At 46.4% G+C, this 129,013-nt stretch overlaps 5 protein-coding genes and 3 pseudogenes across 14 annotated transcripts in view; 2 read left to right on the top strand and 6 right to left on the bottom strand.

The window, feature by feature from the left end:
- Positions 1 to 50,006: 50,006 nt before the first annotated feature.
- Positions 50,007 to 52,637, bottom strand: Cbr1l2 (carbonyl reductase 1 like 2). The gene is made up of 3 exons (XM_006248109.5): positions 52,057 to 52,637; positions 51,465 to 51,572; positions 50,007 to 50,559 (listed from the first exon to the last, which is right to left on the bottom strand). The coding sequence occupies exons 1-3, from the start codon at positions 52,499 to 52,501 to the stop codon at positions 50,123 to 50,125; spliced, it is 990 nt and encodes a 329-aa protein (XP_006248171.2). The 5' UTR covers positions 52,502 to 52,637; the 3' UTR covers positions 50,007 to 50,122.
- Positions 56,055 to 57,309, bottom strand: Trub2-ps3 (TruB pseudouridine synthase family member 2, pseudogene 3; annotated as a pseudogene).
- On the bottom strand, positions 66,093 to 68,516 carry Cbr1l1 (carbonyl reductase 1 like 1). The gene is made up of 3 exons (NM_001409216.2): positions 68,135 to 68,516; positions 67,543 to 67,650; positions 66,093 to 66,638 (listed from the first exon to the last, which is right to left on the bottom strand). The coding sequence occupies exons 1-3, from the start codon at positions 68,421 to 68,423 to the stop codon at positions 66,202 to 66,204; spliced, it is 834 nt and encodes a 277-aa protein (NP_001396145.1). The 5' UTR covers positions 68,424 to 68,516; the 3' UTR covers positions 66,093 to 66,201.
- On the bottom strand, positions 72,133 to 73,387 carry Trub2-ps1 (TruB pseudouridine synthase family member 2, pseudogene 1; annotated as a pseudogene).
- Positions 82,296 to 84,706, bottom strand: Cbr1 (carbonyl reductase 1). The gene is made up of 3 exons (NM_019170.3): positions 84,325 to 84,706; positions 83,747 to 83,854; positions 82,296 to 82,841 (listed from the first exon to the last, which is right to left on the bottom strand). Exons 1-3 carry the CDS (start codon positions 84,611 to 84,613, stop codon positions 82,405 to 82,407), a joined length of 834 nt encoding a protein of 277 aa, NP_062043.2. The 5' UTR covers positions 84,614 to 84,706; the 3' UTR covers positions 82,296 to 82,404.
- Positions 84,707 to 87,086: 2,380 nt separating this feature from the next.
- Positions 87,087 to 115,771, top strand: Setd4 (SET domain containing 4). Of its 9 annotated transcripts, none has more exons than NM_001113747.1 (11): positions 87,087 to 87,284; positions 89,227 to 89,389; positions 91,743 to 91,841; positions 94,530 to 94,567; positions 97,789 to 97,877; positions 99,405 to 99,834; positions 100,593 to 100,767; positions 102,128 to 102,209; positions 103,555 to 103,635; positions 105,331 to 105,454; positions 106,997 to 107,217. In NM_001113747.1, the coding sequence occupies exons 2-11, from the start codon at positions 89,323 to 89,325 to the stop codon at positions 107,129 to 107,131; spliced, it is 1,320 nt and encodes a 439-aa protein (NP_001107219.1). In that variant the 5' UTR covers positions 87,087 to 87,284; positions 89,227 to 89,322; the 3' UTR covers positions 107,132 to 107,217. The 9 variants fall into 9 exon arrangements, 7 of the variants coding, with proteins under 7 accessions (NP_001107219.1, XP_038943907.1, XP_038943899.1 ...); XR_005490970.2 differs by lacking the exon at positions 87,087 to 87,284 and adding an exon at positions 107,974 to 115,771 and having other exon boundaries at positions 89,256 to 89,389; positions 106,997 to 107,189; XM_039087979.1 differs by lacking the exon at positions 87,087 to 87,284 and having other exon boundaries at positions 89,227 to 89,352.
- On the bottom strand, positions 99,062 to 99,214 carry LOC120095803 (U4 spliceosomal RNA; annotated as a pseudogene).
- Positions 115,772 to 127,758: 11,987 nt separating the features above from the next.
- Positions 127,759 to 129,013, top strand: part of RGD1562683 — a 14,632-nt gene continuing 13,377 nt past the window's right edge. The window contains exon 1 of one of the 2 annotated variants that reach the window (XM_063270614.1): positions 127,759 to 129,013. This exon is cut by the window's right edge and continues 2,128 nt beyond it. The gene's annotated coding sequence lies outside the window, so the exon portion shown is untranslated. The other variant, NM_001108314.1, reaches the window with a different exon arrangement.

Here is a 129,013-nt window from a genome sequence, read left to right as displayed (position 1 = left end):
GGATCCTTATCAGGCTCATTCAAGGGTGGTGACTGTTTCCCAGGAAGATCATAGCACTGCACCTTGACCCTATTCATTCTGTTTGCAACTGCTTTTGGGTTGTAGGGCCTGACAGACATGTAAATGCTGTCCTATTTATGAGGGATTTAAGCTACATTCTCTACACCGTGGACACACTGGTTTTTGTCCCTGTTTATTCTTTAATAGTGCTTTTATTCCACATCTGTCTGGAACCCCTTATCATACAAATAATCGTACATGTGTTTAATAGAAGCTCAATCCTCTATGCATGAGTCATAATTTTACGCTTTTCCAAAACTCTTATTTTAGCATTATGTACCTTACCCTCCGGCCTAAGAAACAGACCTTTAGGAATATTGAATAATTAAACTCCAAGATGAGATGGTTAGTCAAGGATATCCACTTGGAATCCATTCTTTAAAACCTTTGCAATGCTAGCTGTTATTAAGGTGTGAAGGAAAAATATCTCTGGATCGGAGTATACATTTTCAGACTATCACTTGGAACTCTATGGCCATGAGTTTGATCTTGATGTTCTGGTGTCTGTTTACAAAAACCAAAATAACTAAGAGGAAATGAACATCCCTGTTGGGAGAGAAGCCTTGTGCAATGAACTATGAAAGGCCTGGCTTTCTGTTCAGGGGTGATCATCCCTCCTCCAGCCCAGAAATCACTGGTCCACAGGGAGATCATATCAGAGGCCTTGAGTAATATTCAGGGTTCCTGAGAGAGGAAGGGTCATGGATGGTTCCAGATATTGCAAGCTCCCTTGAGATAGAAAGTGAGCTTGCACTTTTCTTCATTGTGTGGGATGACAGCATAGACTATGCATGTCCACACAGCCGGTGAGGTTTGCACACCCACATATCGACGTGTATCTTACCACGCTGACTTGATAGTCAGTGTGAAAGACACACAGTGAGGCTTACTCATTCAGTTTCAGCTCATGTATTACGTTGGTAAAGCTGAGAATTTCTTCCTGCCCCTCTTTGTTCTAGAAACCCAAGCCCGGGGCCTCCGGCATGCTGGCAGACACGTCAGAGCTGAGCAGGATCCAAGCCTTTCGCCCTGGTTGGAAAGCTTTCAACAGATAAAAGGTAAATATAAAATTAGTAGCTGCCTCCTAGCCTCTCCCATGGTTGCAAAGATTTCAATAGGTTTAAAAGTGAAAGAATAAAAGTAATCTAGAAGGCGTCCTGCAGGCTGAGGAGTGGGTTAGGTCAGCCAGCGAACTGCTTGCCTTAGGAGCGTGAGTCAGAGCCCAGGACCCATGGCATAGGCTTTAACCCCCACACTAAGGAGGCAGAGACCGCAGATCCCTGGATCTGGTTGGCCAGCTAGTCCAGCAACTAACCTATCTTTGAAACAGAATGAGAAGCCGAAATGGATCAGAGCAGGGTCCAGCACCGGAGGGGTGACCCCTGAGGCTGTCATGCATATGAGCATCAAAACACATATACACTGTACATGCACATGACAGCACATACACATTACACAAAAGAAAAACCGTCACACACACACACACTGTGTGTTTGCTTCCTGTGTGAGCTCACTCACTTTTCAATCCTTGTGTGGCTTTTCATTGTGAACAAAAATTCGTGACAAGCAGCTGTGTCTGGCTGTGAAGCAGACTCCTGTAGGAGGTCTGTGCCTGAAGGGACTGAAGGACAGGCTGCTATGGACAGACTGGAATTCTCTAAGGTCAGAGGTTAAGGACTTTATGTTGAACTTGGTTTAACTTCTGGAACAGCTCCCCCTTGCCAAACTCTGAAGTAATGAATAAAAACTTTTCAGAAGCATCTAACTCAGCGGACGACTAGCTTCCATCAACCCTTGATCTGAGATTATCATGAGGCAGCATCTTGGGCCTACAGAACAGCTCCATCTTGTACCTGCCTCTGCCGTGCCCATCAGTGGATGTAAAGTTGCCTTCCTTTACGGTGTTCTTAGATCTGGAAGACTAGAACACTTTCCTGGAAGTGCTTCTGAGTTGGAACACAGGATCGAGGTAACCTGATTCTGTATTCTTGCACCACAGCCACTCAGAATGGCTTCAGAATAAATTATCTTATTCTCTTGAAGATGAGAGCTGCGTCTTTTACGTAGACCATCATGGCACCACAACCTGGGGCTCCAAGAAAGATCCGTTTTGAATGGAGGAATCAAGTCTGGCTGCCAGATGCCTGCTTGGAGGCACTGAGTCCGGGCCATTGGGTGTTGTTTCTTCTGTCTGGGGCTCCCCATCGTCTTTGGTTCCGATATAGCACATTGGGTTTATTATGAGCTTGCTAAGAAGGATCCTACTTCAGTAGACACCATTTCTGTCTGTTTTTGAAGCATTTGGATTTAGTATCTGGTTTGAATGTTGGCTTTGAAAGAGCTTTGGTCTAGGCGTTTGTTTTGTTTGCTGGCTTGCTTTTGGATCTCTAAAGGCATTGAGGAGGAATCTGGCTGGTAGCTGTTTTCAGTGCATTGTGCTTTGAAACTTTGAAGACATTTGGGTTTGGTTTTGTTCGTTTTGGTTTTCCTCGTCTTTATAATGTTTTAATCTACTCTCATTTGGTTTTGTCTCCTGACTTCCCTCCTCAAATGCTTGATTCTACGTTTTTATGTTGCTTGTCTTATGACCCTGCCAAGTCTCTAGCCAAGGAGTTTTAGGAACACCGGATGATAACTGAAAACTCCTTTAAGCCCAGCACTCATGAGGCAGAGGCAGGAGGACACCTAGAATTCACAGCCAGCCTGTTTTTAAAGTGCATGAAGGTAGTTAGTGCAGTTAGTACAACAGAAGTTACATTTTTGCTATGCTGAGGGTCATCACGGGCTGTTCAGACTCTAAGCTCCTAACTACAGTCCTAAGCCTATCTCCCCAGGCCGCTCCTCAGTGTGATGTGTCTTAGCTGAGGGTTGGGTCTCATCCCTGATAGAAGTCTCTGCTTCCAGGGCAGAGATCCTGGGGGAGACTCTGCAGTCTAAATGATTAAAAAAATACTCTGTTGGTTTTAATGAAGGGACAAATGAGTACAGAATGCACTTTCGCAGCCCATGCCCTTTTCTTTTGACTATTTGCTTCAAACAGATGTTGGAAAGATTCAAGTGTTTTACATTGTCTTTACAGACATGTTCGTATATCTCACTATCCAGTATAATTTGGGTAAAACAAAGTTTTTATATTCAACTTTAACTCTATGGGACAGCTACTGTTGGTGGTCAACTTGACTACATCTGGAATCGACCAAACCCCCAATGGCTAGGCACACCCGTGAGAGTTTTACTTGAACTCTCTGACGTGGGAAGATCCACTTCTAGTCCAGGTCCTTGTGATGGGAAGACACACCTCCAACCTGAGCCAAGCCTTCTGCTGCTGGAGGCTTCCAGAGAGACATGGAAGAGGGAGGCTTCCTCTGTTGCTGGCTTCCTCCAGGTTCACTAGGAAGTGCACTAACTTACCGGTATGTTTAGCCTCCTTCCTTGGGATTCCGGCATTTACTCAAGATCAGCTTCTGGATTCTTGGAATTTTCATACGTAGATAGCCATGGGAACACACACACACACACACACACACACACACACACACACACACACACACACACACACCAGACACAAGTAACATACATGCACAGACTACTGACCTCTCACTGGTGTTGTGCACGTGCACATATGTTTAGGGCCGATGACTTTGGGTTGGGTATCCCATCATGGCCTTGTCCCTGAGGCAGACAAGCCTGTTTCTGTCCACTGAACGCCTGTAGCTCTTTATCCAGATGTTGGACCTTGTGAAATTTCCACATCTGTGTTGACATGTCAACTGATGCTTACCTCAGGCAGGGGTCATTTAGACAATCATTTGTTGAAATTTTGCATGTTCAGTACCCATGTCCTGGTCTACATGTTACATCTGTGTGCAGGCATCTGGGCCTCCGGCTGGAACAGTCTGCCTCCTAGGAGTACAGATGGTGCTGTACATTTATGGCTTGGGGCTGGTACCACACGCCCACTTATTCTTTAAATAGCTGTGACACTCTGCTCACCTTGGTTCAGTGCAAGAAGCAGTTCATTTTAGAGGAGAGTCCTTATGCTTCTAGTTTTCTTGAGTGTTGTTCAAAGTTTTGGGTTTCTCCCTTAATTGCTTGTCCTGTGAGGTGAAGTTGCTCACACAATGCCTTCCTCGTTCCTCCATGACTTGTAGAGTTTCGGTCTCTATAGTGTTGGTATTGAGAATGTCTGCCTTTGCTGTATTTCCCTGACAAACTGGCTGCAGGTCACCTATGTTTTCTGAAGGAATAGGCTCTTGGTTTCATAGGTGTTCTCTCTGTGTTCTTCTGTAGTTGTGTTGGGTTCTTTTCCAAACATGGCAATGTCCTTTCTCTTCCCTTCTCCTCTGTTGTTACTATTGCTGGGAGATCACTGGTGCTTGATTTGAGATGGTTCTCTCTTCCTCCTAAGAGGTATCAGTTTGTGTAAGTTTGTAATTACTTCTCCAGTGCCATCCCTGGATTTACTGTGAAATGATGTAGTTAAAAAAATACTTCATTTTCCCTGCTTATTAAGGATTTATTTCAAGAGGTGTGTGTGTGTGTGTGTGTGTGTGTGTGTGTGTGTGTGTGTGTGTGTGTGTGTGCAGTGTGGTGTGTGTGGTGTGTGTGTTTGTGTACATGCACACATTTGGTCATATATGTGTCCCCTGCATGCCCACATGTATATGTGTGTGTCCGCATGTGTGTGGGTGTGCTGTGTGCATGCCTGCTTGTATTCCGTTGTAGCATGCATAGGCCTACGAAGTTCAGAAGGAAGTTGAAGTCCTCAGTTAGAGGAATTACTTTAGGGAATCTGAGGAAGTGACTTTGTGAAGTAGTTAGCAATGGCGAGCAGGCCAACTGGGACTGTAATTCTCCACACACCCATCCCCGTCCACCTTTCCCCAACCCCGTGTGAGTTTCCTTCCTCCTGGTCTGTATTGGGCATGGTGGATCCTTATCAGGCTCATTCAAGGGTGGTGACTGTTTCCCAGGAAGATCATAGCACTGCACCTTGACCCTATTCATTCTGTTTGCAACTGCTTTTGGGTTGTAGGGCCTGACAGACATGTAAATGCTGTCCTATTTATGAGGGATTTAAGCTACATTCTCTACACCGTGGACACACTGGTTTTTGTCCCTGTTTATTCTTTAATAGTGCTTTTATTCCACATCTGTCTGGAACCCCTTATCATACAAATAATCGTACATGTGTTTAATAGAAGCTCAATCCTCTATGCATGAGTCATAATTTTACGCTTTTCCAAAACTCTTATTTTAGCATTATGTACCTTACCCTCCGGCCTAAGAAACAGACCTTTAGGAATATTGAATAATTAAACTCCAAGATGAGATGGTTAGTCAAGGATATCCACTTGGAATCCATTCTTTAAAACCTTTGCAATGCTAGCTGTTATTAAGGTGTGAAGGAAAAATATCTCTGGATCGGAGTATACATTTTCAGACTATCACTTGGAACTCTATGGCCATGAGTTTGATCTTGATGTTCTGGTGTCTGTTTACAAAAACCAAAATAACTAAGAGGAAATGAACATCCCTGTTGGGAGAGAAGCCTTGTGCAATGAACTATGAAAGGCCTGGCTTTCTGTTCAGGGGTGATCATCCCTCCTCCAGCCCAGAAATCACTGGTCCACAGGGAGATCATATCAGAGGCCTTGAGTAATATTCAGGGTTCCTGAGAGAGGAAGGGTCATGGATGGTTCCAGATATTGCAAGCTCCCTTGAGATAGAAAGTGAGCTTGCACTTTTCTTCATTGTGTGGGATGACAGCATAGACTATGCATGTCCACACAGCCGGTGAGGTTTGCACACCCACATATCGACGTGTATCTTACCACGCTGACTTGATAGTCAGTGTGAAAGACACACAGTGAGGCTTACTCATTCAGTTTCAGCTCATGTATTACGTTGGTAAAGCTGAGAATTTCTTCCTGCCCCTCTTTGTTCTAGAAACCCAAGCCCGGGGCCTCCGGCATGCTGGCAGACACGTCAGAGCTGAGCAGGATCCAAGCCTTTCGCCCTGGTTGGAAAGCTTTCAACAGATAAAAGGTAAATATAAAATTAGTAGCTGCCTCCTAGCCTCTCCCATGGTTGCAAAGATTTCAATAGGTTTAAAAGTGAAAGAATAAAAGTAATCTAGAAGGCGTCCTGCAGGCTGAGGAGTGGGTTAGGTCAGCCAGCGAACTGCTTGCCTTAGGAGCGTGAGTCAGAGCCCAGGACCCATGGCATAGGCTTTAACCCCCACACTAAGGAGGCAGAGACCGCAGATCCCTGGATCTGGTTGGCCAGCTAGTCCAGCAACTAACCTATCTTTGAAACAGAATGAGAAGCCGAAATGGATCAGAGCAGGGTCCAGCACCGGAGGGGTGACCCCTGAGGCTGTCATGCATATGAGCATCAAAACACATATACACTGTACATGCACATGACAGCACATACACATTACACAAAAGAAAAACCGTCACACACACACACACACTGTGTGTTTGCTTCCTGTGTGAGCTCACTCACTTTTCAATCCTTGTGTGGCTTTTCATTGTGAACAAAAATTCGTGACAAGCAGCTGTGTCTGGCTGTGAAGCAGACTCCTGTAGGAGGTCTGTGCCTGAAGGGACTGAAGGACAGGCTGCTATGGACAGACTGGAATTCTCTAAGGTCAGAGGTTAAGGACTTTATGTTGAACTTGGTTTAACTTCTGGAACAGCTCCCCCTTGCCAAACTCTGAAGTAATGAATAAAAACTTTTCAGAAGCATCTAACTCAGCGGACGACTAGCTTCCATCAACCCTTGATCTGAGATTATCATGAGGCAGCATCTTGGGCCTACAGAACAGCTCCATCTTGTACCTGCCTCTGCCGTGCCCATCAGTGGATGTAAAGTTGCCTTCCTTTACGGTGTTCTTAGATCTGGAAGACTAGAACACTTTCCTGGAAGTGCTTCTGAGTTGGAACACAGGATCGAGGTAACCTGATTCTGTATTCTTGCACCACAGCCACTCAGAATGGCTTCAGAATAAATTATCTTATTCTCTTGAAGATGAGAGCTGCGTCTTTTACGTAGACCATCATGGCACCACAACCTGGGGCTCCAAGAAAGATCCGTTTTGAATGGAGGAATCAAGTCTGGCTGCCAGATGCCTGCTTGGAGGCACTGAGTCCGGGCCATTGGGTGTTGTTTCTTCTGTCTGGGGCTCCCCATCGTCTTTGGTTCCGATATAGCACATTGGGTTTATTATGAGCTTGCTAAGAAGGATCCTACTTCAGTAGACACCATTTCTGTCTGTTTTTGAAGCATTTGGATTTAGTATCTGGTTTGAATGTTGGCTTTGAAAGAGCTTTGGTCTAGGCGTTTGTTTTGTTTGCTGGCTTGCTTTTGGATCTCTAAAGGCATTGAGGAGGAATCTGGCTGGTAGCTGTTTTCAGTGCATTGTGCTTTGAAACTTTGAAGACATTTGGGTTTGGTTTTGTTCGTTTTGGTTTTCCTCGTCTTTATAATGTTTTAATCTACTCTCATTTGGTTTTGTCTCCTGACTTCCCTCCTCAAATGCTTGATTCTACGTTTTTATGTTGCTTGTCTTATGACCCTGCCAAGTCTCTAGCCAAGGAGTTTTAGGAACACCGGATGATAACTGAAAACTCCTTTAAGCCCAGCACTCATGAGGCAGAGGCAGGAGGACACCTAGAATTCACAGCCAGCCTGTTTTTAAAGTGCATGAAGGTAGTTAGTGCAGTTAGTACAACAGAAGTTACATTTTTGCTATGCTGAGGGTCATCACGGGCTGTTCAGACTCTAAGCTCCTAACTACAGTCCTAAGCCTATCTCCCCAGGCCGCTCCTCAGTGTGATGTGTCTTAGCTGAGGGTTGGGTCTCATCCCTGATAGAAGTCTCTGCTTCCAGGGCAGAGATCCTGGGGGAGACTCTGCAGTCTAAATGATTAAAAAAATACTCTGTTGGTTTTAATGAAGGGACAAATGAGTACAGAATGCACTTTCGCAGCCCATGCCCTTTTCTTTTGACTATTTGCTTCAAACAGATGTTGGAAAGATTCAAGTGTTTTACATTGTCTTTACAGACATGTTCGTATATCTCACTATCCAGTATAATTTGGGTAAAACAAAGTTTTTATATTCAACTTTAACTCTATGGGACAGCTACTGTTGGTGGTCAACTTGACTACATCTGGAATCGACCAAACCCCCAATGGCTAGGCACACCCGTGAGAGTTTTACTTGAACTCTCTGACGTGGGAAGATCCACTTCTAGTCCAGGTCCTTGTGATGGGAAGACACACCTCCAACCTGAGCCAAGCCTTCTGCTGCTGGAGGCTTCCAGAGAGACATGGAAGAGGGAGGCTTCCTCTGTTGCTGGCTTCCTCCAGGTTCACTAGGAAGTGCACTAACTTACCGGTATGTTTAGCCTCCTTCCTTGGGATTCCGGCATTTACTCAAGATCAGCTTCTGGATTCTTGGAATTTTCATACGTAGATAGCCATGGGAACACACACACACACACACACACACACACACACACACACACACACACACACCAGACACAAGTAACATACATGCACAGACTACTGACCTCTCACTGGTGTTGTGCACGTGCACATATGTTTAGGGCCGATGACTTTGGGTTGGGTATCCCATCATGGCCTTGTCCCTGAGGCAGACAAGCCTGTTTCTGTCCACTGAACGCCTGTAGCTCTTTATCCAGATGTTGGACCTTGTGAAATTTCCACATCTGTGTTGACATGTCAACTGATGCTTACCTCAGGCAGGGGTCATTTAGACAATCATTTGTTGAAATTTTGCATGTTCAGTACCCATGTCCTGGTCTACATGTTACATCTGTGTGCAGGCATCTGGGCCTCCGGCTGGAACAGTCTGCCTCCTAGGAGTACAGATGGTGCTGTACATTTATGGCTTGGGGCTGGTACCACACGCCCACTTATTCTTTAAATAGCTGTGACACTCTGCTCACCTTGGTTCAGTGCAAGAAGCAGTTCATTTTAGAGGAGAGTCCTTATGCTTCTAGTTTTCTTGAGTGTTGTTCAAAGTTTTGGGTTTCTCCCTTAATTGCTTGTCCTGTGAGGTGAAGTTGCTCACACAATGCCTTCCTCGTTCCTCCATGACTTGTAGAGTTTCGGTCTCTATAGTGTTGGTATTGAGAATGTCTGCCTTTGCTGTATTTCCCTGACAAACTGGCTGCAGGTCACCTATGTTTTCTGAAGGAATAGGCTCTTGGTTTCATAGGTGTTCTCTCTGTGTTCTTCTGTAGTTGTGTTGGGTTCTTTTCCAAACATGGCAATGTCCTTTCTCTTCCCTTCTCCTCTGTTGTTACTATTGCTGGGAGATCACTGGTGCTTGATTTGAGATGGTTCTCTCTTCCTCCTAAGAGGTATCAGTTTGTGTAAGTTTGTAATTACTTCTCCAGTGCCATCCCTGGATTTACTGTGAAATGATGTAGTTAAAAAAATACTTCATTTTCCCTGCTTATTAAGGATTTATTTCAAGAGGTGTGTGTGTGTGTGTGTGTGTGTGTGTGTGTGTGTGTGTGTGTGTGTGTGCAGTGTGGTGTGTGTGGTGTGTGTGTTTGTGTACATGCACACATTTGGTCATATATGTGTCCCCTGCATGCCCACATGTATATGTGTGTGTCCGCATGTGTGTGGGTGTGCTGTGTGCATGCCTGCTTGTATTCCGTTGTAGCATGCATAGGCCTACGAAGTTCAGAAGGAAGTTGAAGTCCTCAGTTAGAGGAATTACTTTAGGGAATCTGAGGAAGTGACTTTGTGAAGTAGTTAGCAATGGCGAGCAGGCCAACTGGGACTGTAATTCTCCACACACCCATCCCCGTCCACCTTTCCCCAACCCCGTGTGAGTTTCCTTCCTCCTGGTCTGTATTGGGCATGGTGGATCCTTATCAGGCTCATTCAAGGGTGGTGACTGTTTCCCAGGAAGATCATAGCACTGCACCTTGACCCTATTCATTCTGTTTGCAACTGCTTTTGGGTTGTAGGGCCTGACAGACATGTAAATGCTGTCCTATTTATGAGGGATTTAAGCTACATTCTCTACACCGTGGACACACTGGTTTTTGTCCCTGTTTATTCTTTAATAGTGCTTTTATTCCACATCTGTCTGGAACCCCTTATCATACAAATAATCGTACATGTGTTTAATAGAAGCTCAATCCTCTATGCATGAGTCATAATTTTACGCTTTTCCAAAACTCTTATTTTAGCATTATGTACCTTACCCTCCGGCCTAAGAAACAGACCTTTAGGAATATTGAATAATTAAACTCCAAGATGAGATGGTTAGTCAAGGATATCCACTTGGAATCCATTCTTTAAAACCTTTGCAATGCTAGCTGTTATTAAGGTGTGAAGGAAAAATATCTCTGGATCGGAGTATACATTTTCAGACTATCACTTGGAACTCTATGGCCATGAGTTTGATCTTGATGTTCTGGTGTCTGTTTACAAAAACCAAAATAACTAAGAGGAAATGAACATCCCTGTTGGGAGAGAAGCCTTGTGCAATGAACTATGAAAGGCCTGGCTTTCTGTTCAGGGGTGATCATCCCTCCTCCAGCCCAGAAATCACTGGTCCACAGGGAGATCATATCAGAGGCCTTGAGTAATATTCAGGGTTCCTGAGAGAGGAAGGGTCATGGATGGTTCCAGATATTGCAAGCTCCCTTGAGATAGAAAGTGAGCTTGCACTTTTCTTCATTGTGTGGGATGACAGCATAGACTATGCATGTCCACACAGCCGGTGAGGTTTGCACACCCACATATCGACGTGTATCTTACCACGCTGACTTGATAGTCAGTGTGAAAGACACACAGTGAGGCTTACTCATTCAGTTTCAGCTCATGTATTACGTTGGTAAAGCTGAGAATTTCTTCCTGCCCCTCTTTGTTCTAGAAACCCAAGCCCGGGGCCTCCGGCATGCTGGCAGACACGTCAGAGCTGAGCAGGATCCAAGCCTTTCGCCCTGGTTGGAAAGCTTTCAACAGATAAAAGGTAAATATAAAATTAGTAGCTGCCTCCTAGCCTCTCCCATGGTTGCAAAGATTTCAATAGGTTTAAAAGTGAAAGAATAAAAGTAATCTAGAAGGCGTCCTGCAGGCTGAGGAGTGGGTTAGGTCAGCCAGCGAACTGCTTGCCTTAGGAGCGTGAGTCAGAGCCCAGGACCCATGGCATAGGCTTTAACCCCCACACTAAGGAGGCAGAGACCGCAGATCCCTGGATCTGGTTGGCCAGCTAGTCCAGCAACTAACCTATCTTTGAAACAGAATGAGAAGCCGAAATGGATCAGAGCAGGGTCCAGCACCGGAGGGGTGACCCCTGAGGCTGTCATGCATATGAGCATCAAAACACATATACACTGTACATGCACATGACAGCACATACACATTACACAAAAGAAAAACCGTCACACACACACACACACTGTGTGTTTGCTTCCTGTGTGAGCTCACTCACTTTTCAATCCTTGTGTGGCTTTTCATTGTGAACAAAAATTCGTGACAAGCAGCTGTGTCTGGCTGTGAAGCAGACTCCTGTAGGAGGTCTGTGCCTGAAGGGACTGAAGGACAGGCTGCTATGGACAGACTGGAATTCTCTAAGGTCAGAGGTTAAGGACTTTATGTTGAACTTGGTTTAACTTCTGGAACAGCTCCCCCTTGCCAAACTCTGAAGTAATGAATAAAAACTTTTCAGAAGCATCTAACTCAGCGGACGACTAGCTTCCATCAACCCTTGATCTGAGATTATCATGAGGCAGCATCTTGGGCCTACAGAACAGCTCCATCTTGTACCTGCCTCTGCCGTGCCCATCAGTGGATGTAAAGTTGCCTTCCTTTACGGTGTTCTTAGATCTGGAAGACTAGAACACTTTCCTGGAAGTGCTTCTGAGTTGGAACACAGGATCGAGGTAACCTGATTCTGTATTCTTGCACCACAGCCACTCAGAATGGCTTCAGAATAAATTATCTTATTCTCTTGAAGATGAGAGCTGCGTCTTTTACGTAGACCATCATGGCACCACAACCTGGGGCTCCAAGAAAGATCCGTTTTGAATGGAGGAATCAAGTCTGGCTGCCAGATGCCTGCTTGGAGGCACTGAGTCCGGGCCATTGGGTGTTGTTTCTTCTGTCTGGGGCTCCCCATCGTCTTTGGTTCCGATATAGCACATTGGGTTTATTATGAGCTTGCTAAGAAGGATCCTACTTCAGTAGACACCATTTCTGTCTGTTTTTGAAGCATTTGGATTTAGTATCTGGTTTGAATGTTGGCTTTGAAAGAGCTTTGGTCTAGGCGTTTGTTTTGTTTGCTGGCTTGCTTTTGGATCTCTAAAGGCATTGAGGAGGAATCTGGCTGGTAGCTGTTTTCAGTGCATTGTGCTTTGAAACTTTGAAGACATTTGGGTTTGGTTTTGTTCGTTTTGGTTTTCCTCGTCTTTATAATGTTTTAATCTACTCTCATTTGGTTTTGTCTCCTGACTTCCCTCCTCAAATGCTTGATTCTACGTTTTTATGTTGCTTGTCTTATGACCCTGCCAAGTCTCTAGCCAAGGAGTTTTAGGAACACCGGATGATAACTGAAAACTCCTTTAAGCCCAGCACTCATGAGGCAGAGGCAGGAGGACACCTAGAATTCACAGCCAGCCTGTTTTTAAAGTGCATGAAGGTAGTTAGTGCAGTTAGTACAACAGAAGTTACATTTTTGCTATGCTGAGGGTCATCACGGGCTGTTCAGACTCTAAGCTCCTAACTACAGTCCTAAGCCTATCTCCCCAGGCCGCTCCTCAGTGTGATGTGTCTTAGCTGAGGGTTGGGTCTCATCCCTGATAGAAGTCTCTGCTTCCAGGGCAGAGATCCTGGGGGAGACTCTGCAGTCTAAATGATTAAAAAAATACTCTGTTGGTTTTAATGAAGGGACAAATGAGTACAGAATGCACTTTCGCAGCCCATGCCCTTTTCTTTTGACTATTTGCTTCAAACAGATGTTGGAAAGATTCAAGTGTTTTACATTGTCTTTACAGACATGTTCGTATATCTCACTATCCAGTATAATTTGGGTAAAACAAAGTTTTTATATTCAACTTTAACTCTATGGGACAGCTACTGTTGGTGGTCAACTTGACTACATCTGGAATCGACCAAACCCCCAATGGCTAGGCACACCCGTGAGAGTTTTACTTGAACTCTCTGACGTGGGAAGATCCACTTCTAGTCCAGGTCCTTGTGATGGGAAGACACACCTCCAACCTGAGCCAAGCCTTCTGCTGCTGGAGGCTTCCAGAGAGACATGGAAGAGGGAGGCTTCCTCTGTTGCTGGCTTCCTCCAGGTTCACTAGGAAGTGCACTAACTTACCGGTATGTTTAGCCTCCTTCCTTGGGATTCCGGCATTTACTCAAGATCAGCTTCTGGATTCTTGGAATTTTCATACGTAGATAGCCATGGGAACACACACACACACACACACACACACACACACACACACACACACACACACCAGACACAAGTAACATACATGCACAGACTACTGACCTCTCACTGGTGTTGTGCACGTGCACATATGTTTAGGGCCGATGACTTTGGGTTGGGTATCCCATCATGGCCTTGTCCCTGAGGCAGACAAGCCTGTTTCTGTCCACTGAACGCCTGTAGCTCTTTATCCAGATGTTGGACCTTGTGAAATTTCCACATCTGTGTTGACATGTCAACTGATGCTTACCTCAGGCAGGGGTCATTTAGACAATCATTTGTTGAAATTTTGCATGTTCAGTACCCATGTCCTGGTCTACATGTTACATCTGTGTGCAGGCATCTGGGCCTCCGGCTGGAACAGTCTGCCTCCTAGGAGTACAGATGGTGCTGTACATTTATGGCTTGGGGCTGGTACCACACGCCCACTTATTCTTTAAATAGCTGTGACACTCTGCTCACCTTGGTTCAGTGCAAGAAGCAGTTCATTTTAGAGGAGAGTCCTTATGCTTCTAGTTTTCTTGAGTGTTGTTCAAAGTTTTGGGTTTCTCCCTTAATTGCTTGTCCTGTGAGGTGAAGTTGCTCACACAATGCCTTCCTCGTTCCTCCATGACTTGTAGAGTTTCGGTCTCTATAGTGTTGGTATTGAGAATGTCTGCCTTTGCTGTATTTCCCTGACAAACTGGCTGCAGGTCACCTATGTTTTCTGAAGGAATAGGCTCTTGGTTTCATAGGTGTTCTCTCTGTGTTCTTCTGTAGTTGTGTTGGGTTCTTTTCCAAACATGGCAATGTCCTTTCTCTTCCCTTCTCCTCTGTTGTTACTATTGCTGGGAGATCACTGGTGCTTGATTTGAGATGGTTCTCTCTTCCTCCTAAGAGGTATCAGTTTGTGTAAGTTTGTAATTACTTCTCCAGTGCCATCCCTGGATTTACTGTGAAATGATGTAGTTAAAAAAATACTTCATTTTCCCTGCTTATTAAGGATTTATTTCAAGAGGTGTGTGTGTGTGTGTGTGTGTGTGTGTGTGTGTGTGTGTGTGCAGTGTGGTGTGTGTGGTGTGTGTGTTTGTGTACATGCACACATTTGGTCATATATGTGTCCCCTGCATGCCCACATGTATATGTGTGTGTCCGCATGTGTGTGGGTGTGCTGTGTGCATGCCTGCTTGTATTCCGTTGTAGCATGCATAGGCCTACGAAGTTCAGAAGGAAGTTGAAGTCCTCAGTTAGAGGAATTACTTTAGGGAATCTGAGGAAGTGACTTTGTGAAGTAGTTAGCAATGGCGAGCAGGCCAACTGGGACTGTAATTCTCCACACACCCATCCCCGTCCACCTTTCCCCAACCCTGTGTGAGTTTCCTTCCTCCTGGTCTGTATTGGGCATGGTGGATCCTTATCAGGCTCATTCAAGGGTGGTGACTGTTTCCCAGGAAGATCATAGCACTGCACCTTGACCCTATTCATTCTGTTTGCAACTGCTTTTGGGTTGTAGGGCCTGACAGACATGTAAATGCTGTCCTATTTATGAGGGATTTAAGCTACATTCTCTACACCGTGGACACACTGGTTTTTGTCCCTGTTTATTCTTTAATAGTGCTTTTATTCCACATCTGTCTGGAACCCCTTATCATACAAATAATCGTACATGTGTTTAATAGAAGCTCAATCCTCTATGCATGAGTCATAATTTTACGCTTTTCCAAAACTCTTATTTTAGCATTATGTACCTTACCCTCCGGCCTAAGAAACAGACCTTTAGGAATATTGAATAATTAAACTCCAAGATGAGATGGTTAGTCAAGGATATCCACTTGGAATCCATTCTTTAAAACCTTTGCAATGCTAGCTGTTATTAAGGTGTGAAGGAAAAATATCTCTGGATCGGAGTATACATTTTCAGACTATCACTTGGAACTCTATGGCCATGAGTTTGATCTTGATGTTCTGGTGTCTGTTTACAAAAACCAAAATAACTAAGAGGAAATGAACATCCCTGTTGGGAGAGAAGCCTTGTGCAATGAACTATGAAAGGCCTGGCTTTCTGTTCAGGGGTGATCATCCCTCCTCCAGCCCAGAAATCACTGGTCCACAGGGAGATCATATCAGAGGCCTTGAGTAATATTCAGGGTTCCTGAGAGAGGAAGGGTCATGGATGGTTCCAGATATTGCAAGCTCCCTTGAGATAGAAAGTGAGCTTGCACTTTTCTTCATTGTGTGGGATGACAGCATAGACTATGCATGTCCACACAGCCGGTGAGGTTTGCACACCCACATATCGACGTGTATCTTACCACGCTGACTTGATAGTCAGTGTGAAAGACACACAGTGAGGCTTACTCATTCAGTTTCAGCTCATGTATTACGTTGGTAAAGCTGAGAATTTCTTCCTGCCCCTCTTTGTTCTAGAAACCCAAGCCCGGGGCCTCCGGCATGCTGGCAGACACGTCAGAGCTGAGCAGGATCCAAGCCTTTCGCCCTGGTTGGAAAGCTTTCAACAGATAAAAGGTAAATATAAAATTAGTAGCTGCCTCCTAGCCTCTCCCATGGTTGCAAAGATTTCAATAGGTTTAAAAGTGAAAGAATAAAAGTAATCTAGAAGGCGTCCTGCAGGCTGAGGAGTGGGTTAGGTCAGCCAGCGAACTGCTTGCCTTAGGAGCGTGAGTCAGAGCCCAGGACCCATGGCATAGGCTTTAACCCCCACACTAAGGAGGCAGAGACCGCAGATCCCTGGATCTGGTTGGCCAGCTAGTCCAGCAACTAACCTATCTTTGAAACAGAATGAGAAGCCGAAATGGATCAGAGCAGGGTCCAGCACCGGAGGGGTGACCCCTGAGGCTGTCATGCATATGAGCATCAAAACACATATACACTGTACATGCACATGACAGCACATACACATTACACAAAAGAAAAACCGTCACACACACACACACACACTGTGTGTTTGCTTCCTGTGTGAGCTCACTCACTTTTCAATCCTTGTGTGGCTTTTCATTGTGAACAAAAATTCGTGACAAGCAGCTGTGTCTGGCTGTGAAGCAGACTCCTGTAGGAGGTCTGTGCCTGAAGGGACTGAAGGACAGGCTGCTATGGACAGACTGGAATTCTCTAAGGTCAGAGGTTAAGGACTTTATGTTGAACTTGGTTTAACTTCTGGAACAGCTCCCCCTTGCCAAACTCTGAAGTAATGAATAAAAACTTTTCAGAAGCATCTAACTCAGCGGACGACTAGCTTCCATCAACCCTTGATCTGAGATTATCATGAGGCAGCATCTTGGGCCTACAGAACAGCTCCATCTTGTACCTGCCTCTGCCGTGCCCATCAGTGGATGTAAAGTTGCCTTCCTTTACGGTGTTCTTAGATCTGGAAGACTAGAACACTTTCCTGGAAGTGCTTCTGAGTTGGAACACAGGATCGAGGTAACCTGATTCTGTATTCTTGCACCACAGCCACTCAGAATGGCTTCAGAATAAATTATCTTATTCTCTTGAAGATGAGAGCTGCGTCTTTTACGTAGACCATCATGGCACCACAACCTGGGGCTCCAAGAAAGATCCGTTTTGAATGGAGGAATCAAGTCTGGCTGCCAGATGCCTGCTTGGAGGCACTGAGTCCGGGCCATTGGGTGTTGTTTCTTCTGTCTGGGGCTCCCCATCGTCTTTGGTTCCGATATAGCACATTGGGTTTATTATGAGCTTGCTAAGAAGGATCCTACTTCAGTAGACACCATTTCTGTCTGTTTTTGAAGCATTTGGATTTAGTATCTGGTTTGAATGTTGGCTTTGAAAGAGCTTTGGTCTAGGCGTTTGTTTTGTTTGCTGGCTTGCTTTTGGATCTCTAAAGGCATTGAGGAGGAATCTGGCTGGTAGCTGTTTTCAGTGCATTGTGCTTTGAAACTTTGAAGACATTTGGGTTTGGTTTTGTTCGTTTTGGTTTTCCTCGTCTTTATAATGTTTTAATCTACTCTCATTTGGTTTTGTCTCCTGACTTCCCTCCTCAAATGCTTGATTCTACGTTTTTATGTTGCTTGTCTTATGACCCTGCCAAGTCTCTAGCCAAGGAGTTTTAGGAACACCGGATGATAACTGAAAACTCCTTTAAGCCCAGCACTCATGAGGCAGAGGCAGGAGGACACCTAGAATTCACAGCCAGCCTGTTTTTAAAGTGCATGAAGGTAGTTAGTGCAGTTAGTACAACAGAAGTTACATTTTTGCTATGCTGAGGGTCATCACGGGCTGTTCAGACTCTAAGCTCCTAACTACAGTCCTAAGCCTATCTCCCCAGGCCGCTCCTCAGTGTGATGTGTCTTAGCTGAGGGTTGGGTCTCATCCCTGATAGAAGTCTCTGCTTCCAGGGCAGAGATCCTGGGGGAGACTCTGCAGTCTAAATGATTAAAAAAATACTCTGTTGGTTTTAATGAAGGGACAAATGAGTACAGAATGCACTTTCGCAGCCCATGCCCTTTTCTTTTGACTATTTGCTTCAAACAGATGTTGGAAAGATTCAAGTGTTTTACATTGTCTTTACAGACATGTTCGTATATCTCACTATCCAGTATAATTTGGGTAAAACAAAGTTTTTATATTCAACTTTAACTCTATGGGACAGCTACTGTTGGTGGTCAACTTGACTACATCTGGAATCGACCAAACCCCCAATGGCTAGGCACACCCGTGAGAGTTTTACTTGAACTCTCTGACGTGGGAAGATCCACTTCTAGTCCAGGTCCTTGTGATGGGAAGACACACCTCCAACCTGAGCCAAGCCTTCTGCTGCTGGAGGCTTCCAGAGAGACATGGAAGAGGGAGGCTTCCTCTGTTGCTGGCTTCCTCCAGGTTCACTAGGAAGTGCACTAACTTACCGGTATGTTTAGCCTCCTTCCTTGGGATTCCGGCATTTACTCAAGATCAGCTTCTGGATTCTTGGAATTTTCATACGTAGATAGCCATGGGAACACACACACACACACACACACACACACACACACACACACCAGACACAAGTAACATACATGCACAGACTACTGACCTCTCACTGGTGTTGTGCACGTGCACATATGTTTAGGGCCGATGACTTTGGGTTGGGTATCCCATCATGGCCTTGTCCCTGAGGCAGACAAGCCTGTTTCTGTCCACTGAACGCCTGTAGCTCTTTATCCAGATGTTGGACCTTGTGAAATTTCCACATCTGTGTTGACATGTCAACTGATGCTTACCTCAGGCAGGGGTCATTTAGACAATCATTTGTTGAAATTTTGCATGTTCAGTACCCATGTCCTGGTCTACATGTTACATCTGTGTGCAGGCATCTGGGCCTCCGGCTGGAACAGTCTGCCTCCTAGGAGTACAGATGGTGCTGTACATTTATGGCTTGGGGCTGGTACCACACGCCCACTTATTCTTTAAATAGCTGTGACACTCTGCTCACCTTGGTTCAGTGCAAGAAGCAGTTCATTTTAGAGGAGAGTCCTTATGCTTCTAGTTTTCTTGAGTGTTGTTCAAAGTTTTGGGTTTCTCCCTTAATTGCTTGTCCTGTGAGGTGAAGTTGCTCACACAATGCCTTCCTCGTTCCTCCATGACTTGTAGAGTTTCGGTCTCTATAGTGTTGGTATTGAGAATGTCTGCCTTTGCTGTATTTCCCTGACAAACTGGCTGCAGGTCACCTATGTTTTCTGAAGGAATAGGCTCTTGGTTTCATAGGTGTTCTCTCTGTGTTCTTCTGTAGTTGTGTTGGGTTCTTTTCCAAACATGGCAATGTCCTTTCTCTTCCCTTCTCCTCTGTTGTTACTATTGCTGGGAGATCACTGGTGCTTGATTTGAGATGGTTCTCTCTTCCTCCTAAGAGGTATCAGTTTGTGTAAGTTTGTAATTACTTCTCCAGTGCCATCCCTGGATTTACTGTGAAATGATGTAGTTAAAAAAATACTTCATTTTCCCTGCTTATTAAGGATTTATTTCAAGAGGTGTGTGTGTGTGTGTGTGTGTGTGTGTGTGTGTGTGTGTGTGTGTGTGTGTGTGTGCAGTGTGGTGTGTGTGGTGTGTGTGTTTGTGTACATGCACACATTTGGTCATATATGTGTCCCCTGCATGCCCACATGTATATGTGTGTGTCCGCATGTGTGTGGGTGTGCTGTGTGCATGCCTGCTTGTATTCCGTTGTAGCATGCATAGGCCTACGAAGTTCAGAAGGAAGTTGAAGTCCTCAGTTAGAGGAATTACTTTAGGGAATCTGAGGAAGTGACTTTGTGAAGTAGTTAGCAATGGCGAGCAGGCCAACTGGGACTGTAATTCTCCACACACCCATCCCCGTCCACCTTTCCCCAACCCTGTGTGAGTTTCCTTCCTCCTGGTCTGTATTGGGCATGGTGGATCCTTATCAGGCTCATTCAAGGGTGGTGACTGTTTCCCAGGAAGATCATAGCACTGCACCTTGACCCTATTCATTCTGTTTGCAACTGCTTTTGGGTTGTAGGGCCTGACAGACATGTAAATGCTGTCCTATTTATGAGGGATTTAAGCTACATTCTCTACACCGTGGACACACTGGTTTTTGTCCCTGTTTATTCTTTAATAGTGCTTTTATTCCACATCTGTCTGGAACCCCTTATCATACAAATAATCGTACATGTGTTTAATAGAAGCTCAATCCTCTATGCATGAGTCATAATTTTACGCTTTTCCAAAACTCTTATTTTAGCATTATGTACCTTACCCTCCGGCCTAAGAAACAGACCTTTAGGAATATTGAATAATTAAACTCCAAGATGAGATGGTTAGTCAAGGATATCCACTTGGAATCCATTCTTTAAAACCTTTGCAATGCTAGCTGTTATTAAGGTGTGAAGGAAAAATATCTCTGGATCGGAGTATACATTTTCAGACTATCACTTGGAACTCTATGGCCATGAGTTTGATCTTGATGTTCTGGTGTCTGTTTACAAAAACCAAAATAACTAAGAGGAAATGAACATCCCTGTTGGGAGAGAAGCCTTGTGCAATGAACTATGAAAGGCCTGGCTTTCTGTTCAGGGGTGATCATCCCTCCTCCAGCCCAGAAATCACTGGTCCACAGGGAGATCATATCAGAGGCCTTGAGTAATATTCAGGGTTCCTGAGAGAGGAAGGGTCATGGATGGTTCCAGATATTGCAAGCTCCCTTGAGATAGAAAGTGAGCTTGCACTTTTCTTCATTGTGTGGGATGACAGCATAGACTATGCATGTCCACACAGCCGGTGAGGTTTGCACACCCACATATCGACGTGTATCTTACCACGCTGACTTGATAGTCAGTGTGAAAGACACACAGTGAGGCTTACTCATTCAGTTTCAGCTCATGTATTACGTTGGTAAAGCTGAGAATTTCTTCCTGCCCCTCTTTGTTCTAGAAACCCAAGCCCGGGGCCTCCGGCATGCTGGCAGACACGTCAGAGCTGAGCAGGATCCAAGCCTTTCGCCCTGGTTGGAAAGCTTTCAACAGATAAAAGGTAAATATAAAATTAGTAGCTGCCTCCTAGCCTCTCCCATGGTTGCAAAGATTTCAATAGGTTTAAAAGTGAAAGAATAAAAGTAATCTAGAAGGCGTCCTGCAGGCTGAGGAGTGGGTTAGGTCAGCCAGCGAACTGCTTGCCTTAGGAGCGTGAGTCAGAGCCCAGGACCCATGGCATAGGCTTTAACCCCCACACTAAGGAGGCAGAGACCGCAGATCCCTGGATCTGGTTGGCCAGCTAGTCCAGCAACTAACCTATCTTTGAAACAGAATGAGAAGCCGAAATGGATCAGAGCAGGGTCCAGCACCGGAGGGGTGACCCCTGAGGCTGTCATGCATATGAGCATCAAAACACATATACACTGTACATGCACATGACAGCACATACACATTACACAAAAGAAAAACCGTCACACACACACACACACTGTGTGTTTGCTTCCTGTGTGAGCTCACTCACTTTTCAATCCTTGTGTGGCTTTTCATTGTGAACAAAAATTCGTGACAAGCAGCTGTGTCTGGCTGTGAAGCAGACTCCTGTAGGAGGTCTGTGCCTGAAGGGACTGAAGGACAGGCTGCTATGGACAGACTGGAATTCTCTAAGGTCAGAGGTTAAGGACTTTATGTTGAACTTGGTTTAACTTCTGGAACAGCTCCCCCTTGCCAAACTCTGAAGTAATGAATAAAAACTTTTCAGAAGCATCTAACTCAGCGGACGACTAGCTTCCATCAACCCTTGATCTGAGATTATCATGAGGCAGCATCTTGGGCCTACAGAACAGCTCCATCTTGTACCTGCCTCTGCCGTGCCCATCAGTGGATGTAAAGTTGCCTTCCTTTACGGTGTTCTTAGATCTGGAAGACTAGAACACTTTCCTGGAAGTGCTTCTGAGTTGGAACACAGGATCGAGGTAACCTGATTCTGTATTCTTGCACCACAGCCACTCAGAATGGCTTCAGAATAAATTATCTTATTCTCTTGAAGATGAGAGCTGCGTCTTTTACGTAGACCATCATGGCACCACAACCTGGGGCTCCAAGAAAGATCCGTTTTGAATGGAGGAATCAAGTCTGGCTGCCAGATGCCTGCTTGGAGGCACTGAGTCCGGGCCATTGGGTGTTGTTTCTTCTGTCTGGGGCTCCCCATCGTCTTTGGTTCCGATATAGCACATTGGGTTTATTATGAGCTTGCTAAGAAGGATCCTACTTCAGTAGACACCATTTCTGTCTGTTTTTGAAGCATTTGGATTTAGTATCTGGTTTGAATGTTGGCTTTGAAAGAGCTTTGGTCTAGGCGTTTGTTTTGTTTGCTGGCTTGCTTTTGGATCTCTAAAGGCATTGAGGAGGAATCTGGCTGGTAGCTGTTTTCAGTGCATTGTGCTTTGAAACTTTGAAGACATTTGGGTTTGGTTTTGTTCGTTTTGGTTTTCCTCGTCTTTATAATGTTTTAATCTACTCTCATTTGGTTTTGTCTCCTGACTTCCCTCCTCAAATGCTTGATTCTACGTTTTTATGTTGCTTGTCTTATGACCCTGCCAAGTCTCTAGCCAAGGAGTTTTAGGAACACCGGATGATAACTGAAAACTCCTTTAAGCCCAGCACTCATGAGGCAGAGGCAGGAGGACACCTAGAATTCACAGCCAGCCTGTTTTTAAAGTGCATGAAGGTAGTTAGTGCAGTTAGTACAACAGAAGTTACATTTTTGCTATGCTGAGGGTCATCACGGGCTGTTCAGACTCTAAGCTCCTAACTACAGTCCTAAGCCTATCTCCCCAGGCCGCTCCTCAGTGTGATGTGTCTTAGCTGAGGGTTGGGTCTCATCCCTGATAGAAGTCTCTGCTTCCAGGGCAGAGATCCTGGGGGAGACTCTGCAGTCTAAATGATTAAAAAAATACTCTGTTGGTTTTAATGAAGGGACAAATGAGTACAGAATGCACTTTCGCAGCCCATGCCCTTTTCTTTTGACTATTTGCTTCAAACAGATGTTGGAAAGATTCAAGTGTTTTACATTGTCTTTACAGACATGTTCGTATATCTCACTATCCAGTATAATTTGGGTAAAACAAAGTTTTTATATTCAACTTTAACTCTATGGGACAGCTACTGTTGGTGGTCAACTTGACTACATCTGGAATCGACCAAACCCCCAATGGCTAGGCACACCCGTGAGAGTTTTACTTGAACTCTCTGACGTGGGAAGATCCACTTCTAGTCCAGGTCCTTGTGATGGGAAGACACACCTCCAACCTGAGCCAAGCCTTCTGCTGCTGGAGGCTTCCAGAGAGACATGGAAGAGGGAGGCTTCCTCTGTTGCTGGCTTCCTCCAGGTTCACTAGGAAGTGCACTAACTTACCGGTATGTTTAGCCTCCTTCCTTGGGATTCCGGCATTTACTCAAGATCAGCTTCTGGATTCTTGGAATTTTCATACGTAGATAGCCATGGGAACACACACACACACACACACACACACACACACACACACACACACACACACCAGACACAAGTAACATACATGCACAGACTACTGACCTCTCACTGGTGTTGTGCACGTGCACATATGTTTAGGGCCGATGACTTTGGGTTGGGTATCCCATCATGGCCTTGTCCCTGAGGCAGACAAGCCTGTTTCTGTCCACTGAACGCCTGTAGCTCTTTATCCAGATGTTGGACCTTGTGAAATTTCCACATCTGTGTTGACATGTCAACTGATGCTTACCTCAGGCAGGGGTCATTTAGACAATCATTTGTTGAAATTTTGCATGTTCAGTACCCATGTCCTGGTCTACATGTTACATCTGTGTGCAGGCATCTGGGCCTCCGGCTGGAACAGTCTGCCTCCTAGGAGTACAGATGGTGCTGTACATTTATGGCTTGGGGCTGGTACCACACGCCCACTTATTCTTTAAATAGCTGTGACACTCTGCTCACCTTGGTTCAGTGCAAGAAGCAGTTCATTTTAGAGGAGAGTCCTTATGCTTCTAGTTTTCTTGAGTGTTGTTCAAAGTTTTGGGTTTCTCCCTTAATTGCTTGTCCTGTGAGGTGAAGTTGCTCACACAATGCCTTCCTCGTTCCTCCATGACTTGTAGAGTTTCGGTCTCTATAGTGTTGGTATTGAGAATGTCTGCCTTTGCTGTATTTCCCTGACAAACTGGCTGCAGGTCACCTATGTTTTCTGAAGGAATAGGCTCTTGGTTTCATAGGTGTTCTCTCTGTGTTCTTCTGTAGTTGTGTTGGGTTCTTTTCCAAACATGGCAATGTCCTTTCTCTTCCCTTCTCCTCTGTTGTTACTATTGCTGGGAGATCACTGGTGCTTGATTTGAGATGGTTCTCTCTTCCTCCTAAGAGGTATCAGTTTGTGTAAGTTTGTAATTACTTCTCCAGTGCCATCCCTGGATTTACTGTGAAATGATGTAGTTAAAAAAATACTTCATTTTCCCTGCTTATTAAGGATTTATTTCAAGAGGTGTGTGTGTGTGTGTGTGTGTGTGTGTGTGTGTGTGTGTGTGTGCAGTGTGGTGTGTGTGGTGTGTGTGTTTGTGTACATGCACACATTTGGTCATATATGTGTCCCCTGCATGCCCACATGTATATGTGTGTGTCCGCATGTGTGTGGGTGTGCTGTGTGCATGCCTGCTTGTATTCCGTTGTAGCATGCATAGGCCTACGAAGTTCAGAAGGAAGTTGAAGTCCTCAGTTAGAGGAATTACTTTAGGGAATCTGAGGAAGTGACTTTGTGAAGTAGTTAGCAATGGCGAGCAGGCCAACTGGGACTGTAATTCTCCACACACCCATCCCCGTCCACCTTTCCCCAACCCCGTGTGAGTTTCCTTCCTCCTGGTCTGTATTGGGCATGGTGGATCCTTATCAGGCTCATTCAAGGGTGGTGACTGTTTCCCAGGAAGATCATAGCACTGCACCTTGACCCTATTCATTCTGTTTGCAACTGCTTTTGGGTTGTAGGGCCTGACAGACATGTAAATGCTGTCCTATTTATGAGGGATTTAAGCTACATTCTCTACACCGTGGACACACTGGTTTTTGTCCCTGTTTATTCTTTAATAGTGCTTTTATTCCACATCTGTCTGGAACCCCTTATCATACAAATAATCGTACATGTGTTTAATAGAAGCTCAATCCTCTATGCATGAGTCATAATTTTACGCTTTTCCAAAACTCTTATTTTAGCATTATGTACCTTACCCTCCGGCCTAAGAAACAGACCTTTAGGAATATTGAATAATTAAACTCCAAGATGAGATGGTTAGTCAAGGATATCCACTTGGAATCCATTCTTTAAAACCTTTGCAATGCTAGCTGTTATTAAGGTGTGAAGGAAAAATATCTCTGGATCGGAGTATACATTTTCAGACTATCACTTGGAACTCTATGGCCATGAGTTTGATCTTGATGTTCTGGTGTCTGTTTACAAAAACCAAAATAACTAAGAGGAAATGAACATCCCTGTTGGGAGAGAAGCCTTGTGCAATGAACTATGAAAGGCCTGGCTTTCTGTTCAGGGGTGATCATCCCTCCTCCAGCCCAGAAATCACTGGTCCACAGGGAGATCATATCAGAGGCCTTGAGTAATATTCAGGGTTCCTGAGAGAGGAAGGGTCATGGATGGTTCCAGATATTGCAAGCTCCCTTGAGATAGAAAGTGAGCTTGCACTTTTCTTCATTGTGTGGGATGACAGCATAGACTATGCATGTCCACACAGCCGGTGAGGTTTGCACACCCACATATCGACGTGTATCTTACCACGCTGACTTGATAGTCAGTGTGAAAGACACACAGTGAGGCTTACTCATTCAGTTTCAGCTCATGTATTACGTTGGTAAAGCTGAGAATTTCTTCCTGCCCCTCTTTGTTCTAGAAACCCAAGCCCGGGGCCTCCGGCATGCTGGCAGACACGTCAGAGCTGAGCAGGATCCAAGCCTTTCGCCCTGGTTGGAAAGCTTTCAACAGATAAAAGGTAAATATAAAATTAGTAGCTGCCTCCTAGCCTCTCCCATGGTTGCAAAGATTTCAATAGGTTTAAAAGTGAAAGAATAAAAGTAATCTAGAAGGCGTCCTGCAGGCTGAGGAGTGGGTTAGGTCAGCCAGCGAACTGCTTGCCTTAGGAGCGTGAGTCAGAGCCCAGGACCCATGGCATAGGCTTTAACCCCCACACTAAGGAGGCAGAGACCGCAGATCCCTGGATCTGGTTGGCCAGCTAGTCCAGCAACTAACCTATCTTTGAAACAGAATGAGAAGCCGAAATGGATCAGAGCAGGGTCCAGCACCGGAGGGGTGACCCCTGAGGCTGTCATGCATATGAGCATCAAAACACATATACACTGTACATGCACATGACAGCACATACACATTACACAAAAGAAAAACCGTCACACACACACACACTGTGTGTTTGCTTCCTGTGTGAGCTCACTCACTTTTCAATCCTTGTGTGGCTTTTCATTGTGAACAAAAATTCGTGACAAGCAGCTGTGTCTGGCTGTGAAGCAGACTCCTGTAGGAGGTCTGTGCCTGAAGGGACTGAAGGACAGGCTGCTATGGACAGACTGGAATTCTCTAAGGTCAGAGGTTAAGGACTTTATGTTGAACTTGGTTTAACTTCTGGAACAGCTCCCCCTTGCCAAACTCTGAAGTAATGAATAAAAACTTTTCAGAAGCATCTAACTCAGCGGACGACTAGCTTCCATCAACCCTTGATCTGAGATTATCATGAGGCAGCATCTTGGGCCTACAGAACAGCTCCATCTTGTACCTGCCTCTGCCGTGCCCATCAGTGGATGTAAAGTTGCCTTCCTTTACGGTGTTCTTAGATCTGGAAGACTAGAACACTTTCCTGGAAGTGCTTCTGAGTTGGAACACAGGATCGAGGTAACCTGATTCTGTATTCTTGCACCACAGCCACTCAGAATGGCTTCAGAATAAATTATCTTATTCTCTTGAAGATGAGAGCTGCGTCTTTTACGTAGACCATCATGGCACCACAACCTGGGGCTCCAAGAAAGATCCGTTTTGAATGGAGGAATCAAGTCTGGCTGCCAGATGCCTGCTTGGAGGCACTGAGTCCGGGCCATTGGGTGTTGTTTCTTCTGTCTGGGGCTCCCCATCGTCTTTGGTTCCGATATAGCACATTGGGTTTATTATGAGCTTGCTAAGAAGGATCCTACTTCAGTAGACACCATTTCTGTCTGTTTTTGAAGCATTTGGATTTAGTATCTGGTTTGAATGTTGGCTTTGAAAGAGCTTTGGTCTAGGCGTTTGTTTTGTTTGCTGGCTTGCTTTTGGATCTCTAAAGGCATTGAGGAGGAATCTGGCTGGTAGCTGTTTTCAGTGCATTGTGCTTTGAAACTTTGAAGACATTTGGGTTTGGTTTTGTTCGTTTTGGTTTTCCTCGTCTTTATAATGTTTTAATCTACTCTCATTTGGTTTTGTCTCCTGACTTCCCTCCTCAAATGCTTGATTCTACGTTTTTATGTTGCTTGTCTTATGACCCTGCCAAGTCTCTAGCCAAGGAGTTTTAGGAACACCGGATGATAACTGAAAACTCCTTTAAGCCCAGCACTCATGAGGCAGAGGCAGGAGGACACCTAGAATTCACAGCCAGCCTGTTTTTAAAGTGCATGAAGGTAGTTAGTGCAGTTAGTACAACAGAAGTTACATTTTTGCTATGCTGAGGGTCATCACGGGCTGTTCAGACTCTAAGCTCCTAACTACAGTCCTAAGCCTATCTCCCCAGGCCGCTCCTCAGTGTGATGTGTCTTAGCTGAGGGTTGGGTCTCATCCCTGATAGAAGTCTCTGCTTCCAGGGCAGAGATCCTGGGGGAGACTCTGCAGTCTAAATGATTAAAAAAATACTCTGTTGGTTTTAATGAAGGGACAAATGAGTACAGAATGCACTTTCGCAGCCCATGCCCTTTTCTTTTGACTATTTGCTTCAAACAGATGTTGGAAAGATTCAAGTGTTTTACATTGTCTTTACAGACATGTTCGTATATCTCACTATCCAGTATAATTTGGGTAAAACAAAGTTTTTATATTCAACTTTAACTCTATGGGACAGCTACTGTTGGTGGTCAACTTGACTACATCTGGAATCGACCAAACCCCCAATGGCTAGGCACACCCGTGAGAGTTTTACTTGAACTCTCTGACGTGGGAAGATCCACTTCTAGTCCAGGTCCTTGTGATGGGAAGACACACCTCCAACCTGAGCCAAGCCTTCTGCTGCTGGAGGCTTCCAGAGAGACATGGAAGAGGGAGGCTTCCTCTGTTGCTGGCTTCCTCCAGGTTCACTAGGAAGTGCACTAACTTACCGGTATGTTTAGCCTCCTTCCTTGGGATTCCGGCATTTACTCAAGATCAGCTTCTGGATTCTTGGAATTTTCATACGTAGATAGCCATGGGAACACACACACACACACACACACACACACACACACACACACACACACACACCAGACACAAGTAACATACATGCACAGACTACTGACCTCTCACTGGTGTTGTGCACGTGCACATATGTTTAGGGCCGATGACTTTGGGTTGGGTATCCCATCATGGCCTTGTCCCTGAGGCAGACAAGCCTGTTTCTGTCCACTGAACGCCTGTAGCTCTTTATCCAGATGTTGGACCTTGTGAAATTTCCACATCTGTGTTGACATGTCAACTGATGCTTACCTCAGGCAGGGGTCATTTAGACAATCATTTGTTGAAATTTTGCATGTTCAGTACCCATGTCCTGGTCTACATGTTACATCTGTGTGCAGGCATCTGGGCCTCCGGCTGGAACAGTCTGCCTCCTAGGAGTACAGATGGTGCTGTACATTTATGGCTTGGGGCTGGTACCACACGCCCACTTATTCTTTAAATAGCTGTGACACTCTGCTCACCTTGGTTCAGTGCAAGAAGCAGTTCATTTTAGAGGAGAGTCCTTATGCTTCTAGTTTTCTTGAGTGTTGTTCAAAGTTTTGGGTTTCTCCCTTAATTGCTTGTCCTGTGAGGTGAAGTTGCTCACACAATGCCTTCCTCGTTCCTCCATGACTTGTAGAGTTTCGGTCTCTATAGTGTTGGTATTGAGAATGTCTGCCTTTGCTGTATTTCCCTGACAAACTGGCTGCAGGTCACCTATGTTTTCTGAAGGAATAGGCTCTTGGTTTCATAGGTGTTCTCTCTGTGTTCTTCTGTAGTTGTGTTGGGTTCTTTTCCAAACATGGCAATGTCCTTTCTCTTCCCTTCTCCTCTGTTGTTACTATTGCTGGGAGATCACTGGTGCTTGATTTGAGATGGTTCTCTCTTCCTCCTAAGAGGTATCAGTTTGTGTAAGTTTGTAATTACTTCTCCAGTGCCATCCCTGGATTTACTGTGAAATGATGTAGTTAAAAAAATACTTCATTTTCCCTGCTTATTAAGGATTTATTTCAAGAGGTGTGTGTGTGTGTGTGTGTGTGTGTGTGTGTGTGTGTGTGTGCAGTGTGGTGTGTGTGGTGTGTGTGTTTGTGTACATGCACACATTTGGTCATATATGTGTCCCCTGCATGCCCACATGTATATGTGTGTGTCCGCATGTGTGTGGGTGTGCTGTGTGCATGCCTGCTTGTATTCCGTTGTAGCATGCATAGGCCTACGAAGTTCAGAAGGAAGTTGAAGTCCTCAGTTAGAGGAATTACTTTAGGGAATCTGAGGAAGTGACTTTGTGAAGTAGTTAGCAATGGCGAGCAGGCCAACTGGGACTGTAATTCTCCACACACCCATCCCCGTCCACCTTTCCCCAACCCCGTGTGAGTTTCCTTCCTCCTGGTCTGTATTGGGCATGGTGGATCCTTATCAGGCTCATTCAAGGGTGGTGACTGTTTCCCAGGAAGATCATAGCACTGCACCTTGACCCTATTCATTCTGTTTGCAACTGCTTTTGGGTTGTAGGGCCTGACAGACATGTAAATGCTGTCCTATTTATGAGGGATTTAAGCTACATTCTCTACACCGTGGACACACTGGTTTTTGTCCCTGTTTATTCTTTAATAGTGCTTTTATTCCACATCTGTCTGGAACCCCTTATCATACAAATAATCGTACATGTGTTTAATAGAAGCTCAATCCTCTATGCATGAGTCATAATTTTACGCTTTTCCAAAACTCTTATTTTAGCATTATGTACCTTACCCTCCGGCCTAAGAAACAGACCTTTAGGAATATTGAATAATTAAACTCCAAGATGAGATGGTTAGTCAAGGATATCCACTTGGAATCCATTCTTTAAAACCTTTGCAATGCTAGCTGTTATTAAGGTGTGAAGGAAAAATATCTCTGGATCGGAGTATACATTTTCAGACTATCACTTGGAACTCTATGGCCATGAGTTTGATCTTGATGTTCTGGTGTCTGTTTACAAAAACCAAAATAACTAAGAGGAAATGAACATCCCTGTTGGGAGAGAAGCCTTGTGCAATGAACTATGAAAGGCCTGGCTTTCTGTTCAGGGGTGATCATCCCTCCTCCAGCCCAGAAATCACTGGTCCACAGGGAGATCATATCAGAGGCCTTGAGTAATATTCAGGGTTCCTGAGAGAGGAAGGGTCATGGATGGTTCCAGATATTGCAAGCTCCCTTGAGATAGAAAGTGAGCTTGCACTTTTCTTCATTGTGTGGGATGACAGCATAGACTATGCATGTCCACACAGCCGGTGAGGTTTGCACACCCACATATCGACGTGTATCTTACCACGCTGACTTGATAGTCAGTGTGAAAGACACACAGTGAGGCTTACTCATTCAGTTTCAGCTCATGTATTACGTTGGTAAAGCTGAGAATTTCTTCCTGCCCCTCTTTGTTCTAGAAACCCAAGCCCGGGGCCTCCGGCATGCTGGCAGACACGTCAGAGCTGAGCAGGATCCAAGCCTTTCGCCCTGGTTGGAAAGCTTTCAACAGATAAAAGGTAAATATAAAATTAGTAGCTGCCTCCTAGCCTCTCCCATGGTTGCAAAGATTTCAATAGGTTTAAAAGTGAAAGAATAAAAGTAATCTAGAAGGCGTCCTGCAGGCTGAGGAGTGGGTTAGGTCAGCCAGCGAACTGCTTGCCTTAGGAGCGTGAGTCAGAGCCCAGGACCCATGGCATAGGCTTTAACCCCCACACTAAGGAGGCAGAGACCGCAGATCCCTGGATCTGGTTGGCCAGCTAGTCCAGCAACTAACCTATCTTTGAAACAGAATGAGAAGCCGAAATGGATCAGAGCAGGGTCCAGCACCGGAGGGGTGACCCCTGAGGCTGTCATGCATATGAGCATCAAAACACATATACACTGTACATGCACATGACAGCACATACACATTACACAAAAGAAAAACCGTCACACACACACACACACACACTGTGTGTTTGCTTCCTGTGTGAGCTCACTCACTTTTCAATCCTTGTGTGGCTTTTCATTGTGAACAAAAATTCGTGACAAGCAGCTGTGTCTGGCTGTGAAGCAGACTCCTGTAGGAGGTCTGTGCCTGAAGGGACTGAAGGACAGGCTGCTATGGACAGACTGGAATTCTCTAAGGTCAGAGGTTAAGGACTTTATGTTGAACTTGGTTTAACTTCTGGAACAGCTCCCCCTTGCCAAACTCTGAAGTAATGAATAAAAACTTTTCAGAAGCATCTAACTCAGCGGACGACTAGCTTCCATCAACCCTTGATCTGAGATTATCATGAGGCAGCATCTTGGGCCTACAGAACAGCTCCATCTTGTACCTGCCTCTGCCGTGCCCATCAGTGGATGTAAAGTTGCCTTCCTTTACGGTGTTCTTAGATCTGGAAGACTAGAACACTTTCCTGGAAGTGCTTCTGAGTTGGAACACAGGATCGAGGTAACCTGATTCTGTATTCTTGCACCACAGCCACTCAGAATGGCTTCAGAATAAATTATCTTATTCTCTTGAAGATGAGAGCTGCGTCTTTTACGTAGACCATCATGGCACCACAACCTGGGGCTCCAAGAAAGATCCGTTTTGAATGGAGGAATCAAGTCTGGCTGCCAGATGCCTGCTTGGAGGCACTGAGTCCGGGCCATTGGGTGTTGTTTCTTCTGTCTGGGGCTCCCCATCGTCTTTGGTTCCGATATAGCACATTGGGTTTATTATGAGCTTGCTAAGAAGGATCCTACTTCAGTAGACACCATTTCTGTCTGTTTTTGAAGCATTTGGATTTAGTATCTGGTTTGAATGTTGGCTTTGAAAGAGCTTTGGTCTAGGCGTTTGTTTTGTTTGCTGGCTTGCTTTTGGATCTCTAAAGGCATTGAGGAGGAATCTGGCTGGTAGCTGTTTTCAGTGCATTGTGCTTTGAAACTTTGAAGACATTTGGGTTTGGTTTTGTTCGTTTTGGTTTTCCTCGTCTTTATAATGTTTTAATCTACTCTCATTTGGTTTTGTCTCCTGACTTCCCTCCTCAAATGCTTGATTCTACGTTTTTATGTTGCTTGTCTTATGACCCTGCCAAGTCTCTAGCCAAGGAGTTTTAGGAACACCGGATGATAACTGAAAACTCCTTTAAGCCCAGCACTCATGAGGCAGAGGCAGGAGGACACCTAGAATTCACAGCCAGCCTGTTTTTAAAGTGCATGAAGGTAGTTAGTGCAGTTAGTACAACAGAAGTTACATTTTTGCTATGCTGAGGGTCATCACGGGCTGTTCAGACTCTAAGCTCCTAACTACAGTCCTAAGCCTATCTCCCCAGGCCGCTCCTCAGTGTGATGTGTCTTAGCTGAGGGTTGGGTCTCATCCCTGATAGAAGTCTCTGCTTCCAGGGCAGAGATCCTGGGGGAGACTCTGCAGTCTAAATGATTAAAAAAATACTCTGTTGGTTTTAATGAAGGGACAAATGAGTACAGAATGCACTTTCGCAGCCCATGCCCTTTTCTTTTGACTATTTGCTTCAAACAGATGTTGGAAAGATTCAAGTGTTTTACATTGTCTTTACAGACATGTTCGTATATCTCACTATCCAGTATAATTTGGGTAAAACAAAGTTTTTATATTCAACTTTAACTCTATGGGACAGCTACTGTTGGTGGTCAACTTGACTACATCTGGAATCGACCAAACCCCCAATGGCTAGGCACACCCGTGAGAGTTTTACTTGAACTCTCTGACGTGGGAAGATCCACTTCTAGTCCAGGTCCTTGTGATGGGAAGACACACCTCCAACCTGAGCCAAGCCTTCTGCTGCTGGAGGCTTCCAGAGAGACATGGAAGAGGGAGGCTTCCTCTGTTGCTGGCTTCCTCCAGGTTCACTAGGAAGTGCACTAACTTACCGGTATGTTTAGCCTCCTTCCTTGGGATTCCGGCATTTACTCAAGATCAGCTTCTGGATTCTTGGAATTTTCATACGTAGATAGCCATGGGAACACACACACACACACACACACACACACACACACACACACACACACACACACCAGACACAAGTAACATACATGCACAGACTACTGACCTCTCACTGGTGTTGTGCACGTGCACATATGTTTAGGGCCGATGACTTTGGGTTGGGTATCCCATCATGGCCTTGTCCCTGAGGCAGACAAGCCTGTTTCTGTCCACTGAACGCCTGTAGCTCTTTATCCAGATGTTGGACCTTGTGAAATTTCCACATCTGTGTTGACATGTCAACTGATGCTTACCTCAGGCAGGGGTCATTTAGACAATCATTTGTTGAAATTTTGCATGTTCAGTACCCATGTCCTGGTCTACATGTTACATCTGTGTGCAGGCATCTGGGCCTCCGGCTGGAACAGTCTGCCTCCTAGGAGTACAGATGGTGCTGTACATTTATGGCTTGGGGCTGGTACCACACGCCCACTTATTCTTTAAATAGCTGTGACACTCTGCTCACCTTGGTTCAGTGCAAGAAGCAGTTCATTTTAGAGGAGAGTCCTTATGCTTCTAGTTTTCTTGAGTGTTGTTCAAAGTTTTGGGTTTCTCCCTTAATTGCTTGTCCTGTGAGGTGAAGTTGCTCACACAATGCCTTCCTCGTTCCTCCATGACTTGTAGAGTTTCGGTCTCTATAGTGTTGGTATTGAGAATGTCTGCCTTTGCTGTATTTCCCTGACAAACTGGCTGCAGGTCACCTATGTTTTCTGAAGGAATAGGCTCTTGGTTTCATAGGTGTTCTCTCTGTGTTCTTCTGTAGTTGTGTTGGGTTCTTTTCCAAACATGGCAATGTCCTTTCTCTTCCCTTCTCCTCTGTTGTTACTATTGCTGGGAGATCACTGGTGCTTGATTTGAGATGGTTCTCTCTTCCTCCTAAGAGGTATCAGTTTGTGTAAGTTTGTAATTACTTCTCCAGTGCCATCCCTGGATTTACTGTGAAATGATGTAGTTAAAAAAATACTTCATTTTCCCTGCTTATTAAGGATTTATTTCAAGAGGTGTGTGTGTGTGTGTGTGTGTGTGTGTGTGTGTGTGTGCAGTGTGGTGTGTGTGGTGTGTGTGTTTGTGTACATGCACACATTTGGTCATATATGTGTCCCCTGCATGCCCACATGTATATGTGTGTGTCCGCATGTGTGTGGGTGTGCTGTGTGCATGCCTGCTTGTATTCCGTTGTAGCATGCATAGGCCTACGAAGTTCAGAAGGAAGTTGAAGTCCTCAGTTAGAGGAATTACTTTAGGGAATCTGAGGAAGTGACTTTGTGAAGTAGTTAGCAATGGCGAGCAGGCCAACTGGGACTGTAATTCTCCACACACCCATCCCCGTCCACCTTTCCCCAACCCCGTGTGAGTTTCCTTCCTCCTGGTCTGTATTGGGCATGGTGGATCCTTATCAGGCTCATTCAAGGGTGGTGACTGTTTCCCAGGAAGATCATAGCACTGCACCTTGACCCTATTCATTCTGTTTGCAACTGCTTTTGGGTTGTAGGGCCTGACAGACATGTAAATGCTGTCCTATTTATGAGGGATTTAAGCTACATTCTCTACACCGTGGACACACTGGTTTTTGTCCCTGTTTATTCTTTAATAGTGCTTTTATTCCACATCTGTCTGGAACCCCTTATCATACAAATAATCGTACATGTGTTTAATAGAAGCTCAATCCTCTATGCATGAGTCATAATTTTACGCTTTTCCAAAACTCTTATTTTAGCATTATGTACCTTACCCTCCGGCCTAAGAAACAGACCTTTAGGAATATTGAATAATTAAACTCCAAGATGAGATGGTTAGTCAAGGATATCCACTTGGAATCCATTCTTTAAAACCTTTGCAATGCTAGCTGTTATTAAGGTGTGAAGGAAAAATATCTCTGGATCGGAGTATACATTTTCAGACTATCACTTGGAACTCTATGGCCATGAGTTTGATCTTGATGTTCTGGTGTCTGTTTACAAAAACCAAAATAACTAAGAGGAAATGAACATCCCTGTTGGGAGAGAAGCCTTGTGCAATGAACTATGAAAGGCCTGGCTTTCTGTTCAGGGGTGATCATCCCTCCTCCAGCCCAGAAATCACTGGTCCACAGGGAGATCATATCAGAGGCCTTGAGTAATATTCAGGGTTCCTGAGAGAGGAAGGGTCATGGATGGTTCCAGATATTGCAAGCTCCCTTGAGATAGAAAGTGAGCTTGCACTTTTCTTCATTGTGTGGGATGACAGCATAGACTATGCATGTCCACACAGCCGGTGAGGTTTGCACACCCACATATCGACGTGTATCTTACCACGCTGACTTGATAGTCAGTGTGAAAGACACACAGTGAGGCTTACTCATTCAGTTTCAGCTCATGTATTACGTTGGTAAAGCTGAGAATTTCTTCCTGCCCCTCTTTGTTCTAGAAACCCAAGCCCGGGGCCTCCGGCATGCTGGCAGACACGTCAGAGCTGAGCAGGATCCAAGCCTTTCGCCCTGGTTGGAAAGCTTTCAACAGATAAAAGGTAAATATAAAATTAGTAGCTGCCTCCTAGCCTCTCCCATGGTTGCAAAGATTTCAATAGGTTTAAAAGTGAAAGAATAAAAGTAATCTAGAAGGCGTCCTGCAGGCTGAGGAGTGGGTTAGGTCAGCCAGCGAACTGCTTGCCTTAGGAGCGTGAGTCAGAGCCCAGGACCCATGGCATAGGCTTTAACCCCCACACTAAGGAGGCAGAGACCGCAGATCCCTGGATCTGGTTGGCCAGCTAGTCCAGCAACTAACCTATCTTTGAAACAGAATGAGAAGCCGAAATGGATCAGAGCAGGGTCCAGCACCGGAGGGGTGACCCCTGAGGCTGTCATGCATATGAGCATCAAAACACATATACACTGTACATGCACATGACAGCACATACACATTACACAAAAGAAAAACCGTCACACACACACACACACACTGTGTGTTTGCTTCCTGTGTGAGCTCACTCACTTTTCAATCCTTGTGTGGCTTTTCATTGTGAACAAAAATTCGTGACAAGCAGCTGTGTCTGGCTGTGAAGCAGACTCCTGTAGGAGGTCTGTGCCTGAAGGGACTGAAGGACAGGCTGCTATGGACAGACTGGAATTCTCTAAGGTCAGAGGTTAAGGACTTTATGTTGAACTTGGTTTAACTTCTGGAACAGCTCCCCCTTGCCAAACTCTGAAGTAATGAATAAAAACTTTTCAGAAGCATCTAACTCAGCGGACGACTAGCTTCCATCAACCCTTGATCTGAGATTATCATGAGGCAGCATCTTGGGCCTACAGAACAGCTCCATCTTGTACCTGCCTCTGCCGTGCCCATCAGTGGATGTAAAGTTGCCTTCCTTTACGGTGTTCTTAGATCTGGAAGACTAGAACACTTTCCTGGAAGTGCTTCTGAGTTGGAACACAGGATCGAGGTAACCTGATTCTGTATTCTTGCACCACAGCCACTCAGAATGGCTTCAGAATAAATTATCTTATTCTCTTGAAGATGAGAGCTGCGTCTTTTACGTAGACCATCATGGCACCACAACCTGGGGCTCCAAGAAAGATCCGTTTTGAATGGAGGAATCAAGTCTGGCTGCCAGATGCCTGCTTGGAGGCACTGAGTCCGGGCCATTGGGTGTTGTTTCTTCTGTCTGGGGCTCCCCATCGTCTTTGGTTCCGATATAGCACATTGGGTTTATTATGAGCTTGCTAAGAAGGATCCTACTTCAGTAGACACCATTTCTGTCTGTTTTTGAAGCATTTGGATTTAGTATCTGGTTTGAATGTTGGCTTTGAAAGAGCTTTGGTCTAGGCGTTTGTTTTGTTTGCTGGCTTGCTTTTGGATCTCTAAAGGCATTGAGGAGGAATCTGGCTGGTAGCTGTTTTCAGTGCATTGTGCTTTGAAACTTTGAAGACATTTGGGTTTGGTTTTGTTCGTTTTGGTTTTCCTCGTCTTTATAATGTTTTAATCTACTCTCATTTGGTTTTGTCTCCTGACTTCCCTCCTCAAATGCTTGATTCTACGTTTTTATGTTGCTTGTCTTATGACCCTGCCAAGTCTCTAGCCAAGGAGTTTTAGGAACACCGGATGATAACTGAAAACTCCTTTAAGCCCAGCACTCATGAGGCAGAGGCAGGAGGACACCTAGAATTCACAGCCAGCCTGTTTTTAAAGTGCATGAAGGTAGTTAGTGCAGTTAGTACAACAGAAGTTACATTTTTGCTATGCTGAGGGTCATCACGGGCTGTTCAGACTCTAAGCTCCTAACTACAGTCCTAAGCCTATCTCCCCAGGCCGCTCCTCAGTGTGATGTGTCTTAGCTGAGGGTTGGGTCTCATCCCTGATAGAAGTCTCTGCTTCCAGGGCAGAGATCCTGGGGGAGACTCTGCAGTCTAAATGATTAAAAAAATACTCTGTTGGTTTTAATGAAGGGACAAATGAGTACAGAATGCACTTTCGCAGCCCATGCCCTTTTCTTTTGACTATTTGCTTCAAACAGATGTTGGAAAGATTCAAGTGTTTTACATTGTCTTTACAGACATGTTCGTATATCTCACTATCCAGTATAATTTGGGTAAAACAAAGTTTTTATATTCAACTTTAACTCTATGGGACAGCTACTGTTGGTGGTCAACTTGACTACATCTGGAATCGACCAAACCCCCAATGGCTAGGCACACCCGTGAGAGTTTTACTTGAACTCTCTGACGTGGGAAGATCCACTTCTAGTCCAGGTCCTTGTGATGGGAAGACACACCTCCAACCTGAGCCAAGCCTTCTGCTGCTGGAGGCTTCCAGAGAGACATGGAAGAGGGAGGCTTCCTCTGTTGCTGGCTTCCTCCAGGTTCACTAGGAAGTGCACTAACTTACCGGTATGTTTAGCCTCCTTCCTTGGGATTCCGGCATTTACTCAAGATCAGCTTCTGGATTCTTGGAATTTTCATACGTAGATAGCCATGGGAACACACACACACACACACACACACACACACACACACACACACACACACACACACACACCAGACACAAGTAACATACATGCACAGACTACTGACCTCTCACTGGTGTTGTGCACGTGCACATATGTTTAGGGCCGATGACTTTGGGTTGGGTATCCCATCATGGCCTTGTCCCTGAGGCAGACAAGCCTGTTTCTGTCCACTGAACGCCTGTAGCTCTTTATCCAGATGTTGGACCTTGTGAAATTTCCACATCTGTGTTGACATGTCAACTGATGCTTACCTCAGGCAGGGGTCATTTAGACAATCATTTGTTGAAATTTTGCATGTTCAGTACCCATGTCCTGGTCTACATGTTACATCTGTGTGCAGGCATCTGGGCCTCCGGCTGGAACAGTCTGCCTCCTAGGAGTACAGATGGTGCTGTACATTTATGGCTTGGGGCTGGTACCACACGCCCACTTATTCTTTAAATAGCTGTGACACTCTGCTCACCTTGGTTCAGTGCAAGAAGCAGTTCATTTTAGAGGAGAGTCCTTATGCTTCTAGTTTTCTTGAGTGTTGTTCAAAGTTTTGGGTTTCTCCCTTAATTGCTTGTCCTGTGAGGTGAAGTTGCTCACACAATGCCTTCCTCGTTCCTCCATGACTTGTAGAGTTTCGGTCTCTATAGTGTTGGTATTGAGAATGTCTGCCTTTGCTGTATTTCCCTGACAAACTGGCTGCAGGTCACCTATGTTTTCTGAAGGAATAGGCTCTTGGTTTCATAGGTGTTCTCTCTGTGTTCTTCTGTAGTTGTGTTGGGTTCTTTTCCAAACATGGCAATGTCCTTTCTCTTCCCTTCTCCTCTGTTGTTACTATTGCTGGGAGATCACTGGTGCTTGATTTGAGATGGTTCTCTCTTCCTCCTAAGAGGTATCAGTTTGTGTAAGTTTGTAATTACTTCTCCAGTGCCATCCCTGGATTTACTGTGAAATGATGTAGTTAAAAAAATACTTCATTTTCCCTGCTTATTAAGGATTTATTTCAAGAGGTGTGTGTGTGTGTGTGTGTGTGTGTGTGTGTGTGTGTGTGTGTGTGTGTGCAGTGTGGTGTGTGTGGTGTGTGTGTTTGTGTACATGCACACATTTGGTCATATATGTGTCCCCTGCATGCCCACATGTATATGTGTGTGTCCGCATGTGTGTGGGTGTGCTGTGTGCATGCCTGCTTGTATTCCGTTGTAGCATGCATAGGCCTACGAAGTTCAGAAGGAAGTTGAAGTCCTCAGTTAGAGGAATTACTTTAGGGAATCTGAGGAAGTGACTTTGTGAAGTAGTTAGCAATGGCGAGCAGGCCAACTGGGACTGTAATTCTCCACACACCCATCCCCGTCCACCTTTCCCCAACCCCGTGTGAGTTTCCTTCCTCCTGGTCTGTATTGGGCATGGTGGATCCTTATCAGGCTCATTCAAGGGTGGTGACTGTTTCCCAGGAAGATCATAGCACTGCACCTTGACCCTATTCATTCTGTTTGCAACTGCTTTTGGGTTGTAGGGCCTGACAGACATGTAAATGCTGTCCTATTTATGAGGGATTTAAGCTACATTCTCTACACCGTGGACACACTGGTTTTTGTCCCTGTTTATTCTTTAATAGTGCTTTTATTCCACATCTGTCTGGAACCCCTTATCATACAAATAATCGTACATGTGTTTAATAGAAGCTCAATCCTCTATGCATGAGTCATAATTTTACGCTTTTCCAAAACTCTTATTTTAGCATTATGTACCTTACCCTCCGGCCTAAGAAACAGACCTTTAGGAATATTGAATAATTAAACTCCAAGATGAGATGGTTAGTCAAGGATATCCACTTGGAATCCATTCTTTAAAACCTTTGCAATGCTAGCTGTTATTAAGGTGTGAAGGAAAAATATCTCTGGATCGGAGTATACATTTTCAGACTATCACTTGGAACTCTATGGCCATGAGTTTGATCTTGATGTTCTGGTGTCTGTTTACAAAAACCAAAATAACTAAGAGGAAATGAACATCCCTGTTGGGAGAGAAGCCTTGTGCAATGAACTATGAAAGGCCTGGCTTTCTGTTCAGGGGTGATCATCCCTCCTCCAGCCCAGAAATCACTGGTCCACAGGGAGATCATATCAGAGGCCTTGAGTAATATTCAGGGTTCCTGAGAGAGGAAGGGTCATGGATGGTTCCAGATATTGCAAGCTCCCTTGAGATAGAAAGTGAGCTTGCACTTTTCTTCATTGTGTGGGATGACAGCATAGACTATGCATGTCCACACAGCCGGTGAGGTTTGCACACCCACATATCGACGTGTATCTTACCACGCTGACTTGATAGTCAGTGTGAAAGACACACAGTGAGGCTTACTCATTCAGTTTCAGCTCATGTATTACGTTGGTAAAGCTGAGAATTTCTTCCTGCCCCTCTTTGTTCTAGAAACCCAAGCCCGGGGCCTCCGGCATGCTGGCAGACACGTCAGAGCTGAGCAGGATCCAAGCCTTTCGCCCTGGTTGGAAAGCTTTCAACAGATAAAAGATAAATATAAAATTAGTAGCTGCCTCCTAGCCTCTCCCATGGTTGCAAAGATTTCAATAGGTTTAAAAGTGAAAGAATAAAAGTAATCTAGAAGGCGTCCTGCAGGCTGAGGAGTGGGTTAGGTCAGCCAGCGAACTGCTTGCCTTAGGAGCATGAGTCAGAGCCCAGGACCCATGGCATAGGCTTTAACCCCCACACTAAGGAGGCAGAGACCGCAGATCCCTGGATCTGGTTGGCCAGCTAGTCCAGCAACTAACCTATCTTTGAAACAGAATGAGAAGCCGAAATGGATCAGAGCAGGGTCCAGCACCGGAGGGTTGACCCCTGAGGCTGTCACGCATATGAGCATCAAAACACATATACACTGTACATGCACATGACAGCACATACACATTACACAAAAGAAAAACCGTCACACACACACACACTGTGTGTTTGCTTCCTGTGTGAGCTCACTCACTTTTCAATCCTTGTGTGGCTTTTCATTGTGAACAAAAATTCGTGACAAGCAGCTGTGTCTGGCTGTGAAGCAGACTCCTGTAGGAGGTCTGTGCCTGAAGGGACTGAAGGACAGGCTGCTATGGACAGACTGGAATTCTCTAAGGTCAGAGGTTAAGGACTTTATGTTGAACTTGGTTTAACTTCTGGAACAGCTCCCCCTTGCCAAACTCTGAAGTAATGAATAAAAACTTTTCAGAAGCATCTAACTCAGCGGACGACTAGCTTCCATCAACCCTTGATCTGAGATTATCATGAGGCAGCATCTTGGGCCTACAGAACAGCTCCATCTTGTACCTGCCTCTGCCGTGCCCATCAGTGGATGTAAAGTTGCCTTCCTTTACGGTGTTCTTAGATCTGGAAGACTAGAACACTTTCCTGGAAGTGCTTCTGAGTTGGAACACAGGATCGAGGTAACCTGATTCTGTATTCTTGCACCACAGCCACTCAGAATGGCTTCAGAATAAATTATCTTATTCTCTTGAAGATGAGAGCTGCGTCTTTTACGTAGACCATCATGGCACCACAACCTGGGGCTCCAAGAAAGATCCGTTTTGAATGGAGGAATCAAGTCTGGCTGCCAGATGCCTGCTTGGAGGCACTGAGTCCGGGCCATTGGGTGTTGTTTCTTCTGTCTGGGGCTCCCCATCGTCTTTGGTTCCGATATAGCACATTGGGTTTATTATGAGCTTGCTAAGAAGGATCCTACTTCAGTAGACACCATTTCTGTCTGTTTTTGAAGCATTTGGATTTAGTATCTGGTTTGAATGTTGGCTTTGAAAGAGCTTTGGTCTAGGCGTTTGTTTTGTTTGCTGGCTTGCTTTTGGATCTCTAAAGGCATTGAGGAGGAATCTGGCTGGTAGCTGTTTTCAGTGCATTGTGCTTTGAAACTTTGAAGACATTTGGGTTTGGTTTTGTTCGTTTTGGTTTTCCTCGTCTTTATAATGTTTTAATCTACTCTCATTTGGTTTTGTCTCCTGACTTCCCTCCTCAAATGCTTGATTCTACGTTTTTATGTTGCTTGTCTTATGACCCTGCCAAGTCTCTAGCCAAGGAGTTTTAGGAACACCGGATGATAACTGAAAACTCCTTTAAGCCCAGCACTCATGAGGCAGAGGCAGGAGGACACCTAGAATTCACAGCCAGCCTGTTTTTAAAGTGCATGAAGGTAGTTAGTGCAGTTAGTACAACAGAAGTTACATTTTTGCTATGCTGAGGGTCATCACGGGCTGTTCAGACTCTAAGCTCCTAACTACAGTCCTAAGCCTATCTCCCCAGGCCGCTCCTCAGTGTGATGTGTCTTAGCTGAGGGTTGGGTCTCATCCCTGATAGAAGTCTCTGCTTCCAGGGCAGAGATCCTGGGGGAGACTCTGCAGTCTAAATGATTAAAAAAATACTCTGTTGGTTTTAATGAAGGGACAAATGAGTACAGAATGCACTTTCGCAGCCCATGCCCTTTTCTTTTGACTATTTGCTTCAAACAGATGTTGGAAAGATTCAAGTGTTTTACATTGTCTTTACAGACATGTTCGTATATCTCACTATCCAGTATAATTTGGGTAAAACAAAGTTTTTATATTCAACTTTAACTCTATGGGACAGCTACTGTTGGTGGTCAACTTGACTACATCTGGAATCGACCAAACCCCCAATGGCTAGGCACACCCGTGAGAGTTTTACTTGAACTCTCTGACGTGGGAAGATCCACTTCTAGTCCAGGTCCTTGTGATGGGAAGACACACCTCCAACCTGAGCCAAGCCTTCTGCTGCTGGAGGCTTCCAGAGAGACATGGAAGAGGGAGGCTTCCTCTGTTGCTGGCTTCCTCCAGGTTCACTAGGAAGTGCACTAACTTACCGGTATGTTTAGCCTCCTTCCTTGGGATTCCGGCATTTACTCAAGATCAGCTTCTGGATTCTTGGAATTTTCATACGTAGATAGCCATGGGAACACACACACACACACACACACACACACACACACACACACACACACACCAGACACAAGTAACATACATGCACAGACTACTGACCTCTCACTGGTGTTGTGCACGTGCACATATGTTTAGGGCCGATGACTTTGGGTTGGGTATCCCATCATGGCCTTGTCCCTGAGGCAGACAAGCCTGTTTCTGTCCACTGAACGCCTGTAGCTCTTTATCCAGATGTTGGACCTTGTGAAATTTCCACATCTGTGTTGACATGTCAACTGATGCTTACCTCAGGCAGGGGTCATTTAGACAATCATTTGTTGAAATTTTGCATGTTCAGTACCCATGTCCTGGTCTACATGTTACATCTGTGTGCAGGCATCTGGGCCTCCGGCTGGAACAGTCTGCCTCCTAGGAGTACAGATGGTGCTGTACATTTATGGCTTGGGGCTGGTACCACACGCCCACTTATTCTTTAAATAGCTGTGACACTCTGCTCACCTTGGTTCAGTGCAAGAAGCAGTTCATTTTAGAGGAGAGTCCTTATGCTTCTAGTTTTCTTGAGTGTTGTTCAAAGTTTTGGGTTTCTCCCTTAATTGCTTGTCCTGTGAGGTGAAGTTGCTCACACAATGCCTTCCTCGTTCCTCCATGACTTGTAGAGTTTCGGTCTCTATAGTGTTGGTATTGAGAATGTCTGCCTTTGCTGTATTTCCCTGACAAACTGGCTGCAGGTCACCTATGTTTTCTGAAGGAATAGGCTCTTGGTTTCATAGGTGTTCTCTCTGTGTTCTTCTGTAGTTGTGTTGGGTTCTTTTCCAAACATGGCAATGTCCTTTCTCTTCCCTTCTCCTCTGTTGTTACTATTGCTGGGAGATCACTGGTGCTTGATTTGAGATGGTTCTCTCTTCCTCCTAAGAGGTATCAGTTTGTGTAAGTTTGTAATTACTTCTCCAGTGCCATCCCTGGATTTACTGTGAAATGATGTAGTTAAAAAAATACTTCATTTTCCCTGCTTATTAAGGATTTATTTCAAGAGGTGTGTGTGTGTGTGTGTGTGTGTGTGTGTGTGTGTGTGCAGTGTGGTGTGTGTGGTGTGTGTGTTTGTGTACATGCACACATTTGGTCATATATGTGTCCCCTGCATGCCCACATGTATATGTGTGTGTCCGCATGTGTGTGGGTGTGCTGTGTGCATGCCTGCTTGTATTCCGTTGTAGCATGCATAGGCCTACGAAGTTCAGAAGGAAGTTGAAGTCCTCAGTTAGAGGAATTACTTTAGGGAATCTGAGGAAGTGACTTTGTGAAGTAGTTAGCAATGGCGAGCAGGCCAACTGGGACTGTAATTCTCCACACACCCATCCCCGTCCACCTTTCCCCAACCCCGTGTGAGTTTCCTTCCTCCTGGTCTGTATTGGGCATGGTGGATCCTTATCAGGCTCATTCAAGGGTGGTGACTGTTTCCCAGGAAGATCATAGCACTGCACCTTGACCCTATTCATTCTGTTTGCAACTGCTTTTGGGTTGTAGGGCCTGACAGACATGTAAATGCTGTCCTATTTATGAGGGATTTAAGCTACATTCTCTACACCGTGGACACACTGGTTTTTGTCCCTGTTTATTCTTTAATAGTGCTTTTATTCCACATCTGTCTGGAACCCCTTATCATACAAATAATCGTACATGTGTTTAATAGAAGCTCAATCCTCTATGCATGAGTCATAATTTTACGCTTTTCCAAAACTCTTATTTTAGCATTATGTACCTTACCCTCCGGCCTAAGAAACAGACCTTTAGGAATATTGAATAATTAAACTCCAAGATGAGATGGTTAGTCAAGGATATCCACTTGGAATCCATTCTTTAAAACCTTTGCAATGCTAGCTGTTATTAAGGTGTGAAGGAAAAATATCTCTGGATCGGAGTATACATTTTCAGACTATCACTTGGAACTCTATGGCCATGAGTTTGATCTTGATGTTCTGGTGTCTGTTTACAAAAACCAAAATAACTAAGAGGAAATGAACATCCCTGTTGGGAGAGAAGCCTTGTGCAATGAACTATGAAAGGCCTGGCTTTCTGTTCAGGGGTGATCATCCCTCCTCCAGCCCAGAAATCACTGGTCCACAGGGAGATCATATCAGAGGCCTTGAGTAATATTCAGGGTTCCTGAGAGAGGAAGGGTCATGGATGGTTCCAGATATTGCAAGCTCCCTTGAGATAGAAAGTGAGCTTGCACTTTTCTTCATTGTGTGGGATGACAGCATAGACTATGCATGTCCACACAGCCGGTGAGGTTTGCACACCCACATATCGACGTGTATCTTACCACGCTGACTTGATAGTCAGTGTGAAAGACACACAGTGAGGCTTACTCATTCAGTTTCAGCTCATGTATTACGTTGGTAAAGCTGAGAATTTCTTCCTGCCCCTCTTTGTTCTAGAAACCCAAGCCCGGGGCCTCCGGCATGCTGGCAGACACGTCAGAGCTGAGCAGGATCCAAGCCTTTTGCCCTGGTTGGAAAGCTTTCAACAGATAAAAGATAAATATAAAATTAGTAGCTGCCTCCTAGCCTCTCCCATGGTTGCAAAGATTTCAATAGGTTTAAAAGTGAAAGAATAAAAGTAATCTAGAAGGCGTCCTGCAGGCTGAGGAGTGGGTTAGGTCAGCCAGCGAACTGCTTGCCTTAGGAGCATGAGTCAGAGCCCAGGACCCATGGCATAGGCTTTAACCCCCACACTAAGGAGGCAGAGACCGCAGATCCCTGGATCTGGTTGGCCAGCTAGTCCAGCAACTAACCTATCTTTGAAACAGAATGAGAAGCCGAAATGGATCAGAGCAGGGTCCAGCACCGGAGGGTTGACCCCTGAGGCTGTCACGCATATGAGCATCAAAACACATATACACTGTACATGCACATGACAGCACATACACATTACACAAAAGAAAAACCGTCACACACACACACACTGTGTGTTTGCTTCCTGTGTGAGCTCACTCACTTTTCAATCCTTGTGTGGCTTTTCATTGTGAACAAAAATTCGTGACAAGCAGCTGTGTCTGGCTGTGAAGCAGACTCCTGTAGGAGGTCTGTGCCTGAAGGGACTGAAGGACAGGCTGCTATGGACAGACTGGAATTCTCTAAGGTCAGAGGTTAAGGACTTTATGTTGAACTTGGTTTAACTTCTGGAACAGCTCCCCCTTGCCAAACTCTGAAGTAATGAATAAAAACTTTTCAGAAGCATCTAACTCAGCGGACGACTAGCTTCCATCAACCCTTGATCTGAGATTATCATGAGGCAGCATCTTGGGCCTACAGAACAGCTCCATCTTGTACCTGCCTCTGCCGTGCCCATCAGTGGATGTAAAGTTGCCTTCCTTTACGGTGTTCTTAGATCTGGAAGACTAGAACACTTTCCTGGAAGTGCTTCTGAGTTGGAACACAGGATCGAGGTAACCTGATTCTGTATTCTTGCACCACAGCCACTCAGAATGGCTTCAGAATAAATTATCTTATTCTCTTGAAGATGAGAGCTGCGTCTTTTACGTAGACCATCATGGCACCACAACCTGGGGCTCCAAGAAAGATCCGTTTTGAATGGAGGAATCAAGTCTGGCTGCCAGATGCCTGCTTGGAGGCACTGAGTCCGGGCCATTGGGTGTTGTTTCTTCTGTCTGGGGCTCCCCATCGTCTTTGGTTCCGATATAGCACATTGGGTTTATTATGAGCTTGCTAAGAAGGATCCTACTTCAGTAGACACCATTTCTGTCTGTTTTTGAAGCATTTGGATTTAGTATCTGGTTTGAATGTTGGCTTTGAAAGAGCTTTGGTCTAGGCGTTTGTTTTGTTTGCTGGCTTGCTTTTGGATCTCTAAAGGCATTGAGGAGGAATCTGGCTGGTAGCTGTTTTCAGTGCATTGTGCTTTGAAACTTTGAAGACATTTGGGTTTGGTTTTGTTCGTTTTGGTTTTCCTCGTCTTTATAATGTTTTAATCTACTCTCATTTGGTTTTGTCTCCTGACTTCCCTCCTCAAATGCTTGATTCTACGTTTTTATGTTGCTTGTCTTATGACCCTGCCAAGTCTCTAGCCAAGGAGTTTTAGGAACACCGGATGATAACTGAAAACTCCTTTAAGCCCAGCACTCATGAGGCAGAGGCAGGAGGACACCTAGAATTCACAGCCAGCCTGTTTTTAAAGTGCATGAAGGTAGTTAGTGCAGTTAGTACAACAGAAGTTACATTTTTGCTATGCTGAGGGTCATCACGGGCTGTTCAGACTCTAAGCTCCTAACTACAGTCCTAAGCCTATCTCCCCAGGCCGCTCCTCAGTGTGATGTGTCTTAGCTGAGGGTTGGGTCTCATCCCTGATAGAAGTCTCTGCTTCCAGGGCAGAGATCCTGGGGGAGACTCTGCAGTCTAAATGATTAAAAAAATACTCTGTTGGTTTTAATGAAGGGACAAATGAGTACAGAATGCACTTTCGCAGCCCATGCCCTTTTCTTTTGACTATTTGCTTCAAACAGATGTTGGAAAGATTCAAGTGTTTTACATTGTCTTTACAGACATGTTCGTATATCTCACTATCCAGTATAATTTGGGTAAAACAAAGTTTTTATATTCAACTTTAACTCTATGGGACAGCTACTGTTGGTGGTCAACTTGACTACATCTGGAATCGACCAAACCCCCAATGGCTAGGCACACCCGTGAGAGTTTTACTTGAACTCTCTGACGTGGGAAGATCCACTTCTAGTCCAGGTCCTTGTGATGGGAAGACACACCTCCAACCTGAGCCAAGCCTTCTGCTGCTGGAGGCTTCCAGAGAGACATGGAAGAGGGAGGCTTCCTCTGTTGCTGGCTTCCTCCAGGTTCACTAGGAAGTGCACTAACTTACCGGTATGTTTAGCCTCCTTCCTTGGGATTCCGGCATTTACTCAAGATCAGCTTCTGGATTCTTGGAATTTTCATACGTAGATAGCCATGGGAACACACACACACACACACACACACACACACACACACACACCTGTTCATTCGTTCTATAAATTCTGTTACTCAAGAGAACAGTGAATAAAATATTTACTCTGTCTAGAGACACCCAAAGATTTTGGTTAATTCTTACTATGGAAATTGCACAAAAGACATGAATGGATCCTTGCATTCTTGACATTTTATACTTCAAATACTGACGTTTCTCGCTTTAATTACTGTCTAAAAGGTTCTATAGTTCAATTCGCTGGAATTTAAAAAAAATCAATTAATCAATGCTTCAGCAGTAAAAGAGCCAACATTAGAGTAACTGAGTTGACAGTTCCATTTCTAACCTTTTAAAAAAGTGAGTAAAATTCATCAACTAAAAAGAAAACAGGGATATGCGGTGGGTCCCATAAACTTTGCTCATTTTAGACATCTATATTCTTGGTTATTTAACTTTAGTAACCTATGCCCCATATAAATGTAATGTTAGATATAGAGTGTAAATATAACATGTCAGATGTGGCTTTATCAGTATTCCTCTCCTGCAGACTGCTGTCCTGCCCACTACCCAGTCCCCCTCAGTATCAGATCCTAGGAACGAGTCCTAGCTATGAGACTTTTAACATCGTCACTGTGGCCTCTGCCTGCATGGAATGTGACCCTTGGCCAAGAGGGAATCTGTGAATGAGAATTCCTGAAAAGCAGCTGTGTCTGGCCGTGAACCAGAATCCTGGAAGGAGGTATATGCCTGAGGAGACCGAAGGACAGGGTACTGTGGAGAGACTGGAAATCTGTAGGATCAGAGGTTAATGACTTTGTAATGGACAATGTTTAGCTTCTAGAACAGTTATTCCTTGTTAACTAACACCTCGTGACAATGAATAAGAACCTCTTAGAAGCTACCGAATCTGTTGAACACTAGCTTCCACCAACCCAGGATCTAAGAGTGTCATGAGGTGGCATTTTGGGATATAGGACAGGTCCATCTCATTGTACCTGCCTCTGCTGTGCCCCTCAATGCATTTCAAAGTGGCCTTGATTTATGAATGTCTTAGTTCTATAAAACTCTAAAACCTTCATCAAAGTGCTTCCAAGTCGGAACATGGAATGGGGTCACCTAAATATGTTTCCCAGGCCGAGGTCCCTTGTATGCCCCCAGGACAAAGGATCCCTTACCCTTTTGAGAGCTTTGTTTTGTGTTCCCAATGTCATGACTCAGGCTTTCCCCACAGTGTCTATCAAGGACACCCCTGAGCTGTTGGCACAGACTGCAAGGTCAATCTGACTTGGCTCCTTTGATGATAACTGACTGGAGTCACACTGTACATTCCCCTGGCCTGAGTTTTACTCTAATTAAATGCCTGGGTAAACCCAGTTTTGCCTGGAAGGTATCTGTAGAAATGAGGACAGAAGGCATGGGTCAGCAGGGAAGAGCACTGGCTGCTCTTGTAGAGGACGGGGCTCCGTTTCCAACACCCATCGCCAGGCTTACGACCATCTTTAACTTCAGTTCCTGGAAATCTCTGCCTCTCTTGGCGCCTAAGAGCACTCTATGGGTGTGGTACCCTTCCAGACACATACTCTAAAGACACTCATATGCACACATTAAAGGACAACTTAAAAAACATTTGCAAACACCTGTTGTGTGCTTAAAGACTTAGTTATGTTTATTTTTCCAGAAGTGATGGTATATTATAAATGTCCCTTGGCTTTCACCAAGTCAGGATAGAAGGAGTGGGGGGTGGGGGTGAGAGTTGGATTCACCATGGTTCAACTTTTTTATCTTGAACAAACTGCCCGTGAGGCCCCTCTGCACCTGAAGGCAAAAGGGCCAAGTACACGGGGGTCTCTGCTCCTTCTTCTGGGCTTTTGGTGGCTTCTGGTCCTGTCATGTCGGTTCTGACCCACCCAGGGCAGCAGGCATTCAGGAGGATCTTGTCCTCTCTCCTCTCCTCATTGAGTTTCCTGGCATAGATTCTGGACAGGACTGTCACCCCTATCTTGGTGACCCCATATGCACTATTGGGCCAGCCTTCTTTCGCATGGACTCCTTTCTTTGCATCCTCTATAAACTTGTTCATGAGCCCCACCAGCTCTTCCTCAGTGATGGTCTCACTTCGAAACTTCTGCTGCAGCTCCGGGCTGCAGCTTTTCAGGGCCCTGAGACTCATGCCGCTTGATACATTCACCACTCTGCCTGAAAACACATCATCATGTAGAGATGCGGACACGGGAGCAACACTTTACAAACGGTGAGACATTAGATCCCCAAGATTTCAGTTGAGACAGGGATGCACAGAAAAGGACTCAAATAGCACAGAATCTGCTGTCTCGCCGTCAAGGTTTGGGTGGGTAGCGAAGCCAGATGACCATGAGGTCTGGTCCAGAGGGCATTCTGGAGAGAGGAGTCTTGAGAGAGCTACACTTAGTCAACTCTGTACCAGAGACTCACATTTCCAAAGCAGCTCACTTGTCTTTACTGGTGTGTATTTAATGAGCAGTGGTTCATATGCTATCCAGAGATTTGGGGGTGTTACAGCACTTTACGACGAAAGTCATGTGATAGCTTGTTTTGCAGAAAGGTGAAGCTTGTTGATGGGGCGCTAACATGAGCCCAGAGGAAGGAAGGTCAGATTACAGAGTCCTGTGAACCAAGCTAAAGACCTGATCTACTTCCTAAAAGATTTTTAGGAGGGGAAGGGTTCTGTAAGAGGTGTAGAAGCCCAGGAAAAAAGGCTGCTGCAGAAAGGAGGCCCCCTCAGGGTTTGCAGGAGTGCAGCTTGACAGCTGAGACCTGCTGTGAGACTGAGCTGAGGGAGGCACTTGGGTCCAACCTGGGGACTTGTGGGGACAGGCTATTGTGAGCAGTGTGATGTCAGTATGTATGTGAAGTGTATTGAGATAATTGGAATCCTAAAACCCCCTCAGGGGTGAGGAGGTGGAACCAAGGGACCTTGGAATCATACTGAAAGGTTAAAGAAGAGCTGGGTATGCAAAGATAGCGACAATGGCTACAAAAGATCAGACCCCAAGGAGCAGAGCCACACCTCCAAGTGGCAGAGAGGCAGGTGCAGAGAGGGAGAGGAGCTGGGCCAGACTCACCTTGGGGTTTTATTATAGGGAGTAGCTCCTTGCAGACATCTTGGGTACCAAAAAAGTTGGTTTTCATTGTCACCTCTGCTTGAATGTGGAAGGGGGTGGGGTCAACAACTTTCAGGAGGAAAGAGAACAGAGTTAGCTGGGCGGACAGTTCCAGAGCATTAGAAATCCACTTCCAAGTACTTCTGTGTTTAGTTGCAGCACTGCCCCATTGAGTATCTGACAATGTTCTATTGTTTTTGAAACACACCACCACTGGGGGAGGCTGAGTGAAGGTTGTGTATCAGGATCGTAATGTAACACTTTTCCCCCTGTCTCTCCCCTCAATCTCTTGTTTATTTACTAGATATAATTCCACTTAAGTATTGCTAAGCCCAATTACTCAACAATCGCTTGAGGGGAACCTGGAAATGATGGCGACCATTAAGGCTCTGCTTTCCTGGAGGCCTGCAGCCGCTACCCTGCAGCGTTTCTCCAAGGGGATCTGTTTCAGAGTCCTACATCATAGTACTTCTGATCCTAGTAATGCTCCCCAGAGAGGCACAGTCCACTCTGGTCCCAGGCTTTGGGCAAGTCACCACACCCTGTGGCTTACCTTTGAAGGCGATGCCCGCATTGTTGACCAGCACGTTCAGTCCTCCGTACTCCTGAAGCAGAAAGTCACGCAGCGCGCGGATGCTCTGCGGGTTGTCGATGTCCAGCTGGTGGAAGCGTGGGCTCAGGCCCTCGGTCTGCAGCTGCTTCACCGCCTCGTGGCCCCGTGACTCGTCCCGCGCCGTGAGGACCACGTCCCCCAAGAATTTACGACAGAGATCACGTACGATCGCGAATCCGATTCCTTTGTTAGCACCAGTCACCAGTGCCACGGGTCTGTCGGAAGACATGGCTGCGTGTGCGTAGAAAGGCCGTCGGAGACCAAAGAACCTGGGGTAAACTCTGCAGCTGGGAGGCAGCGGGACAGCTTTTCTAGTCCGGTTTTCCAGGGGGCCAGGATTTGGAATGGAACCAGCATGCACGCCCAGTCCAAGCCCCTCCCCCATGGGCGTGGCTCGGCGGGAGACTGGTTGTGTGGTCTCTTGTCAAATTGATGTATATCTTGGAAGTGGCTCACCTTCCCAGAACTCCGGCTGTTTTTATCAAAGTTTACCATGAAAAGAAAGGTGTCAGATGGTCTGTTATCTCTGAGTATGTAGGCCGGTGATGGTGGTTAAAAACCAGCCAGGAAAATGGCAAGGTCATAAGATTGACATCTCAGGCTTTTTCCCAGGGAGTTTTGAAGCCAGCAGCCAGGAAGACTGCAGGAGAAGGCTAGTGGGAGGGTGCACAGCTGTCTGACGGTAATCATGCATTCAGCTTGCCCATTCAACACGGTCTTCTTCAGCGTTTCCATAAGTTTTTCATTGTATTCCCATATTTTCAAATTGTACCTGTGTACATATTCTTTTTTTTTTTTTTTTAAAGATTTGTTTACCGCGTTCTACATGCATGCATGCCTGCAGGCCAGAAGAGGGCACCAGATCCCACTACAGATGGCTGTGAGCCACCATGTGGTTGCTGGGAATTGAACTCAGGACCTCTGGAAGAGCAGTCACTGCCCTTAAACTCTGAGCCATCTCTCCAGCCCCCTGTGTACATATTCTTTATGGTGTTTTAAAAAAACTAATGCTTTTGAACCTGAATTGTTGGAGGAGCTGACAGAAAATGACAAGGAATTGAAATTCATGTTGAATTTCACATTAGGATTCTAACACAACTTTATTGCTTGATCCTTGGGCAGGAAACGATCTTTGCTAGTGTGGGGTGTCCCTTTGGATACTTCTAAGAGCTTTGCTCAATCCCAGGAGGTCAAGCAAGTGCCCCTCCATCTCACTGATGTCTTACAGAGAACCCTTGAGATTTTAAAGCCCCATGGGTAATGGAGCCAGATGCTATTTCTAAAACAGGGAAGAGAAGTGTATACACGGAGTTAAAGATCTCTGTGTAAGAACCGTCAGTTCTCTCCATCCTTCCCTTCCCCAACTTCTCTTAGCATGCTTTCTTTTCCTTTGTTCTTTTGTTTCTCTCCTTTCCGCTCCAGTTTGGGAAAGCCCTGAGCAGCTTTTGGGAGCACAGAGTGCTGTGTGCTCTTGGGCTGGGGTGAGGCTTGGCCTGGCTCTTCTATCCCGCTGCTGTCCAGGAGATGGCAGGGCTGGGCTTTGCTCCAATAGGGATCTCTCTCCTTCCTACCCTGAGTTCTGACATCCCTGAGGAGACCTGAGTCTCATTCCTCTTTGCAATACCAGTGTGCAGGACAGGGCCTGACACACAGTTTGTATTTAATACATACTTACTGACGGATATATTATAGAGAGTGTGTGGAAAAAAGAGTTTGGATGATGGTTGAAGAATCCTCCCTCGGGAGACGGCCAGCAGCCACTTCCTAGCCTTTCTGGTAGGGCTTGCACAGGGAGTGTATTTGCAGGATAGGTTAGTGGGTAGGACTCCTTTGGAGAGAAGAGAAAAATTCATTTGTCACCTGGTTCTGACACACCCTTAGGGTATGCAATGAAGGAGACACAGAATCTAAGCCTGTCTTGTCACACCAGACTCTCCATGGCATGGCATCTTGGGAATTTTGGTGCTGCCTTGTTAGCCCACAGGATGCTGGGAGAAGAGTCTAGACAGGCCTTGCTGTGTCTTCTGTGCTTGAGGTCATTCCTTGCCTCCCCCCCCCAACCCCGTGTGTGTGTGTGTGTGTGTGTGTGTGTGTGTGTGTGTGTGTCTGTGTCTGTGTCTGTGTCTGTGTCTGTGTCTGTGTCTTTGTGTGTCTGCCTGTCTGTCTGTCTCTGGACAGGTGTCTCGACACCTCTAAAGATCCTCGAATCCTCTCCCTCAGCAGCTATCCCCGGTCATCACCTCCTTGCTAGGGGTAGGGCTTCTGTCTCTGGATGGCATATTCTCACACATGATCTGTGCTCTGAGGTCTCTTGGTTGATTTTTAGTTCAGATGTCCTAGGTAGAGGTGAGGGTGGACATTAACCTTATCTGCTGTGATGGTATCAGGACCCCTCTGTCCCTGTGTACTCACCAGTTTTGTTTCATTAGATTTAGAGACTCAACATTCCATACACATACGTGTGCAATCATTATTTCATCTTGAAGAACTTCCTTGATTAATACGTAATGCTCTTGATCTCCTCTGACTCGTTTGGGCTGAAGTCTAGGTTATTTGATGAAAAGATATCTATGTCGCCCTGTTCTCTGCCTCCAGTTACTGGTGGATCCTTTGATTCCCTGCTCTGTCTTTACCGGTGATGTGTGCTTCTTGGAGTCAATGCATACTTATGCCTTGTGGGTTTTGCCTGTTTTATTTTTCTAACCTATCATTCGGCCTGCATCCTTTACAGATGAGCTGACGCAGTTACATTAGGGCTGTTGCTGAGTGATGCTCCCCAGCTCCTAGACTTTTGTCTGTGGGGTGGATCATTGTTTGCTCTTCATCTTTATCTTTCCCCTCATTAGTTTCAGGAGCTTCCTGTGCTGGACATGATGTGTTCTTTATCCTTCCAGCTATGTGTCTCAGGAAGTCTGTTCTTTCCCATGCTCTCCTGCTGGAGATTACTTTGCTTTCTCCTTGAACCCTTTTAAGCTTCTTCCACAGCAGTGTCTCAACTACAGTTAGTGCTTGTGTAGTATGCCATGGAGAGATTCTTTTCTTTTCATTTCTTTTTTTTCAAAGAATGAAAACACTGTGTATTTTATAAACCTGTTGTGTCTTCTCAAAACTACTCCTTCCACCAGCACCACGCAGAAAACAAAATCCTGCTTTCCTGTGAGTTTTCACACTGTAGACAAACTCTTACCAGCCTGTAACTGCTCACAGCCAGGGTGCTGGTCCCTGCTGCTGCATCAAAGCACAGGCAACTGAACTCTGGAGAAATGGGTCAGAGGTTAAGGCTGCTCTTCCAGAGGACCAGTGTCCATGCGCAGCATCTCCATGGTGGCTCACAACTGCCTTTTAAGCCCAGCCATAGGGCTTTTACATCCTTTTCTAGCCCCCATGATGCACAGGGTGCATACGTACAACACACGTGCAAACACACACATTAAGAATACAACCTTTTAAAAATAATTCTGGGCTTTTTATATTGTCTTAGAGACAAGGTTTGTGTAGCCTCAACCTTAGGCAGCCCAAGATGACCTTGAACTCCTGATCCTCCTGTTTCCACCACCCAGGCAAATTACAGGTTTACACCGTGACTGGCAGGATTAAATGCTGACACACTCTACAAAGTACTCCAGAAGACTAGTTCAGGCTGGCCTCAAACTCTGAGCTGTCCTCCTGCCTCAGCTGAGTAGTACTGAGATCACAGACGTGAGGCACCACCTTGAAAGAGTGAAAACACTTTCTCCCTGTGTGAAAACAGATTCAGATCATCAGTCGTGTGAATCTAAATAAATCAACGATGGACAAGGAAAGTCGAGGTATCATTTCCCATCTCTGTGAAAAGCTGAACTCTGGAAGTAGCCCAGGCTGGCCGTAAACTCCCTAGTTTCTTTCTCTCTCTGGAGGGCTTAGACATCAAGCCTGACTGGATTCTTTTTTTCTTTTTAAGTCAAGGTTTCACTAAGTCACCCTAGACTGGCCTTGAACTGTCGAGATTCTAACCTGGGCCTCCCAACTAGCTGGGATGATAGCTTACCCACTCACCTCTGCGGTTAGTTTGTATGTGACAGGAAGAAGGCTCCCTCCTGTACTTTTGTTTTGCTGAGATGACAGCTCAGGGCCCACCTTGATCTCACTCCCTGCAGGGTGACCAGTTCTGCCTTGTGAAAGCCTGTTTGCCCCTACGTCCAAGCGCCTGCCTGGCCTTACCACCCTGCATGGCTCCCACTTTCAAAGTGGAGCTTGGGCCCTTGAAGTCCAAGGCTGCCTGGCACTGGGGAGCTGCTGTTGTTGGCCCGACGTTAGGCTCAAGTTCTTTCTCAGTTCTCTGGCTACCCATGGGGCTGCCGCCTGAACAGCATCCTGGATGCTGTGCAGGTCCCACTGGGTTCTCAGAAGGGCATTGTCCTGCCTGAAGAATCCATCCCGAGTGCACCGGACAGGGGTGGTCTTCAGCTCCAGGCCGATTTCATGCACCAGCCTCCTCAGCTGCTGCTCTCTGTCATGCATACACTGCACCCTCAAAAAAAGTCGGGAGGTGCAAAGTGCAGGAATCGGTTGCCAGCGATGAGCATTGGGGACTCGTTCATGGGCCGGATCACGCCTTACACAGCCCTCTCGTAGGCATCCTGGGACTTCAGGTTCAGGTTGGAGTACATCACTAGGGCTTTTTGGTGCGAGCCTTGGATCATACCCAGGATCTGGTCCAGCCACTCTGTGGTCTTCTCTATCAACTGCCCATCTTCACAGAAGTTGTCTGTAGCTTTGCCCAGGAGGCCTTGAACCGTGTAATCCTTGGTGAGGTGAGCATCATGCATGTCAGTGAGGAGACTGCGTCCATGTCCCACTGCGAGAACAAGCACACCAGAAACCTGGACATCCAAGCGATGCCCCACACCGATCTTCAGGTTTCTGAACGCTGGAACACATACAAGTCTGTGGGTGGTGAGGGAGGGCACACTGGTGGCTGTGAGAGTCAACCTCTTCTCTTCACTGCCTTCCACGGGGCCTAGTGAGAAGCGAACACGCTGTTCGGGTGCAGAAGGCTGCTGTGCACTGAGACCGTTAAGCAGTTGCAACTCTACGGTCTGACACACATGCAGCCATTTCAACCCCGAAGGTTTATAGACAGCGAAGAGCCCCTGCAGTCGACCTGGGTCAGAAGAACCCATGGCTGGAACTCTGCAGTACTGCATCGTCCAGCGAGAGATTCTTCTCTGATGGTGTCTACTGGGTTCTCGATGACTCTTCTGTTTGGAAATGTATCTAGATTTGGGAAATCTTACGGTGTAATTTCACTGACCAGATTCTGTATGATTTCAGTGTCCACCCCAGCTCCTTTTTGAATAGAGAGGTTTGAGGTTTTGCTTGCATTCCAGAGAGGTCTAGGGTGTGGTATTTTAATCACTATTCCTCACTGGTGTTGGGGGACAAAGCTCCGCTGACCTTGTCACCTAGTCTTCCGTCTCTACAGTCTTTCTTCTGCTTCTGGACGTCCACTTCAGCCGAGCATACCAGATACACAGCAAGGCGTGAACTCTGCCTGCTAACATGGCGCTAGTGGCTGTTACCTGAGACTGGAAAACCAGCCCTGAAATATGCCATGAGGTTAAAAGTCAGTGGAACAGGCAGGGAAGCTCAGCACCGAGCACTTCCTGGTGGTCCAGAGGACCTGGGCTCGGTTCCCAGCACTCATTTTGGAAGGCACACAACCGCCTGAAGCTCCAGACCCAGAGAACTCAGTGCTCGCTTCTGGTCTGCCCTCTCCCTCACACAAATGTGGTATTTCCACATACACATAAGCAGAAAGGAACTCAGAACTATTTAGGGTGAGTGTGAAGATAATAAAGGAAAAAGAGGCATGGAGGAGGGAGAAGGGAGAGAAAAGAGAAAAAACAAAGAAGGGAAAACAAGGAGGGACAGGAGTACCATGGAGAAAGAGCTAGAGGTTAGAAAGAGTATAAGGAAAAGAAACCAGGGAAGGGTGTCCAGGAGCAAAACAGCTCAAGGACAAACGTACAGAAAACAAGAAGTAGAAACACGAGGGTGGTCTTGTTTCTAAACCAATTAGTAAAATCCACAATACTAATGAACGGAGAAGACTGGGAGAGGAGGAAACACAGGAAGTGAAAGAGAGAAGAGGGCCGACGAGAAGGCTCAGCAGGTGCAAGAGCTTGCTGCCAAGTCTGAAGAGCTGAGTTCGATTCCTGGGACCCACATGGTGGAAGGAGAAAAACAAACTCTCGCAGGTAGACCTCAGATTTCAACATGGGACCCACGTGCACGTGCACACACATGCAAACAAAATAAAGCACGTGTAATTAAACATTTTCTTAAAAGAAAGAAACTGGAAAAGTCCATCTGAAGAACATTCACCAACACTGAAGAGAAATGACAAATAAAACATTTAAAAAATACACTAAAGTTAAAAAAGTACTGCTAAGATCAAAATCAAGTGCAAATAAATGGGGAAAAAAAGAGACTTAGGCATAACAAATCCAGAAGATATTGAGGCAACTTCTGCACAGAGGAGGGAAGGGCCAGATGCAGCGCCCTAGGATTCCTATTGGTGAAATGTCTGCTGCCCCTGGAAGTTTTTCTTCCTGTCCCTGCGCCCTCTGCTGGCCACCCTTAGCGCTGTCATCGGACTGGGCAGGTCCTCTCAGCCTTCTGAGGAGAGTTCCAGATATGTTCCCCTTGGGTAGCTAATGGCTCACATCACCCAAAAGCATTGGGAGTGGGGAGCGACCTCAACACTGGGATCTGCAGAATCAAATAGTCTTCATCGAAGTCAAACTACAGTCCGTGGACAGGACACATTTCTTGGCGTGATTCTCAGCATTCTTCTGCGGGGAAAGTGTGTTTACCAAGTTTCACCTGTGTGAAAGAGTTTTCTGGACTGTGGTGGGTAATCGTGTTTGCCCAAGTTCAGTTGATAAGTTATGTATGGGGTTCTCCCATGGATCGTGTGTCCACTAATCCAATCCCTACTGGATGGGACCTCCCAAAGATGTTTCCAGGAGTCTGGGTGCAATTAGACTCCTCCACCCATTCTGAGGATTAAGCCAAGGGTGTGTCCCAAGGACAACTTCAGTGTCACTGTGATGCAGGCTTTTCCAAAGGAGTTTGTCCACCTGCCTCTGCTTGTGTCATCCTGTAAAATCAAGTCAATGGTGAGGTGAGGAAGGCGGGCATCTGTGTGTGGCTGTCTTCATTTTAATATTTATTATTATGAGAATTTCACATATGAGTACCGTGTTTATACCATTTCTGCCCCAACTGCTCCCTATTCCTCCTGCTGCCCCATTCTTTCTCAGGTTTATCATCTCTCCTTCTATAATTATCATTTTAAACACACACACACACACACACACACACACACACACACACACACACACACACACACCACACAAGTAACATACATTCACAGACTACTGACCTTTCACTGGTGTTGTGCACGTGCACATATGTTTAGGGCTGATGACTTTGGGTTGGGTATCCCATCATGGCCTTGTCCCTGAGGCAGACAAGCCTGTTTCTGTCCATTGAATGCCTGTAGCTCTTTATCCAGATGTTGGACCTTGTGAAATTTCCACATCTGTGTTGACATGTCAACTGATGCTTACCTCAGGCAGGGGTCATTTAGACAGTCATTTGTTGAAATTTTGCATGTTCAGTACCCATGTCCTGGTCTACATGTTACATCTGTGTGCAGGCATCTGGGCCTCCGGCTGGAACAGTCTGCCTCCTAGGAGTACAGATGGTGCTGTACATTTATGGCTTGGGGCTGGTACCACACGCCCACTTATTCTTTAAATAGCTGTGACTCTCTGCTCACCTTGGTTCAGTGCAAGAAGCAGTTCATTTTAGAGGAGAGTCCTTATGCTTCTAGTTTTCTTGAGTGTTGTTCAAAGTTTTGGGTTTCTCCCTTAATTGCTTGTCCTGTGAGGTGAAGTTGCTCACACAATGCCTTCCTCGTTCCTCCATGACTTGTAGAGTTTCGGTCTCTATAGTGTTGGTATTGAGAATGTCTGCCTTTGCTGTATTTCCCTGACAAACTGGCTGCAGGTCATCTATGTTTTCTGAAGGAATAGGCTCTTGGTTTCATAGGTGTTCTCTCTGTGTTCTTCTGTAGTTGTGTTGGGTTCTTTTCCAAACATGGCAATGTCCTTTCTCTTCCCTTCTCCTCTGTTGTTACTATTGCTGGGAGATCACTGGTGCTTGATTTGAGATGGTTCTCTCTTCCTCCTAAGAGGTATCAGTTTGTGTAAGTTTGTAATTACTTCTCCAGTGCCATCCCTGGATTTACTGTGAAATGATGTAGTTAAAAAAATACTTCATTTTCCCTGCTTATTAAGGATTTATTTCAAGAGGTGTGTGTGTGTGTGTGTGTGTGTGTGTGTGTGTGTGTGTGCAGTGTGGTGTGTGTGGTGTGTGTGTTTGTGTACATGCACACATTTGGTCATATATGTGTCCCCTGCATGCCCACATGTATATGTGTGTGTCCGCATGTGTGTGGGTGTGCTGTGTGCATGCCTGCTTGTATTCCGTTGTAGCATGCATAGGCCTACGAAGTTCAGAAGGAAGTTGAAGTCCTCAGTTAGAGGAATTACTTTAGGGAATCTGAGGAAGTGACTTTGTGAAGTAGTTAGCAATGGCGAGCAGGCCAACTGGGACTGTAATTCTCCACACACCCATCCCCGTCCACCTTTCCCCAACCCCGTGTGAGTTTCCTTCCTCCTGGTCTGTATTGGGCATGGTGGATCCTTATCAGGCTCATTCAAGGGTGGTGACTGTTTCCCAGGAAGATCATAGCACTGCACCTTGACCCTATTCATTCTGTTTGCAACTGCTTTTGGGTTGTAGGGCCTGACAGACATGTAAATGCTGTCCTATTTATGAGGGATTTAAGCTACATTCTCTACACCGTGGACACACTGGTTTTTGTCCCTGTTTATTCTTTAATAGTGCTTTTATTCCACATCTGTCTGGAACCCCTTATCATACAAATAATCGTACATGTGTTTAATAGAAGCTCAATCCTCTATGCATGAGTCATAATTTTACGCTTTTCCAAAACTCTTATTTTAGCATTATGTACCTTACCCTCCGGCCTAAGAAACAGACCTTTAGGAATATTGAATAATTAAACTCCAAGATGAGATGGTTAGTCAAGGATATCCACTTGGAATCCATTCTTTAAAACCTTTGCAATGCTAGCTGTTATTAAGGTGTGAAGGAAAAATATCTCTGGATCGGAGTATACATTTTCAGACTATCACTTGGAACTCTATGGCCATGAGTTTGATCTTGATGTTCTGGTGTCTGTTTACAAAAACCAAAATAACTAAGAGGAAATGAACATCCCTGTTGGGAGAGAAGCCTTGTGCAATGAACTATGAAAGGCCTGGCTTTCTGTTCAGGGGTGATCATCCCTCCTCCAGCCCAGAAATCACTGGTCCACAGGGAGATCATATCAGAGGCCTTGGGTAATATTCAGGGTTCCTGAGAGAGGAAGGGTCATGGATGGTTCCAGATATTGCAAGCTCCCTTGAGCAAGAAAGTGAGCTTGCACTTTTCTTCATTGTGTGGGATGACAGCATAGACTATGCATGTCCACACAGCCGGTGAGGTTTGCACACCCACATGTCGACGTGTATCTTACCACGCTGACTTGATAGTGTGAAAGACGCACAGTGAGGCTTACTCATTCAGTTTCAGCTCATGCATTACGTTGGTAAAGCTGAGAATTTCTTCCTGCCCCTCTTTGTTCTAGAAACCCAAGCCCAGGGTCTCAGGCATGCTGGCAGACACTTCAGAGCTGAGCAGGATCCAAGCCTTTTGCCCTGGTTGGAAAGCTTTCAACAGATAAAAGGTAAATATAAAATTAGTAGCTGCCCCCTAGCCTCTCCCATGGTTGCAAAGATTTCAATAGGTTTAAAAGTGAAAGAATAAAAGTAATCTAGAAGGCGTCCTGCAGGCTGAGGAGTGGGTTAGGTCAGCCAGCGAATGCTTGCCTTAGGAGCGTGAGTCAGAGCTCAGGACCCATGGCATAGGCTTTAACCACCACACTAAGGAGGCAGAGACCGCAGATCCCTGGATCTGGTTGGCCAGCTAGTCCAGCAACTAACCTATCTTTGAAACAGAATGAGAAGCCGAAATGGATCAGAGCAGGGTCCAGCACCGGAGGGGTGACCCCTGAGGCTGTCATGTATGTGTGCATGAAAGCACACATACATATCATGTATATGAGCATCAAAACACATACACACTGTACATGCACATGACAGCACATACACATTACACAAAAGAAAAACCGTCACACACACACACACTGTGTGTTTGCTTCCTGTGTGAGCTCACTCACTTTTCAATCCTTGTGTAGCTTTTCATTGTGAACAAAGTTCGTGACAAGCAGCTGTGTCTGGCTGTGAAGCAGACTCCTGTAGGAGGTCTGTGCCTGAAGGGACTGAAGGACAGGCTGCTATGGACAGACTGGAATTCTCTAAGGTCAGAGGTTAAGGACTTTATGTTGAACTTGGTTTAACTTCTGGAACAGCTCCCCCTTGCCAAACTCTGAAGTAATGAATAAAAACTTTTCAGAAGCATCTAACTCAGCGGACGACTAGCTTCCATCAACCCTTGATCTGAGATTATCATGAGGCAGCATCTTGGGCCTACAGAACAGCTCCATCTTGTACCTGCCTCTGCCGTGCCCATCAGTGGATGTAAAGTTGCCTTCCTTTACGGTGTTCTTAGATCTGGAAGACTAGAACACTTTCCTGGAAGTGCTTCTGAGTTGGAACACAGGATCGAGGTAACCTGATTCTGTATTCTTGCACCACAGCCACTCAGAATGGCTTCAGAATAAATTATCTTATTCTCTTGAAGATGAGAGCTGCGTCTTTTACGTAGACCATCATGGCACCACAACCTGGGGCTCCAAGAAAGATCCGTTTTGAATGGAGGAATCAAGTCTGGCTGCCAGATGCCTGCTTGGAGGCACTGAGTCCGGGCCATTGGGTGTTGTTTCTTCTGTCTGGGGCTCCCCATCGTCTTTGGTTCCGATATAGCACATTGGGTTTATTATGAGCTTGCTAAGAAGGATCCTACTTCAGTAGACACCATTTCTGTCTGTTTTTGAAGCATTTGGATTTAGTATCTGGTTTGAATGTTGGCTTTGAAAGAGCTTTGGTCTAGGCGTTTGTTTTGTTTGCTGGCTTGCTTTTGGATCTCTAAAGGCATTGAGGAGGAATCTGGCTGGTAGCTGTTTTCAGTGCATTGTGCTTTGAAACTTTGAAGACATTTGGGTTTGGTTTTGTTCGTTTTGGTTTTCCTCGTCTTTATAATGTTTTAATCTACTCTCATTTGGTTTTGTCTCCTGACTTCCCTCCTCAAATGCTTGATTCTACGTTTTTATGTTGCTTGTCTTATGACCCTGCCAAGTCTCTAGCCAAGGAGTTTTAGGAACACCGGATGATAACTGAAAACTCCTTTAAGCCCAGCACTCATGAGGCAGAGGCAGGAGGACACCTAGAATTCACAGCCAGCCTGTTTTTAAAGTGCATGAAGGTAGTTAGTGCAGTTAGTACAACAGAAGTTACATTTTTGCTATGCTGAGGGTCATCACGGGCTGTTCAGACTCTAAGCTCCTAACTACAGTCCTAAGCCTATCTCCCCAGGCCGCTCCTCAGTGTGATGTGTCTTAGCTGAGGGTTGGGTCTCATCCCTGATAGAAGTCTCTGCTTCCAGGGCAGAGATCCTGGGGGAGACTCTGCAGTCTAAATGATTAAAAAAATACTCTGTTGGTTTTAATGAAGGGACAAATGAGTACAGAATGCACTTTCGCAGCCCATGCCCTTTTCTTTTGACTATTTGCTTCAAACAGATGTTGGAAAGATTCAAGTGTTTTACATTGTCTTTACAGACATGTTCGTATATCTCACTATCCAGTATAATTTGGGTAAAACAAAGTTTTTATATTCAACTTTAACTCTATGGGACAGCTACTGTTGGTGGTCAACTTGACTACATCTGGAATCGACCAAACCCCCAATGGCTAGGCACACCCGTGAGAGTTTTACTTGAACTCTCTGACGTGGGAAGATCCACTTCTAGTCCAGGTCCTTGTGATGGGAAGACACACCTCCAACCTGAGCCAAGCCTTCTGCTGCTGGAGGCTTCCAGAGAGACATGGAAGAGGGAGGCTTCCTCTGTTGCTGGCTTCCTCCAGGTTCACTAGGAAGTGCACTAACTTACCGGTATGTTTAGCCTCCTTCCTTGGGATTCCGGCATTTACTCAAGATCAGCTTCTGGATTCTTGGAATTTTCATACGTAGATAGCCATGGGAACACACACACACACACACACACACACACACACACACACACCTGTTCATTCGTTCTATAAATTCTGTTACTCAAGAGAACAGTGAATAAAATATTTACTCTGTCTAGAGACACCCAAAGATTTTGGTTAATTCTTACTATGGAAATTGCACAAAAGACATGAATGGATCCTTGCATTCTTGACATTTTATACTTCAAATACTGACGTTTCTCGCTTTAATTACTGTCTAAAAGGTTCTATAGTTCAATTCGCTGGAATTTAAAAAAAATCAATTAATCAATGCTTCAGCAGTAAAAGAGCCAACATTAGAGTAACTGAGTTGACAGTTCCATTTCTAACCTTTTAAAAAAGTGAGTAAAATTCATCAACTAAAAAGAAAACAGGGATATGCGGTGGGTCCCATAAACTTTGCTCATTTTAGACATCTATATTCTTGGTTATTTAACTTTAGTAACCTATGCCCCATATAAATGTAATGTTAGATATAGAGTGTAAATATAACATGTCAGATGTGGCTTTATCAGTATTCCTCTCCTGCAGACTGCTGTCCTGCCCACTACCCAGTCCCCCTCAGTATCAGATCCTAGGAACGAGTCCTAGCTATGAGACTTTTAACATCGTCACTGTGGCCTCTGCCTGCATGGAATGTGACCCTTGGCCAAGAGGGAATCTGTGAATGAGAATTCCTGAAAAGCAGCTGTGTCTGGCCGTGAACCAGAATCCTGGAAGGAGGTATATGCCTGAGGAGACCGAAGGACAGGCTACTGTGGAGAGACTGGAAATCTGTAGGATCAGAGGTTAATGACTTTGTAATGGACAATGTTTAGCTTCTAGAACAGTTATTCCTTGTTAACTAACACCTCGTGACAATGAATAAGAACCTCTTAGAAGCTACCGAATCTGTTGAACACTAGCTTCCACCAACCCAGGATCTAAGAGTGTCATGAGGTGGCATTTTGGGATATAGGACAGGTCCATCTCATTGTACCTGCCTCTGCTGTGCCCCTCAATGCATTTCAAAGTGGCCTTGATTTATGAATGTCTTAGTTCTATAAAACTCTAAAACCTTCATCAAAGTGCTTCCAAGTCGGAACATGGAATGGGGTCACCTAAATATGTTTCCCAGGCCGAGGTCCCTTGTATGCCCCCAGGACAAAGGATCCCTTACCCTTTTGAGAGCTTTGTTTTGTGTTCCCAATGTCATGACTCAGGCTTTCCCCACAGTGTCTATCAAGGACACCCCTGAGCTGTTGGCACAGACTGCAAGGTCAATCTGACTTGGCTCCTTTGATGATAACTGACTGGAGTCACACTGTACATTCCCCTGGCCTGAGTTTTACTCTAATTAAATGCCTGGGTAAACCCAGTTTTGCCTGGAAGGTATCTGTAGAAATGAGGACAGAAGGCATGGGTCAGCAGGGAAGAGCACTGGCTGCTCTTGTAGAGGACGGGGCTCCGTTTCCAACACCCATCGCCAGGCTTACGACCATCTTTAACTTCAGTTCCTGGAAATCTCTGCCTCTCTTGGCGCCTAAGAGCACTCTATGGGTGTGGTACCCTTCCAGACACATACTCTAAAGACACTCATATGCACACATTAAAGGACAACTTAAAAAACATTTGCAAACACCTGTTGTGTGCTTAAAGACTTAGTTATGTTTATTTTTCCAGAAGTGATGGTATATTATAAATGTCCCTTGGCTTTCACCAAGTCAGGATAGAAGGGGTGGGGGTGAGAGTTGGATTCACCATGGTTCAACTTTTTTATCTTGAACAAACTGCCCGTGAGGCCCCTCTGCACCTGGAGGCAAAAGGGCCAAGTACACGGGGGTCTCTGCTCCTTCTTCTGGGCTTTTGGTGGCTTCTGGTCCTGTCATGTCGGTTCTGACCCACCCAGGGCAGCAGGCATTCAGGAGGATCTTGTCCTCTCTCCTCTCCTCATTGAGTTTCCTGGCATAGATTCTGGACAGGACTGTCACCCCTATCTTGGTGACCCCATATGCACTATTGGGCCAGCCTTCTTTCGCATGGACTCCTTTCTTTGCATCCTCTATAAACTTGTTCATGAGCCCCACCAGCTCTTCCTCAGTGATGGTCTCACTTCGAAACTTCTGCTGCAGCTCCGGGCTGCAGCTTTTCAGGGCCCTGCGACTCATGCCGCTTGATACATTCACCACTCTGCCTGAAAACACATCATCATGTAGAGATGTGGACACGAGAGCAACACTTTACAAACGGTGAGACATTAGATCCCCAAGATTTCAGTTGAGACAGGGATGCACAGAAAAGGACTCAAATAGCACAGAATCTGCTGTCTCGCCGTCAAGGTTTGGGTGGGTAGCGAAGCCAGATGACCATGAGGTCTGGTCCAGAGGGCATTCTGGAGAGAGGAGTCTTGAGAGAGCTACACTTAGTCAACTCTGTACCAGAGACTCACATTTCCAAAGCAGCTCACTTGTCTTTACTGGTGTGTATTTAATGAGCAGTGGTTCATATGCTATCCAGAGATTTGGGGGTGTTACAGCACTTCACGACGAAAGTCATGTGATAGCTTGTTTTGCAGAAAGGTGAAGCTTGTTGATGGGGCGCTAACATGAGCCCAGAGGAAGGAAGGTCAGATTACAGAGTCCTGTGAACCAAGCTAAAGACCTGATCTATTTCCTAAAAGATTTTTAGGAGGGGAAGGGTTCTGTAAGAGGTGTAGAAGCCCAGGAAAAAAGGCTGCTGCAGAAAGGAGGCCCCCTCAGGGTTTGCAGGAGTGCAGCTTGACAGCTGAGACCTGCTGTGAGACTGAGCTGAGGGAGGCACTTGGGTCCAACCTGGGGACTTGTGGGGACAGGCTATTGTGAGCAGTGTGATGTCAGTATGTATGTGAAGTGTATTGAGATAATTGGAATCCTAAAACCCCCTCAGGGGTGAGGAGGTGGAACCAAGGGACCTTGGAATCATACTGAAAGGTTAAAGAAGAGCTGGGTATGCAAAGATAGCGACAATGGCTACAAAAGATCAGACCCCAAGGAGCAGAGCCACACCTCCAAGTGGCAGAGAGCAGGTGCAGAGAGGGAGAGGAGCTGGGCCAGACTCACCTTGGGGTTTTATTATAGGGAGTAGCTCCTTGCAGACATCTTGGGTACCAAAAAAGTTGGTTTTCATTGTCACCTCTGCTTGAATGTGGAAGGGGGTGGGGTCAACAACTTTCAGAGGGAAAGAGAACAGAGTTAGCTGGGCGGACAGTTCCAGAGCATTAGAAATCCACTTCCAAGTACTTCTGTGTTTAGTTGCAGCACTGCCCCATTGTGTATCTGACAATGTTCTATTGTTTTTGAAACACACCACCACTGGGGGAGGCTGAGTGAAGGTTGTGTATCAGGATCATAATGTAACACTTTCCCCCCTGTCTCTCCCCTCAATCTCTTGTTTATTTACTAGATATAATTCCACTTAAGTATTGCTAAGCCCAATTACTCAACAACCGCTTGAGGGGAACCTGGAAATGATGGCGACCATTAAGGCTCTGCTTTCCTGGAGGCCTGCAGCCGCTACCCTGCAGCGTTTCTCCAAGGGGATCTGTTTCAGAGTCCTACATCATAGTACATCTGATCCTAGTAATGCTCCCCAGAGAGGCACAGTCCACTCTGGTCCCAGGCTTTGGGCAAGTCACCACACCCTGTGGCTTACCTTTGAAGGCGATGCCCGCATTGTTGACCAGCACGTTCAGTCCTCCGTACTCCTGAAGCAGAAAGTCACGCAGCGCGCGGATGCTCTGCGGGTTGTCGATGTCCAGCTGGTGGAAGCGTGGGCTCAGGCCCTCGGTCTGCAGCTGCTTCACCGCCTCGTGGCCCCGTGACTCGTCCCGCGCCGTGAGGACCACGTCCCCCAAGAATTTACGACAGAGATCACGTACGATCGCGAATCCGATTCCTTTGTTAGCACCAGTCACCAGTGCCACGGGTCTGTCGGAAGACATGGCTGCGTGTGCGTAGAAAGGCCGTCGGAGACCAAAGAACCTGGGGTAAACTCTGCAGCTGGGAGGCAGCGGGACAGCTTTTCTAGTCCGGTTTTCCAGGGGGCCAGGATTTGGAATGGAACCAGCATGCACGCCCAGTCCAAGCCCCTCCCCCATGGGCGTGGCTCGGCGGGAGACTGGTTGTGTGGTCTCTTGTCAAATTGATGTATATCTTGGAAGTGGCTCACCTTCCCAGAACTCCGGCTGTTTTTATCAAAGTTTACCATGAAAAGAAAGGTGTCAGATGGTCTGTTATCTCTGAGTATGTAGGCCGGTGATGGTGGTTAAAAACCAGCCAGGAAAATGGCAAGGTCATAAGATTGACATCTCAGGCTTTTTCCCAGGGAGTTTTGAAGCCAGCAGCCAGGAAGACTGCAGGAGAAGGCTAGTGGGAGGGTGCACAGCTGTCTGACGGTAATCATGCATTCAGCTTGCCCATTCAACACGGTCTTCTTCAGCGTTTCCATAAGTTTTTCATTGTATTCCCATATTTTCAAATTGTACCTGTGTACATATTCTTTTTTTTTTTTTTTTAAAGATTTGTTTACCGCGTTCTACATGCATGCATGCCTGCAGGCCAGAAGAGGGCACCAGATCCCACTACAGATGGCTGTGAGCCACCATGTGGTTGCTGGGAATTGAACTCAGGACCTCTGGAAGAGCAGTCACTGCCCTTAAACTCTGAGCCATCTCTCCAGCCCCCTGTGTACATATTCTTTATGGTGTTTTAAAAAAACTAATGCTTTTGAACCTGAATTGTTGGAGGAGCTGACAGAAAATGACAAGGAATTGAAATTCATGTTGAATTTCACATTAGGATTCTAACACAACTTTATTGCTTGATCCTTGGGCAGGAAACGATCTTTGCTAGTGTGGGGTGTCCCTTTGGATACTTCTAAGAGCTTTGCTCAATCCCAGGAGGTCAAGCAAGTGCCCCTCCATCTCACTGATGTCTTACAGAGAACCCTTGAGATTTTAAAGCCCCATGGGTAATGGAGCCAGATGCTATTTCTAAAACAGGGAAGAGAAGTGTATACACGGAGTTAAAGATCTCTGTGTAAGAACCGTCAGTTCTCTCCATCCTTCCCTTCCCCAACTTCTCTTAGCATGCTTTCTTTTCCTTTGTTCTTTTGTTTCTCTCCTTTCCGCTCCAGTTTGGGAAAGCCCTGAGCAGCTTTTGGGAGCACAGAGTGCTGTGTGCTCTTGGGCTGGGGTGAGGCTTGGCCTGGCTCTTCTATCCCGCTGCTGTCCAGGAGATGGCAGGGCTGGGCTTTGCTCCAATAGGGATCTCTCTCCTTCCTACCCTGAGTTCTGACATCCCTGAGGAGACCTGAGTCTCATTCCTCTTTGCAATACCAGTGTGCAGGACAGGGCCTGACACACAGTTTGTATTTAATACATACTTACTGACGGATATATTATAGAGAGTGTGTGGAAAAAAGAGTTTGGATGATGGTTGAAGAATCCTCCCTCGGGAGACGGCCAGCAGCCACTTCCTAGCCTTTCTGGTAGGGCTTGCACAGGGAGTGTATTTGCAGGATAGGTTAGTGGGTAGGACTCCTTTGGAGAGAAGAGAAAAATTCATTTGTCACCTGGTTCTGACACACCCTTAGGGTATGCAATGAAGGAGACACAGAATCTAAGCCTGTCTTGTCACACCAGACTCTCCATGGCATGGCATCTTGGGAATTTTGGTGCTGCCTTGTTAGCCCACAGGATGCTGGGAGAAGAGTCTAGACAGGCCTTGCTGTGTCTTCTGTGCTTGAGGTCATTCCTTGCCTCCCCCCCCCAACCCCGTGTGTGTGTGTGTGTGTGTGTGTGTGTGTGTGTGTGTGTGTGTGTGTCTGTGTCTGTGTCTGTGTCTGTGTCTGTGTCTTTGTGTGTCTGCCTGTCTGTCTGTCTCTGGACAGGTGTCTCGACACCTCTAAAGATCCTCGAATCCTCTCCCTCAGCAGCTATCCCCGGTCATCACCTCCTTGCTAGGGGTAGGGCTTCTGTCTCTGGATGGCATATTCTCACACATGATCTGTGCTCTGAGGTCTCTTGGTTGATTTTTAGTTCAGATGTCCTAGGTAGAGGTGAGGGTGGACATTAACCTTATCTGCTGTGATGGTATCAGGACCCCTCTGTCCCTGTGTACTCACCAGTTTTGTTTCATTAGATTTAGAGACTCAACATTCCATACACATACGTGTGCAATCATTATTTCATCTTGAAGAACTTCCTTGATTAATACGTAATGCTCTTGATCTCCTCTGACTCGTTTGGGCTGAAGTCTAGGTTATTTGATGAAAAGATATCTATGTCGCCCTGTTCTCTGCCTCCAGTTACTGGTGGATCCTTTGATTCCCTGCTCTGTCTTTACCGGTGATGTGTGCTTCTTGGAGTCAATGCATACTTATGCCTTGTGGGTTTTGCCTGTTTTATTTTTCTAACCTATCATTCGGCCTGCATCCTTTACAGATGAGCTGACGCAGTTACATTAGGGCTGTTGCTGAGTGATGCTCCCCAGCTCCTAGACTTTTGTCTGTGGGGTGGATCATTGTTTGCTCTTCATCTTTATCTTTCCCCTCATTAGTTTCAGGAGCTTCCTGTGCTGGACATGATGTGTTCTTTATCCTTCCAGCTATGTGTCTCAGGAAGTCTGTTCTTTCCCATGCTCTCCTGCTGGAGATTACTTTGCTTTCTCCTTGAACCCTTTTAAGCTTCTTCCACAGCAGTGTCTCAACTACAGTTAGTGCTTGTGTAGTATGCCATGGAGAGATTCTTTTCTTTTCATTTCTTTTTTTTCAAAGAATGAAAACACTGTGTATTTTATAAACCTGTTGTGTCTTCTCAAAACTACTCCTTCCACCAGCACCACGCAGAAAACAAAATCCTGCTTTCCTGTGAGTTTTCACACTGTAGACAAACTCTTACCAGCCTGTAACTGCTCACAGCCAGGGTGCTGGTCCCTGCTGCTGCATCAAAGCACAGGCAACTGAACTCTGGAGAAATGGGTCAGAGGTTAAGGCTGCTCTTCCAGAGGACCAGTGTCCATGCGCAGCATCTCCATGGTGGCTCACAACTGCCTTTTAAGCCCAGCCATAGGGCTTTTACATCCTTTTCTAGCCCCCATGATGCACAGGGTGCATACGTACAACACACGTGCAAACACACACATTAAGAATACAACCTTTTAAAAATAATTCTGGGCTTTTTATATTGTCTTAGAGACAAGGTTTGTGTAGCCTCAACCTTAGGCAGCCCAAGATGACCTTGAACTCCTGATCCTCCTGTTTCCACCACCCAGGCAAATTACAGGTTTACACCGTGACTGGCAGGATTAAATGCTGACACACTCTACAAAGTACTCCAGAAGACTAGTTCAGGCTGGCCTCAAACTCTGAGCTGTCCTCCTGCCTCAGCTGAGTAGTACTGAGATCACAGACGTGAGGCACCACCTTGAAAGAGTGAAAAGACTTTCTCCCCGTGTGAAAACAGATTCAGATCATCAGTCGTGTGAATCTAAATAAATCAACGATGGACAAGGAAAGTCGAGGTATCATTTCCCATCTCTGTGAAAAGCTGAACTCTGGAAGTAGCCCAGGCTGGCCGTAAACTCCCTAGTTTCTTTCTCTCTCTGGAGGGCTTAGACATCAAGCCTGACTGGATTCTTTTTTTCTTTTTGAGCCAAGGTTTCACTAAGTCACCCTAGACTGGCCTTGAACTGTCGAGATTCTAACCTGGGCCTCCCAACTAGCTGGGATGATAGCTTACCCACTCACCTCTGCGGTTAGTTTGTATGTGACAGGAAGAAGGCTCCCTCCTGTACTTTTGTTTTGCTGAGATGACAGCTCAGGGCCCACCTTGATCTCACTCCCTGCAGGGTGACCAGTTCTGCCTTGTGAAAGCCTGTTTGCCCCTACGTCCAAGCGCCTGCCTGGCCTTACCACCCTGCATGGCTCCCACTTTCAAAGTGGAGCTTGGGCCCTTGAAGTCCAAGGCTGCCTGGCACTGGGGAGCTGCTGTTGTTGGCCCGACGTTAGGCTCAAGTTCTTTCTCAGTTCTCTGGCTACCCAGGGGGCTGCCGCCTGAACAGCATCCTGGATGTTGTGCAGGTCCCACTGGGTTCTCAGAAGGGCATTGTCCTGCCTGAAGAAGCCATCCCGAGTGCACCGGACAGGGGTGGTCTTCAGCTCCAGGCCGATTTCATGCACCAGCCTCCTCAGCTGCTGCTCTCTGTCATGCATACACTGCACCCTCAAAAAAAGTCGGGAGGTGCAAAGTGCAGGAATCGGTTGCCAGCGATGAGCATTGGGGACTCGTTCATGGGCCGGATCATGCCTTACACAGCCCTCTCGTAGGCATCCTGGGACTTCAGGTTCAGGTTGGAGTACATCACTAGGGCTTTTTGGTGCGAGCCTTGGATCATACCCAGGATCTGGTCCAGCCACTCTGTGGTCTTCTCTATCAACTGCCCATCTTCACAGAAGTTGTCTGTAGCTTTGCCCAGGAGGCCTTGAACCGTGTAATCCTTGGTGAGGTGAGCATCATGCATGTCAGTGAGGAGACTGCGTCCATGTCCCACTGCGAGAACAAGCACACCAGAAACCTGGACATCCAAGCGATGCCCCACACCGATCTTCAGGTTTCTGAACGCTGGAACACATACAAGTCTGTGGGTGGTGAGGGAGGGCACACTGGTGGCTGTGAGAGTCAACCTCTTCTCTTCACTGCCTTCCACGGGGCCTAGTGAGAAGCGAACACGCTGTTCGGGTGCAGAAGGCTGCTGTGCACTGAGACCGTTAAGCAGTTGCAACTCTACGGTCTGACACACATGCAGCCATTTCAACCCCGAAGGTTTATAGACAGCGAAGAGCCCCTGCAGTCGACCTGGGTCAGAAGAACCCATGGCTGGAACTCTGCAGTACTGCATCGTCCAGCGAGAGATTCTTCTCTGATGGTGTCTACTGGGTTCTCGATGACTCTTCTGTTTGGAAATGTATCTAGATTTGGGAAATCTTACGGTGTAATTTCACTGACCAGATTCTGTATGATTTCAGTGTCCACCCCAGCTCCTTTTTGAATAGAGAGGTTTGAGGTTTTGCTTGCATTCCAGAGAGGTCTAGGGTGTGGTATTTTAATCACTATTCCTCACTGGTGTTGGGGGACAAAGCTCCGCTGACCTTGTCACCTAGTCTTCCGTCTCTACAGTCTTTCTTCTGCTTCTGGACGTCCACTTCAGCCGAGCATACCAGATACACAGCAAGGCGTGAACTCTGCCTGCTAACATGGCGCTAGTGGCTGTTACCTGAGACTGGAAAACCAGCCCTGAAATATGCCATGAGGTTAAAAGTCAGTGGAACAGGCAGGGAAGCTCAGCACCGAGCACTTCCTGGTGGTCCAGAGGACCTGGGCTCGGTTCCCAGCACTCATTTTGGAAGGCACACAACCGCCTGAAGCTCCAGACCCAGAGAACTCAGTGCTCGCTTCTGGTCTGCCCTCTCCCTCACACAAATGTGGTATTTCCACATACACATAAGCAGAAAGGAACTCAGAACTATTTAGGGTGAGTGTGAAGATAATAAAGGAAAAAGAGGCATGGAGGAGGGAGAAGGGAGAGAAAAGAGAAAAAACAAAGAAGGGAAAACAAGGAGGGACAGGAGTACCATGGAGAAAGAGCTAGAGGTTAGAAAGAGTATAAGGAAAAGAAACCAGGGAAGGGTGTCCAGGAGCAAAACAGCTCAAGGACAAACGTACAGAAAACAAGAAGTAGAAACACGAGGGTGGTCTTGTTTCTAAACCAATTAGTAAAATCCACAATACTAATGAACGGAGAAGACTGGGAGAGGAGGAAACACAGGAAGTGAAAGAGAGAAGAGGGCCGACGAGAAGGCTCAGCAGGTGCAAGAGCTTGCTGCCAAGTCTGAAGAGCTGAGTTCGATTCCTGGGACCCACATGGTGGAAGGAGAAAAACAAACTCTCGCAGGTAGACCTCAGATTTCAACATGGGACCCACGTGCACGTGCACACACATGCAAACAAAATAAAGCACGTGTAATTAAACATTTTCTTAAAAGAAAGAAACTGGAAAAGTCCATCTGAAGAACATTCACCAACACTGAAGAGAAATGACAAATAAAACATTTAAAAAATACACTAAAGTTAAAAAAGTACTGCTAAGATCAAAATCAAGTGCAAATAAATGGGGAAAAAAAGAGACTTAGGCATAACAAATCCAGAAGATATTGAGGCAACTTCTGCACAGAGGAGGGAAGGGCCAGATGCAGCGCCCTAGGATTCCTATTGGTGAAATGTCTGCTGCCCCTGGAAGTTTTTCTTCCTGTTCCTGCGCCCTCTGCTGGCCACCCTTAGCGCTGTCATCGGACTGGGCAGGTCCTCTCAGCCTTCTGAGGAGAGTTCCAGATATGTTCCCCTTGGGTAGCTAATGGCTCACATCACCCAAAAGCATTGGGAGTGGGGAGCGACCTCAGCACTGGGATCTGCAGAATCAAATAGTCTTCATCAAAGTCAAACTACAGTCCGTGGACAGGACACATTTCTTGGCGTGATTCTCAGCATTCTTCTGCGGGGAAAGTGTGTTTATCAAGTTTCACCTGTGTGAAAGAGTTTTCTGGACTCTGGTGGGTAATCGTGTTTGCCCAAGTTCAGTTGATAAGTTATGTATGGGGTTCTCCCATGCATAGTGTGTCCACTAATCAAATCCCTACTGGATGGGACCTCCCAAAGATGTTTCCAGGAGTCTGGGTGCAATTAGACTCCTCCACCCATTCTGAGGATTAAGCCAAGGGTGTGTCCCAAGGACAACTTCAGTGTCACTGTGATGCAGGCTTTTCCAAAGGAGTTTGTCCACCTGCCTCTGCTTGTGTCATCCTGTAATATCAAGTCAATGGTGAGGTGAGGAAGGCGGGCATCTGTGTGTGGCTGTCTTCATTTTAATATTTATTATTATGAGAATTTCACATATGAGTACCGTGTTTATACCATTTCTGCCCCAACTGCTCCCTATTCCTCCTGCTGCCCCATTCTTTCTCAGGTTTATCATCTCTCCTTCTATAATTATCATTTTACACACACACACACACACACACACACACACACACACACACACACATACACACACACACACACACACACACCACACAAGTAACATACATTCACAGACTACTGACCTCTCACTGGTGTTGTGCACCTGCACATATGTTTAGGGCTTATGACTTTGGGTTGGGTATCCCATCATGGCCTTGTCCCTGAGGCAGACAAGCCTGTTTCTGTCCATTGAATGCCTGTAGCTCTTTATCCAGATGTTGGACCTTGTGAAATTTCTACATCTGTGTTGACATGTCAACTGATGCTTACCTCAGGCAGGGGTCATTTAGACAGTCATTTGTTGAGATTTTGCATGTTCAGTACCCATGTCCTGGTCTACATGTTACATCTGTGTGCAGGCATCTGGGCCTCCGGCTGGAACAGTCTGCCTCCTAGGAGTACAGATGGTGCTGTACATTTATGGCTTGGGGCTGGTACCACACGCCCACTTATTCTTTGAATAGCTGTGACTCTCTGCTCACCTTGGTTCAGTGAAAGAAGCAGTTCATTTTAGAGGAGAGTCCTTATGCTTCTCAGTTTTCTTGAGTGTTGTTCAAAGTTTTGGGTTTCTCCCTTAGTTGCTTGTCCTGTGAGGTGAAGTTGCTCACACAATGCCTTCCTCGTTCCTCCATGACTTGTAGAGCTGTGGTCTCTATAGTGTTGGTATTGAGAATGTCTGCCTTTGCTGTATTTCCCTGACAAACTGGCTGCAGGTCACCTATGTTTTCTGAAGGAATAGGCTCTTGGTTTCATAGGTGTTCTCTCTGTGTTCTCCTGTAGTTGTGTTGGGGTCTTTTCCAAACATGGCAATGTCCTTTCTCTTCCCTTCTCCTCTGTTGTTACTATTGCTGGGAGATCACTGGTGCTTGATTTGAGATGGTTCTCTCTTCCTCCTAAGAGGTATCAGTTTGTGTAAGTTTGTAATTACTTCTCCAGTGCCATCCCTGGATTTACTGTGAAATGATGTAGTTAAAAAAATACTTCATTTTCCCTGCTTATTAAGGATTTATTTCAAGATGTGTGTGTGTGTGTGTGGTGTGGTGTGTGTGGTGTGTGTGTTTGTGTACATGCACACATGTGGTCATATATGTGTCCCCTGCATGCCCACATGTATATGTGTGTGTCCGCATGTGTATAGGTGTGCTGTGTGCCTGCCTGCTTGTATTCCGTTGTAGCATGCATAGGCCTACGAAGTTCAGAAGGAAGTTGAAGTCCTCAGTTAGAGGAATTACTTTAGGGAATCTGAGGAAGTGACTTTGTGAAGTAGTTAGCAATGGCGAGCAGGCCAACTGGGACTGTAATTCTCCACCCCCATCCCCCTCCACGTTTCCCCAAACCCCGTGTGAGTTTCCTTCCTCCTGGTCTGTATTGGGCATGGTGGATCCTTATCAGGCTCATTCAAGGGTGGTGACTGTTTCCCAGGAAGATCATAGCACTGCACCTTGACCCTATTCATTCTGTTTGCAACTGCTTTTGGGTTGTAGGGCCTGACAGACATGTAAATGCTGTCCTATTTATGAGGGATTTAAGCTACATTCTCTACACCGTGGACACACTGGTTTTTGTCCCTGTTTATTCTTTAATAGTGCCTTCATTCCACATCTGTCTGGAACCCCTTATCATACAAATAATCGTACATGTGTTTAATAGAAGCTCAATCCTCTATGCATGAGTCATAATTTTACGCTTTTCCAAAACTCTTATTTTAGCATTATGTACCTTACCCTCCGGCCTAAGAAACAGACCTTTAGGAATATTGAATAATTAAACTCCAAGATGAGATGGTTAGTCAAGGATATCCACTTGGAATCCATTCTTTAAAACCTTTGCAATGCTAGCTGTTATTAAGGTGTGAAGGAAAAATATCTCTGGATCGGAGTATACATTTTCAGACTATCACTTGGAACTCTATGGCCATGAGTTTGATCTTGATGTTCTGGTGTCTGTTTACAAAAACCAAAATAACTAAGAGGAAATGAACATCCCTGTTGGGAGAGAAGCCTTGTGCAATGAACTATGAAAGGCCTGGCTTTCTGTTCAGGGGTGATCATCCCTCCTCCAGCCCAGAAATCACTGGTCCACAGGGAGATCATATCAGAGGCCTTGAGTAATATTCAGGGTTCCTGAGAGAGGAAGGGTCATGGATGGTTCCAGATATTGCAAGCTCCCTTGAGCAAGAAAGTGAGCTTGCACTTTTCTTCATTGTGTGGGATGACAGCATAGACTATGCATGTCCACACAGCCGGTGAGGTTTGCACACCCACATGTCGACGTGTATCTTACCACGCTGACTTGATAGTCAGTGTGAAAGACACACAGTGAGGCTTACTCATTCAGTTTCAGCTCATGTATTACGTTGGTAAAGCTGAGAATTTCTTCCTGCCCCTCTTTGTTCTAGAAACCCAAGCCCGGGGCCTCCGGCATGCTGGCAGACACGTCAGAGCTGAGCAGGATCCAAGCCTTTCGCCCTGGTTGGAAAGCTTTCAACAGATAAAAGGTAAATATAAAATTAGTAGCTGCCTCCTAGCCTCTCCCATGGTTGCAAAGATTTCAATAGGTTTAAAAGTGAAAGAATAAAAGTAATCTAGAAGGCGTCCTGCAGGCTGAGGAGTGGGTTAGGTCAGCCAGCGAACTGCTTGCCTTAGGAGCGTGAGTCAGAGCCCAGGACCCATGGCATAGGCTTTAACCCCCACACTAAGGAGGCAGAGACCGCAGATCCCTGGATCTGGTTGGCCAGCTAGTCCAGCAACTAACCTATCTTTGAAACAGAATGAGAAGCCGAAATGGATCAGAGCAGGGTCCAGCACCGGAGGGGTGACCCCTGAGGCTGTCATGCATATGAGCATCAAAACACATATACACTGTACATGCACATGACAGCACATACACATTACACAAAAGAAAAACCGTCACACACACACACACTGTGTGTTTGCTTCCTGTGTGAGCTCACTCACTTTTCAATCCTTGTGTGGCTTTTCATTGTGAACAAAAATTCGTGACAAGCAGCTGTGTCTGGCTGTGAAGCAGACTCCTGTAGGAGGTCTGTGCCTGAAGGGACTGAAGGACAGGCTGCTATGGACAGACTGGAATTCTCTAAGGTCAGAGGTTAAGGACTTTATGTTGAACTTGGTTTAACTTCTGGAACAGCTCCCCCTTGCCAAACTCTGAAGTAATGAATAAAAACTTTTCAGAAGCATCTAACTCAGCGGACGACTAGCTTCCATCAACCCTTGATCTGAGATTATCATGAGGCAGCATCTTGGGCCTACAGAACAGCTCCATCTTGTACCTGCCTCTGCCGTGCCCATCAGTGGATGTAAAGTTGCCTTCCTTTACGGTGTTCTTAGATCTGGAAGACTAGAACACTTTCCTGGAAGTGCTTCTGAGTTGGAACACAGGATCGAGGTAACCTGATTCTGTATTCTTGCACCACAGCCACTCAGAATGGCTTCAGAATAAATTATCTTATTCTCTTGAAGATGAGAGCTGCGTCTTTTACGTAGACCATCATGGCACCACAACCTGGGGCTCCAAGAAAGATCCGTTTTGAATGGAGGAATCAAGTCTGGCTGCCAGATGCCTGCTTGGAGGCACTGAGTCCGGGCCATTGGGTGTTGTTTCTTCTGTCTGGGGCTCCCCATCGTCTTTGGTTCCGATATAGCACATTGGGTTTATTATGAGCTTGCTAAGAAGGATCCTACTTCAGTAGACACCATTTCTGTCTGTTTTTGAAGCATTTGGATTTAGTATCTGGTTTGAATGTTGGCTTTGAAAGAGCTTTGGTCTAGGCGTTTGTTTTGTTTGCTGGCTTGCTTTTGGATCTCTAAAGGCATTGAGGAGGAATCTGGCTGGTAGCTGTTTTCAGTGCATTGTGCTTTGAAACTTTGAAGACATTTGGGTTTGGTTTTGTTCGATTTGGTTTTCCTCGTCTTTATAATGTTTTAATCTACTCTCATTTGGTTTTGTCTCCTGACTTCCCTCCTCAAATGCTTGATTCTACGTTTTTATGTTGCTTGTCTTATGACCCTGCCAAGTCTCTAGCCAAGGAGTTTTAGGAACACCGGATGATAACTGAAAACTCCTTTAAGCCCAGCACTCATGAGGCAGAGGCAGGAGGACACCTAGAATTCACAGCCAGCCTGTTTTTAAAGTGCATGAAGGTAGTTAGTGCAGTTAGTACAACAGAAGTTACATTTTTGCTATGCTGAGGGTCATCACGGGCTGTTCAGACTCTAAGCTCCTAACTACAGTCCTAAGCCTATCTCCCCAGGCCACTCCTCAGTGTGATGTGTCTTAGCTGAGGGTTGGGTCTCATCCCTGATAGAAGTCTCTGCTTCCAGGGCAGAGATCCTGGGGGAGACTCTGCAGTCTAAATGATTAACAAAATACTCTGTTGGTTTTAATGAAGGGACAAATGAGTACAGAATGCACTTTCGCAGCCCATGCCCTTTTCTTTTGACTATTTGCTTCAAACAGATGTTGGAAAGATTCAAGTGTTTTACATTGTCTTTACAGACATGTTCGTATATCTCACTATCCAGTATAATTTGGGTAAAACAAAGTTTTTAAATTCAACTTTAACTCTATGGGACAGCTACTGTTGGTGGTCAACTTGACTACATCTGGAATCGACCAAACCCCCAATGGCTAGGCACACCCGTGAGAGTTTTACTTGAACTCTCTGACGTGGGAAGATCCACTTCTAGTCCAGGTCCTTGTGATGGGAAGACACACCTCCAACCTGAGCCAAGCCTTCTGCTGCTGGAGGCTTCCAGAGAGACATGGAAGAGGGAGGCTTCCTCTGTTGCTGGCTTCCTCCAGGTTCACTAGGAAGTGCACTAACTTACCGGTATGTTTAGCCTCCTTCCTTGGGATTCCGGCATTTACTCAAGATCAGCTTCTGGATTCTTGGAATTTTTATACATAGATAGCCATGGGAACACACACACACACACACACACACACACACACACACACACACACACACACACACACATACATACACACACATATACACACACACACATGTTCATTCGTTCTATAAATTCTGTTACTCAAGAGAACAGTGAATAAAATATTTACTCTGGCTAGAGACACCCAAAGATTTTGGTTAATTCTTACTATGGAAATTGCACAAAAGACATGAATGGATCCTTGCATTCTTGACATTTTATACTTCAAATACTGACGTTTCTCGCTTTAATTACTGTCTAAAATGTTCTATAGTTCAATTCGCTGGAATTTAAAAAAAATCACTTAATCAATGCTTCAGCAGTAAAAGAGCCAATCTTAGAGTAACTGAGTTGACAGTTCCACTTCTTTTTTTTTTTTTTTTTTTTGGTTCTTTTTTTCAGAGCTGGGGACCGAACGCAGGGCCTTGCGCTTCCTAGGTAAGCGCTCTACCACTGAGCTAAATCCCCAGCCCCGACAGTTCCATTTCTAACCTTTTAAAAAAGTGAGTAAAATTCATCAACTAAAAAGAAAACAGAGATATGCGGTGGGTCCCATAAACTTTGCTCATTTTAGACTCTATATTCTTGGTTATTTAATTTTACTAACCTATGCCCCACATAAACGTAATGTTAGATATAGAGTGTAAATATAACATGTCAGATGTGGCTTTATCAGTATTCCTCTCCTGCAGACTGCTGTCCTGCCCACTACCCAGCCCCCCTCAGTATCAGATCCTAGGAACGAGTCCTAGCTATGAGACTTTTAACATTGTCACTGTGGCCTCTGCCTGCACGGAATGTGACCCTTGGAAAGAGGGAATCTGTGAATGAGAATTCCTGAAAAGCAGCTGTGTCTGGCCGTGAACCAGAATCCTGGAAGGATTTATATGCCTGAGGAGACCAAAGGTCAGGCTACTTTGGAGAGACTGGAAATCTGTAGGATCAGAGGTTAATGACTTTGTAATGGACAATGTTTAGCTTCTAGAACAGTTATTCCTTGTTAACTAACACCTCGTGACAACGAATAAGAACCTCTTAGAAGCTACCGAATCTGTGGAACACTAGCATCCACCAACCCAGGATCTAAGAGTGTCATGAGGTGGCATTTTGGGATATAGGACAGGTCCATCTCATTGTACCTGCCTCTGTGGCGCCCCTCAATGCATTTCAAAGTGGCCTTGATTTATGAATGTCTTAGTTCTGTAAAACTCTAAAACCTTCATCAAAGTGCTTCCAAGTCAGAACATGGAATGGGGTCACCTAAATATGTTTCCCAGGCCGTGGTCCCTTGAATGCCCCCAGGACAAAGGATCCCTTACCCTTTGAGAGCTTTGTTTTGTGTCCCCACTGTCATTACTCAGGCTTTCCCCACAGTGTCTATCAAGGACACCCCTGAGCTGTTGGCACAGACTGCAAGGTCAATCTGACTTGGCTCCTTTGATGATAACTGACTGGAGTCACACTGTACCTTCCCCTGGCCTGAGTTTTACTCCAATTAAATGCCTGGGTAAACCCAGTTTTGCCTGGAAGGTATCTGTAGAAATGAGGACAGAAGGCATGGGTCAGCAGGGAAGAGCACTGGCTGCTCTTGTAGAGGACGGGGCTCCGTTTCCAACACCCATCGCCAGGCTTACGACCATCTTTAACTTCAGTTCCTGGAAATCTCTGCCTCTCTTGGCGCCTAAGAGCACTCTATGGGTGTGGTACCCTTCCAGACACATACTCTAAAGACACTCATATGCACACATTAAAGGACAACTTAAAAAACATTTGCAAACACCTGTTGTGTGCTTAAAGACTTAGTTATGTTTATTTTTCCAGAAGTGATGGTATATTATAAATGTCCCTTGGCTTTCACCAAGTCAGGATAGAAGGGGTGGGGGTGAGAGTTGGATTCACCATGGTTCAACTTTTTTATCTTGAACAAACTGCCCGTGAGGCCCCTCTGCACCTGGAGGCAAAAGGGCCAAGTACACGGGGGTCTCTGCTCCTTCTTCTGGGCTTTTGGTGGCTTTTGGTCCTGCCATGTCGGTTCTGACCCACCCAGGGCAGCAGGCATTCAGGAGGATCTTGTCCTCTCTCCTCTCCTCAGTGAGTTTCCTGGCATAGATTCTGGACAGGACTGTCACCCCTATCTTGGTGACCCCATATGCACTATTGGGCCAGCCTTCTTTCGCATGGACTCCTTTCTTTGCATCCTCTACAAACTTGTTCATGAGCCCCACCAGCTCTTCCTCAGTGATGGTCTCACTTCGAAACTTCTGCTGCAGCTCCGGGCTGCAGCTTTTCAGGGCCCTGAGACTCACGCTGCTTGATACATTCACCACTCTGCCTGAAAACACATCATCATGTAGAGATGCAGACACAGGAGCAACACTTTACAAACGGTGAGACATTAGATCCCCAAGATTTCAGTTGAGACAGGGATGCACAGAAAAGGACTCAAATAGCACAGAATCTGCTGTCTTGCCGTCAAGGTTTGGGTGGGTAGCGAAGCCAGATGACCATGAGGTCTGGTCCAGAGGGCATTCTGGAGAGAGGAGTCCTGAGAGAGCTACACTTAGTCACCTCTGTACCAGAGATTCACATTTCCAAAGCAGCTCACTTGTCTTTACTGGTGTGTATTTAATGAGCAGTGGTTCATATGCTATCCAGAGATTTGGGGGTGTTACAGCACTTCACGACGAAAGTCATGTGATAGCTTGTTTTGCAGAAAGGTGAAGCTTGTTGATGGGGCGCTAACATGAGCCCAGAGGAAGGAAGGTCAGATTACAGAGTCCTGTGAACCAAGCTAAAGACCTGATCTACTTCCTAAAAGATTTTTAGGAGGGGAAGGGTTCTGTAAGAGGTGTAGAAGCCCAGGAAAAAAGGCTGCTGCAGAAAGGAGGCCCCCTCAGGGTTTGCAGGAGTGCAGCTTGACAGCTGAGACCTGCTGTGAGACTGAGCTGAGGGAGGCACTTGGGTCCAACCTGGGGACTTGTGGGGACAGGCTATTGTGAGCAGTGTGATGTCAGTATGTATGTGAAGTGTATTGAGATAATTGGAATCCTAAAACCCCCTCAGGGGTGAGGAGGTGGAACCAAGGGACCTTGGAATCATACTGAAAGGTTAAAGAAGAGCTGGGTATGCAAAGATAGCGACAATGGCTACAAAAGATCAGACCCCAAGGAGCAGAGCCACACCTCCAAGTGGCAGAGAGGCAGGTGCAGAGAGGGAGAGGAGCTGGGCCAGACTCACCTTGGGGTTTTATTATAGGGAGTAGCTCCTTGCAGACATCTTGGGTACCAAAAAAGTTGGTTTTCATTGTCACCTCTGCTTGAATGTGGAAGGGGGTGGGGTCAACAACTTTCAGGAGGAAAGAGAACAGAGTTAGCTGGGCGGACAGTTCCAGAGCATTAGAAATCCACTTCCAAGTACTTCTGTGTTTAGTTGCAGCACTGCCCCATTGAGTATCTGACAATGTTCTATTGTTTTTGAAACACACCACCACTCGGGGAGGCTGAGTGAAGGTCGTGTATCAGGATCGTAATGTAACACTTTTTTCCCTGTCTCTCCCCTCAATCTCTTGTTTATTTACCAGAAGTATCGCTAAGCCCAATTACTCAACAACCGCTTGAGGGGAACCTGGAAATGATGGCGACCATTAAGGCTCTGCTTTCCTGGAGGCCTGCAGCCGCTACCTTGCCGCGTTTCTCCTAGGGGATCTGTTTCAGAGTCCTACATCATAGTACTTCTGATCCTAGTAATGCTCCCCAGAGAGGCACAGTCCACTCTGGTCCCAGGCTTTGGGCAAGTCACCACACCCTGTGGCTTACCTTTGAAGGCGATGCCCGCATTGTTGACCAGCACGTTCAGTCCTCCGTACTCCTGAAGCAGAAAGTCACGCAGCGCGCGGATGCTCTGCGGGTTGTCGATGTCCAGCTGGTGGAAGCGTGGGCTCAGGCCCTCGGTCTGCAGCTGCTTCACCGCCTCGTGGCCCCGTGACTCGTCCCGCGCCGTGAGGACCACGTCCCCCAAGAATTTACGACAGAGATCACGTACGATCGCGAATCCGATTCCTTTGTTAGCACCAGTCACCAGTGCCACGGGTCTGTCGGAAGACATGGCTGCGTGTGCGTAGAAAGGCCGTCGGAGACCAAAGAACCTGGGGTAAACTCTGCAGCTGGGAGGCAGCGGGACAGCTTTTCTAGTCCGGTTTTCCAGGGGGCCAGGATTTGGAATGGAACCAGCACGCACGCGCAGTCCAAGCCCCTCCCCCCATGGGCGTGGCTTGCCGGGGACTGGTTGTGTTGTCTCTGGTCAAATTGATGTATGTCTTGGAAGTGGCTCACCTTCCCAGGACTGTGGCTGTTTTTATCAAAGTTTAGCATGAAAAGAAAGTTGTCAGATTGTCTGTTATTTCTGAGTATGTAGGCCGGTGATGGTGGTTAAAAACCAGCCAGGAAAATGTCAAGGTCATAAGATTGACATCTCAGGCTTTTTCCCAGGGAGTTTTGAAGCCAGCAGCCAGGAAGACTGCAGGAGAAGGCTGGTGGGAGGGTGCTCAGCTGTCGGACCGGTAATCATGCATTTAGCTTGCCCATGCGACACGGTCTTCTTCAGTGTTTGTATAAATTTTGCACCATTTTCCCCAACTTGCAAATTGGAACTCTTTCTGGTGTTTAAAAAAATAAAGCTTTCACTTAAGTCGTAGGAACTTGAATTGTAGGAGAAACTGGAAGAAATTGCTGATGAATCGGAATTTGTATTGAATTTCCCTCTTAGGACACCAAAACGAAGCTATTGGGTAATCTTTGGGCAGGAAACATTCCTTACTAGCCTGGGGTATCCCTTTAGATACTTCTAAGAGCTTTGCCTTACCGGAATGTTAGTATCGAAGTGTACAGAGGTGTGGGCCTTCAGAGAAGGCTGCTCTTTTGTGCTCAAAATAGCAGTATGATGCACCCTTTAGTCCTTTTTAAAGATAACATGATGCCGCAGGCTCAGAAAATTACATTTGGGAAACAAGTTTTGTCACTGGTTCCTGACATTCTGGAAATAGGCTTCTTGAGGTCAAGTTTCATTTCCTATTGCTATTAGACACAAGTGGCTATTTAGATTAAAATAAGACGTATATTAGGAATACAGTAAAATAAAGGAAACAGGTCATTTCTATTTCAAAAGATTCTATCGCCTCATATAGATTGCTTGTAAAGCGCCATTTGAACACCTAGGCAGGTGTTTCACAAGCCTTAATAATCAGGAAGTGCTGCCCAGGGTGGGATGGTTCAGCAGGTGAGGGCAAGCACCTCGACAACCTTGTAACCTGAGTTCAATCTTTGGAACCCATGTAATCACTGGAGGCAAAAACCACGTATGTGTGTTCTGATTGAACGTACGTCTGTGTACCATGTGCATGCCTAGAGGCCAGAAGAGGGCATCAGGCATCAGATCCCACAGACTGGAGTCACACGAGGTTGTGAGCTGCCATGTAGGTGCTGGGCACCAGAGCATTGCTCCTAACTGTTGAGAAATCCCTAGCATCCCACCCTTGACATTTTATGGAGGTGCTTGGAGAATCACATGTATTGTACGAAGTAATCCAGAAATTACATGTATTCACAAAGCTATAGCAAAATATCACATATCAACAGCAAGACAAGCTTCCAATTCTATTCGCACTTCCCTTTTGTGATCCCAGGTAATTGTATTTATTCTATATGATTTCATTGGCGTTTTAGGTTTTGTGCCCATCACAGTTAAGACACAAAACACTCCATCAGCACGAGTATCCTTCTTGTTGGTCTTTCTTGAGTAAACAGCCTTCCATTCTCTTGGTACTCCGCATTGTTACACAGGTGAGGTCATACAGTGCCTGATTGGGTAACTGCTTTGTCATTCAGGATGATTAAGCAGTTTGTGTTTTTCTCTTTTATACCAGTGACTGTTTGGTCTGCAATTTCCATACCTCCAGATACTTTCTCTGTGGCTGCAGTGAGACAGATGCTCATTGAATTATTTCAGTACAAGAGCCATTCAGGGGTAGTTCAGGATGTATAAGGAACCTAAAGAGTAGTGAATGACGATAACGGTGCGCCTGGGTCTGGTAGCTGGAGGGCAGGGCAAAGTGGGGACCAGGTAAGCCAGCCAGCCTGGTGGAGGGGGCACACACAGGGAAGTCAGAGAAAGAAAGGACACGGTGAGGAAAGAATTCCCTTTGGCTCTTTGGAGCAACGGTCAGCAGCTATACTCATAGCCTTACGGTTTTGGTGTGGAGACCTTAGAACTGCGCATGCGCGTGGCAGAGGCGCAGGCTCGCCGCACGCAGTCGTTTTCTCCACCGCTTGGGGAACCGCCTGCATCTGCACTCCTGTTCGCCACCGTACCTAAGTTAAACAGAGCACTTCCGGTGGGCCTGGCGTTGCCCGGGTAACAGGAGAGGAGTTCCGTTGGCTTTTCTGAGTTCTGTCTGGATTCAGACCCCAATTTCCTGTGCGGGCGAGTAACCTCTCCCTGACCGGAAGTCAGGGCAGGGCGACTACTGCGCAGGCGTGGTGTGTGGCCTGGAGGCCCGGGTTTGTTAGCTGCTGCGGAAGATGTGGAGTGAATGATATCGGCTTGGTCCTGGGCCGAGACCCTGGGCCGCTCTGTGGCGTGCGGCCATCACTGGGGTCCGGTGGCGAGCAGGGGACAGGGCTGTAGTGGAACTGCGCGTCCTCGTGTGCCACTCGTGGGCTCCTGAACGGACTTGGTGTCCCGCTCCAGACTGACTCATAAAGCAAGTCTTCCTGCCGAGGTAGATTAAAACTGCCTGGGCGGCTTGGCGGCGGTCCTTTTCTGCCCTCGATATATATATATATCTGTGTGTGTGTGTGTGTGTGTGTGTGTGTGTGTGTGTGTGTGTGTATTTTTAAATCATTTCCATTGGTGTAGCTCATGTTAAATAGGTGTAAGTTACTTATGTCACTTTAGTATTCGTCTATACGGTACAGGGTAGGATGCAAATAATAAAGGCTCCTTTTAGGAATGCTTTCCTAGGCAAGCGCTTTTTTTTTTTTTTTTTTTTTCCGGAGCTGGGGACCGAACCCAGGGCCTTGCACTTCCTAGGCAAGCGCTCTACCACTGAGCTAAATCCCCAGCCCCTTAGGAATGCTTTCAAATAATGTTTTTTAGGTCGTTTTGTTACAGAGTCATGCTATTCTTTTTTGCTCAGAGACAGGGCCCAAAGGGTTTTATCTTACGTTATGTATATAGGCGTGTTGCCTACCTGTATGTCTGACCACCGCATGCGTGCAGTGGTGGGAGGCTAGAATAAGGCTTTGGATCCCCTGGCAGCGGAGTTACACATGTGGGTGCTAGGAACTGAACCCTGATCTTCCCCAGGAGTCCCATGCGCTCTTAACCACGAAGAAAGACATCTCCATCTTTTAAATTTGAATTTTCTTCAACTTTAGTTTTACTCAGTATCTCTTGTATCGTTTTAAATGTTAACATGTATCTTCCAAGAACGCTCAAATTTGCTTCTGTTAATTTCTACAGTTGGTCTACACTGCTGTCTGTTCTCTGGATCTTTCCTTTTTGGCCTTTGAGAGGCTAACTTGCAATGGAGCAGTCATTTTACGTCTTCTGGTCATCTCTGGCTTGCGCTCTCTTTAGTCAACTGCAAATGCTCATTTATACTGACCTTTGGATACTGGTGTCTAAAAATCCAGTTTCACTGGGTGGGGCCTTTTTTTTTTCCTAGCACTTCTGAGCTGATTGGTGCTTTATAATGACCGTGTATTTTTTGTATTTAAGGTTATTTTATCTGTTTGAATGTCTTGCCTTCATTTTCTTCTGTGTACTGTATGTGTACTGTGGCCTCACCCACTGAGCTGTGTCTCCAGTCCCTGCATGTTATTAAGCACTGTCAAGTAGCAATGTACTAAATGGTGACTAGCATTGAGCTGTGCAAGTCACCAGAGGATATGTCTAGGAAATCAGCTGTGAGAATTTAGTCGGTAGGGCCTCCAGTTGGTTTTCTTTGGTTTTTTTAGAGCAGTGATTCTCAACTTTCCTGATGATGGGATCCTTAAATACAGTTCCTGATGATATAGCGACCCCAGCCATAAAATCATTTTGCTGTTTCATAACTAGTATTTTTGCTACATTATGAATCATAGTGTACATATTTGATAAAAGAATATCTGATAGGTGATCCCAAAGAGGTTGTGACCCACAGGTTGAGAACCACTGTTTTAGAACCCCATCCCTACCCCAGTGGGGGACTTGTTACTTCAGGGATCCCGATTGAACACTAGATAAAAACGTTTAGCATTCAAAGCGTTTAAGAAAAGGATTTTTTAAGGTTGGGGATTTGACTCAGTGGTAGAGCGCTTGGGTTCGGTCCCCAGCTCTGAAAAAAAGAAAAGAAAAAAAAAAAAGAAAAGGAGTTTTTTTTCTTTTTAAAAATGAAAACGTGGGGCTGGAGAGATGGCTCAGCGGTTAAGAACACTTACTGCTCTTCCACAGATCCTGAGTTCAATTCCCAGCAACAACATGGTGGCTCACCACCATCTGTAATGGGATCTGTTGCTTAGAAGAAGGTGTGGCTGAAGACAGTGACAGTGTACATTGTGTGTGTGAGTGTGTGTGTGTGTGTGTGTGTGTGTGTGTGTGTGTGTGTGTGTGTAAAATAAAGAGATATTTTAAAACAACCCTGAAAACATTCACCAAAATAAGTACTTGTGCATTCAAAGGTGCCAAGGTCTTCAATTCTTATCCAGCTGGAAAGTGAGGCAGCTTCTCATTACTCTCCGTTGAGCGGGACACAAGAGGCTCCGTCCTGGGTTAGCATGCAGAGACGGAGAGGAAGAACAGAGAGGGTGAGGAGGCGACGTCGAAGCTCTGGCTCAAGAGGAGGTACAGGCTGCCTGGGAGGAGCTCTGTGTGGAGGAGGCACTCCTCACAGCACTTAATGGAGTCCTTGCATGCTGTGAGAGGATCAATGTGTTTGCCTCATTGTTTCTACTGCATCCTCTGTGGCTCTTCCCTGGGTTTATGCTTCTGTTTGTCCATCCCTTTGCCTGCTTCTGTTTGTCCATCCCTTTGCTCTGGCCTCTCTCTCTGAGTATAAAGCATCTCCGATTGATGGTCTTGTCCTCGGCCTGGTGGATGCTGCCTTTTTATGCCTTGTTTTCTCTGTGTCGAATATCTGCTTTTTGTTCTGGTTCTCCTTTAGTGTTCTCTTTTATATTAAATTGGTATTTTAATTTCTAGTTGTTTTTTCACTATATGTTTAATCAATATTAATTAATTTATTTTTATCTTATGTATACTGGTGTTATGCCTGCATGTATGCCTGTATGAGGGTGTTGGGTCCCCTGAAATTGTAGTTATAGACAGTTGTGAGTTGCCCTGTGGGTGCTGGGAATTGAACCAACCTCTAGAAGGGCAGTCAGTGCTCTCAACCACTAAGCCATCTCTCTAACCCGTTCACTATATATTTTTATATATTTTCTGGAGACAGAGTTTCATTGTGTAGCCTTGGCTGGGCTTCTACTCATTATATAGACCAGGCTAGTCTTAAATTCACAGATGTCTACCTGCCTCTGCCTCCTGAGTGCTGGGGTTAAAGGCATGCTACCACGCCTGTGTTAATAAATATACACGCACACACACCCAATTACTAACATATTGATAGTTTCAAGTCTTTTTTTTTTTTTTTTTTTTTTCGGAGCTGGGCAAGCGCTCTACCACTGAGCTAAATCCCCAACCCTGATAGTTTCAAGTCTTAGCTATCCATTCTTTATTAGTTTGAACCATGGTCTCACTATAGCCCAAGCCCTGAATTTACTAGTAGCTGGCTAGCCTTGAACTCCTGGTCCTCCTGTTTCCCAAGTGTTGGGGATGAAGGTGTGTGCCACCATGCCGAGTTCATCCATCTTGATCAGAATCTGTTGTTTCAGTTTGAGCTTGAGTTACCTTCACTGAATGGCGTGTACTGACTAGCTTAAATAGAATGACTTGTGGTAGAAAGGTTGAGAAATGTAACATCAAGGTCTGAATAACTTGGTTCCTGGAAGGGGCTGTCTGCCCAGCTTGTGGCTAGCTTGGTTCTTACCCTGTCCTCAGGTGGCAAGGAAGTCTCTGTTCTTTCCACTTTTGTTGGAAAGGGGTGCCAGTGGTCAGGTCTGTGGCCTCATGCACCATAAGTGCATGCTGCATCACTGAGAAATACCCCCTCCTAAGGCCACCAGTCCCATCATGGAAGGACCACCCTTGTGACTTTAACCCAGGTTATGTACCTCAGGGTCCATTTCCAAATATCCCCAGAGCCTCGACGTATAACGAGAAAACATAAAATCTCTGTGTCATGTTTATGATGTGTCCCTTGTTTTCAGCAGTGCTTATAGCTTTAGATGTATGTGTACATTATGGATATACATGCATCATATCCCTAAACATACAAATAAATGTTTGGATCTGTGAAGAATTTCACAGTAATAGCATTTTTGGAATTTGAGTTTTTGGTTATTACTAGTATGTGGAAATACAGTTAACTTTTTCCATATTGATTTGTATCTTATTTGCTAAGCCCATTTGTCGTCTTAGTAGTTGTTTTGATGTCTTCTCAGTTCATGATTGTGCTTAACGTCTTCTGAAAATAATTTTTCTTTTCTTCCTATTTGGTGTTTTGATTTATTTCCTGTATTATGCTGGTTAAATAGTTGTTATACCTTGCCCTGCTCTCGATCTTAGGAGGAAGTCACTTAACTTTCACAGTTGATGTGGATTGGAACAGTGCTGGGATTTGAACATACAGCTACAGACATTCTAGCCCTGGGTTATAGCCCCCCCTACCCCGCCCTGCCCCACCCCGACCCACCCAACTGCCTTGCCTCACCTCACCTCACCCTGCCCCGCCCACCATGCCCTGCCATTCCCCACCCAACCCCATCCTGCTCCGGTCTGTCATGCCCCCTGGGTTTTCTGTTACATGTTTTTATATGAGTATGGAAGTTTCCTTCTCTCTTCATTTGCTGGTAATGTTTACCAGACCGATATTAGATTTTATCAGATGTTTTGTGCATGCATTGAAGTAATGGTTTAGGGAATGGAGTTTCTGTTTAGCTTGTATCATCTTCAGTTTTAGCGAGATTTGTTCCCTTTATGATCTGCCTGTCTGAACCGCTTCAGCAGATTTATACCTTGAAATGCTGGCCTGCTGATCCAGTGGTGTTAATCGTGCTATATCCTCTTCTCTCCTGATCAGTGAATGAGAGCTGCAGATCTGAATTTATAGAGCTAAGAAAATGGCTGAAAGAGAGGAAGTTTGAAGATACAGGCTTATTAGTACCTGCCTGCTTTCCAGGTGAGAGTCATGGGGAAGGAGGGGTGGGTCATTTCGGGAAACACATCTGTATATTGGGCTTCCTAAGTCACCATTTGTGTGTACTCTACCTGACTGTCTGAAGAGAGGGGGTGCATGGAAAGACATGGCAAACGAGAAAGAAAAAATCGACGTGAAGAAGGAGGAAGATAAAATAAGGGGAAGCCACGGGCCAGGTGTAGCAGCGGACACCCTTGTCCCCGACACTTGGGAGGCAGAGGCAGGCCAGTCTGTGAGTTTCAGGCAAGCCAGGGCTATGTAAAGAGACCTTGTTTCAAAAAATATAAATAAATAAAAAAACAGAAAGGGAAAATAATGAGGGAAAGACATAAAGTCTTATGCATGGTGGGTGTCATCTGAGCCCACACGATCGGCAGGATCGTACGTAACAATCAGGGTCTGTGAACAAACCTTGGAAAGTGTTCATCTTCATCTGCACTCATCCCGATTAGGATGGCCACCATCAGCAAAACACCTGGCACGACTGCTAGTGATGACCTTGAGGAACGGATTCCCTGGTTTACTGCTGGCGGGAATGCAGATCCGCCAGCTACTCTGGAAAGCAGCAGGGAGACTCCTCAGAAAGCTAACAGTGAATCCCCCATGTCACTGAGCTGTATATAGCGCTTGGCATATGTCCAAAGGACTCAACAGAACAGGACTCAGCCTTGTTCACCACTGCTCCATTCACAGGAGCCAGGGAATGAAAACAAATGTCCTTCTCGGATGAGCGGGCAATGAGGTGTGGGCGTGCGCACAGTGGGATTCCACTCAGCTGGGAAGGAAATGGAACGTGTGAAATGTGCAGGGACATGGATGACCCTGAAGAGACCCGGTGAGGTGACCCTGACCTGGAAGGATAAACGGTGTGTGCTCTTCTCATCTGTGGTCCCCAGCCTCAAAATCCTCCCTCATAGAAGAGGCCACTCTTCACAGCAGCCACCACAGAACCCCGCAGCCGGACACAGTGCAGAGGTTGACAGATCAGGACAGCCCAGCCCTACAGGAGCATCTACGTCACAGCATCTGCGCTCAGGAACATCCCTGAAGGAGGAGTGTAGGAGCTAGTAGACCAGGATATCTGCGGTGAAAGTCTCTCCTAGAGATGGCTGCATAAACAAGACTGGAACAGCAATGCCAGCGTACGTGTTAACAAGGAAGGGGTGGAATGTCGCGGGTCCCACTCTAGACAAAGAACTACAGGCAGCTAAAGATGCTGGGAGGAGACATTGCCTCTCCCAAGGATGAGCTTCCTTACTGCGTAGCCAGTACAAGAGGTAAAGAAGTTACAGAAGCCTGTGTTAACAGCTTAGCAGAAGTTTGGCTATCCCTGGAACCTCGGCCTGAGGGAAAGACCTTGCCTGAGGCCTCCCATCAAGCACTGTGTACTGGTCGGATGTTCCACCACATCCCTTGAAGTGGTCGGATTTGGGGGACTGTGTGCACAGGTGGGTCTGTCTCAGGCACAGCATGTAGTTTTCTGAGGATGAGTCATGTGGCAACCAACCAGTTGAGTTACTTTTTCTGTAGAGTGTGTGGCTCCAGGAGAGGAACTCTTAGTGGGGGCGTCAGTAAACACTGTCCCTTAGGTAGTTTGGATCTGCTTTACTCATGGAGGAGCAGCTCTGTGGGCTTCCTGTCATCCGCACAGAAGCAGGTTAACATTTCCCTCTGGAATTTGATAGCTTCTTGTGGGGGCTAAGTTGGCATTAGTTCTGAATCAGTTTCTTAGGACTTGGGCAGTGTACCAAGGACATGTGTGGCAGACAAGGCCACGGGTGGGTTGAAGGTAACTACAGAACACACCAAGATGCTTTTCCAGAGGACTGGGGCACAGCAGGGCATGCCGCGTGCAACCATAGCCCTAGAAGTACATGCTGTTGGCTCCTCCCTCTGGCCACTCGGTAGCTTCATTTGGAAGACATTAACTTCTTACAGCTCTCAAGGTAAATGGCTTCCCAGTGTCTCTGGCGACGTGAGATGGTACTCATGAGGATGAGTTAGTCACACGTGGTGACTGAGCTGCAGGCTGAACATTGATCGACAGAGGGTTTATAGGGGCAGAATGTTTGGCCAGCGTGAACTGTGGATGCATTCAGGGAGGCAGAGGGCTTACAGGTGACAAGGAAGAGTTGCACCGTTGCTCTGGACAGTATCCCCAGGACAAGAGGAAGAGTGTGCATCTAGAGCTCGGCAGATGACTGCTGGGCATCCTCCCATGATGTTTCTGAGGAGTTTTCTGTGTTTGTTCCTATCGTAAGACAGTTACTATGAAGAATCTCCTCTTCCCTGGCTCCACTTGTCAGGCCCAACACCCATTTTGTTTCTGAGGACATTCACAGGAATGTCACCTGGAATGCCAGCCAAGGGCGGGATCTTCTTTGTGTTTCCACGTACCAAAGGGTGAGCATAAGTTACGTTCCTAGGTCAGCACATGGAGTTCTCCACCAGCCATTGGGAGAATAATGCGAGCATCCTGTGTCAAGGTCTTTAGGTCGTGACCGGACCCATCTTTACTCAAGGAGTGTAAACCACACAGAGGCCAGGTCACTGTCCAGAATAGCCTTCTGCTCCCCTGGGAGAGGCCAAGAGACGCTGTTGAGTGTGTAAAGGGGTCTCCAGGGTCTGCAAGGTGCAGTGTGTTTACCCTCCATGGTTTGGTTCTTCTAGGAACAGGAAGAGGGCTGATGAGCAAAGCGTCGCTGCAGGTGAGGACTTTTCCTTCATCCCGGAGGCCCAAGATGGATCCTGCTGCTGTGTGTGTGCGTGTGTGTGGTGTGTGTGTGTGTGTGTGTGTGTGTGCTGCTGGGTGTGTGTGTGCGCACATGCATGCGTATGCTCGTGTGTGCATATGCACAAGCTTGATCACATCAAGTGAATTAAACCTGTAGCCATTTCTCACTTGACAAACAGGTGTGTTTGGTTAGGATTATGCCTAGGAACCTTGAGTTTTCTGTGTGACAGACACTGCTGCTGACACAGTTTGCAGTTGATGGGACATTAGACAAGCATGGAGAGGACAGACGACCTCTCCTCAGAGAGCCTGTGTGCTTCCAGCTTCCTGTCACTCCCAAAGCCTCTGAGGGAGCCAAGCAGGGGCACAGGCTTCCTGCCTCTCCTAAGGATGGGCCAGCCTCAGTGGCTTTACAGGCTGTTTGCCACCGTACAAACTAGTGCAACGTTCACAGCCTTTGACACTTTGAAAGTTTGAAGTCTAGTTAAGATCCCACCTCCAGGTGTGTGCTCCCCTGTTCCCCGGCTGCCTCTCGGCCTTGGCGCTCTTCTCCCTGAGTGCAGGGACTCTGTGGCCTTGGTGTGCAGCCTCGACTCTGGGCATGAAGACCCTCCACAGAGATGTCATCTCTAGTCTCTGGTGGCCCTTACCCTATGGAACCTTGACTGGTGGTCATCCTCATCTGCTTGTGGCACTCTGGTTCCTGACTGTGAAGCGGGTCCATACTCTGAGGCAGCTGCAGAAGCAGGGGTGGACAGGGCAGCACCAGGCTGTGATAAGAGGACTAGATGGCTGGACAGTTGGTGGAGAAGGATGGCAGGACCATGTGAGAGCTGGTGGAGAAGGACAGCAGGACGACGTGACAGCTGGCCCTGAGCCTGGCTGCAGCTCTTCAATTGTCTACCACACCTGCCAGCTAAGGGTGCTGGGCCTCCCTGGTGTGCTGTGTCCACACAGACCACGCAGAGGTGCCGGGATAGTTAAATGGTGTGCAGCAGTGTTACGTTATGGGTGCGTGGTTAGAGCCCTTCCAGCTGCTCCCTGCTGAAGGATACCTAACAGCCCTTGGACTCAGCAGCTGAGCAGAAGCAAAAGCTTCTGTAGGCTTTCTCCAGCTTGCTCAAGTGCAGACCCTTCTTCCAGTGCTCTGGGCAAAGACAACTAGCCCGACAGCTTGTATTGTGAGTGGTGAGTCCTTCACAACTTCTCCATGGTCTCACAGACCTTATGCCTCAGACCTAATATTATGCTTTCCCATGGTGAGAATGCTAACACTGGCAAAGAATTCAAGTACAGCTGCTGTGGAATGAAGAAGTGTTACCCTTGACTGGCTCATGAGAACCTGGTGCTTCATGTGAGGGTGTGAAGAAGCACTGCGGGACTCTCTTCAGAGCTGGCATACTTGTGAGGAGTGTGGCCTACCAAAGCTGAACATCACGTCCCAGGTGCTCAGAGTTGCTGAACATTCTTAGTTCAGATCTGCCTTTCTGTGGAGGATGACAGTGTCTCTGATGGCAAGTTCAGGAAGCTTCCAGGCTAGGTGTTCCGTGGAGGCAGAGGCAGGTGATTCAGGAGTTAAAGGCCAGTCTGATCCACACAGTGAGTTTTAGGTCAGCCAATGCTATCTACATAGTGAGACTCAATCAGAAAAATAAGTAATTAAATAAATAAATCCTTCAGATTACTTGGTATTTCTGTCTTTTCACAGAAAATAATAGTTTCTTTTAGGGTCTGGACACTTTAGGTAAGAAATGACCCTTCCCTGGAGCAGCTCTATTCAGGAGAAATCCATTCAAGGAAATGGCGCCTCATGCACGAGGTGAGCACTTCTACTGTGCATTAGAAACCTCACTGAGGTAGAATCTCATTTGAAATGACCCTTGTAAAGGTGGATTATCAAAGTACAGCAATGGTGTGTAGGCTAATGAGCTGAGGGACTCTACCCATCATGCTGAGCTCTTTCTTTTCCTTCAGGCAACACTGCTATAGATCATAGTGTTATAAGTGGGAGTGCAACTTCAGACAGTCTGCAGGCGTCCGTGTGATGAAGAGCTGAGGAGAGGGTGAAGCGAGGCAGACTATGAGACATGTTTGCTAATAGTATAAGACATTTAAACACATCGTCAATAATTTTCTTTAGCTTCTAGGTAAGCCTTGCAAGACTATTCTGACTCTGCAGACCTGTTTGAGGTGTGCAGTAAGGAAAGGAGAATGTGGTAGATCCAGAGAGTTCTTCCGACTGTTACTTAGTTGTCCTTTTTCGTAGACTTCCATTTTTATATTTGTTGTGAATATATAAAGTGTATCTTTTGGTGGTGTGAATTATTTTTTTAAAGTACTTTATGCTGGCTGATTTAGTTTAAATCTTTGTTACAGTAAACAGCATTTTTGAGACTGAGAAAAACAAGTTAAATGTTTTCTTATTCCAAAAGAGAAGAACCAAGGCATAAAAACACATCATACTTAATCCAACCTGTCTTGCATTGTACCTCCCAATTCTGCATCCTTGTCTGGCATCTGGAGCTCACTCGTGATCTTCTGGGCTCTGGCATCCGTAACACACAGCTTGTCTTGTAGGCTGAGGCAGCTCCACTCTACACCTGCTGCTGTTCTTGGTGGTCACCTCATGGTCCTGACATCTCCAGGATACCGGGATCTCCTCTGCAGTTGAGGCTGCACCTTCACCAGTGACCTCTCCTGGCCTCTGACATTGCCAAACCTCAGTTTCTCTTCATGGCCCCTTCAGTCCTGGCATTTCCATTGCAACAGAGGCTGCACCAGTGGCTCTCCTGAGTCTCACAGTGCCAACCCTCAACTGTTCTTCATGATCCCTTCAGACCTGACACATTGTTAACCATGTTCTGCTGCCAGCTCGGTGTGCAGCTTGGTTCCCCCACTGGACTTAAGTCCCAGAAGTTTTCATCTCCTGATGCTGGCCTTTCATAATCAGAGCTAATTTTTAAGCCCGTACTAATCATCATTGACTGTTCTGGTAAAGCAGAGGTTTCACTTCCACAGATTCTTAATATCTCTCATGTGAATGGACCTAGTACAGTCTTTGCTTCTCTCTGCAGTGTTGCAAGCCAGAGCTGCATTGTCTGCACTGCGGGGTTCTCGGTATATATAATGATGGGATCCAGTCTCAGGTCGTTTGCAAAGCTGAGGTGTCCTAAACTCTACTTTCTCTTTGGCAAGGAGGGCCAGGTGATTATCTCACTGCCTGAGAGCTGTCTGCTCACCACGGACACTGTGATCCGAAGCTCCGTAGGGCCCTACATTAAGAAGTAAGTGACCACTCCTTGCACCTGGTTCCTGTCAGTGCTGTGCACAGGGCAGGAGGACCCAGCTCTTGGCTAGCCGAGAAATACTTAGTACGATTGAAAGGCTTATTCTCTTCCAGGTTTGTTCTTGGTTTGGTGTGATCTGTATTGCCAAGGTTTTCTAGGCTGCCTGGGTGTGAGCCCTGTCCCCTATTTACTAGAAAGTAAGCATGGAATGGGGTGGTGTTCGTGACAACAGTGTAGCCATTTCCTTCTACCCTAGAAAGCCTGGCAGATGCTAGTTCACCACCCCAGGTTCACCCTATCGTACCAGCTTGGCTTCTTCAACTTTGAGCGGATTTGACACTAGGGAAGAGAGTTAGTTAGGGATGGAAGAGAGCAGGTGCTGTAGGTTGAGAGCCATGTTCTGGGCATGGTAGTGTCCTGAGGGCAGAGTGAGGGAGCGCCTCAGGGGAAGTGCTTTCTACATTTGGCTCAGAGGTGCTGATCCTCAACTCAAGTGGACACCCCTCCCCCAGCTCTCTATGAACCCCCTTCTCCCAGCTCTCTGTGTACCCCTCCCCCGGCTCTCTATGAGCCCCCTCCCCCTGACTCTCTATGAACCCCTCCCCCTGCTCTCTATGAACCCCCTTCTCTCAGCTCTCTGTGTGCCCCTCCCCCAGCTTTATGAACCCCCTCCCCCATCTCTCTGTGAACCCCCCTGCTCTTTATGAACCCCTCCCCCTGGCTCCCTGTGAACTCCCTCTCCCTGGCTCCCTGTGTGCCTGTGCAGATGTGAGGATGCTTGAGATTGCAAGTACAATGTGTGTGGTAACATGGGATTTGGGCTTTGAAGAACTAACGGTCATGTATCCAAGTCTGTCTGTGCATAGGGACTGAATTGTGAGTAATTATTCAGCAGCTACATAATCTGCATTAGAACCTGGGAGTTTAGGGATAGAAGCTTGAGGATTCCCTCAGTTCATACTAAGCAGACACAGTTCTGTCGTGGTGGCGTTGTCCAGCAGGACATCCAGCAGCGGTGGGGATGCCTCCTCCTGTATTCAGGAGTCACAGACGCATGGAGTAACTGGAACTCGCCTTGTGCTACTAAAGAATGTGTCTTAAGCACTGCTTAGCTGTAAAGAGTTTAAATTTAAATAGTTGTGTATTGGATGGTACAGCGCTCTGTCTTTCTACCCTCTGTACCCCTGTGTTACTTATCTTTACAAGGGGAAACCCAGAGGCTTCCTTCCAATAGGAGAACCAGGCTGGAAACAAGTTGGATTTTTTTTTCCAATTAGCAACAATCGCACCTTGGATAAACCTCACTGGCTATGATACTGCCACTGTGCAAAGCTGTTTTTTTTTTTAACCAAAGTGACTCTTACCTACTAGTCCCAGAAGGGGTGGCTCTGGAGAGGTGCAGCCCAGGAAAGGTGCCTGTGTCTTGGTTGGAGAGTTGACAGATTGAACACAGCCTCTCTGATGCAAATCAGACCATTGGAGTCCACACTTTAATTCCCCCAATTTGTCTTTTTATTTTACAAGGTGGAAGCCTCCGGTGTCTCCTCTGCTGGCTTTGTGTACCTTTTTGGTCTCAGAAAGACATGCAGGCAGTCATTCCCTCTGGAAGTCTTACCTGGACATTTTACCCAAGTCATATACCTGCCCGGTGTGCTTGGAGCCAGAAGTGGTGGATCTTCTTCCGGGACCTTTGAGGGCGAAGGCGGAAGAGCAGAGAGCCCGCGTGCAGGATTTGTTTGCCTCCTCTAGAGACTTCTTCTCTACCCTGCAGCCTCTGTTTGCAGAGTCTGTGGACAGCATTTTCAGCTACCATGCCTTCCTCTGGGCCTGGTGCACAGTGAACACCAGAGCTGTGTACCTGAAGTCTAGGAGGCAGGAGTGCCTTTCCTCAGAGCCGGACACGTGTGCCCTTGCTCCGTTCCTGGATCTGCTGAATCACAGCCCACATGTCCAGGTGAGAGGCTGGCTTGGAGAGGTGTCCGTTGTTACAGGATCCCGCCATGTAGAAACAAGGGTTTTAGTCAAGGGTGGAATGAATGGTAGTGGAGGTGTAACCTGGGTCAGGTAAATGTGCCGGGCCACTGCACGTCTGCACGGCGCTACCTCCCAGGCCTGTGGCCCCTGTGCTGATCGCTGTCTTTCATCGACCCAGGCAGTGACACAGGGCACATAGAGGACATGTGAAGCTGGACACTGGGACTCAGTCAGTGTCATCATCATCCCCCCTCACCCGCCTTTCCACTTTGATTTTATTGGTGTGTTTGTGGGCGTTTGTAACTCAGTGATCTAAAGATGACCATAAAGAACCACAGCTACAGTTGGGGGGAGCCTGAGGGTCCTGAGCTACAAAAGACCTTTATTGTCTTAAAGGACTATAAACAAACAAATCCTGTGGTCAGGACTGCACAGTTAGAAGTGAGTCTTAGACTGTCGTAGTTTCTTCCCTTAGGCTGTCTGTGACAGATCAACTCCTGTTGATCTTATGTGACCAGAGTCAGATGTCACGCCTGGTCATTTTTAGAGTTCGTGACTAGAGTCCTCCCTTACCAGGAATGAAGGAGGGAACAGGCGGAAGTGCAGGAGTCAGATTCCCTACCCACAGGAGACTCATGGCCAAGCGCATCACAACTGCCTCAGATTGAAATTACTGTGGTAACTTGGTGAGCCTTTTAGACCTGTGTTAAAAGAGAAATCACATACCTTTCCCTGCAGGTGAAAGCAGCATTCAACGAGAAGACCAGGTGCTATGAGATTAGAACAGCCTCTCGCTGTAGGAAGCACCAGGAGGCGTTCATCTGCTACGGTCCCCATGACAACCAGCGGCTGCTCCTGGAGTATGGCTTTGTTGCCTTTGGCAATCCTCACGCATGTGTTCCTGTCTCAGGAGGTTGGAGTGGCCGATGGTTATTTCCTATTGTAATGGGAGTGCCCTCATAGGCAACATTCACTTTTCTCAGGCAGAGCCCGCCTGGCCTTCCTGATTGGAATTTCTGTTGAAGTAAAATCAGCACAACTGATTGATACTGATTGATCAGATCATTGGGTGATGATCAGATTGATCATCAGAGTGATGAACCAGGACGGTGGAGTGGAAGATTGCTGCTTAGCTGATGAGCATGCTGGGAGGAATCTTTGTTCTGAGGTGTCATTGTTGCTGCAGGTGGAATACGCCTGTCAAAAGGAGTAGAAACGTCCTAAGCACTTATGCAGAAGCAGCTAAGCCTTGAGCAAGCCGTTTGTGAGAGATTTCATTGCCCAGCGTGTATTCGAGGCATTTGTATAGGCTAGGATGAGTGTAGGCACTCTGATGAGATGCTCTCTACCTTTGTAGGCAGAATACCAACTGTGCTTGAGAGTAGAGATAGAAGGGCCAGACTGGGGCAGTGATGTGCTTCAGTGGAAAGGTGCTCACCACAGAGCGTGAGGACCCTACGGGGTGGAAGGAGAGAGCTGGCTTCTGCACTTTGTCCTCTGACCTTCCGTACGTATGTGGCACACTCCTAGCACATCAACATATGTAGTGACATCTCTGTAAAGAAAAGTGAGAGTGGGGGCTTATCCAGTGAGTTAGAAAGCCGGCTTTGAGATTGGCCTTATTCAGAGTCCCTGTAGCTGCCATACGGTGGCTCTCACTGTAAGCAGTTGCCGGGTGAACCCATCGAACAACTACTATATTTAAAAATGGGGTAGGGCCTGGGGTGTCTAGCATGTGCAGGCCCTCCCTGAAAGAAAAGGAAGGCTTGCTCTTGTCAGAATTACACCCCAAATCCCTGCTACTTTTTCTTTATAAGACACAAAAACACCTCAAAACACCTTCTATCACCTCAAAAACAAAAGATCCATTGCTTTCTCCAAAACTGTTGGCCAGTCTTCCCGGTTCAGGTTGTGGCTGCGGTCACTGGTGCATGCTGAATCTGGCTTGTAGAGCAGTATTGCCATCCTCCCCACATTCTGAGGCAGCCTGTTCCTGGCTGTTTCCCAGCGGGGGCTCTGACCTCTTCCTCATAGGCTGCTGAGGTGCCTATCGGCAGCTGGAGCCTCGCTTCAGTCTTCAGCCTTGGGAACCTCATTGCTTTTCCGGGACCTGAGATCTCAGCGGGTCGCCCTTAAGAGGACACTTGGTGTGAACTAGGAGACACTGATTACCCTGGGAGGCTGGTGGGAGGGAAAGTGGGCTGAAGAAGAGGGGCGTGGGCTTCATCTGGATCATATCCTAAGTCTCTGCTGTTTCTCTCTCTTTAATGTAGAGATGCTGCTCAAGTACCTCCCGCCAGCCGATAAGCAGGTGCACAAGAAGCTGTCCATCTTGGAGGATCATGGCTTCACAGGGTAAGTGCTGTTCTGTCTAGAGTTGTCCCGTCAGGGACTTTCCATGGGAATGCTCCTGCTCCGGTTTCTGTGATCCTCCTGCCTCTGTATTGGCTGACAGGTGAGTGTTTAAGATCTTAGGCTGTAGTAAAGTTGTGTCTATTGTCCTAGACACTGAAGGGGCGGAGTACACTTGCTTGAGCTTGTGAGAGTCAAGCCTCATACAGTCCTGTGCGTGACCCAGGCCAGGGTCAGGTGGGATGGTGCCGCACAGTCACAGGCCATGCTGGTCCCTAGCAGAACCCATCGGCAGGCATCATGGTACACATGAGGGGCGAGCTAGACAAGACTCCCACACTCACCCTTTCACGTCTTCTTTTCTGGATGATAAAATCCGTTTGGGTAAGAGCGACAGTGGCTGCGTTTGCTTGCTCTCCTCGTTCATTTCACTGTAAATGTGTGATGTAGTTGTTACCAGGCCTCTTGCTGTGGTCCCCTAAACCAAGTTCAGTGTCTTACTGAAAGTGATTGGAAATGGCTTTTAACCTTGTCTAGTTAGGGTTACTAGTGCTGCGGTGAAACACGGTGGCCTTTAAAAGCAAGTCTGGGGCTGGAGAGATGGCTCAGCAGTTAAGAGCACTAACTGCTCTTCCAGAGGTCCTGAGTTCAAGTCCCAGCACCCACATGGTGGCTCACAACCGTCTGTAAAGAGATCCGATGCCCTCTTCTGGTGTGTCTGAAGACACCTACAGTGTACTTATATATAATAAATGAATAAATCTTAAAAAAAAAAAAATCAAGTCTGGGAGGAGAGGGTTTGTTTGGCTTGCACTTCCACGTCTTAGCCCATTATTGGAGGAGTCAGGACAGGGACTCAAGCAGGGCAGCAACCTGCTGGCAGGAGCTGATGCAGAGGCCGTGGAGGGTGCTGCTCATGGCCTGCTCCTTGCGGCTTGCTCTGCCTGCTTCTTATAGAACCCAGGACCTCCATCCCAGGGATGACTCCACCCACATGGGCTGGGCCCTCCCCCATTGTTCATTCATTAAGAAAATGCCCTGCAGCTGGATCTTAGGGAGGCATTTCCTCAATGAGATTCCCTCCTTTCGGGTGACTCTAGCTTGTGTCAAATTGACATAAACTAGCCATCAGAGCCTTGACAGTCAGAGCAGATAGATAACATTTGTGTAGCACAAAGACTGTTGTTACCTTAGCTTCACTTGTAGTAGCCTCAGTCTACTTTTCTCACCCCTGTGTGGAGGTGACCTAACATTGTACCTGTTCAAAGCCACTGCTAGGTTTCTTAGGTGTTTGCCGCGGAGTCATTTCTAAGTGACACATTTGGTGTTGCCTGCTTTTCTCCTGTAGAAATTTGACGTTTGGATGGGATGGACCATCTTGGAGGTTGCTCACAGCTCTCAAGTTGTTGTGTCTGGAAGCCGAGCGGTTGTAAGTTTCCCCCGAGTTACATACAAGCTGTACCTGCTTCTTGATAAAACTGAAGGGCTTTTCTGTAAGATAAGTGGGGTAGAAGAACCCCAGTGTGGGCGTGAATTTTGCTGAGGGGCTGCCAATCACGTATGTCTCTAAGCTGCCTGTCAGACTGCTCTGGTCAGTCCAGGGCTCCTCCAGGCCCAGGATGGATTAGGACAGAAGCTTCCAGCTTGCTGCTGCTAGGTATGCTGGGCAAGTGTCCCGCAGTGTGTATGAACAGGCCCAGCTGTCCTTACAGCATTTCTCACCATTGCCTCTGGGGACTTAGAAGCAAAGTTTCTCCCTGTCCTAATACCAGAAATGGACTTTACTCTTGGACAGCACAGATTTGCACCAAGGGTCACTTACTTGGGAATTAGATTTTTAAAAGAGAATTGCCCATGATAGAATAGTGTACTGTGCCTCCTTCCTCATACTGTTCCCTAGAGAGCCCAGGAAGGTCTGTGGCCAGCCTAGCGCACAGCATGGGGGCAGGAAGGGCGTGGCTCCTCACCATTCTTATCTTCCTCCCACTTCTCTTCACCCTGCTGTCCCAGTCACTCACTGTTCGTTTGGCTTGCTCTGTGTGGGCCCTGTGGGAACGAGATGTGCATCTCCTTTTCAGGCTAAAGCAGCCACTGCTTATGGAGGTCACCCTAGACTCATGTGAGTGACATGGTGGGTCCTAGCTGACGGGTGTGTGTGGCACCTTTGCCTCTGCTTTGCCTTGTGACCGGGACCTTTACCTTCCCAGTTTTGTTTTTTTGAAAGGGATGGTGTGTTTTATTTGTAGGGAATTATGAAGACTAAATTAGATATTCATTATAGATGACACACTCAAGTAAACTGTAACCCTTGACTTTCTTGTGTGATAAGTCACATCCTGACATTTGTGCTGTCAGTTTTGGGGCAGATGTTTGACTGTTACCGGAGGTGTCCCGTTGGGGATATCTGTTTGCCGTGTACCCTTAATTTGCATATTCAGCAGCTGTTTGACCTCCTGCTTCTAAGCCACTTCCGTGCCCACCCAGATTTCCTGCCTCCAGTCGCTCCTCCGTCCTTTCTTCCAAGTAGAGGGACTTGGCATTGATCCCCTTCTTGTTCCAAAGTCTTTGTCTCCCTGGTTGTTGTCTTGACAGTCCTGTGGTCTTTCAACTGCAGAATACTGACTTCATCTTCCCAAAGCCCTCACTTCTGCAAGCTGAGGCACCATAAGTGACTCACTTGGGTGTGAAGAATGGCCTGGCTGCAGACTCCTTCCATTTTCAGGGCATTTGGCAGTGATCTGTGTCCCTGTTGTCACCGTTTAGGAAGAACTTCCCCTTAAAGGTGCTTGCAGTGCCTTAGCTGCGGCCAGAGCCCGGCTTCCTGATCTGTGTTTCTGCCTCTTCAGTCACCTGTACACCAGACCCAGGGTTGTCATGAAAGTAGAGTCCAGTCCTTGCTAGCCAGGAGCGGACTAGCTGGCCCTCTGTCTGCTCTTGGCTCCTCTTCTCCTGTGCTGGTGGCGTCCACTCAGGAGCTGAGCTGAGCGACGGCACAGGGTTGGGAGATGCGCTTCACTGTGCTCAGGAAGACGGGACGTGCTTGTGTGTCATGCTGCACAGTCAATGCTATCCCTGGGGACCTGGGGACCCGCTGAAATGACCCTGTCAAACATCTCTGTTCCAGTACGTCCTGGAAGAAGGTGCTCATTGGTGACGTAATCTCCGATAGGAATGAGAAGGCAAGCTTGGGCGTGGCCCAGAAAATATGCTCTGATTTCATTGCGGAGATTCACTCCGAGCTGCGCAAGGTGTGTGTCCTAATGCCCCCTGGGCACAAGGCCCCAGTCCTGAAGCCACTCATCACGCATGCTGTGGGAGTCTGAGGAACCCCCAGTGAGCAAATGCCTTAGAGTCTCGTTATCAGATTATAATCTGTGCTAACAGATTTACATTTTACAAGTTAGGTAACTGGTGCTGGGGAGCTGGCCTTGATGGTGACACACTTGCTGTGCAGGTGTGAGGACATGAGTTCAGATCCCCAGCACCCATGTGCAAGCTGGAATGGCAGCCTGCATGCCTGTGCCTGGGGCTGGGGATAGGCAGAGACCGCGGATTTAGTGGAACCAGGAGAATTATGAAGGCTCATTGGCTCGCTGGCCTAGTCCAAGTGCTGAGTTCCAGGTGCAGTGAGAGACCTTGACTCAAAGCAGTAGAGGTGGACAGCAATAGAAGCTGGGGGTCAGCACCCCCCTCTGGCTTCTCCGTGTGCACGCCCCGACCAGCACACCCCACTGCAGGTTTTACAGACAGTGTACAGCAATGATGTTTCCGTGCATGTACACTGTGGATTGCTTAACCAAGAACGAGAGCTCTTAGAGTATGTTAGAACAAGACACACAACGTACGTCAACCTGAGGTCACATGCTGCTGTCCAGAGAGATCGCTCCCCTCTAGCTAAGTTCTGTCTCCTGACAGACATCTCCACAGTCTCACCTCCTTTTTGTGGTGCCCACCATTCTTTCTACAGTCCTAAGTAAGAACACGGAGGCTCTGGCTAATTTCATTTAACTTCGTGTCCTCCTGGCTTGTTCCTGATGTCACACGTAGGGTTTCCTGCTTTGTGTGTGTGTGTGTGTGTGTGTGTGTGTGTGTGTGTGTGTGTGTGTGAGACATTGGGATTTGAACCCAGGGCCTCACACCTATGCACATGCTCCAAACCCGAGCTCCATCACCAGCCCTTGACTCTGTTTTAGACTGTACCCCTTGTGTAAGTATACGCACATTTTCTTTATTCACTCATCATCTGGTACTTAGATTCATTATTAATTTTAGCCTCATGTTCTAGGAGATAGAAATCATTGTCTGATCTCTTAGTAATAGCGTTTCAAGAATTTTTTCTATGTGTGTTTTAATTTCATAATTTTTTGTTTTAATGAGAAATCATTTATAAGAAATATGATTATTAAAATTAAAAATTTTAGTGCACTTTTATGCTAAGTGAAAATAAAAATACAAAAGAACAGGTGCTGTCCACACAGGGGAGGATGGGTGCTGTCCACACAGGGTTTCCCAGAGCAGGCTACTCCCAGGGCGTGTGTGTGGGGGGGGGCACCTGGCTGGTACACTCATCCTCAGAGAGTTGTTTTCATTGAACAAATAATCTTGTAATCTGGAGGTGAATTGCAGCCATGGTTACTCCCTGTAGGGGTGGGGATCCCACTTGGGGGAGGGGCGGGGGCAGGGGACTTATGGACTTTCAGTCTTATAGCCACTGACTACCTCAAAGCAGTATACATGGTAAATATTATAATACATTTCTATTATAATAAAACTTTGAAAATAACTTGCAGGTTTCTGACATGAAGGAAAGGAAAGGATCGCTGATAAGTCAGCTCTGTTTGGTGGAAGCTTTGCGGATGGAAGAGCTGCGGATTCTTCAGGCTTCTGCTGAGATCCTGAGTAGTTCGCTGGCCCCCTTGTCCTGAGTTCTCGGGATCACGTGGCCCCTCCCATGGAGGGTGCTCCAGCTGCATTTTCACTGAGGTTGGAATAAATGGATTATATGACATCATTTGCAGGCTTCGGACGGTTTCTGTTAAAGGGCGACGTGGTTAGTGTTTCTGCCCTGCTTCTCTTACACTAGTGAACTATGGGAGCGTCTCCATGTTCCCAGCCCAGCACGGGGAGCAGAGGTGGCTTCTAGGCAGTGAGGAGCCTTGGACAGACATGCAGTCTGAGTGACACTGGTCACTCAGGGATAAACAGCAGTGGGAAGGAATGGGTGTCAGTGATGGCTGTGGAGTGGGAAGCTGTAGGGTTTCCCGCCATCTTCCTTTTCAGTTCACTCCTTGGTTGTCAAGCTAGAGGCAGGGAAGGACCCTGAGCCACACAAGTCCCTTTCCTGGGTGGCCTTTCCATGTGGGACGCAGACCCTGTTTATTTCATGATTCTAAAGCAGGGTTAGAGCAGGCTTCCTGAGATGGTGGCCAGCCCCTTGCTCCCAGAGACTCTGGGAGGAGAAAGTCAGGAAGGCGCAGGGGCAGGTAGACGGATCCATGTGGAAGGTGGGGACCCAGGGCTATAAATACCCCAGCCAGTTTGTTTAGGGAACTTCTGGCCTCAGGCTTCTCCCATTCCCTGTATAAAATGTCTTCTGCTCCCTGTAGCTTGGCCTCTTGTCTTTCCTGGTGGTTCAGTTCTGTGTTCATTCCAGGGAGGGAACTGGGCAACCCCCTAGGCAACTGCTGACACTTTGTCGGTCCAGGACAGCTAAAGCCACATTTTGTCCCGTGCCTCATTTTTGTCTTTTCTCCCTTTGTCCCTTTAGGGTTCAAGAAAAGAGGCAGACATTTTAGCAGTCTGCGACCTTCAAGGACCCCGAATGGAATTAAGACTGACAGAGCTTTGGGGTTCCTCAGGCAGCCAGTGCTGCTGCCTGGAGTCCTCACTCTCTTTGATGTCCCTTCTTCCCAAGAGCTTGAGTTCTCTCTCTCCATGGAGCCCAGCAAGACAGTGGGTGCAAAGCAGGCGGGGTTCAAACAATATTTGACCCTCTTTCCTCGTACATTAGATGTAGAAGCTAACACGAAAATAGTTTGTGTTGGCTCGCCTTTTAAATACATTCGTGTGTGCAACGTGTGCATGAATGTGAATGTGTGTGTTCATGCCTGTGTGTGTGTGCATGTGCATGCATGCTGTGTGTGTTCTTACCTGTGTGTGCATGCCTGTGTCTGTATGTTCCATATGTGCTTATGGCGGTCAGAGGACAACTGGTGGGCATTGTGTCTGTCCTTCTGACATGTGGTCCCTGAGATTAAGCTCAGGATGAGAGGCTTGGTGGCAAGTGCCATCCCCCATTGAGCCCTCCTCCATAGCCATACTATTCAGCCTGCACTCCACCCCACCCCCACCCATGAGTGCTGAGGATGGACCCCAGGTCCTTGTGCTTCCACAGCACCTGGTTGTCTGGCCCCCTAACACATGGTTCTGTTTTTAACACCTGCAGTGTATCTCATGATAGACTAGGCCAGAGTTGGGCAAAATTTCTGTAGTGGACCAAATATGAAATATTTTAAGTTTTCAGGCTCTTAATCCTTGCCCTGGGTGTGTTGTAGACAGAATCAAGGCCATAGCAAGTCACCTAGCTTTGTTTTCAAGGACAGGTAGTGGGCTATAGTTTGCCTCTGTGCTACTTGAGAATTTCTTCTTCCGATCCCCCTTGGTAACTTAGTAATATTTTTTTTACACCATTCAAAATGAAAGCCCCTCAAACCTCAAAACTTTCATAGACACCATGTGGTTTTACTTGTTTTATTTCTACTTGTATTGTTATTTTTAACTTCTGGTTGAGGGTAGGGCTGCCTTGCAGGCTGGGCCTCTGGGTGCTCTTGCTCAGGGTAGAGGTGGCTGTCTAGGCCTGTGGTTCTGAGTCTGAAGGTCGCCAGTCTCAGGCTAGAAGGTCTGTAGTTGGCCAGCAGGAATCCTGCCTTACATGGCAGGTTAATGTCTGGTCACTTTGTCCCTAGAGAGAAAGTAGAACAAACACATGTTGGTTTCTTGGCCGGGAGCTACACCTGGGACCTTTGTCAGGAATGCTACAAGCTGGGTCGCATTTGTCCGCAGTTGTCGCACGTACGCATGTGTGTGTGCAGAGTGCAGAGTTCGAAGGAGCTCCCAGGTGATCTCTGCCTGTGCTGAGTTTGAAGACTAGTGATGTGGAATTCTGGAGGAGTCCTGCATGCTTCCGAGTCCTTTTCTGAACTATTGACAAGTGACATCCAGCAAACTCCACCTCAGATCCCTGTGTAATTTGCCTTGAGAGTGATATGAAGCAAGTCTTCTCGGTGGATTCTGCTTGCGAGGACCAGGGCTAAATGGGACCTTGGCATTATCTTTCAGAGCCCTCATTTGTGGTGGAAGCCTCAAGAGTTTGAGAAACACTCTCTGGGCATCCGTAGGTTTAGGCTCAGAATCCATGTCTTTGCCAGTTTTGATGGGTTTCCCCCTTCCTGCATCCACCTTCAGACTGTATGGTCTAGATGCCCTTCTTCAGGAGTCCCTGGGACCATCTGGAGCCAGGAAGCTGTGGGAGGAGAAAGAGAAGTGGTGCCCTCCACCCAAGAAAGGGGGCTGTCAGTCTGTGCCGTCTCTCAGTTTTCACAGTATGAAGGACCAAGCAGCTTCTTTTAGTGATACAAGCTCAGGCATAAAGTCACAAGTGACCTGGTCTACATCACACTCCGAGATCAAAACACAGCATAAAGTCACAAGTGACCTGGTTCTCACATCATACTCCGAGATCAAAACCCAGAAATGTCTAGTGTGTTCTCTCTCTCTCTCTCTCTCTCTCTCTCTCTCTCTCTCTCGTGTGTGTGTGTGTGTGTGTGTGTGTGTGTGTGTGTGTGTGTGTGTGTGGTATAATGGGCCACACAGAGCCTTCCTCACAGTTACTGGGACAGTAAACAATTTCAGTCCAACTCAGGGAGGCTCTAAACTCCTTCAGAGGGAGGTCAGAATGTGGCTGCAGACGAAGGTCAACCCCAAGGGGGTGCTCTGACTGCAGAGGCATCTTTGGTCAGTCTCTGAAACCTGTTTTGTTATTTTGCCTCCAAGATCTTATCTGTACATCAGATTCCCACTAGCATCCTCTAAGGTGACGTAGATCAGTCCTGAAGAGGAGTGCTAGGGTGTGGGGGCCATTAAAGCTCCCAGTGTTTAGCTGTCTGCAGTGTCCTCTCTGAGCCTCTGGGATACAGGAGCAAGCTGCTGTAACTTTCCCAGCTGGACCGTCCTGGTTTCAAAGACCTTCAACTATAATAGTTTTGGATGAGAGAAGAGAGAGGCTATTATTACACAATCTCTTAACTAGTAGCATTTGGTGCTGGGTAAAGAGGCTTCCAGTATACAAATAATATACTTGATATTTTCTCAGGAGACTACCTCTCGAAGTTCACGGATGCAGTCTTGAGTCATTCCATCTTCGTACACGAGGTGGCGCCAGAGGACTGTTGCACTAAGAAAGCCGCTAGAGCTTTTGGGCTCTTACCAATTCAAGTCACCAAAGGTTTTCCTCCTAGTGCTCCCCATATTAGCAGGACGCAAATGAGGCAATACGGTTCCGTTTTGCTTTTGGGACAAAAGTCAGATGGTTACGTTCCTTTTGGGAAGCAGTAACTATTTGACCAGCGATGTGTGGGAGCAGATGAAGTTCAATTCACCGATATGAAGCAGGGGCTTGGCCAGTATGTGGGGTGAGTTCAGGGTGGGGAAGGGGCCAACCTTGTTGCTCTAAAGATGAGCCTTAAGTAAATGAATGATGTCTTCAGCCTGCAGAGAAGGACCAAGCAGACACTAACTTCCTAACTGAGAATTTAGACACTACTCGAAGGACAGGCAAACATAAGAGCTGCCTTTAAGGGGCTGACTGGACCACCCACACAAAGTCCTCAGGGCCTCAGAGGGCCTCATCCGGTAGATGTTCCTAGAAGGATGCATTTTGTGGAGAGCTGGAAAGAATCTGTTTCTGCAGACAGATGACTTGGCCTTAGTTAGGGGTGTGCTAGATCTGAGGACCGACCTTCAAGGTGTTCTTGTCTTTTCTGTCTATAGGCAGCTGACAGACTGCAGATCACTGTGGGCTGACTTAGTCCTACCTCACCCCGGCTTCATACCATTGGCCTCAGAAAAAAACAAACAAACAAACAAAAAAAACCCCATGGCTGGCCGAGCTTCCTGAACTTCTGTTGTTACCTGCTGTCATGTCCTGGATTTACTGTGCTGAATGGGGAGCTACTGTCATGTTTTTTCCCTCTTGGTCCTCTCCCTTCCCTCTCTCCTGTTGATTTTGGTCCTTGGGCTTTCCGTATGGTTTGTTTAAAGGCACAGTGATCTGATGAGGCCCTTTTCACAGCACTGGGATCCTAACTAGAAAAGTGTACATTACCTCTTCCTGATTGGAGCAGCCTTGCTGGTTGCGTCTGGGAGTCAGCTCTTACTTTAATGGCATTCAGTTGGTGAAGCCAGTGGTTTTGACTGCTTTCATTCTAGCACTCCTTAGCCCGGGTTGGGAGTCCTGGCTCACCCACACACAATTGGTGGGCAGTTTTCAAGGGAGCTCTTTGAAAGAAGACAGTATTTCTGATACCGGTAGGAGGGACGCGGTACAGTCAGTGGACACTGCTGGCCCTGTCTTTGTCCTTTGAGTGTACCACAGAAGGCTCTTGTGTCTATACAACCTGCCATGCCCAGGAGAGGTAAAAGTCTGAGCTGCAGGCGAGTGACTGGCCCCAGGGGTTTGTGTGTATTGTATGTAGTGCCCAACTGAATCTATAGTTTCTGCATCTGAGATTCAATCAACCTTGCATCGAAAATTATTTTGTTTTGCTTTCTGCCACTGTGGTAAAAACACTAACCAAAAGCAACGTATGGGGGGCAAGGGTTTTACTCCACCTTATACTGTCAGGTCACAGGATCACTGAGGGACATCAGGACAGGAACCTGAGGCCGAACTGCTTGCCATTCACAAGCATTGTCTCCAAACTGGGAGCTCACTCCCATCCAAGGACGCACAGCAGGACACAGGGAGGCATGCTGTATGCTGGCTTCCTGTCTGGCTTATGCCCTGATAACTTTCTTGTACACACAGAATTACCTACCTAGGGGCGGTACAGCTTGTAGTGACCTGGGCCTTCCTACACCAATCAATAACCACGACAGTCTACACAGGTCAGTCTGATCTAGGCAATGCCTCAATCCCCGCTTTCCTCTCAGATGACTGTGAGATGTGTCAGGTCAGCAGTGAGTGGTAACTAAGTCAACAGCACACCTATTTATACAGCGTTAACGCTGCACTAAGCTTTAAATAGCAAAGACGATTTAAAACACACACGTGTGGGCGATTTGCAAATTGTTTGCCATTTTGTGTGAGGGGCTTAGTATCTGCAAGGGGATCCCATGGATGCTGGGAAGTAGCTTTACCAGCCTTGTGGGTCGGTCCGTGTGTCCATCAGTAATCCATTCAGACATACTGTGGCTCCCCTAAAGGGGGAGGGGCAGCTCTGCTTAGAGGACTCCGAGTGGTAACAGTTATGTCTTGGGGCATAACTGATCCCAAATATGGCTGGTAGGATGGGCTGAGGCCTCTGGGCCATCACCCTACCATGCACGTGCTCAGGAAGTTGGGCTGCAGGTTCACGGACTGCCTAACACAACACTTGAGTTTTACCTCCATCCTCTCACAAAGCTGTCCCTTCTTTGCCCACAGCCACTGAGTGGAAGGAGATGCACAGGCTTCTTGTTCATCCAGTCTTTCCCCTGGCTGCTCTCTGCTGCCCTTCGGTGCTTGTGGTCAAGTTTCACTGGATTCTTTAAGAGTGAGGGACAGGGAAGATGGTGAGAGCCAGGAGTGGGGCTGGCTTTGTCTTTGTTCTGTCTGTAGGTACTGGGGCTTCTGGGAAGGAGGGAGGGAGGGAGGGAAGGGAGGAGAGAGGGCCTGAGCACTCTGAGGAACCAGACAGACGCACCTCCAACACTGTTGGGCCTTTTCTTTCTCTGGGCTTCAGTCCACTCTGCGTGTTCTGACATGTCCACAGCTTGCAAGGGGAGCTGCAGACAGCTGCAGACACGCTGGCTGGCCAACCTCAGGGTATTGTTTTCAGCTATTAGCTCATGGTGCAGAATGAGGGCTTGGTGGCCCTCTTTGTTTGTGAACCTCTTTTTGCTCTGCAAAAGGGGAAGAGAGAACACCGTCAAACAAAAGTCAGCTCAGAACCCCAGATCACACGGGACCCGTCCCAGGCAGGAAGTGAGGCCTCACTGGGAACGTGTAAGTTACAGTAAGTTCTCAGCAGACTGAAAACCCTTTCATCACGTTCTGTCTCCCTGCCTCCCAACTCTTTTACTTCATCTACGACATCGCTCAAGCACAAATGGCGTTTGTCAGGGGTAATCGGCCAGCCCCGGAGGCTGTGTTCAAGGCTGCCTAGATGGAGTATCTCAAAGCAGTTGTCCATGTTGAAAGAAAACATTACATTTGATCTTCCTGGAAAATGATTTCTGCAGACACCGTGTGTGTCTGCGCTCTTTAGCCTTCTAAGCCCTTTCTACCTGGGGTGGGGGTGGGGCCCGCAGGAAATGGCAGTTCGCAGTTAATTTTACAGTACGTCTGCAGAAACCAGGGCAATGAGAAGCCATCTGAAACACAACCAAGGTTTGTTTTTATTAGCCGACTGACGAACCTGAACAGGTGTGCAGGTTGTTAAACGTTGAACGGCAAGCTCATGCTTCACTGTGTCTACAGGGATATTTATCCCCCTGGATGAGGTAGATATAAGGACGGCTGCAGCCATTCATGAGACGGTGTCTCGCCTACACTTGGCGCCCTCTGTAGACTACCCACCTCTCAGATGCACGGCATCCAGGATACAGACAGCCAGGGGGACCCATCGATGCAACTGGGCAAAATGCGACTCTACTGTTCTTGTTTCAGTATTTCTTTTTCATCTAGCTGAAACAGGGTAGAATCATTTTGGAAGAGGAACCCCAGTTGAAGAATTGTTGGCTCCATCAGATTGACCAATAGGCAAGTTTGTGGAGCTGTTGTTTTCTCCATGTATAATGGATGTGGGAGTCCTGCCCACTGAGTAGCGCCACTCCTGAGCAGGGGCTCCTTAGTTGTATAAGCAAGGTAGCCCAGCAAGCTGGGGGAGTAGGCCAATAGTCAGCGTGCCTGTGGCTCCTGCTTCAGCTCCTGGCCAGGTTCAGGCCCACTTCCCATTTACAATGTCTGTCAGCTGTAAGTCGAAATAAGCCTTTTCCTCAAGTTGCCTGTATTCATGCACAGGGACTGAGACTGTGGGTTGAGTCAGGACTGGGCCCCTGAAACCTGTGGTCACGTGATCCATTGTATGGAGAGTTTCCTCTGCTCAGGACTGGAGTATGGTTCAAGTCAGAAACCTGAGGTGGAAGTTCACACAAGCAGTGTAAATGTGTCATCTTCCATATCCTAGTGCATGTATGCTTATGTACATGTGTGTTTATGTGCATGTGTGCTTATGTGCATGTGTTTATGTGCATGGGTATTTGTGTATGTGATTGTGTGTGTGGGTGTTTATGTGCACGAGTGTTTATGTGTATGAGTGTTTGTGTGCTTGGATATCTATGTATGTGTGTGTGCTTATGTGTGTGGATGTTTGCTTGAAGTTGAAATAGTTTAGTGGCCAAGGACACTAGAGGACTGCACTTGCCACCTTGTGTCTCCTATGGTTGGAATAATTCTTTGATGTTATAGAAAGCACTAGACCTGTTTTTACAAATAAAGTACCCCCTAATGGACAATTTTTTTCACCATGATAGAGTATGCATAGTACCAGATTTGCCATTTGAGACTGTACAGTCAGCGCTCTGAGTACTTCCACAGCGGGTTGCTACTCTGTCTCCTTTCAAGATGTTTGTATTCTCCAAGCAGAAGCTCTGCACCCATCTCCAGTAACCTCCAGTCCCCTGTTTCTACAGGTGCTGGTACTCTCTATTCATCAGTAACTGACACCCCAATCCCTTATTCCCACAGGTGCTGGTACTCTCCATTCATCAGTAACTGACACCCCAATCCCTTATTCCCACAGGTGCTGGTACTCTCCATTCATCAGTAATCCTCCCTCCCCATGTCTGTTTTTTCCTACAGGGACTAGTACCCTTCATTCACCAGTAACCCCAACCCCACAGTGGCAATCCCATCCCCTCTTGTATCTGTCTTTGTGATATCACATCAGTACAGTTGTTACCAAAGTCCGCACCCTAAGCAGCCAGGTTCAAACATGTATGCTTGAGAAGCCAATGAAGATAGCCAAACTAATAGTAAAAAAGCAGAAAAGAGAGATACATTCAATGTGGCCACCTTTGGAAGAGAAACAAAGAGATCCGACCTTGTCCTTCTAAGTTCTAGAGAGGAATTCCACTCTCTTGGGATCCATTGTTTGAATAATGTGGTAGTCAGTTTGAGGGGTACAATTTCATCTTTAGAAATCCATTTCTAGGCTGGGGATTTAGCTCAGTGGTAGAGCGCTTGCCTAGGAAGTGCAAGGCCCTGGGTTCGGTCCCCAGCTCCGAAAAAAAAAAAAAGAAATCCATTTCTATGCCTCTCACACAATTTGTCCCTTTGAGTAGACATCCCTCTTTCTGAGTAATGATCTTAACATATGTTTGTAACCTGGACGGCCAGATCACTAAGGCTGAGTAAGAGCAGGGTGTTTGGACACACATTATGCTTGTCCATTGACTGATAGACACCAGGGTGGCATTGCTAGCATCCGAGTTCTTGTGAATAGTTCTCAGTGTGCACCCAGGACTATGAAGGATTGCACACACTTGTTTGTTTGCCAGCATTTGCTTTCATTTTGCAATAGAGTCGGATAGTTGTGGCGGAGGTAGGGTGGTTTATCCTCTGGCCCTTCACAGGAAAAGCTTGCTGGCCTCAGCTAGAATTAGAATGCTATGCACTCTCTGGAATGGCTTTATTGGAGATCTCTTCCTTTGGGTGGGCTTGAGTCAGGTGTTATCTTTCTTTACCTGCACTGAGTACCTACTAGACTATCCCATTGGAGCACACTCCAGCCATTGGCAAACTCTTGCCCCTATGTGAAGTGGCATCCATTCTCTGTTTCTAGCCAACACATATGTACTTCCCAGTTCGTTTGGATGTACCTCCAAGCTGCCTGGGAGGACGTGATTGGATGTGGTTGCTGTCAGTGTAGCGGATGGGACCTCTGTGCATAGCAGTGTGCATAGCAGCAGAAACAGGGGCCTCAGCTCTGTTTTCTAGAAAGGGATCAGAAAAGATAAAGTAATGGGGCGTGTCCCATGTGGAAGGTCACAGAGCACGTGCCAGCTCCAGCATTCTTTGGTTATGGAGGAGAGAAAGGAGGTACCCAGAGGAAGGTGAGGGAACCAATAGCACCCCATCATTAGAGCTGGGCTTGCTGGAGCAATCTACTGAGAAATAGAGGACAGGGAAGGACAAAGCTGTCCTCAGGCAAGGACCTGTCGTCACCTGTCTTGACATCTGTTGTGTTGTGAATGTGAAATGCTTTTCTGTCTTAGTTAGGGTTTCTATGGCTGTGATAGAACACTATGGCCAAAAGCAGCTCAGGGAGAAAGAGTTTATTCAGCTTACACTTCCACATCACTGTTCATCATCAAAGGACATCAGGATAGGAATTCAAGCAGGACAGGAACCTGGAGGCAGGAGCTGATGCAGAGACCATAGAGGGTGCTGCTTACTGCCTTGCTCAGCTTGCTTTTTTTGTTGACCCCAGAACCACCAGCCAAGGGATAACTCCATCCACAATGGCTGAAAAAGCATGAGCTGAACAAACTTTTTCCTCCCTGAGTTGCTTTTGGCCATAGTGTTGCATCACAGCAATAGAACCTCTAACTAAGACAGAGGCATTTCACATTCACAACACAATGGATGTCAAGACAGGTGATGGTCATGGGTCACTCCTCACCAGAGGACAGCCTTATCCTTTCCCATCCTACCCCAATGATCACAAATTAAGAAAATGTCCTACAGGCTTGCCTACAGCCTGATCTTACAGAGGCATTTTCTTAATTGGGGTTCCCTCCTCTCAGATAACTTCAGCTTGAGTCAAGTTGTCATAAAGCCAGCCAGCGCAGACTCCCATAGGATCATGTGCTTGAACATTTGGTCCTCAGCTGGTGGCATTGTTTTGGAAGGTTATGGAACCTTTAGGAGGTGGAGCTTTCTTGGAGGAGGTAGGTCATAGGGGTGTTGCAGTTGTATAGCCTGCCCCGACTTCCTGTCTTTTCTTTGCTTCCTGACTGCAGGTCCAATGTGCTCAATGCTTACACTCCTGCAGCCACTCTTGCAGCCGTGCCTTCCCCATCACAATGGGCTGCACACTCTCAGCAGTAGCCAGGATGAACCCTCCCTTCAGTTGTTTCTTGTGGGGTGGCTCTTCACTACAAGACAGGACACTAATACAAACCCCCATCTCAACCACATCAAATTTCAAAACGTGTTTCCTCACATTCTAACTTAAAAAAAAAAAAAAACACAACAAAACACATAGTCTGGACGGGAAGGAAGGAGCTGAAGGATCTTGTTTGAGGAGCAGAGATTTTTATTATTTTTATAACTTCAGCCTCAAAGTTTTCTGCTGCCTTTCAGCCATTTCATTTTCACAGGGCACAACCCCAGAGATGCTTGGGGACAGATGTATATTTGTGTCTCATTAAAACGTGCCATTTCCATTTGCCAATGTACAAGAGAAAAGGAAAGAGATGATTCGTCACAATGCATGTCTGACAACCACAAAACCCATCTACGACAAAGACACAGAGGTGTAATGTGTGAGCCGAGCTGTGGCAATTCTGGAACCTGTGCAGACAAGACGAACTGGCCTCATGGGCTGGGTCTAGCCTGATGCCTTTCCTGTGCAGACAAGATGAACTGTGCTCATGGACTGGGTCTAGCCTGATCCCTTTCCTGTGCAGACAAGATAAACTGACCTCATGGGCTGGGTCTAGCCTGATGCCTTTCCTTGTTACTAAGCTTGATGGAAATACAGCTACACTTACTCATCCATCCATTGTCTGATTGTTTTCACAAAGGCAGCAATGAAGTCTGATACAGAGAACATCTGACTTTCCACACATCTGGCTAAGGAATGGATATTTTTACAAAACATATTTCGATGAAAAGAGATCTGGCTTGGTGATACAAGCTTGTAATCTCAGGTGCTTGGAACACTGAGGCAGAAGGATCGCAACAAGTTCAAGGCCTGGTAGGGTACAGACTGTGTTTAAGGTTAGCCTGGTCAATGTAATGAGACCCTGTTTCAGATATAAAAAGTCCAAAGAGTGCTGGGAATATAGTTTATGGTAGAACCCTTGCCTAACATGACCCTGGCCTCAGTGCCCATAAACAGAGATGGAAGCTAAAGGTAAGCCATAAATTATGGACACACTGAAAACGATGTCAGCACAGTGTAAATGTGGTCTCATGTAACAGTAGATAGCACTACATTCCCCAACCCCACTCTACTCCTAGGGGACAGTGAGAGCTAACTGGTCAACCTGCCCAAAGTACACGGTATTGAGTAGATGGTACATAGCTTTGACTTACTGTATTCTTTCATGGGTGGGTGTCATCACATTTGAGGTCACATCCCTTATTTCTCTTTGATACCCGAGCATTGATTCACTTTAATCTGTCCCTAAAATGTTGATAAATACTGACTAATGGATGTTTCCCTCAGTCTCAATGTTTTTGAAAAGCAATCAGTGACACATAATAATGAAGTCATTCATCAATTATGAAGGGCCGTGCTGCACACAAATCTTGTGAATTCTCATCACAGATTCCATGACTTTAAAACAATGCCACACTCACATTTTAATGATGTGGAGCTCGTATTTTGACCGCAGGCAAAAGTTCAGTATCTTGTATCACCTTTAAATTACCTTTGAACCGGAAGGTCTGTGAATGTTTTAGAATGCCCAAGAGTTGCAGCCAATATTTTACTCAGCAAATAAAAACAAGATTTTCTGATCTCTCTCTCTCTCTCTCTGACTTTCTCTGTCTCTCTCTGTACATCTCTCTTTCTGTCTCTCTGTCTCTGTGTGTATGTCCATGTACATGTATTCAGGTGCCTACACAGGCCAGAAGAGGTTGTCACATATCATAGAGCTGGAGTTATAGGTGGATGTGGGTGCTGGGAACTGAATTCCAGTTTTCCAAAAGAACAGTGAATGCTCTTAACCATCAGACCTTCTCTCCTGTCCATTTACGGTGTAATATTAAAGAAATTGTGGGGTTGGGGATTTAGCTCAGTGGTAGAGCGCTTGCCTAGCAAGCGCAAGGCCCTGGGTTCAGTCCCCAGCTCCGGAAAAAAAAAAAAAGAAAAAAAAAAAAGAAATTGTAGACCTAAACACATTGTATTTAAGATTCAGTAGATTCATATTCATTCAGCCTGTCAGCAACTTTTCTCATTTGTCCCCCTGTTCCCTGAACCCCAATCTCAAAGTACTCTGGTTAGAACCCAGGGCCTGGTACATGCTAGGCAAATGCCATCCCACTGAGCCACAGCCCTCCACTCTCATGTTTGTGTGTGTGTGGTGGTAGATACCTGATATGTCCTGCAAGCAAATGCAAACCTTTCAGCCATGATGGCTTAGGAATAGGAGGCTCCTGGGTACATAGTTCTCTCACTCCTGATGCAAGGTGGGGCACTTTGGAGCAATGTACTGGTTCAGAGGCACAGCCCAAGTGGACTTTCACTCTTTACTTGAATTTTTGTTTTTCTCTGTTAAAAACTTAACCCAGAGCCTCGTGCATGCTGGGCAAGTGTCTTGCCACTGAGCCGAACACCCTTGCCCACAGAGGATTTTGAAATAAAGTGAGCAAACCCAGGACTATAAAGTCATGTATAACATAAAGACCTTTTTTATCAATATCAGATCATGTATAGACTGTGGACCCATATGACTGTATTGAGGGCTGGGGGTGTAGCTCAGTGGTAGAGCATTCACACAGCATGCAGAGCCCTGGAGTCTGTCCTTACATCACCTGGTGACACTATAGTCTTGTGTAAATGCACTCTGTGATCTTCAGACAATGACTTAATTGTGTTTGTCAGGACATGCACCTGTCGGTAAGTGACATAAAGTACTTCATGGTGGCAGTCATACTTCTGCCCTGAAAGAACGCTCTCCCAAGCCGTGCCTTTCTTTTTCTTTCTTTTTTTTTTTTTTGGTTCTTTTTTTCGGAGCTGGGGACAAGCCGTGCCTTTCTATCTGACTTATGTCTCTTGGCCCACAACATCTCCTCACATCCTTCTCCCTCTGAGAGGTCACAGGGTCTCCCTCCTTCACCACAGATTTCTTATTTCTGTTAAACTCCCCTCCTCCTCTATTCCTTGAGGGTACCCTTCCCTATTTATCCTTGGCCCCCATCTTTTCTTTTCCTTGATTTATCCTGCCCATCCCACCCCCAAATTCTGTCTTTACTTCATAAAAATTACAGAGTTGGAGAGAAGTTCAGATGTCTAAAGATGGTGGAGAGGCAGAGGTGGGAATCAGTTCCTTGGTCTGTTCATGGTAAATCTCCGTTGCTGAGATTTTTTTCTTTTTACATTTCTGGGCAGGGAAAATGGATCAGTTAATGCAATACTTCCTGCACACGCCTGAGGACCCAATTTTTGGGTGCCAAGCATCCATCTCAATGGCCCGGGAGGGCTGTGCACGTCTGTAACCCCAGTTCTGTGGAAGCAGAGACTGGAGGAGCTCTGGGGCTTACTGGATCCTCATGCCAACAAAGTCAGTGAGCTCCTGGTTACTGAGACATCTTGTCACAAAAAATAAATTGGGAAATGATTGAAGAAGACACATGCACATAAGCATGTACACAAACATCTACCACATGCATCCATGTTAAAAAGCTTTCACACTGCCAACATCACTAGTAGACTGTGGTGGTTTGCATAGGTTTGGGCCTCATAGACTCATGTGTTTGGATGCTTGGCCATAGGGAGTGGTACTATTAGGAGGCGTAGCCTTGTTGGAGGAAGTGTGTCACTGTGGGGGCTCGCCTTAAGGTGTTATATATATGCTCAAGCTCCGCCCAAGGAGGAATATAGTCTTCTCCTGGCTGCCTGCTTAACCAGATACAGAACTCTCAGCTTTTCCAGCACCATGTCTGCCAACACGCTGCCATGCTTCCCACCATGATGATAATGGACTAAACTTCTGAGTCTGAAAGCCAGCCCCAATGAATTGTTGTCTTTTTAAGAGTTGCCTTGGTCATGGAGTCTGTTCACAGCAATGGATACTAAGACACAGACTGTTAGTGTGTCCCTTCAATGTCACTAAGAGACCACGCCTTTCTTCTTGTGGTGACTAAGGGCTCCCAGCTGCCCTTTGGCTTAGCTTTTCAGTCCCAAAGGAGAACCTCTTCTACACACCCCGAAGGTGTACATTATCTAGTTCTGGCTTCAACCCATGAGTCTGTGCTCCATACATCTCCTACTTGTTTATCCTCACAATATTAATTTGAGAATATCCTTGGGAACTCCAGATCCTCAAAGGTTGAGAGATACAACCCACATCTCATAAAAATTATCATTTATAAATAGATACTTATTCTGGGCAGTGGCGGTGCAGGCTCAGGAAGCAGAGGCAGGTAGATCTCTATGAGTTTGAGGACAGCATAATCTGCAGAGTGAATTCCAGGATAACTAGGGCTACACAGAGAAATCCTGTTTCAAAAAACCTCCACCCCCAAGAGAAAGTAGTTGTGTTTTTTGTACACTTAGGAGGTTCTTCAGGCATCTTCCCCTGTGTTGGATAGTTCCAGCTGTCTGTTTGACACAACCTAGAATCAATGCCTAGAGTCTTGTCAAGCAGTTAGCAGATCAGTTTAGCCTGTGTACACATCTTCAGGTAATTGTTTTGATAGTTAATTGAGTGTGGGAACACCCACCCTGGATGTTATTACCTAGGCTGGGCTCTAAACACAGTGAAGCCTGCTAGCTGAAAGCAATCACACAGGCAGCGTGGTTGTAAATGTTTCTCTCTGCTCTTGACTGGCTGTGGCCATTAGAATGGACGTGGTCTAACTGGATGCCTTGACTTTCAAGCCCCAGTGATGGACTGTGGCCTGGGATTGTAAACCATGTAAGTCCTTTCCTCTGCTCCGTTGCTTTAAAATCCATTTATTTTTTATTTTATGCATATGTCTGTGTGCCTACAGAGGCCAGAAGAAGATATCAGATCTCCCTCAACTGGAGTTACAGATGGTTGTGAGCCACCATGTGGGTGCCGGGACACAAACCCAGGTTCTCTGCATGAGAAGCCAGTGCTCACAACAGCTGAGCTTGTCTCTAGTTTTCCTTACGTGCAGGGGCAGCCAGTGCTCTCAGGAGCAGACCCTGTCTCTAGCTACTATTTATCATAGAAGCAGAAATGAAACCAGAACACCCACACCCAAAGAACCTTCCCATTAGGAATCATGACCCACTGCACCATCCCTCAGTGTCCGGTGATGGCTGATCTTGTCCCATGACCTTTTCTGTTCTGTTCTGCACCAAGAGTCCTTCCTGACTGACTCTTGTGCTTGATGTGACGGTTTCAAGTTCATTCACAGGTTGGTCTATTTCAGTACTTGGTTTATTTCTGTGTGGGACGGTTTTCCATTGTATACGCACACACACCACACTTTATTCAGCTCACGAACTGATGGCCCCTCACACTGTTTTTTATTTCTTATCCTTTATTGGGCATTGCTGAGCACTTCTATACCAGCTTTGCGTGGCCACGTGTTTTCAGTTCTCTGGGGAACATAGCTAGCGTGGTGTGTTGAGGAACCTCAGGCTGTATTAAAGAGTGACTGCATCTGGCCCCATCACATTTCCCCCTCGGTGGTGTACGGGTGTCTGCTTTCTCCACATGTCACCGATGCTGCTCTCGTCTGTGGGCATGATGTGACCATCTGACCTTCCTGCCTGACTTCTCAGTGTTGTATGCTAACCTGGAATTGCTGGCTTATACTTTTTTGTGTGATAAGATCTCTCACTGAACCGGAGATCACCTGTTTGGCCAGAAATGCTGTTTCTGTCTCCCCAGCTCCAGGATTACAGGCACATGACACCAAAACCTTCTTTTTCATGTCGGTGCAGGGAACTGAACTAAGACCTTTGCACTTGTATGGTAAGCACATTTCTGACTGAGCCATCTCCCAGACCCCTGTGTGTGTGTGTGTGTGTGTGTGTGTGTGTGTGTATGTGTGTATGTATATATGTATGTGTTATTCTGTTTATTTATTTTTATTAAGTCAGTATACAAAATAACACATTTCATTATACCATGTTGGTACATATTTGCCAGTTTGCTTTGTTTTTCCTTAACCCAGGATTACTTTGTAATGTTATGGGTTTCTGTAGAGCCATTTTCTTTCTTTGGCTTTGATGGGATGCAATTGCTGTGAATTCCTGCTTATGAGACAACGGAGAACAAGAGGTAGAGAAATACCATCTCTGGTTGTCGACACACTGGCAATGAACGTGAGAACCAGATGGGATCCTTTTTTTTCCCTGCAAATTTGAAAAAAATGTCCAGTCACTTCTACAAATGGCTTAAAAGCCTCAAGATTTTAAGAATATGTATTTGTAATTACTCTTCTTTAATAATTAATCACTAATATGTATTAATCACTGAGAACACGGTTTTGATCATTAAGAATTTACAATGTAAAGATTATTTCAAGGTCAAACTTCAGCTGTTAATCATCTTAACCTAATGCATGCAGGTCTCTACTGAATTCAGTTTAAAAATAAAAAGTAAATCGTACGTCCGCCAAGCTGTACTTACTGGAAGCTGTCTTTGATCATTCCAGTTCAAGGGCACGTCTTTAACCAAACTTCACAGTTGGACACAGAGAAGAGCATTTCGCATCCTTCTTTGTTCCCCTAAATGTATACCTCTCACAGGAGCCTCCTCTGCCGGGCCTTTCCCTTTCTCATTCCCGCCTCATCTTTATTTGCCGCTTTACAAATTTTCATTTTCTTTTAAGGGAGACTGTGTCAATGAGCCCACCATACGCAGACATCATGTATTTTGTTTACTGCTGAGGGACACCGGTGTATACTGAACATTCCAGAGGGCATCTTCATCCGGGGCAGCTCAGCGGCTCAGGTACTTCAAGCCTTAGCTCTGTTCTGCTCAGGACTGGTGAGGAATGGTTAGAGATGCTCCTCTGGGTTTAACTCTGAGTGCCCTTGGTACTAGTTCTGCTGGACGTTTCTATCCTGTGTCCCTTCCTCCTGTGTAAATGGGGACCCACAGAGCACCCATGCCAGAGCCATGCCGTAGGGCCAATACCGTGTGGAATTATCAGCTGAACTCACACTAGAGAGAAGATGCACTCCTTTAATTTTGGTCTCTCTCTCTCTGTGTCCATCCCCCAGGTTTCTGGGTTATCTATGACTCCTGTACCATCCAGTTTATATTAAAAACCTTGGCTTAACTAAAATAATACCTGTAGGCAGCTGTCTAAGGAGAAGTAGGCTTAAATAGCCTTCCAGTGTATTTTTCCCTACCTGGGTTCTGGTGTGAGAAGGACGTTGGTATCCATGTGTCTTATGTCCCATGCTGGCTTCCCTGCCTCCAGCTGTTCTCCCTCCCCAACTGCCCATTCCACTATCCTGGAATTATGCATGCCAACTCCATGTGCTCTGTTTTGTTTCTTACATCCATACCTAAGATGAAATTTATTTTATAAGTTAAGCACTGTAAGATTATCAGCAGAGACTAACAGAAAGAGAGGACAGTTATCATACACACTGTGAGAGAATTTATGGTAATGTGGTTTCTGTCAAAATAAAACCAATTAGTATATTGCTAGAAAAGCTGTTTTGTGTGTACAAATCTACATGTGCACACGTTCAGGTGTGTGTGCATATGTGAGTAAATGTGCAGGTGTGTGCAAGTGTGCATGTGCGTGTGTGTGCATGTGTGTGTGTGTGTGTGCATGTGCAGGTGTGTGTGGATACATGCGCCTATGTGTAAGTTTGCGTGTTTGTATGTGCATGTGATTGTGCAGCTGTGGGCATATGTGTGCACACATGCTGGTTGTGTATGCTCATATGCACATGTAGGTGTGTGTGTGTATGTGTTGCATGTGCAGGTGTGTGTGTGTGTGCATATGTGTGCACACATGCAGGTATGTGTATATGTGTGTGCATGTGCAGGTATGTGTGTGTATTTTTGTATATGTGCAGGTGTGTGTGGTGCATATGTGTGTACACATGCAGGTATGTGCACATATATGTGTACATGTGCAGGTGTGTGCATGTGCAAGTGTGTGGAGGTTAGACGTTGATGTTTATGTTTTCTTCAACTGCTTCTCTACTTTTTGAGACAGAGTCTCTCTCTGTACCTGGAACTCAATAGCCAACTATACCGGCTAGCAACGCCCTGGGACCCCGTCCCCATCTCCTCAGCACCCAGATTGTAGGCATGCACAGTCACTTTTAGGTGAGTCTTAGAAATCCAGTCCCAAGTCCCCATGCTGGCATGAGAAGTACTCTACCATCTGCCCTTGCCTGGTACTTCATGGTTCCCCCTGGCACTTCCAATGCCAGTGTCAATCCTCTTTACTGTGGGGCCCTTATGAAGGATGATGGGGTTGCCTGGATATCTGCTTTGCTGTAGCTGCTACAGCTGATCTGATAACTGAACTGGGAACTAAATGACTGATGGACAACTACTGTGTCCTGTGTGGACATACTAGACAATTCATGTCCTGCGTGGGTCAGAATGGGATATCAGATTTATTTATGCTACTCCCAATTCATGTACAGCTTAACAGGTATGAACTACCTATTTCGGAAATGTTTCATTTAATATCCTCAGGCTGTGACTGATCACAGGTAACTGTATAAGTCAAGATCATGGGTGAGGAGGGATCACTGGAGTCTCTCTCTCTCTCTCTCTCTCTCTCTCTCTCTCTCTCTCTCTCTCTCTTTCTCTCTCAGTTCAGATAGTAATCACCTCTAAGGTACCTGTGCTATCTCTCCCTGTGCCATCTCTCCCTTGCTAGTATTTTGTTGCCTGCAGACCTCTGAAACTGTCTCTCACCTAGCCCCAGGCTGGGAACACACACTAGTGGAGAGTTACTTTGTCTGCTGGCTCTTGGCCCTAGGGGGTTGGGGGGCTGGCTGCAGTGACCCCTGTTGCAGCTGAATCTTAAGGCATTCCATTAGAATGATCATGTTTTGGGAGCTGTCAGAATCACCAGCACATATTCATGCTCGGATGGGTGTGTCTGTCTGGATATCCCTATTTGAAAGTGGGGCAACTGCTGGCTTCTCTTGACCTCCTGGCTCTGTGTTTTCTTCTCCTTACCACACTTCACTCAGGGCCAGGAAGGGGCGGATCTTCCCTTCCAAATACTGCACAGTTTAGTCCCCTATACCTGGCTCTTTATATGCTGCACAGGGGACGAGCAAGGGCGGTCTTTCTGAGGTCGGCAGCGCAGTGCATCAGTCTGCAGAGTGCTGGGGTTCATCTGCTGCGTTGCTGTGTATCCAAATGCTAAACACTCTTTCCCACGACCTGACTGCTCAAGACCAGTCAGTTCTCTTGCACACCAGCTTTTGTTGTACAAACATTGTCCCTCAAGTTATCCCTGATTGGTTAATAAAGATGCCTACAGCCTGCGCTGGGCAGAAGAAAGGAGGCTGGGCAGGGGTTCCTGGGCTTGGGTCATAAGAGTGAGAGAGAAGGAAGTCACCATGGGGTAGATGGACCAGGAACTTGTTCATGGCCGTGAGGGCTGACTTGATGGGATAGGAACTGCCCAGATGCAACATGGTGAGTGATATTTCGGGAATCACCACAGGGAGGTAGACAAAATAGCATAGAGGGTTGATATCTGCCCAACTCTGGTGCTTTTACATTTTTTGTCTTTGTTTTTTGTTTTGGTTTTCTTTTAAAAATAAATCTAAAGGTTTCTGTGTCTTTTATCTGGGAATAATATGGTCTGAAGTGGGGTAGAAACCCCTAGCAGATATTCAAAGTCAACAAAGGGTGCAGCAACCCCAAGAATACTAATGAACTACTACAGCAGAAACCATCTGTTTCAGTGTACAGATGTGGATGTGCCCTCCATTAACTCCTATGTATCTCGTCATCTTCCTTGCCCTTGGCAAGGGCAAACCTCTAAGATCAAGCAAAGAAAGGCAAGGGCAAAAAGCACGCCAATACTCTGCATACTTCTCTCTTTGTAATCTAATCTACCCTGATGCCAGAACAGCCTCTTGTCAAAACACAGTGTCTTAATTTGGTTTCTTGATTTCTGTCACTGTGAAGAGACACAGTGGCCACGGCTACTCTCATAAAGGACAACATTTAATTGGGGGTTGGCTCACAGTTCAGAGGTTCAGTCCATTGTCATCAGGGCAGGGAGCATGGTGGCATACCGGCACACACAGACATGGTGCTGGAGAAGTGGCTGAGCATTCTCTATCCAAATCCAAAGCAGGGGAGGGGGGAGGGAGATAGGGGGGAGGGGAAGGAGGGGGGCTTGGCTTGAGCATATGAAATGTCAAGGCCCACCACCACCAGTGACACATTTTTCTCCAACAAGGTCACACCTCCTAATAGTGCCACCCTTATACAACTATGGGGGCCATTTTCATTCAATCCACCCCACACAGTGAGTATTTGATGAGTGCATGAATGGGTGATAAGGATGACTAGTTCTCTACACAAACTTGTACAGACATATATCCACCCTGGCAATTCTAAAGACAGACACTTACACAGTCCATTTGGCTGTCAGACTCTTGATGTAAGAAACAATGGCTCCGAAGGAATTGGAATTCACCTAAGAATTCTTGCAGAAACAAGGAACAGGCTGAGCCTTGTTGCTAGCCAGAGAGAGAACTTGATCCCCTGGAAGAGATTTTACCCCATTCCAGTAACTGACTGGATTATCTTGCAGGCCAGACCAGAGATGAGACAGAGAATCAGTGGTGGACAGGTCCATGCTATGACCAAGACCTCTCAGGTGTATATGTTTCCTTCCTTCCGATTAAACCTGAACTTCATGTCAGTGTCCCAGTGCTGAACTTGGGGTCACTAGACCTCTTTATGGGTTCTCCTCCCAAAGTGGCCACATGGGATAAATCTCCTTTCTGTTCTCTTCACAGGATTCTGCCACCTGGTGACACTGGAGTCTTCAGTGTGCCTAAGCGGTCTCTGTCATGTTCATGTGACAGCGAAATTGTTAATATCATGGCTCTCACACCCAACATCACTGAGTCACATCTCACTGTTTCCCAAATGGCTCATAACTGGCATGGGCACTTTGCCATGAAGAACTTAAGAATCCTGTGTTCTCGGAGAAATAACTCCTTGGAGCAGCAAGAGAAAAGCTTTCTCCTTTCTCCGTGAAGTACAATGTCATAGGAATAATAAGCTCCTGTTAAAGAGAAAACCGTGCCGAACAAAGCCAAATACATAAGGGAGACTTCATTCAGGGAGCCTTAGTGAAGGAGAAAGGCCAGAGGTTGAGGACAATGACACAGAGTTAGTCTTTCTGATGCCTGTCCAAGTAGGCTGCTACTTTCAAGTGAGACTCGGAGAGGGGGAATTGTCACAATGACTCTGTTTCAAAGGGATGGCTCCCAGGTCCTTCAGAAAGACATTTGCGAGTTGTCAAACTAGAAACATTTTTTAATACATTTCATAAAATCACTTTTATTTTGCTATCTAGCTCAGGCTGGCCTTGAACTCACATTCCTCCAGCCTCTGCCTCCCAAGTGTTTGACTACAGACCTGTATACACACCA

Source organism: Rattus norvegicus, chromosome 11 (genome assembly GCF_036323735.1).
Source record: "Rattus norvegicus strain BN/NHsdMcwi chromosome 11, GRCr8, whole genome shotgun sequence".
Taxonomy (NCBI): domain Eukaryota; kingdom Metazoa; phylum Chordata; class Mammalia; order Rodentia; family Muridae; genus Rattus; species Rattus norvegicus.
The sequence above is the reverse complement of the archived record's forward strand: the minus strand, read 5'-3'. Positions and strand labels throughout refer to the sequence as shown.

Excerpts from the sequence above, each read along its gene's own strand:
- Cbr1l2 (XM_006248109.5), bottom strand. The coding sequence starts at position 52,501 with ATGGGGGAGGGGCTTGGACTGGGCGTGCATGCTGGTTCCATTCCAAAT. Across the intron at positions 51,573-52,056 it reads TGCGGGCATCGCCTTCAAAG|TTGTTGACCCCACCCCCTTC; the intron begins GTAAGCCACAGG and ends TCCTCCTGAAAG. Across the intron at positions 50,560-51,464 it reads CCCTATAATAAAACCCCAAG|GCAGAGTGGTGAATGTATCA; the intron begins GTGAGTCTGGCC and ends ATGTGTTTTCAG.
- Cbr1l1 (NM_001409216.2), bottom strand. The coding sequence starts at position 68,423 with ATGTCTTCCGACAGACCCGTGGCACTGGTGACTGGTGCTAACAAAGGA. Across the intron at positions 67,651-68,134 it reads TGCGGGCATCGCCTTCAAAG|TTGTTGACCCCACCCCCTTC; the intron begins GTAAGCCACAGG and ends TCCCTCTGAAAG. Across the intron at positions 66,639-67,542 it reads CCCTATAATAAAACCCCAAG|GCAGAGTGGTGAATGTATCA; the intron begins GTGAGTCTGGCC and ends ATGTGTTTTCAG.
- Cbr1 (NM_019170.3), bottom strand. The coding sequence starts at position 84,613 with ATGTCTTCCGACAGACCCGTGGCACTGGTGACTGGTGCTAACAAAGGA. Across the intron at positions 83,855-84,324 it reads TGCGGGCATCGCCTTCAAAG|TTGTTGACCCCACCCCCTTC; the intron begins GTAAGCCACAGG and ends TCCTCCTGAAAG. Across the intron at positions 82,842-83,746 it reads CCCTATAATAAAACCCCAAG|GCAGAGTGGTGAATGTATCA; the intron begins GTGAGTCTGGCC and ends ATGTGTTTTCAG.
- Setd4 (NM_001113747.1), top strand. The coding sequence starts at position 89,323 with ATGCAGAGACGGAGAGGAAGAACAGAGAGGGTGAGGAGGCGACGTCGA. Across the intron at positions 89,390-91,742 it reads AAGCTCTGGCTCAAGAGGAG|TGAATGAGAGCTGCAGATCT; the intron begins GTACAGGCTGCC and ends TCTCCTGATCAG. Across the intron at positions 99,835-100,592 it reads ATCACAGCCCACATGTCCAG|GTGAAAGCAGCATTCAACGA; the intron begins GTGAGAGGCTGG and ends CTTTCCCTGCAG.